At 48.0% G+C, this 119,584-nt stretch overlaps 7 protein-coding genes across 11 annotated transcripts; 5 read left to right on the top strand and 2 right to left on the bottom strand.

Annotated features, from left to right (window-relative positions):
- Positions 1 to 1,497: 1,497 nt before the first annotated feature.
- Positions 1,498 to 17,614, top strand: LOC8024501. Of its 2 annotated transcripts, none has more exons than XM_029991254.3 (9): positions 1,498 to 1,929; positions 2,421 to 2,536; positions 3,489 to 3,541; positions 7,023 to 7,086; positions 7,976 to 8,112; positions 11,692 to 11,773; positions 12,687 to 12,872; positions 14,372 to 14,470; positions 15,128 to 17,614. In XM_029991254.3, exons 1-9 carry the CDS (start codon positions 1,901 to 1,903, stop codon positions 15,472 to 15,474), a joined length of 1,113 nt encoding a protein of 370 aa, XP_029847114.1. In that variant the 5' UTR covers positions 1,498 to 1,900; the 3' UTR covers positions 15,475 to 17,614. The 2 variants fall into 2 exon arrangements, with proteins under 2 accessions (XP_029847114.1, XP_040061492.1); XM_040205558.1 differs by lacking the exon at positions 1,498 to 1,929 and adding an exon at positions 2,082 to 2,208.
- Positions 17,615 to 18,177: 563 nt separating this feature from the next.
- Positions 18,178 to 72,202, top strand: LOC8024500 (rho GTPase-activating protein 190). 4 transcript variants are annotated; one of them, XM_040205563.3, is made up of 26 exons: positions 18,178 to 18,335; positions 25,402 to 25,794; positions 27,822 to 28,005; positions 29,187 to 29,436; positions 32,636 to 32,819; positions 33,837 to 34,084; positions 34,661 to 35,003; positions 36,292 to 36,461; positions 36,850 to 37,002; positions 37,855 to 37,969; positions 39,417 to 39,540; positions 40,031 to 40,232; positions 40,822 to 41,244; positions 41,578 to 41,756; positions 44,166 to 44,334; positions 46,660 to 46,874; positions 49,161 to 49,739; positions 55,885 to 56,045; positions 56,542 to 56,706; positions 56,870 to 57,005; positions 58,436 to 58,675; positions 65,108 to 65,205; positions 66,157 to 66,270; positions 67,186 to 67,552; positions 69,012 to 69,117; positions 70,051 to 72,202. In XM_040205563.3, the coding sequence occupies exons 2-26, from the start codon at positions 25,528 to 25,530 to the stop codon at positions 70,247 to 70,249; spliced, it is 5,391 nt and encodes a 1,796-aa protein (XP_040061497.1). In that variant the 5' UTR covers positions 18,178 to 18,335; positions 25,402 to 25,527; the 3' UTR covers positions 70,250 to 72,202. The 4 variants fall into 4 exon arrangements, with proteins under 4 accessions (XP_040061497.1, XP_040061496.1, XP_029847115.2 ...); XM_040205562.3 differs by having other exon boundaries at positions 39,417 to 39,552; XM_029991255.4 differs by lacking the exon at positions 58,436 to 58,675 and having other exon boundaries at positions 18,179 to 18,335.
- A 99-nt stretch (positions 72,203 to 72,301) lies between these two features.
- LOC121045818 lies at positions 72,302 to 73,420 on the bottom strand. The gene has a single exon (XM_040499139.2). It carries the CDS (start codon positions 73,418 to 73,420, stop codon positions 72,302 to 72,304), a length of 1,119 nt encoding a protein of 372 aa, XP_040355073.2.
- Positions 73,421 to 74,255: 835 nt separating this feature from the next.
- Positions 74,256 to 78,759, top strand: LOC8024498 (titin homolog). The gene is made up of 3 exons (XM_029991256.4): positions 74,256 to 75,635; positions 76,721 to 76,844; positions 78,680 to 78,759. The coding sequence occupies exons 1-3, from the start codon at positions 74,586 to 74,588 to the stop codon at positions 78,739 to 78,741; spliced, it is 1,236 nt and encodes a 411-aa protein (XP_029847116.2). The 5' UTR covers positions 74,256 to 74,585; the 3' UTR covers positions 78,742 to 78,759.
- Positions 78,760 to 79,178: 419 nt separating this feature from the next.
- On the top strand, positions 79,179 to 84,289 carry LOC120836584. Its single transcript, XM_040205560.3, has 2 exons — positions 79,179 to 80,565; positions 83,846 to 84,289. The coding sequence occupies exons 1-2, from the start codon at positions 80,311 to 80,313 to the stop codon at positions 84,185 to 84,187; spliced, it is 597 nt and encodes a 198-aa protein (XP_040061494.1). The 5' UTR covers positions 79,179 to 80,310; the 3' UTR covers positions 84,188 to 84,289.
- Positions 84,290 to 84,826: 537 nt separating this feature from the next.
- Positions 84,827 to 97,598, bottom strand: LOC8024509 (autophagy-related protein 101). The gene is made up of 7 exons (XM_002405990.5): positions 97,380 to 97,598; positions 96,919 to 96,996; positions 96,692 to 96,775; positions 93,630 to 93,728; positions 93,080 to 93,194; positions 88,289 to 88,455; positions 84,827 to 85,594 (listed from the first exon to the last, which is right to left on the bottom strand). The coding sequence occupies exons 1-7, from the start codon at positions 97,407 to 97,409 to the stop codon at positions 85,511 to 85,513; spliced, it is 657 nt and encodes a 218-aa protein (XP_002406034.3). The 5' UTR covers positions 97,410 to 97,598; the 3' UTR covers positions 84,827 to 85,510.
- Positions 97,599 to 97,684: 86 nt separating this feature from the next.
- On the top strand, positions 97,685 to 108,463 carry LOC8024495 (adenine DNA glycosylase). Its single transcript, XM_029991257.3, has 10 exons — positions 97,685 to 97,926; positions 98,044 to 98,363; positions 98,652 to 98,762; positions 99,614 to 99,828; positions 100,894 to 101,038; positions 102,334 to 102,394; positions 102,514 to 102,562; positions 103,206 to 103,485; positions 105,058 to 105,228; positions 108,327 to 108,463. Exons 1-10 carry the CDS (start codon positions 97,875 to 97,877, stop codon positions 108,411 to 108,413), a joined length of 1,491 nt encoding a protein of 496 aa, XP_029847117.2. The 5' UTR covers positions 97,685 to 97,874; the 3' UTR covers positions 108,414 to 108,463.
- Positions 108,464 to 119,584: the final 11,121 nt, after the last annotated feature.

Raw genomic sequence — 119,584 nt, 5'->3', positions numbered from 1 at the left:
GCGAGCTGGAGGATGTTCACCATTGGGCGCGTTCAGTAGCGGCCCCGGAGTCAAGGAGTCACTGACTCCTTCCACTGGACGGCCAAAAGTCACTTCCGGTGCACGTAACTCCGGGGCTTCGGAGTCAAGCTCCGAAGCACCGAGTCCGGAGACGGTGCACGTAGAGTCAAAGGAGCTAAAATGACGTCATTTCCTGACTGGTGACGATTTCCGGCGCTAAAAGAGGAAAAAACAAACAATATGGCGGGATAAACTGCTTCGGTTCTGTCGCGGGTGCGCGGTTTGCTCGCTTCTGTTAATGAAAAGTGCTCTAGGTAAGACGAATAACGCGTTCGAATATCTTTTTCAGGTAAGGCTCTTTTGGAAAATGCATTGGACAGTATTTTGTTTGGTTTGAATATGCTAATAAACAACGCAAACGTTCATTTGACGCTGTGTCTTGATCACCGTTGCACGGAAACTCGGTAATTGACGATAGTCCTGTCCGCGCTCAACAGAGCAAAACAGGGTATGAACGCGACTTTGGAAGCCGGTTGGACGCTCACGCAGAGCATGATACCGATTAATGTTTTGTTTGCGTAGCTAAATCGGGGTGCACGTTGGCTGAGGCTCGCTTCGGCCGACAAAACCTTGATCGCCGAGCGCGGCCGAACTTCCCGTGTGTATACGAATACATTTTATAGGAAGTTCGTTACGAAGGGCAGAACAAACTTATGGCCGTATAAAAGTATCGCAACCGGCGGGATAGATTCGCTGAGCTCTGTATTTTGCGTGTGCTGACGACGTTTTTTGTCGGCTTTTATAACAGTAGCTGCCTTTGCACCGCCAAGCGAAGGGCTCGATCGCGTTGCATCGCTTCGAACAGCAGCGCTGATGTGTACAATCACCCGCTTCTTCTTCAACGACCTTGTCCAGACTTCTTCAATACCGGGGTCAAATAAAAGCGATCGAGCTCGCCATCGTCTGCTTCCAGTTTATTCGGAGACCGTCTGGCGCAGGGGAGGAAGCGGAAGTTGCGTAGAAGCAGGCTTGGAGCCGCGGGTTTTTTTGCCGTTCAGTAGGCGCTCCGATGACTCCAACTCGAGGCACTCCGTTCGGAGGCAAGGGAGGCGCTACTGAACGCGCCCATTGAGCTATGTTAGAGACGTGTCCTCGACTGTTCATTTTTTTTCTTCTACTTTGAAACTTTCCTCTTTTCCTGCCTCAGTCTCGGGCTAAGAACAAAAAGGCAAAAGCGGCATTACCAGCTGCGTGCTTGTAATTTATGCATTAGTACGCACATGACGTCACGGGGCGGAAGCCAATACGCGTGTGGATGCTGGGCGAGTGAAATTGTGCAGGTGTGTGGCATAGCGAAAACAAAAGTGAAGCGGCTTCCTAAGGAGTCACCAATGGATATTCCTTTTTAGTTTTACACTGCTGTCTCTCGCGGGCGTATTTTGTGCGGTTAATAAAAAATATCCAGAAACGCCCCATTTTTTTCTTTCACATAATACCGAAGAAAACCGGCAGGGGGCTTTCTAATGTACTTGTTTGTATTTTCGTGATTTTGTTTTTTTAAATCCAGAGGATGGGGTTGTGTTTGGAATAAGTGTTCGACGTTCTTGCATACGGGGGGTATGGCGCGCCGATTCAGCTAAATTTGTGTCAACAAGTGTCTCAGTTGCTTCGATTCGATGCCTTCGAGCTAGCGCGCAGTGTCTGGACGCAGCGTTAGGCCTACCCCTTCAGCTGATCAACGCCGTGAATGGTGAAGACTTGCGGAGACAGTCGCAAAATCGACCTTGAACATACGTATCTCCACAGCCGCTTGCAGGTTTCACTCAGGTGTGAAAATGTACCTCCCGTGTAACTGAGGGGTCTTATTGTTTCGTAAGAGCGTCCTTGAAGTTCGCCGACGATGGACCGAGCAAGCAGGGCGATCCGACGGTGAGTCCCATACTCGCAATTTTTTTCAATCGCCGGAGCGCCTCACAACTTTTTCATTTCATGTCCACAACAATACCTCTGTTATTATTTTCTTTTTTTCTAAACGAAGCGTAGCTAATCTAAAGTCACGTCAGTACGCCGTTGTCAACGGATCACAAGACCGTACAATCTTTGCCGCTCCGTTTTTACACGAACGGCGACAAACGATCTCCCGTTTTCACGGCCTGAGCACGAAGTGCTAGATTTCTACCAAGAACAAAATGTTGGCGAGGAAGGCTGGTCCGTCGTTACATTTTGTCACTTGTCTAGCAGAGCGTGAAAGAACGAGCTGTCTCTAACCTTCCGTTAAACAGGAAAAGTAAATAAAAAAAAAAAAAAGATGCTGTCAGCTTATGATGGAAGCGACAATGTCTGGGTTTGACAGTTGCGTGTTCGATATATCGCTTGTTTTAATATGTGGTGATTTTGTTTTCTTTGTTTTGTGTGTTTAGGAGTGGAGCGAGGCTCAAGGCTTTGAACGGAGGGCACGCCGATCTCAACTTGGTCATCTCGGAGTTGAGGGACATTCGCTTGGCCATGAAGTCTTTCCTGACGGCGCAAAATTCTGGTACTGGTTCCTTTCGCCGTCTTTGTTCTCAGTACTGCGGATTGTTATTGTCTGTCGCTAATCGATGCCGTTTTCGCGCACTTGGCAGCCGCTCGACTTGTTCCAAGATTAGTTTATTGCTACACTTGCGGACGCGGGCACCAGCAGCCAACACGCGCTCAAAAAAAGAAAGATGAAAACATTGGCAGCGCGCCATATGCGAAAGGTACTCGAGTTCAAGTGGAATTCCGCCTTGTTTTTTTTTTCTGTGGGTAACCATTCAGATATTGGACGGACAAATATAAATAAGCCTGGAAAAAAGGGATGGTAGCTGAAAATCTGGCCCAAACATTTCAAAAGTCGGGCAAAGTTGCATATCCTGTTAAGAAAACAGTGTTGCTCTAATTACTCGTTTTCTTCTAGGTTGTGTTCAGACGATTTAAGCATAACTTTCCGCTGTGCAGGTAGTTCCGTTAACATATCGAGCTGAGCATCGTACAAATGTGAATAAACATCGCCTTTGTTATTGATGATTGTGGTTTTTTTCTTCTTTAGTTAATGCTTGGGGGCAGAGAGAGAGAGAGAGAGCTTTTATTGAATGTGGGACGATAGAGTGCGTGGCTCTAGTGCTCGTATATCATCGTCGGGGAAAGAGATAATAGAAACAAAAAAGACAGTAAATTCAGTGCCAAAACAAATAAAAAATATAAATAATTGGTAATGCATTTCTAGCTGACTTCACAGACTTTCACCTGCTTGCTTTCTGTGCTCGTCCAGAAGTCATAGAAAGAAGCCTAGCTGTCAGTTTCTGTTGTTTATATGCGCTGGCCAAAAAAAGAGTCGGAAGGATAAACATGCAGATGGCTGCGAGTGGTTCCAATCTCAGCTACTGTTGCGTAGGGCTCCCGGCCTTGGGTAGGAAATTTGTGCCTGTACCCATTTGATTCTACTTAAAGTTTTTTCTCATTTCCAGTCTCTCAAGATTTGGTGCTATGGGCTCAAGCCGATGAAAATCGGGTGATCCAGGTAAATGATATTTGAAAGACCCCGCATTTCTAGGAATTTTTCCCAGTAGTCTCAACATCTGTGCCAGTTGTATTATCTCGCTGTGTACCTTCGTCTTCTCTTTGTCCTTACGTTTCCCGGCCCCCCCCCCCCCCCCCCCCCCTTCTTTTTAATTGCGTCCACAAGTCGAGCACATTAATTTTTCATTTGCAGCATTTACCGTTCTGTTGAGGAAAAGTTTAGTTCACCTAGAGCCGTGTCTGTGTCTATTCAGCTAAAATTTGCAATGTTCCCGCTTGTTAAAAAAGCCGTAAATGGTTTTCCGACTTCTAAATGCTGCATAAAATTAATCCCTAACATGCATAGCATATGAAGCATGCACGGTGATCCCCAGAACTGTGTGCCGACACCGTGGTTCTTATGACTATGTCAGTAAGCTTTGCGAAGAAAAATCAAAAGAATCAAATTGTGGCAACGACAAACGAGCTTCTGGCCGAGTAGCTTTGAACTATTGTTAATGACTTAATTTTCACAAACTTAGTGACTGATGCGTGCAATTGATTATGATGATATTGGCTTTGAGACCCAGATTGAATGGTGTGGAAGCGTGCTTTTGTTTATTCATGGTTCTCTAGGAATAGGGTTCAGGGCCGTAACCAGGTGGGGGGGGGGGGGGTTAGGGGGTTCTGACCCCCCCCCCCCCCCCCCGAAATTTTTTTCTGGGTACGGCCCTGGTCGGTGCACTTGCAGCCAGCCGATTTTAATCTCCACCTCTGCGCACGCGCAGTGGCACCGGTCGGCTACCGGGTACCAAACCGGGACCGGTTCTTCGGTTTGCTATAACTCTCCATTATATGCCACCGATGCACATGATTCATAGGCGAAAATAAGACAAAATGGCCGCCGTTGTCCTCGAAACCCCCCCCCCCCCCCCCCCCCCCCCCCCCCCCGAAATTTTTTTCTGTGTATGGCCCTGATAGGGTTCTATCGTTTTTGGCTTTTATTTTTCCAAAATTTATCGTAATTTTTTCGGTGTTTAGTTTAAAATTCAATTTTCGTTTCTTTTTTTTTTTGCGCTTATATTTATTTCCTCAAAAGTTTACCATTTTTTTTTTGTGAATATGAAAGAAATGCCATCAGACACCGGATCAGATGATCCTTGTAGCTGTGATATTTGCGATCACTCAAAGAATACCGACACATATACTTACACGGTCTTCGCTACAACTTCCGTCAGGACACACCTCAAAATCGCGGAATTCGCAGGCATAATCTCCAGCGTGCTTCTTTTTACTTCCCATTCTGACGTTGTGACTGTCAGAGGTGATGACCGTACAGAAACCAGCAAAATGGCAAAAAAAAAAAAAAAAATCCATTGTATTTATGTTTTTAACTATAGGGAAGTTTAAGAGAGGGCATTAAGAAAGGTATTGACAGCTTTCCTCAATGTCCTCTGAAGGGCATGAAGCGAAAAACCTTATACTAGCCCACATCAAAACTTTTCTTGGGGGACCGGGAAGTTGACACACTAAGCCCGATCACAGGAAGGACACAGATGTCCCACAAAGGCCAATCCAAAACCTCTTTTGTTGCATGTTGAACCTTGGAAGAGGGCAGTCACGAAGACGTCGCACAATGTCGAACCTTGCAAAGCCCTCTCTCTCTTCGCCCTCACCCACCTCAATGCGGCCCTAAAAAACTGGCCTTTTTCGGTTAAAACCGAATATTATGGAGCGAATTAGACATACTTTTATCGGTTTAAACAGAACACGCCGAACCTACAAACTGACCTTTTTCGGTTAAAACCGAATTTCCGAAAATGTATTCGGCTTACTTCTATCGGTTTTAAAGGAGCTGTGCAACAATTTCAGGGCTTTGCTTAAATAGTTGTGGAAGTTGATGCCTGACACTTCTGCAGTGAACTACAGAAAACAGATTTTGCCTGGATACCCTAGTTTTTATTTTAAAAAAATAAGAAAGATCCAGGTTTTTGCCGCCTCTCAACTCGTACATCGTCTTCCGGGTCACGTGCGCAGTGACGTCACTAGAGTAGGCGCGGGGTTCCGGAAACGTTCTCTCTTTAGAGCCACCAACGAGCAGCGAGAACTCATCCGCTCGCGACCGCGTGACCACGTGCTGGCGGGCGCCCTGCGAAATATACGGTGAAAGGAGGAAAGTCTCATCCGGGTCCGGCCATACCCGTCCTTGCCCGTCCGGCGCTGTTCCGCCCCCCCCCCCCCCCCCCCCCCCCCTCTGGCTTCTGGCGGCTATTCGTGGTTTTGTGGACCTAGGATAGATGGCGCCACTAAAACTCCGTATAATAAAAGTTTTGTCGATGATACCAGGGTTTTGACGCATTTATATATATGTTGCAACGACAAGATTTATAGAAAAGTTACCTTTTATCGAGGAGGTATTCGCACAACTTGCTATTTTTTTTACAACCACCCAAGTGACGTCACGCCGCTTGTTTCGCATGGCCGCCGCTCGTGGCTGCAGGTCGGGAAATATTCTAAGTTCTGCCTCGCTATTACGCGGCGGAATCGCAACATTTCGATGAAAGGAGGTGTGTTTTCTGCCATTTGTGACACAATGAACAATATCAAAAGCAGAAAATGCCAATTCTTTCAACATTAAAATCGTTGCACAGCTCCTTTAATCGGTTTAAACCGAAAACTCCGACCCCTGTCTATGAGGCACGTGGTAATTTCATCTGTCCACAATGCGGGAGGAGACAAAGCATCCACACTAATGGCACAAAGCACGGGCAAGGATACAGACCACGAGCTCTTAGCAGTTGATTCCAGTGCGCGAGGGCTGCATTGGCGCCTCCCATGGCTTCGGCCATGGGAGGTGCCTCCATGGCGAGCGCTGCATTGGCGCCTCCTATGGCTTCGGCCTCGTGTGCGTAGCATTCGTCTTGCTCCAAGTGAGTGTTAAAAAAAAAGCTTAGTTCTGCTTTTCACCGCATGAGCCATCTTGATAGAATCTCGAGGCAAATATCAGCCCATGCTAATGAACCATGGCATATCACTAATAACCGTAAGACTTTGAAACCCGCAAAAGCATATTCCTGAAAGTTGCACTTTGCAAAAAAATGGAGCCATTTACAGTACACATCCGTAACGTGTGTGTTGTAGAAAGTTAGATTTTAAGCAGAAAGAAGGAGCAAGCAAAGAACTGCGCCAAAACGGTCCGTGACCGGTTTCCAGGGTGCTGTAAACCCTCGAGGCCCATTCGCACACACTTGCGTCTGACTACGACCGACTGACACAGGACCGGTTTTTAGGCCTCTTGTGATGGCTTACGATTGACAGCAATCCAGCCGGTCGTAAGCCGTCAGAAGAGGCTTAGAAACCGGTCTCGTCTCAGTCGGTCGTTGTCAAAAACTTTAGCGCTTTGACCCCTGGGAATTTCTGTTTTAGTTGGAGTCCTCAGGTTTCAAAGAAACCTGAGACCCCAACTAAAAAAAAAAACATTCTAATGCATTCTTTTTCTGCAGGACGTGATGTCCCAGTTGGCTGAGCTGAACACCTTTTGGACAGATGTGCAGAGGGACTTTGTCGGTAGGTAAACAATTTTTTCTGTCTCGTATTGTTGCACCTATCGCATTAAGAAGCACATAGCTAAATGAGTCTGGAAACAAGATGTAAATAATTGTGATGATAATCATCATCGTCCCCACAGCCGCCACCATCATCGTCATTCCTTTGTATCGCTCCTAACATACACAGGCATGCTGGCCCACAAAAGCAAAGTTGAATTCTATGTGGGACCAGGTGGCCAACAGCAGACTGTGTGCATCAATATACAATACGAGCAAGACAGATGCTGTAATATACAAACTCTAGCAATGGGCATTATTGATATTTATCACTTGGTAGCTATCAATGTCTCATCTAAACAGGGCAAATGGCAATGTTTCGTGGTGCACATTTAATCCTTTTTTAAAGGTTTATCTGGGGTTCCGACTATAGAAGCATCTTCGGACGAGGAGAAGGGCTTCTCCCCGTCAGTTTGATGGTGCCGTCTGGTGTCTGTGATAGTTTTGAGGTGGTCAATTTTTTATATCAGTTTTAATAAAAAAATTGTTCTCGCGTGAATGTAATGTTTGGTTTTTTAGGCTGCTTAGAGCCCATAAACTGAGCTATGACCATAAATAGACTATCGCAGAAAGTGGTTGAGTGCTTCTCACACAGCCCTCCACTTCAACAGAGCGAACGCTGGAGGGGTCACCTCCTCTCCGGGGTTCGCTCTGCTAAAGCGGAAAGAACTGCAAGGAGCTTCCACTGAACCTTTAACCCGTCGCTGGCTATACAAACACTCCTCTCCTATTTCGCTCTAAAATTCCGACCCTCAATGAATCGTCGACCCCGCCAATCTTACGGATTGCAGCGCCTCTCTAGACTTCTTTCACTAATCCCCTAACCTGCTTTTTGTAAACGTGGTTGGCAGAGCACTTGAAGGCCTTCAAGCACCACTTCGACCTGATCCTGGAGGGGGAGAAGCAGGTGGACCAGGCCCGCAACGCCCTGGTCTTGTGCGAGCAGAAAGAGCTCAAGATCAAGAAGGAGCTCAAGAAGGCCTCTAAGGTGGGTTTTGGTGCGGGGGAACAAAGACTGTAGCAGAATACAGCAGGTCGCAAGCGCCGACATTGGGGACACCGAAAGAAAGGAACGGGGAAGAGAAGCCGAGAGAGGAAGCAGACGACAGGTTGGGCGCGCCCGTTTGTTGCGACGACTTAAAATTGGTCGAGCGTTTGTCAACTTCGTTTGTTTTCTTATCCAATGTCCGGCGCCAGCGTTTTTCGCTAAGCGTGTACAAAATGAGGATAGTAAAACGATGATGTTTTTCCTGCTCCTGCGTGTATCTGAAAGCGATGCCGCAAATAAATTCTAGCACCCATTTTATCCTCTAAATGTCAACCACCTTCTGGCCACACCACGGAGACACCAAATATTTTGCTCGAAAAGACATCAAAACATTATTTAAAAGCAATAAACCGAATGTCGTTACATCACTACAAACATAAAAGCAGCGCCACTCCTTAGAAGTACATCATCAAGCTGCGTTCGCGTGAATCCTGTTGGACCAGATTATTGTATTTTCTGAACTATAGGTCGCACCCTTGTGTAAGTCGCACATCCGTATATTGAGCCGTTTTCGTGGAAAAGTTGGTATATAAGTCGCACCTTTGTATAAGTTGCACCTCTTTGCATGATTCACGTGATGAGTTCTTTAGTTTACGCGCATTGGTATCGTGAAATCGAAGTTTCACACAATTGCTAGATCGCACTCACCGTTTGACGCACATTTTGACTCGCGAGAAATGCTCATAGTATGGTGCTGTCTGAGGGGGGCAACCTAGTGTTTCGCAGCAAACGGACGTAAAATGTGCAAAATGAGAGGGTAGTCGACTTTATTCGAGCAAACAAAAGTTTAAGGCGCTAGACACACTCGCGATCCAAACTTTGAAGCACTAGGCCTAGCCTAGGCCAAGTCCCGGAGACGACGCGAGCATCGAGGCAGAAAGATGAACCTTGACATACTTTTTTTGGTACGTCTAAAAGATCGGCTAGCCACGATCCTTCCTTTTACATGTAGCAACACAGGTGGAGCATGACACAAAAAAACTGCTTATCGAGCGGAAACTAAGAAAGACATGAGATAATATTCTGCAATGCGTGTATACCAGCCCACTTACTTTTCAGTGTTACTGGACTGAAGCAAAAGAATATGGAACCATGGCTTGACTAGGATATATCAGTAACATGCTGTAAATGCTTGATTCTCACTGTCTTGTCTATCCACATAGGCAAGACAGCCACTTTGGGGAAACAATAAAAATTAAAATATCTCGCATTCCGGTGAGGGTGGGTGCAACTGGTAGATCGGGGATCACGGGATATGGACGCCATTCTGTTGCTAAATTTTGCTGCGAGTCTGCGGAGCAAAGGGTCGTTTTATTTCCTAACTCTGGTCATAAGAGCCCATTAATGTGCTTGAATAATTTATGCAAGGTAAAATTGATTATTTTTCTATAGCCACCAGTTTTATTCCGATAGGATAAGTATTTGTTCAACGCGAAAAATGGTAAATTCCGCCATCTTGGACGTTGCTGCTTGTCTGGCAACCCTGCTTCCTCCTCTCGACGTTGGCAATTCCCGGAGCGAGAAAGGCTACGCCAAGGCATTCGTTGCCTGCAACGGGAGGCGAGAGGAGGAAAGGTGCATGGGGCAACAGAGTTGCAACAGAGCGGGCGTCTGCTCTCGTGCAGGCAACATTGGCGCATATCCTTTCCCAATCCTCTCCCTGGGTGCCGCCATTAAATTGCAAACACTCTCCAGGATTTGAGTTGCACACACCTTCACTAGAGCCTCCCTAGAATAGTGTGGCAACAGCAGTGCCTCCTGAAGAGGCAAACACCACCTATGGCTACGTAGTTATGGTGCTCCACAAAACACAAAGCGCAATGTACCATAAAAAAAAAAATCATGTCACGCCTCAAAAAAAATAAAAAATCTTATATACAATTTTTTATTTTTTTTCGCATTGCAGGAGTTGCATTGTTGTATGAGTCGCACAAAGGAAAAATGTTCGAAAAAAAAAAAAAAACTGTGACTTATACACCGGATAATACAGTAGTCTCCCCTCCCGGTCTATTCAACTCCTGCGGGGAGAGCAGGGGCAGATTTATGAGTTAGGCTTGCTGAGATACAACGTTACGGCCGAAACGTTGCCTAATTCTGTTTTGTTGACCTGATATTTGCTAATTCACCAAAAACTAAAACCTTTGGCAAATGTGTATGAATTTTTTCAGTAAAAACAAAGTTGACCTTGGGGGGCCTTTAGGCGGGCGTGGTTGTCCCCTCCCCAGTAAATCCACCCCTGGAGGAGCGGCAACTAAAAACGGCCAGGTCGTAGCAAGTTGATGACGCCCAGCGGCAGAGCTCGTAAGCTTGCCAGCCTCCAAGCAGTTTTGCCCGTGCTGGGCCAGATTGCGTCACGTCTCCCGGGACGCATCCCGCATTACGTGACGTTCCCCAATGTATGGTCTTCGAGCGCTCGCTGGAATCGGTCCTTTGGCACAAAAAATATAGCCATCCCTTCAAAATAGCAGCGTGCAATTACCATTAGCAGATAGAGTTGATCGTGTTTAACTTATTTCTGAATGTGAGAGGTATATTTTAAGTTTCGACTCTGTGTCCCTGTGAAGCGTCTCCAGTGATCTTAGCCCGTAAGGACCCCCGATGTCCGCGGCTCCGCTCCGCCCAGGGTGGATCCAAAGGGGAAAGCGACGGGGGTGGCCGCCCCCCCCCAAACTAAGTCGCCCCTCCCCCCCCCTTCTCAAAGGGAAATTTGACATGGGTAGACTCCCCTTCCCCAAATAGAACCGATTACCAACCTGCCAGGTGGTAGAAGGCTCGGTACTCAAAAGCAAGGGTTCAAAATAGTATAGGTCATACCCTAGCCGGCACACTTGTACTCTGAACGTGGAGCACCACTCCGTCGAATGGGAGAATAGTATACTTACAAATTCCCCCCCCCCCCCCCCCCCCCCCCAAGACGGGGTTCTGGATGCACCGTTCCAAAACGGCTGCAATGCATGGGATGCACCCATCTAGACTCCCTCCAGGGGAAAGGGGACCCTTCCGGGAACTGTTGCCTAAAACGGCACTCGTGCAGGAGATAAATCCACGAAGTGATGCACGTGGCGTTATCAACGGGCACAATTCCCCTCCCGGCTTCGTCGTTCACACCGACGGCGCGTTGTGGGGAGGTCTGGTGGCTTTTGCAGTCCAATTCAACAGTTTAGACTCTTGACACTGCTGCAAACAAATTTTGCCATCTTTACATTTTGCACCAAAGTGTTTTAACGATTTGGCGTCGCTTGGTTATCTCCATTGGATCGCAGCTGTGGTCGCACGAAAAGTGAAACAAGATATAACCTTTGTCGCATCATCTTTATTTTTTTTTTTTATATTTTTATTTTTTTTTTATTTTAGAGCATTAAGCAATTTTTGAGAATCTAAAAAGCTCCCGGGGCAATGGCACAATCACTTTTAGAATGAAGATGACGACCGTGTCTCGCATGCACGAGTCGATCAAGCAAAGCCTGCTTGCTCGTTCAGTTAACCATCATCGCGTTTGTGCCTGTGTCTATTCAACAGAAGGCGACGGTGGAAGAGATCAGTAACTTGGAGCTGAAGCTGGCCCAGGCAGAGAGAGCTAAGGACCTGGCCCAGTATGAAGGTGAGTGGACACTTTTGGGAGGCATCTAGTTCGAGTTTGGGCAAGTTGTCTTCTTCGTTTCGATCTGGATGAGCGTCGTGCCGGCACGTGGTCGTGTGTCACTGCTGCCTGATGCGCATAAAAGACCCCGGGATAGCAGCGATACTTCACTGGCTAAATTTCTCGCTTACGGCGTAGAGCAGTCTCGACGTACCTCAACGGCCGATCGACCTTACGCTGTGCAAACACCAGCGTCCCCCCAAAATTCTTTTTCCTTCTGTTAAGGGGAGTTTCTGAATCCCAGGTGTAGCTGCTAACTGCACCTTGCAGTGAAATTAAAAGTGCAGTGAAATATGTTGAGTTGAACAACTAAGAAACTTGTACACATTCCCAGGTCAAACCCTCGAAGAATTCCAAGGCTGGTATCATTGTATTTGCAGCGTCAGAGAGTTACTTCTTTGAAGCCATAAAGTATCTTTGAAGCTACAAGGTTTCTTTAGGTTTTGTGTCAGTGGAAGGCCTTAGCTGCAGTACAACCAAACCAGAAAGTTGCCGAGAGCCGGAACCTGAACCCGACAGAACCACACATTCACTCATTTGGTTGATTGGTAGCTCCTTCAGTTGTATGGTCTTTGAACCAATAAATTAATTGTCAATGAGCCATTCAATCATTTGGTTGGTGAACCAATCAATGTCTGAGCCAATCACTTGATTGACTGATGAATTGATTGATTGGTCGCCAAACCAGCCTAGGAGTCAATCATTTGATCAGTCAATGACCCATTTGATTTGCTGGACAATTGATAGTTCAATTAGTCGAATGATGAGTCAATGATGGAAAATTGATAGTTCAATTAGTCGAATGATGTGATTAATTTATTAAATGATCAGCCAGTCTTTTCATTAATCGTCCAATCGATGGACCATTGTGCAGCCATGGAGAAGGTGCAGGAGAACGAGGCAGTCAAGCTGATCCGGGTCAAGGAGGGCTTGCTCAAACTGTCCGAGGCCTACCTGGAGCTGGCCAACAAGTGTGCCATCATCTTTGAGTCGCAGAGGGACATTGCCGCCCACATCCCGGACGTGCACCACATGGCCTTGCACGAGATGAAGTACACCGGTGGGTGGCTCTAGTGGCCCGCGTTGTTTGTGGAACTGCATTTTAATCCTGTTTCTACGGAAGCAGTTAAGGTCAATTCACACATACATTATAGCACTAAATCAGCACAAGGAACAATGCATACTGATGCGTCATTTGCCCGAATGTAGCCTAAAGCTGATGTAGCACTGCACGAGTGCGTCATCGTTTACATTGCGAGAAGTCAGGGCTGTGGCAGCGAGGTTAATGCTATTTCAAGTGCTGACCCAGAGTGCCGTGGTTTTTGCGGGAAAAAGCCTTCACTGTATGATATTGAGCGAGCTAGCCATAAGGACCGTTGAAGGCCTCGATATCCGACTATGCTCGCTCTTGCGATTTGTGTGTGGTACTGTTAAAAGCATGCATAACCGTATAAAGAATGCTGCTCCTACCCGGTGATGTCTGGCCTGTCATTGTACGAGGTGTCTATGCATTTTCAGAAACTAACATGTGTGGTGGCGTCTTTAGCCACAAACACTTAATGCACTTTGCTCACTTTTTTTTTTTTTGGCAATTTTATTACTACAGATACTTAAAAGGACGGTGTCACGATATCCAGTTGGAATGCATTTCACTTTACATGAGCTTACTGGCATTAGTGGGACTCAAGGATACTCGCACGCAATGCCACTGGCCAAAAAACTCCTTTGTTGCGGTGTAATTTCAAGGACAAAAGCGAGCGTTTTCAGTCACTCTCTCCTTCACAAAACTTGATGACGCAGCTGGGCGGTCGCAGGACCGCCGAGTGACGATATTTGAATGAGGCTCATAGATTGGACTCGAGCATTTCGTCGGCACTCGATTTGGGCTCGTGATAATCTATAGCTCGAGAACCATTCAGGTAGTGGCCCGTGTCCAATCGCTGCAATGACTACAATAGCCGAACCATAACAAAGTCTGCAACTCAGCTCATGTCCTGTGCGTTGCTAACCCCAGCGTGTGGCTATGAGCAATATTGGTGGCATATAATCGGCTCCAGATCATGTGGCCGCTTGTCCTGGCTGCGAGTTTGTGAGGGCGAAGGCTGCTCGTTTTTCTTTCGTTTTTCTGCGATTTCGATTGCGTGTGGTGAAAAACGAACAGGTGTTTCACAGGTCACTAGCGTCAGGGATCCATTCTAAGCGGTATTTGCGCAAAATACAAAAATCATTGCATCGCCCCTTTAAGCGGAATGATTTACAGAGGTGTTGAGGCTACTTCACGTATTTCCATCGGTTGCGTCCTGAAAGCAACCGCAACGGCAGCGATGGTGGGGACAGGTGTGTCTTGTGGTTGTGTCACGAAGCTGCTTCTCTCATCGCTTGCCGTGATCTGTACGGGAAAGAGTTGTTCCGTCGACCTTGTCGTTTTGGTCACTCTGAATGCAACAGACACAACCTTCTGAACCACCTTTCTGGGATGCATTTGACTCCAAGGGTTTTGTTCTGTTCTGAACCACATTAAGAAAGCTATTTGCCGTTTTTTTTCTTTTGGTTGTGCAGGCACAGGTGCCATGAAGCAGGCGGTGCAGAAGGCAAAAGATCGTGTGGACCAGTACCACCTGTACCAGTACCGACTCATCCCTCACTGCCCCTCCGTCGGTGAGTGCACCGACTGTGGGTTGCCATCGTGCCGGCGTCCTTGCCGTCATTTCGGGATGGGAGCTCACTCGAAGTGGAACTCTGTGTTCTAAATTTGGCATCGGGAGATGGCAGGGGGTTTAAGGAAAACAGACGTGCTTGTAGTAACAGTAAATGAGGCAGCGTGCTCATCAAATTGAGTCAATAAAAACACTGTTAGTGTTTTTATTGACTACAGGCATTTCTAGGCGACCTTTGCAATAGCATGCTGAGAGAAGAAAAAAAAATTGTTTTTCTCGTCAAGAACAAGTTGGAAGGACCACCATCGTGGTTTGAGTCGCGTGCAAGCCACGCGTATTGTTCGTCTGTGGTCTTGCTTATGATTGCGAGCCTCTCAGCTTCGACAGCGCTTCGTCCTCTCAGAAGCTCTGACTGTGCATGCGCAGCCAAGGCATGACGAAGGGCAGCGAGTTGGTGGCTAGGAATGCGGAAGAGATGCTTTGCACTTTCCCTGTCGGTGGTTGTCGGGGAGAGAGATAGTAGGGGCTTCATATCGGAGAGATTAGCTTTAGGGTGACTCTAGGTTAATATGAATCTAGACTTAGTCCTCTAGTTATGGCCGAGTTTGAGGTGCGGCTTTCTTCGCCAATAGCCTGTCCTCGTCCCTCACTCTCACAGAAGAGCCGCCCCCGCCGTACACCCCCGGCTACTACGACCCCACCACCGGGCAGCCCTACCACGTCCCCGGAGGCGACGAGGCGGCCTTCGGCTCGGTACGGCAGCGCGTGGTGCTTCCCTCCTGCCCCGCCCCCGCATTCGGGGGGGGCCGGGGCCTGGCGAGGCCCCCCCCGGTGCCCCAGCAGCTGCCTTCCCGTCCCCCCGGCGGCAACAACAACCCCGACTGGCTCCTCCCGAGGGACCCCCCCGCCGCTTGCCCCCCCAGCCCCTGGCCCCCCGCGTGGGGCTCGGACGGGGAGGAGGAAGACCGGCTCTCCGCCGCCATGGGGGCGGCGAGGCTGGGATGACCCCTCGCCCCGCCGCGGGAGCCGCCGCTCTTTTAGGGAAGGACCGACGCCTGTGCCTCCCCCGTCTCGTCTGGTCTTCCCCCGACTGCCCGGTTTCGAAAGGCCGCTCTGGCTCGGCCCCAGCCGTTTTTTTCCGGCGGGGACCTTTAGGAGAGACTGTCCCCGAATGGCTGTCTCTCGGGTCTTGCACGTAGGGAAACTCCTGCCAGTCTTCCCTAATATTTTGGGGGAAGAGGTGCCCCATTTCGTTTTCCCCTTGGGTTTTAGGGAAGCACAATCTTTCCACTGTCCCTAGAAAATGAAATGGGCAAATTCACCCTATGATTTTGTTAAAACGTGCATTTCCCGTTACCTGTCCCCAGAATGTTGATGGTGTCGATTGACGAGAGCCTTCCAAAGTTTATTGTTTTTTTAAATTCCAGTTGGCTTTTTGCTTCAGGTTTTCCATGGTGCTGTCGCCCCCTGAATTTTTTTAGGAATGACTTATCTGGGCTGGCTTTCCCCAACAGGCGAATGGTGATCTCTAGCTTCTCTTCTCTTTAAAACTTTTAGGGAAGACTGCCTCTCGTTTCCCGTCTCTGGGATCTCCCCTAGACTTCGAAGCAGGGTACTTTTGATCGGCATCCACTTCAACCTTTCTGGAACGTTGTTCATTATGTACCTCTAATACCAGGTTGGCTGTGAGGGGCCGGGGAGTCCTGTCTCCTGCCTGTGTTCAGTGTTTTTCTCTGCCTTGGCGCATCTTGGGGAACCTAACAAAGGGTGCCAGCAGCCCTGTGGTTGGATCGGCTTTAGGAGTTAACGCATGGATCATACTTCGTCGGTTTTTAATTCTAAATTGCCGTTCTCCGTCATCGGATACAACGGTAAAGAGCCTTGCTGGACGCCATCAACGTCGATGCCTCCATGAATAGTACACGATCGAAGGAAGAACGGGGGAAGGAGGTGCCCGGGGTGTTCGTCGGAACGGCGGCGTCGGTCCTTTTATCGTAAGCATGCGTGAATGAATGCGTGCGTGGGTGGTTGGAGAAGGCATTTACGGCTCATCCTCTTTCAAAAACATCTTTGCGACAAGCGACTCTCCACCGGGGTTTTCCCTCATTTCCCCAAGTGTCTGTTTAGTCTGAATGTCGTCTCGGTCGCCGTTGGGACGGCATGCTGTTTCGGGACAGAGAACTGCGAAGGGGGTGCCGGTGCAAAGTTTTCGGTGCTTGCAGTTCTGTTCCGTGCCAGCACGTCTCCTCCGAAAGTCGGAGTTTACATTTTGACGGTGTTCTACGAGACGTCGGCGAACGTGCCGAACTAATCAGCTCTGATGCACTTCTAACCCCAGCACAATCGTCGTGTCACTGCCCAGTACTGTCTGCTTACCACGAGTTCGAGTGGTGCCTCTGGGGGTGCCCTCACCCTCTTCCGAAAGTGCACTTACGCAGCTTTAGCGAGCTAAGGATTTGAGCTTCGGGAAAGGGTTAAAGCGCTCCGAGAGCACCATTCGAATTTTCTCTTAGGCATTTTATATTTTGTGTTTCTTCACGTTTTATAGCAATTTGTTGATAGCTTTGTTGCCCTGGATCAACCCTCTTCCATTAAGCAATTGAATTGAAATTACAATTTTTTTTTGTAGGGAACTGTAAAGGTTGCAATGTGTAGGAATTTCTTTTCATTTAAATTTTGGTTTAGTGTGTTTTACTAGTTGAAATGAATTTGTGTATGGTATTTTTCATATTCATGATTTCTTTAGACTTAGTTTTGCATGTCTTCAAATTTGAACACCTGATCACACGTGAAACCATTGCCAGCAGCCACTTTCAAAATATTTATTTTTAACATGGTTTTCTTGCCCTTAAAGCTTTGACACTTAAAAACTGTGATAGCTGTTGGGTGTTTGTGAAAGATAAGAGAAATGATGGTGTGTGTTTGTTTTATGTATATCTAGTGTCTAGGTTTTGGTAATAAAGGCCTTTGTTTTAGGGATGCTTTCAGCTTTTAGTCCGATTTTCCTTCTGTCCTACAGTTTTAAAATACCAATAAGCATTTATTGTACTCCATAGGGGTACTAAAAACAATTTTTTATGAAGTATATTTGGCATGGTATCAGTGTTTTTTTGTTGTTTTTAATAAAAATGATGGTGAATACCAATATCTGTGTTGGTGTGTGCATTTGACCAAGTTGCGAGTAAAGTCTGTAATAAACACTTCCTATGTCATTTTTTTTTTTTTTTTTTTTGTAGATATACTGATTAATCATGTAGCAAAATGTAGAAAGTAGCATATCTACTGGCAACAGAAAGAATAAAACTTGAGACGAAGGACGGCGAACATATCTATCTCGTTGGAAATGTTACGTAAACTGCATGTTTGTAGGGAACTGAGCACGATGCTGCAGTGATTACAGTTTCTTCGAATCGCTTGCTACAGAAAGAAAGAGGGAGAGAGAGAGAGGAAACTTTCAGGATTGGCTTGGCTTCGCAAACGACTGCGCTTTGGTTGGTTTGTCTCGACTTGTTTTGGCTGAAACTGGCTTGATGACTTTCATCGTTTCAAAAGGCGAAACAAGCGCAATCTGAAACATTCCAAGCAAGCTCTAACCTGACAGTTTTTATGCACGTCCTGCAGCCAGTAGTTTTAATCTGAGGGAGATTATGAAATTAAATTTTCGATATCTGAATGTCGATTTTGAGCACACATCGCTAATCCCAGGTTTCTGTCACTCGTCAAAATCAACATGGCCGACTTTTGAGGGTGCCGTTTGCTAGGAATGTGTGACTGCCACTTATCGTTCCCCGCATGCGTATGAAGCTCGGTCGGAATTTAAAGCAAAAAAGCCTCACCGCCAGTTTATCCTCATCGAAGATACCCAGGTAAGAACACTCAATTTCCCTCAGACGCGTCGAATCTGCTTCAGTCTGACTCATAACGCTCAGCTGTTAAGCCTATACGACGAGCTTTTCTGGATGTTTCTCCATATAATTTTAAATTTCTGGGTGTTCCGACGGATTAATCTGTTACGCAACGTGATCTGAACCATTCCTCCACATCTCTGTAGTTCGAGATATTGGCTAGTAACTCGCGGTCAGTTGGTTGACGATCAACGCATTGGAGTGACAGATATGTCATGTGCACGGATTCGGTCTTTTTCGTTTTTTCTTATTCTTTTAATGCGTCATGGAGCGATCATTTTTGAGTGAGCAGTGATTGATAAAAATTTACTTTCATTCTATAGAAACAGTAATTTAGTCTTTAGTGCCTGTACGCGTTAGGTCGTCTCAAACCTTTTCAGCAAATCGCTCTCGATTTAAGTATTGAGCACTAAAAGGTTCCGGCGCTGACACCATGCTTGTCTCTGAAGATATTTCCTAAATTATTTTCTGAAGTGCCTCTATAGATTCTTTGTTAGTAACTGTCTAAAGATCATTCTCCAATTGACATATCTCTGATTTACAACTGCTTAAGCATTAAAAGGGTTCAGACGCTGACGCAATAGTATTTCGGAGGGCTTTCTGCGAGTTATTATCTAAAGGAATTATTCTGCAGCGCACATTGATTTCCCGATAACCGATCGAGCAAATTCGTGGTCGGTGTTTTCACTGCTTTCGATAAATCATAATAAGAGGCGAGGAAGTCTATTGGCTGAAAACATAAATCCTTTGTTTTTGTCTTCCCGCTGTAAGCTGAGGGAAAGTTTGCGAGGTATTGCTGAGTGTAAGTCTAACATTTGCGTACTAGCCCGCTCAATCCCAAATTCAACTCGAAGTTAACTGTTTTAGTAAAGATTCTTACCGTCAACTCGACTTCGCGCATCTAGCGCGTGGCACGCATTTTAAGCACTCGAAGTTAAAGAGCAGAACTAACCGACCGTTGTAAACATCTGTAGAGTGACGTTGCGGACAATCGCATCGTTAAACATAAAAAAAAAAAAAAAAAGTACTATCTACTAAGATACGAGACACACATCTTCTGTTTGCTGCCTTACAAGCAGACCATCTTAAATAAGAAGAAAATCGTACTCAAGAAACTTTCCATCGTAAAAAAATCCTGTAAAACGTGTAGTTTGTACTCTGGTTGTCGTTGATTCTTCACCTAGTGTTTTATATCATAGTTAAAAAAAACTACAAATATCTTTAAATGGGACCTCGCTTTTAAAGGGGTTTAAGAATCTCGATCGCGTGTTTTCGGCTGCTTCAAAGTTTTTTGTTCTTTTTTTTTTTCGGAGAGAGAGAGTTATGCGAGATGCTAAAATCTAAACGGCGCAGGAAACGTGGCGAGCGCGATATGCACACGAGATTCGGTATTGCGAGCCCACGCCAGAGCGAAATCCCCGGCGAAGCAAAACGCGTCGGCAAAAAAATGTCCGCGGGCGCGACTCAGCCGTAATCAGGGGTAAAGCAACCTCGTCGGTCGCCGCCGCCGCCGCCGCAACCGCCAGTTCCCGGTTTCGGTTCAATGAAAACTTCCCTATTAGCGGTGGAATCGAAGGCGACCTCGTTTGAGTGACACAGAGTTCCTTCCGAGATCTGTAACTGGTCGCCGTGGCTGCCACTACCGTGCATTGAGTTGATGGTTACGCGTTGATTAATTGATTGATTGATTGATTGATTGAGGCATGGTTTTCACTGCAGACATACCAACAAAAGTATCCACAGAGACGCTTTAAACGTGTTTCGGAGCATGTTTGCTTTATACGCATGTAAGCTTTGATCATGTCTGCAGTTTTGCGTTATGTAGTAACTGTGTGACCGTGGCTTAATTAAGAGCCCATTGCTGGGTCTCAAATAAGTTGCGCATGATGCAGAAACGAAGCTTCGTAGAGGCCGGGTGGCTCGGTACAAAGACGTAGTTAGTCATTTTGTCGCGTGTGTGTTCCGAGAGTGGAATGCTAGTCGGTCCCGACGGGTGTCTGGAGTCTTTGCCATAGATGAGAAATTTGGCCTGCGCAGTACGACCACTAGTCCGGGGTCAAGCGTCACACCGGTACAGTGCTTATTCGGATCGAAATGACCAGGTATTGAATAACCCGGGACATCTGGGTTCTGCAGTGCGAGCTTTCGCTCCACGGTCTCGGAGCTTGCAGTGCGTTGGTACGCTGCAGCGTGAAGGAGTAGTGAGCGTCGTAAAACATACGCAGTCGCCGGGTAGTCCTTGGGTCACATTGCGGGTTTTCCAGCTTTATCCGAAGGAGGTGCAATTTCGAAAATGTTCGCACAAAGGATGCGAGTGAATGATGGAAAACACGGGCGGGGTAAGTACTCCCAACTTAACTGCCGGGAGTATGGATAAAATGAAAGCTCGTAGAAATGTTCATATTGCCCGAGAGTGCGTCGACCTACGGTGGCGCATCGGCGACGGTAATAGGTGGGAGGTGGGATATGTCGGTGAGCTAGCTATAGGAAGTATGCACGAGGTATAAGATGCACTAGTGAGAGGCAGGTCAAGGAGGCTAATTTACATAATTATTTTTGTTGTGTGTATTTTCAAAAAGCCCATATTGCAATTGAACTATGGATATATTGTGTACATCTGCCTGAGTGACTCTGCCAGTCATAGGTGGGGTGTGTTCTACTAATTACATGCAAAGAAGGTTGCTCGGGTTTCTAATTAAAAGTTTGCGGACAGACAAAAACGACATAAAATACTTAATCCTGTCGCAATCGGAGCGTTAGTGTTGTGTTTGTGTGACACACAGAACAAGCTTGAGCGGTAGCGCAGGTTTTCTTTAGCTTCTCCAGCGCTGCATGGCACGATGGTGGCCCAACATTTTAATTAGTCAAATTAATTAACCACCGCCAGCGGTCTACCTCCGTGTCTGCCCCCCCCAACTTGTCGGCAACCTAATTGGGGTTTCATGCGTGCAGTTTTCTTTTGTATGTAGGTAGCGACATCTGCGTCTTAATAACCAATTAAAGTTTGTAGCAGTTTTTCCCCCCTCTTTGTTTTTTTGTTAATTTTGGTGTTGCATTTTATAGATTTTGTGACCCCGCCTGCCTCCTGAGACGGCGAGTCTGGTTGCTAGACTCGCTCTGGCTAATTTCAGCTTCTATTACACTTGGATCGCGTTACTGTTGTGACATTTTGTTATAGGGACCTTGGTTGGCAATTCATCACCACAGTACATTTTAAAATTATTTATTGTGTAGGCTGTAATGCAGACCTAACCCGCCAGAGCCATCATTTATTTCGTTTGTATTTTGCTTCCACCATCTGCAATGTTATTTTATGTTTGTGTTCGGGTGCTTTTCTTTTTTTTTTTTTTGACTGCGAAGAAATTTTTAGTTTTCCGAGTTCTCTCAGTGTCTGTTGTGGTTATACAATCTCCGTTATGCATCGTTTTTTGACACCCTTGGCAAATTGGCGCAAAAGTATGTGCAAACATACACTCGATAAACATAGCATGGTGTATTCTCGGTGATCTATTGGTTCAGCAGTCAACAGGCATGGATTTCGGTTTTTGGTTTCTTTAGTTTCCTCCTTGGCTGCCATCGTGTAACAAATACATTATTGCGTAAATCACATCTTGAGATGTTCCTGGGATTTGACGGCTTGTTTTTAACCGACGATCGGCTGCCGAAACATCTGTACCTAACCACACCTGGCTTTCACTTTTCATTTTGTAAATTCTTCGTTTTTTTTTTTTTTTTTCAATGCAATTCATCTGTCAACTACTTCATATTTCTTGAGGCATGTGGGTTTTCTAAGCAGACAATCAGCGAAACGATGTTTGTTTGTGCTTTTCACATTACAAGTCCAAGAACAATACGTTGTTCTGTTAAAAGGTTCACCATCCAGCATCGACGACAGCGACTCTTTTTCTCGACTCTTTGCGGCAATCTCTTCATGCCATTCCCTGCTCCGCGCTTCCGTCGCTGTCCATCCCTTCGATATACTCGTTTAATCGATTCCCGCAGTCGAAGGTTGCGACCCTCGTTAAACGAAAACGGTTGCGCGTGACGTCACGACTCCAGCGTTTCGGGAGCGTGCGAGAAGGTCGTTCGAAGCGTCACGTGATCGCTGTCGAACCGCTAACCGAGAATTCCGGATAACGGAACATTGCCTGTGCGCAGACGACGCCGAGTGAAAAAAAAAAAAAAAAAAGGGGGAAGTGGGAGGCGGTGTCTTCGTCTACCAACACCGGTTGGCAACCTTGTCGGTCTCGTGAATGCGCTGCTGCTGGCGAAGTACGTAGCGTCGCGGCGTCGCCCGCCTCGTCGGAACCCACGACGACGACGTCTGAGCTGACGCTCGGGGTTTGTCGTCCCGTTGTTACGGCTTCTCGGTCTCCGTCCCGTAAGAAGATCCCCGTGGATTGTCGTCCGACGACCGCTCTCCCCGTACTCGTCGGTACGTACTCGTTTCCCGAAGATACGGGCTCTACCGCGACCCCCCCTTTGTCCATTCAGAGATCTGATCTTGAAAATCTCGTTCTGGCATCTCGGCTTTTTTTTCTTTTCTTTTTGTACATTATTGTTCCGGGCCATCGGGTGATCGTGTCGAAGCGGCTTTTGCCGGTTCGAGGTGTAACGAGACGGGGTAATGTCGGTTCGGAAGAATATCTGTACCTGTTTCGTCACTTGGACCTTGGGGGAAAAAAAGAAAGAACCTTGTTTCTCCATTGACACCGAAGGAAACGCGAAGGAATTGGGCATCTCTCTCTTTTTCTTCATTTTCTTCTTTTTTGAGCTCGGATAGGGAAAGAATTTTGCTTGTTGCGTAATCGTCGTGGCAGGGTCGCCGGCTGTGCGGAATCATCGTCGCTGCGGTGGCCGATGCTAGCCGTGATTTCGGGAGAATCTGGAGTTCTCGAAAGTCACGCGTGCTAGCGCGCGCTCCCGTCCTGCGCTTGGTTGGATTCCCGGAAGGGTGCTTTGCCGCATGGCTCCGGCGTTTCGCGGCGAAGCCATTCATTCGCGGCGCTCTGGCAATGGACGTTCCGATTATATTATTGCGCGTGGAGGTTTTCGGTGTCGGGCTGGCGTGGTGAATGCTGTGGGCAGCGTAATGAAGCAATATGTAACTTCTTGTTTGCTTCCTTTTTTTTTCTTTTTTTTTTTCTTGGACGTGTTTTGCTTTTGATACTTTTGGATGACTGCTGACCTGGAGTAGGGCATTTTTTTTTGTTCTCTCCTTGTCCGACATGCTGCTGATATATGCGAATATTATTTAAGCGTTCTTTATGCGGGAGGAAATATCTTTCGAATACAAATGTCTATACCTAAAACTCGAGAAATGTATTGAACAGTTACGTGTCTCGGGTGAGACATTTTGAAATACCCACGAGGGATGGCGGTGGGCGTCTCTGCTCTGGATTTTCTCTTTATTTATGACGACGGGTATCGTCTTGTGATAATGAAATGTTGCTATCGGCAGTCCACACGTGACTGTACAAGATGAGGGGAGGCGCCGTTGGACTTGGGGGGTCGAGGGAGCGTGTTGCAGTGTTGAGCAAGTGCGGCTTTAGAAACTGATTTTTGTTTTATGTGGATGTATGCATCAGCTACTGTGCCTTTTATAGTGTCGTACCCAACTTGTAATGGGAGCGTGTCAGTCTCTCTGTCCGCAGCTTGCTTATTGTTTGTTGATGCTGTTCCTATCTCAAAGCATGCTCTAGCAACTAGCCCAGGCGTCTGCCTCACTATGGGACGTTTCAAGCGGTCTCCCCACTGCGTGGGGCACACGCTTTTTGCCTCGTCTCTGCTTCAATCTGTTAACATCTACCACCGGTGCCACCAATTTATGTGTTTTATTTTGTTTGCGTGAGCCTTGCTCAAGTTAATAGGTGGACATTGCTGGGTCGAATATGTTGCGATTAAGGGGCCCCTGAAAAGAAAAGAAAAAAAATATTTCTTTAAACAATCTAGTTGGGATGCCAGAATCAGTCTAGTTGGAATACTAATCAAAAAAAAATTTTTGCGCAAAAAAAAAAAAGAATTTTGCGCAAAAGAAAAAAGAATCCTTTCTACCCTCGAACATCTTTAGTTTCTTTGCCTCTGTCTCGGGTTATTTATATTTAACATTATGATAACATAACCACAATGACACGAGACTGGGGTTAAGGTTGGGGCTGTGTTTGTTTAGCTTCTTTTGCCTGTCCCTTCTACTCTTGAACGTTTTCGGTTTCCTTCCCGTCTCCAGTTATTTTACGTCATGCTAAACTCTGACCACCTTCTCTGCACTCTCAGTGTTTTTTTTTCTTTTTTCTTGTGAATGCTTGATGGAAATTTAGGTACATCTTAATCATAAGGTAATGCTAAAGACATAGAATGTGCAGCCTTTTCTTGAGCTGGACACTTTCTTTTTTTTTTCCTTTTCTTATTACACAAGCCAAAACTTTTAGCGGAAGCTTGTACACACCAAATTTAGCGGAGAAATTGAATTGGTGAGCACTTATACAACTCGGGTTACCTGCCTATAATATAGGGGGAATTGAATTGTTGCATAATTACACATCATTTATGCACCTGAATTGGGGTATTTTGCACCAGTTTAGGTTTTCCCACTAAATTTAGCGGGGCAATTAAATTGGCTCATACTTACGTTTCAGTTCAGGTTTTCCGGCCAAATTTAGGGGGGCAAATCACGCGTTAAGGCCCATTCACGAAGGAGCGTTTGCCGACATTTTCTAGCGTTACGTCATAAGTCGCCAAGACATCCGTGCGTCGTACGTCGCGTGCAAGGCCACCCCTTCGACTGGTTAGCACGCATTATACGAAGCACGGACTTTGCCCGCGACGCATCTTCCTCAGTGAACGTAAAGTCTTGTAACGTAATGCGATGTAAGCAAACTGTAGCGTGTGAACTAGCCGTTTCACTCTTACGAAACCCTTTCTTGGGGGTTACGTTTTCATGCAGCCCTTTCTCTAAACACATTCTTTTTGCTAAACTCCGAGCCAAAGTACACGACACTGAAGACGAGCGCGCGTCTTTGCCTCGCAGCGCGCGCCCATGGCCGGCGGACCGGCGGGGCCTCGGACGAAGCCCTGAGGGGGGGCCGGCGGGGCACCGGGGAGCGGCCGGACGAGGGGGCTCCCCCCAGGGGGGGGCTCCCCGCTAGGAGCCCCCATGACGAGCCGCAGGCAGCAGGGGGGCGGTGCCGGGGGAGGGGGCTCTGGCCAGGAGGGCTGCCCCCGCACCCTCACGGTGGCGGTGGTGGGGCTGAGCGGCACGGAGCGGGAGAAGGGCCCCACGGGGGTGGGCAAGTCGTGCCTCTGCAACCGCTTCGTGAGGCCCCTTGCGGACGACTACCACACGGACCACATCTCGGTGCTCAGCCAGACGGACTTCGGCGGCCGGGTGGTCAACAACGACCACTTCCTCTACTGGGGGGAGGTCAGTCCGCCCTTCCTCTTCACTTCACCTTTTCTTTTTTGTTTCGACGGTGTCGCTAAACTCGCAAACAATGAGTTCTTTCGGCGCTTTTATTTTTTCCCCTCTTCAAATCGGTTTTTTTGTGTGTGTAATTTCGGTGCCGGAGAGAAATCTGTGTTTATCGGGCTTATAAATTTATAAGTTATCTATCGTAATATTTTCTCCAAAAATAATGTAGTCTCTTTTCTACGCATAAAGCGACTGCAAAATTACTGGAGACAATATTATGATTTGTAAGCTATAAATTAGAACATTTTCTCCAGTAATGCTGGGAAAGAAAAGAGAAGGGAATAAGGTGAGGAATGTGGTCTAGGTAAATAGGGGAACAACCCCAAGGATAGTTCAGTGCAGGTTTGTTCCAGGTCAACGGGGGAAAGAAAGAAAGGAGGTTAGAAAATCAATTTTTGTGAAGCTGGCATGTTTTTTTTTTGTTTTGTTTTTTCTTTCGAGGACAGCTTAAATGTCCAGTTTTTTGGTTTTCACCAATTCAGAGAAAACTGCCTCGAAGATTAATTTTCTGTGTTTATTAGTTTATTTCGAAAACACGGAACCCTAGTGATAAGCAACCGTTCCTCATAGAAAGTGCATACATCTGATCTTGCAAGTACCGCCAAACCTTCGGTGTAGTTACACAAAGTTTTGCGGCTACCCGCCCAGCCAGGGCCGTAACCAGGGGGGGAGGGGTTAGGGGGTTCTGACCCCCCCCCCCCCCCCCCGAAATTTTTTTCTGGGTACAGCCCTGGTCGGTGCACTGGCAGCCAGCCGATTTTAATCTCCACCTCTGCGCATGCGCAGTGGCGCCGGTCGGCTACCGGGTACCAAACCGGGACCGGTTCTCCGGTTTGCTGTAACTCTCCATTATATGCCACCGATGCACATGATTCATAGGCGAAAATAAGACGATAGACACTTTCAAGATGGCCGCTGTTGTCCCCGAAACCCCCCCCCCCCCCCCCCCCCGAAATATTTTTCTGGGTACGGCCCTGGCCCCAGCGTTCCGACACGTCCTCTTGTCATAAGCAGTTACGAGAGAATGCAGTGCACTCAATCGTTCCCAAACGCAACAGGCCTCAGTTGCCTTAGTGACTATCTCGTCGTAAGCAGCAGGGGTGCAGTTGGTCGTACCCAGGCACAAATTTTTGAAGCCCGCTTAAGATGCAGAAGCGAGACACTGAAGTGTTAGACCGAGAGAACAATGCATGGCGTCACCGCTGCCCCACTTCTAGTGGCCAGCGTAACTGTTCACGTGACCATGCGACAGCCAGTAGCATTTGCATCGAGAATTGCATTATGGGTCTCTAAACAATTGCATTGGGATGTGTTTTTTATTTTTTTTTTTCATTTTCATAATGTTAATTTTGTGAAGTGCAAAATCTTGCTCGTGGCGTTGACTATCGCGGGCACGTGATCCGTAACAATGCTTCCGAGTCTATTTGTGTTGCCCTTCTTGCGCATCCGGTCGGCTCGTACAGCTTGTTTGCGGTTGGCATGTTTTGCTTAAGTGCACAACGCTTCAATCGCACATATCGTAGACACACGTGGCCGACCTGGGGCTTCTGGAGGGTCCATTTCAGCTTTTGCCTCTCTTTCTGTCCCACAATTGGAGAGAAGATGAATCGGATTAGCTCTGATCTGGAACTTTGCCTTGTGACAACGTTAGCTACCCTAGAGTGTCACTTCCTTGTGGAAGTTGAGAGGAAACCCTGATTGTATTTTCAAATTTCGAGTTTACCGGCTCCTCTCTTCCGAAGAGAGGGGGAAGGAAGGTGGAAGCAGAAGAAGACATCTTCATGTTCCCTCGAAAGAAGTGGAGGCAGTGAAGAAACAACTTATGAGGAGATATCGGGGTTGCTTTGGCGTCCTTCACGTTCGAACACAGGGAAAAAAAGTCACTGCTCGACAGCAGTATGAGACTCTTGCGCTTTGGCGGCACCACGACGAGGTGGGCGGTGATTGTGGCGATTGTGCTGAGTGTGGCGTGCGTGCAGGTGGTCAAGTCGCTGGAAGAGGGGCCCGAGTTCAACTTCCACGTGGTGGAGCAGACGGAGTTCATCGACGACTCGTCCTTCCAGCCGTTCAAGAGCGGCAAGACTGACCCCTACATCAAGCGCTGCACGGCCATCAGGCTCACCTCGGCCGAGAAGTTCATGTACATCTGCAAGAACCAGCTGGGTGGGTGGCTCTGCCGGCTCCCACGCCTTTCGATCGTGTCTTTCTGGTTTTATGAGGACACGCACTCGGAGACGCCACGGGCAATCGAGGAAACATCTTGTGCATTCGTACGGCTGCCATTTTGGCTGGTTTTTTACACCGCCGGTTCTCTTCCTACGTTAATGGGAGGACCTCTTTGGGGGAGAAGACTGATTAGTGAATATATAAATGTAGACAAGCAGAATCGAAGTACGCCCATAACATTTTGGTTCAGGCATTTGACACAATAATGCGACAAAAAAATTAATTTCGGAGAAAAGATACTTTCTTTACCTGGAGTGATTTTGTAACCTTAACCGACACGACACGTGGAGGTGCCGAATTTTTCGAATAAACTCCGACAAGTCCCGGTTTCTTAGGCCGAATTGCGTAGCAAACAAAGGTTGAAAGTTTGATTGACTCTCCTCTAGCTTATTGCAACGTCGATTTAGCAGCAGCAGCTCCGCCTTCAGAACGAGCTCTAACTTTCAACAATGATATTGCCGCAAACATGACCAGGAAGGAACTCTTCTCGGTACTTGTAGAAGTTTCGAGTTTAATTTTACCCCAAGTGTAAAACACAAGGAGGCCTACATGACCTTGCCGACTCGCTCTAGCCCACTCCCGAACGTTCTAGGTCGAATGTTCGAGATACCAAGAGTAGTAGATGAGGAGCCGAGCGTGGCCTTGCCGACTCACTCTCGCAGTCTAGCTCCAGCCAGCTGTGACGCCGACGCCGCGACATTTGCGTCTGCCGTTTCGACGCTCATTCTTTTTTCTGTTTCTGGCACAAGTTCGCCGATTAAATCTTTATTTTTAGTGTTACGACTGTCCTTGGTCATCCGCAACGTATACCCTGTCGCAGGCGAGGAACTCCTGCGGCAAGGCCTTCCAGTCTTTCCACTTTAACGGGGCGGACGCTGGAGAGGAGGTGAGGAGAGCTAAGAGGGGACATGCCTCCTCTCCAGCACCTGCTTTGCCAAAGTGGAAAGGGTGGAGGGCCTTGTAAGGAGTTTGTCCCGCTCTTCTTAAACTGCAACACGATTAGTAGCACGTAGACTCCCTGCGACAGTAGGGAATGCCACAAACCGGTCTTGCTTGGGTCGTTCCCCGTTTCTTGACGTGCATTTTTTTTTCTCCTTCCGGCGTGCCCTGTGGTGCAGGCATAGAGAAGGAGTACGAGCAGAAGCTGCTGCCGGACGGGCGCCTGTCGGTGGACGGCTTTGTGTGCGTCTTCGACGTGAGCCCCGTGCCGGGCCGCTCCCTGGAGAAGCAGGTGGAGTTCACGGGGGCCCTGCTGGGGGCCCTGGTCCGGACGCGCAAGCCCCTGGTCCTAGCCACCACCAAGGGGGACGAGGCCTGCGAGGCGCACCTCCGCGAGGCGGAGCGCCTCGTCAACAGGAAGGACCTCAGGTGGGCGGAGGGGTCACAGAAGGACAGGCTGTAGTAGAGCCAAGGCAAAAGCCTTGGGGGAAGGGGGGGGGGGGGGGGGAGGGAGGGAGGGAGGTGGGAAGCATTGCCACACTAAAAGAAGGCAGAAATGAGGGATCAAAAAGAAAAAGTAAAATGTGACGTTGCTTTTTCTTAACACAGAATTTGTTTTATGAGTCGTTTTCTGTGAGAAAATTGTCATGAATGAGTGTCAGGAACAAGCGTCGGGAACAAGCGGCATGAACGATCATTGTGCACGAGCGTCGTGTATGAATGACGTGCTGGGAGCGTGTCACGACACCAAGAAGCCGGAAAAATTGGCACCTGCACTTAGAATGTTAAACTTCCACCAAATACGATATAGCTTCGCCAATACTGGAAACTCCTCCGAAAACCCATAGGAGCGGCGGCGAACGTGACAGTGGCGCCTCTAGCGGACTTGGAGTCTACGGAAGCAGTCAACGCAATGAAAAAGTATAGGCTCCGCGACGTTCTCGAGCTTTACGAGCCCCGTTTCGTCACCCTAACAGCAGAAACAATTTATTACGGTCAGTCCGCTTGCAAAGCGGAATCGACTGACCGCAACTTCAACGACAATCGAATAACAACGCGCGCATAAACAAAGATAGAGCAGTTTATTTAGCGGTCTCAAACGCCTCTCAGGGGATCACGCGCGTTTGAAACGCGTCTGGGAAGAGGAAAAAAGGCGTTTAGCTACTCGAACTACGTCGTAATCATTAAAACATGCAAAAACAACATGTTAATATTACCAGAGCAAGCGCACGAGCTGCTGGAGCATAAAAGCAAAACAAAAAGTAAGGATAAAAATGACCGTGCAAACACTTATCGAACTTTGCAGAAAAGATGGTGTCGCCATTCCCGACGAAAATAAAAAGAAACGGGAAAGAGAAGCGAACAACAGCGAATAAAACAAAGAAGCTAGCAAAAAACTATTTCAACGACGACGATCGTTGCGGCGCTTATAGAAAAAAAGAAAGAAAAATGGAAAGCAGCAAATGAATAGCTGGTGGTCGCCACCGGTGTTGAGTTCACGACAAACAAAGCGGAAGCAACAGACGAAACTAATGAAAAAAGAAGAAAGCGACCCTTTTTTTTTTCAGCTGCTTGTTGTACATTTCTTTATTTGCTTTCGCGGCGTAGGTACGAACTAAAAACAAAACAGGGGAAATAAATAACGTAGTGCAGCTCACACTGCCCAATAAAAAAGAGTCGCAGAAATGTTTTTGGTCGCAGGAAGCAATCTTCTATATGTGCTAGCAGTGAGTAACCTTTTCTTGCTTTCGAATTTCTTTTTCCAGTGACTGGCGGGTTCGTTCGCTCGCTTGACGAAGCAGTTTAAAAGTGCATTCAAGTACTTGTTGACGTAGGTGTCCGTAGGTTGACGTAGGAAGCAGAAGAAAGATTTTCCACCACATCGCACAAACTTGTTCTTGCAATGGTAGGCAGCACATAGCATGCCTGCCATCTCTAAGTATGCTCTGGTGTAGCTCGAATGCGGCCGGTTGATCAACAAACGATGACCCGTAGCAGACGTGCCGGCCAGAGTACACAAATAAAATTCGAATAAAAATGGATAACGAGCTTACACTTCTTAATATATTTAATAAATATCAAAAAGCACGTATGACGATTTTGGATTAGAAACTCAATCCAAGGCGAAAATAGGAGGTTATCGCAGACGACAGTGGAAGAAAACAACAACAACAGCAAAGTTGCAGACGGCCCTCAAAATGTCCGGGCCTAGCGTAGCAGACGAACCGGGGGTAGTAAGCACCGAAGCGAAGGAAAGGGAGTAAAAACTAAGCCAAACAAAGCAAGGATACGCGATGGTTTAAACGTCGGGCAAACAAACAAAAAAAAAAGCAAAAAAAAAATATACACAGCAACATATAAGCAGGAGCAAGAAAAAACGCGGCAGAGTGGCGTCGCCTCAAAAATATAAAAGAAAGAAGACTCAAAAATGGAAAGAGTGGAGACGGTTCAACGGGTGTCGACCTTCATCGTAGAAGTAAAGAAGCAGCGAAGCAGAAGATGTTGGTCGTCCCCAACAATCGGAATTTGTGCACTGTAAATAACGTGACTGAAATCACCTTTTTTTTCGCGGGGCTACGATGCTCTCCCCTTCTTTCTTTGCAAGCGTGAGAAGTCTGCTTTTTTGTAACTCCGCTTTTGTTAATCTATAATCGCGTCAGATTTGCATATGCACAACGGCTTCTTTCGGAGCATACTGACATCGCCGTAACGTACGTGGTTCGAAATTGACTTCTGCTTTTTTATCCGGAGACGATCTTAACGGGATTAGCCAGCTCGCCTGTTCGACGAAACGGTTATAAGCAAGACATTCATGAGAAATGGGAATTGCAATAACAAAACGAATTGACTGATTAAAACAATAAAGTTGAAACGAAGCTATGTTCTGAAATGTTTGTACATTGCCCTTTTTCACGAAACAGCGCGAAGGCATACATTCGAAGTTGTGACAGAATGTTTTCTTCGGGAGAACTCCGAAATTGCACCCAGAAAGCTGTAACATCTTTCCCACGTGAAGAGAATGTCCTTCACTCATGAGCTGGCACCCATTTTTTTAATTTTCCAAGCCGCGAATGTCCGTGACAATTTTTTTTCGTTGGTCACCTCGCACGGAGATAGGCGAAACCAATGCATTTTGGAGAACTTGTCTGCTACTGGAGACTCCGAGCTCGCCAGGGGCGCTGCAATCACTTTTTGCCCGTTTTCCGCGGGAGTCGCCAGTATTGGCTTCCACGGTATTTGCTTCCACCGAACGTGCACCGAGGAGGCCAGTTCTACAGTGTGAAATTTCAAGGCATAGTTCTCTTCCTGTAAAAAATTGTAGCAGCTAACTTTCCAAAGTCAACGTCTGGTGCATTCGCAGACGACAGAGTTGGCAACGTCATTAACTTGTGGCGCCATTTTCCGACGGACGCGGCAAGCAGACAAAGGAGCGTGTCGTTTGCTCGCTGCTCCTATCGGGAGATGGTCGATTAATTAGGCCGGGTTGGATTTAATCTACCTGTGCATATGTCTGAGAAACAAGTTGATCCACAAACTTTTGTCCGTTCCAGCTCTCGTCCATCCACATCAGTCTTGTAAAATCGGATGTGACGGTTTGACTGACGGGTTGCCGCTCCGTACCATGCAGGGGTCAGGTGCCCCTCGTGGAGACGTCTGCCCATGAAAACATCAATGTGGACCAGGCGTTCCTCGTCCTGGCACAGCTGGTTGACCGAGCGAATCGGAACGCCCGCTGGGGTCGGATCCCCAGCTTTTCCGAGGCCGCCCGGGCCCGGAGAGACACCCTCGATCAGGCCACCGACGCTTTTCAGGTGAGGGTCAGATTCAATGCTACGTTGGGAAGCACTTTGAGGTTGTTTAAAGTGCTCGTGTTTCGTTCCGAAAACCCAGTATGACCCTGAAGGAACCTTTTGCAGCTGCAGATTAGTCTCAAACTTCATTTTTTACCGCTTTTCTCAGTGTCCGATATGCATATACTACTTAGCTAGCAGGTTTTGGAAGAAGACCCTAAAGAGCCGCTGAAAAGAAAAAAAATGTTTTCTCTAAACAGTCTGGTTGGGACATGCATGTCAAGAAACAAATATTTTTGTGAAAAAATCTTTTTTTTTTTAAAGGAGTATTGACGGCGCGAGACGCAATTCAGTTGGTAGTCACCTCCTTTTCACTTGTTTTCTCACTCGGCATTTCGGGCACGTGGAGGAGACCGTCGTATGTGATCTCCCCCTCTCCCCGCTCCCCCCTTTAGGCCTAAGAGCCAGCCCTTTCTAAATAAAGTATTTTCATTCATTCATTAGGACGAACGAGTGGTTGGTCGCTTTTTCTGTTCCTAACAGAGCTGCGGTTCTGTTAATAAAATTACCAAAGTATTGCTGGAACATGTTCCTCTGGTATATCAATTTAGGCAGTACGATTTGGTCCTCATCATTACGAAATGTGCAAAAAGCACCGACGTTTTTCTATACTCTGTTCAGCTGCATTTGAAACTATGTGCTCGGTGAACTACTCTTGCGTCTATCTCTTGCCATGTAACCACATTCTCGCTCATATCCTTGCACAGATCACGTGATGAAAGGAAGTCTGTTGATTGGTTCGACGAGCGAACCAAGTAAGGCATTGATGGTACCATTAGTGCTAGAAAGACTTTGGTCAAACCGAGTTTTTCTCGTACTCGTGTTGTATTTACACGGCACATTCGTCCGTTCTTAAAAGTGTGTCCAAGGTCGACTTTTCCGTGTCTCATATGTTTGAAGATCCTTTAACCCTAAGTACGTAAATCCGGGTTCGGGAACGCGTGCAAAAGACAACATCTTCCTTCTCTCGGTGCGCAGGCCCTAGTCCGAGCCCAGGTGACGGACCACCGGGCGGTCTGGGCGTCGTCCAGCAAGCGCCTCTGCCAAAGCCCCGAGTTTGAGCGCTTCTGCGGCCTCTTTGGGCGGGCCGCCGCCCGCACCGCGTTCGAGAAGCACGTGCGGCGCCTCCGGGAAGAGCACGTGGGCCGGAGGGTGCGGGGCTTCCTGCGGGCCCTCCCGACGGCGCTCGCCGAACTCCTTCCGGACCTGGACGCCATCGGGGACAGGTGAGGATGCGTCCCATGGCTCGGGACTGGTGGAGGCGTTCGTCCGGTGCACCGTCGAGACGGTGCGGCTTCGTCGGTGCCGTCGGGAAGCGTCTTTTGGCCGAAGGAGGAATTTTCGTGAGCTTCTTGCTGTGATCCGTGTACGAGCGTCGAATGAATATTGCACATTAATTTGTGGTAGTTGCGGAAGAGAGCCGCATTAGCGCAACTTTGAATCTGTTTGCATTGCTGGTTTGTGGTAGCTACGCAGTAAAGCCATGTTAGCACAGTTTTTACTTCGCTTGTATTGTTGGTTTCTAGTACTGTAGAGACCGGTTATAACGAATTCAAAGGGCATCGGAAATCACTTCGCTATAGCCGCTATTTTGTAATAACCGACTTCACTTAACGAAGTGCAAAATATAATAGGAAATCGTGGTCGCTTCGCATCAGCCGCTATTTCGTTATAACCGACTTGGTTTTACCCGGTCTCGAGAGTATTATCGACATCTAATTGTACGGCGGGTCTGTGACTTTATTGGGTCGTAACTACTGACACACCATGTTGACGGTCCTTTCCTCTCCACTCTCCCTCAGTGACTGGTCCACGGTGAAAGAGGAGCTGCTGCGTCCCCACGCGGACTTCGACCAGTTCTTTCTGGACTCCGGCAACGATGGGCCGTGGAGCGAGCTGGAGTCGCCCGAGGCAGACGAGCGCATCCCCTTCGCCCTGCTGGAGCGGCCCGAGGCCCAGGCCTGCTTTGCGGAGCATCGGGCAGCCCTGGAGGCGGAGGAGCGCCGGCGGGACCTGCGGCTGCAATTCCGGCAGCTCCTGGACGAGACGGGCTACGTGACCCCGGGCAAGACGCTCGGCGAGGTGCGGGTGCTCTTCATGGGGCGCGAGTGCTACGAGCAGCTCGCCGAGGCCGACCTCCTCGAGGTGAGTGCGGTTTCCCGTGGTCTCCGTTTCTACTGTATCCAGCTGTTTTCCTCGCTACTGTATCTGTGCGGAGCGCAAGTTTGTCCACTTCTTTTGCGGGGGTTGGGGGTGACGTCAAAACGCCCAGCTCCGATTGACTTTGATTGATGGATAATGGGTAGACCTCGAAAACAGCTTGCTTTAAATGTGTACCCACTATCCTAGAATCGGAGCCAATCGGAGCTTGACTTTCTGACATCACCGCAACCCCCGCAAAAGAAGCGAACAAATTTGCACTTTGCATGAATTGTTGCACGAAAAGGGTCTATTTGCTTTTTCTCGTACGGAGCCGGTGTGCAAAGAACCCATGGACTCTTCCGGTTCTGAAACTAGACGATGGGTTTTGCTGTAGTTGCGAGACCAAGTCTACGTGCCATCTTCGGGACATGGTTGCTGGCTACGGAATGACGCGTAAAAAAGTTGGCGAAAAATTGTACAGCCCATCCTCTTCATGTGAAGATGGAGGACCAGCGAAGCTGTTATCTTTATGACAACTTTATGACATCTATACGACTTACATATGATTGCAATGAAGGCACATGCACAACTTCATTCTTTAAGTGTCTCTATTTGATTCTTAGTGACTAAAGTGATCATTGCATTATGGTCAGTTATGGGCAAGTTTTAAACCCAATTTTTCGAGGCACACCTCGAGGACAGTTTTTTCCGACTGAGCCCAAGTCTCTTTATCAGCATCGCGGAAGTGAAAAAAAAAAGATTAGGCCGTCGCGTTTTGCCCTCAACGTCATCCCAGCGCACTCTTAGCTGAGATAAGTCAGTGACCGTAGATGTTAACAAGGCATTCAGGACCAAGGAAGGCTAATAATGCCAAGGAAGGCTGACTCACGCAGGTTGCCCCCTCTTTTTATTTATACTTGCTACGACCAATCAGAATGAAGGAGCGCCGTTTAAACGGGAGTTTTTTTTGTTAACATCCATGGACGCATTTTTTTCCAGATCCTAGCAAATCATAGCTTCGCTGTAAAAATATATGTGGACTGGAGGTGTGCCAGTGCCTACCGTGTTTGTTAACAAACAAAAAACAGACAGACAGCACCCATTTGGCACTGCTGTGTATGTGCACACAGGTCTCAAACCCCGTCGAGACCGAGTTCTGTGACGGAGGGCTTCAGGTAGCGGCAGAGTCTGGTCCAGGGTGCCTTGCCGCGACTCAAATCGAATTCTGTGCCGGCAAGGTTGACTGGTGATTTTTAGTGACGACTTCGTGCCGTCGCGTACCTCTTCCCAGGTCTATGAAGAGCACCAGCGGGAGATCACTGACCGCGCGCGGTCCCAGTTCCAAGAGCTGCTGCTGGAGCACGCCGAGCTGTTCTACGAGTTTGCCAATGTCGGGCCGGGCAGCGTCATAACGCAGGAGGACATTGCCAAGATCACCGAGGCACTACAAGAAGACTCGAGGTGAGACGCACGACGCTCGGTCGTCGCGAGGACGCCCGCGAGCCCCGGCATCGCATTTTAGGCCTGGCCTCTCGTTTAGTTTGTCGTCGCTATTGGCCCTTGTGTGGCCGTTGGGCGCGACAAGGCTCATAACGCAACCGCGCACAATGACCGGGACGACGTTCATTGTTTATATGGGAAAGCTGTTTCCTAGAGAAATGTACTTTCTTTTTGGGGTGGGGGACGGCTTTACGTGCGCATCCTGTTTCTCACAAAAAGGAAAGACACGGGCACGCCGAACCTTCGAGGCGCTGCTTGACAAGAGCGCGTGCCGACGGGCGGACGCCTCCCCAGCACAGCTGCGCCCCGGCCGCCCGCACGTCGCTCACCGGTTCCGTCGTCCCCGCAGGTACAAGACCCTGGACCGCCTGGACCAGGAGCGCACGTTGATCCTGCTGCGGCACCTGGGCTTTGTGCACGGCCCCATGCGGGAACACTGCCCGGCGAATCCCAACTGCATGGACACCATCATCGAGCAGGTCATCAAGGAGAAGGCACACAGGTCATGATTGTCTTCGGTACTACCGCAGTGCCTGGAACGTGTCGACGACTGGCGTGTTTTCCGTCCCATTTGGCGTGGCAACGAACCAGAGTGTTGCCATCATTGCGGCGTCCCAACTGCCGAGGTTAGCACAGACTTTAACTTGAGAGTGACCCGCGGCAGGACGGGCGTTTGCCCCATCCTTGACGCCACCGGGATGGTGGCAGGCAACAGCGCATCATGACGTCATCAAGCGAAAATCAGGGGACCACTTTTCTGGGCGCGGAAGGCGCACCAGTTGGGAACACGTTCCTGGCACCATAGTTGCTACTAAGATATCTCGCTGCCTTCCGAGGCGTGGTGCCGCTAGTCGGCAGTATTTGTCGAGAAAATCCGGCGAGTGGAAGAAAATATTGCCTTTTGCGGCAGCACTGCGTCTGCAAAAGCTTGGAACGCTTATTTTGTACGCCTTTCCTTTTATGGTATCTTCGGTTAGCTCCGCAGTTGAGTGCATCTGATAATGTTTGCTTACAAGTAGTGCCGTTTGATTGCAGACCGGCTTGTCCTGCCTCTCCTGTCAGTAGTAGTGCAGTATCATGTCGGTATTTCTATGCTACAAGCGCGGTAGAACCTCTAAATGAAGTTCCTAGTTAATGAAGCTTAGAAATGTTTTGGTGTGGCTCCTCGTTTTTCGGTGTGGTCTCGTCTCGTAACTGGAACTTCTACCGAGCTGAACAGTTTCACCCGATCCTACGGAGTTGTTCCTCCCGAAGAGATTCTACTTCGTTTGGGAATATGCCGTGTGGAGGTTCGGTCGTGCCGGCCTCTTGGAACGCGTTCCAACCCTCGCTTTGCCCTTGTCCGATCGTACAGGCCTTCTTCTTGGACGCGCAACAGCCAGTGGCTCCTGGAGTCCGAGAACAACCAGCTTAGCCTGGTGGTTCTAGGCACCGGCGGTCTTGCCCAGGAGGTTGCCACGGCCGTCAGGGTAAGCCTCCTCGTTCTGTTCTCGTTGTGTCGGGAACACCGACCTACACATCGTCGTAAGCAGATAGTTTATCGTTATCGGTTGTTATCGCGGGTCTCTTATTGTCGTGTCGTCAAACTAACAAAGCATTCTGGTTTAGGTCTTTGGCTGGCACGGTCACTCCTGCAGTGACACTAAGGACAATAGCTTAGGCAATAGGGACTAACTCCCTATTGCCTGAGCTCATTATTTTGTGTTTGTGTGGTACAGGCCAGTGCAAACTGTAGAATGGCTTCTGCAGTTCTGGTAGCATTAAGGGGGGGCACTACCCAGAAAAGTGAATGTTTGAACCACTTGTCTGATTTAAATGACATTTAAAGGGCTCGATTCTGTTGATGTTGAGAACATTTGTGCCAAATTTTGTTAACCTGAGTGAAGTACAAAAAGAATTTCAAATGTTCTAAGATGAAAGTGTAAGAAAACTGCGTAAGAAAACTGTCGTTTTGAAATTACATATTCTCGTAGATAGCTCGTAGAGCAGATAGCTATGGAGCTACATTTCTATATTATACCATCTTTCATGGCAAAAAAGCCACATAAACATAAATACTAGTTTTTTAGATCTCCATCCTTTGTTCAAATTTTACTTCTTGAGCATGAAAAATGACAAAAATAAAAAAAATACTAGCTTATAGCTATCTTCCCCTTAAAATTTCACCCTCGCGACGGACACCTCGCCGAGCTGCGCACTCTACGTGCACGCCACTGTGGTCTGTTGCCATTTGAGGTTTACGGTGGAAGCTCCGCTTCCGTCGCTAGCTTTCTACCTTCTACGATGCTTTGGCACCCGCAGCCAGACACGACGAAAAGCAACGGTTGTGTACAGGAGGTGCGTGACGCGACAGGCTTACGGTGGGCGAGCATTCCGAAATGCATATTCGGTGCATCGGAACGAAGGGGCAACGTGGAGAATGTGCATGCAGCACGCAACGACGAGGCAGCCACCGTGCCTTCTCGTCGGTCGAGGACAACGGGAAACAAAAGCCTGTGGGCGCATTTGGATGGTAAAGAAACGTGCGAGGTACGCAAGGAGCGAGCAAACTTGCACGCCGTGTAGCTTGCGTGTTCCGAGGTTACTTCACTCGCCTCTTTGCATCTCGTGGACGCTGGCAGTCCTAAGCCGCGGTCACTCTGCTCACATAACCTACAAAAGAATCGCTTTGAGCATGTTGAAAGCATGTGTGCCTTGCACATATGTGTGCTTTAAACATGTCTACAGGCTGTTTTAATATGACCAATGTCACAGCCGTCTTACAAGTAAGCGCACCCCGGACTTTCTGCAGACCGTCTTTTGTACGACGTGTCGTCAGCGTGACCGTGGCTTTACGAGACTAGGAAAGTCTGGCTTCGACATTACCTGCTTACGAAGTTGGTCGACCGAGCTCGGCGAACGTGTGCGTCTCTGCAGGCGCTGTGCAACGAGGACACCTTTGAGCTGGACAAGGTCCAGTACAGCCTGGACTTCAGGATCATTGACGGAGACGTGGGGCTGCCCCAGAACAACTTCCGCACCACCGACTTCCTGCCCCACGGTGAGAGCTCCGGTAATCTGACAACCCACCCTTTTCACGCTTTGATTTTGACGAGACGAAAGAAGGGAGGCCGTTGTTTTCGAAACTCTCCGTCGGGCTTTTTTTGGGGTGGGGCTGGCTTGAGGTTGCACATTGCGTGGGGCATTGTCAGGCCGAGTTGGGGACCTGGTGAAAATCGGTCCTCCTGCAGCTGGATTATGGAACTGTTCCCAGCTGCATCCAGCTAAGACCAGCTTCATAATTCAGGATTGCTTTTCAACTGCACTCTTTTACTCGAGAAATAGGTGGCAAAACTATATATTGCGGCTTTGTTTCGTATCATAACTGGATTAGCAAGCTCTACCTGCTGTTCATCAACAGCCGCTTGCGCGGCGACAAGTGCTTGTGTAAGTGCCTCCACTTTGACGCCATTCTGCCGGCAAAGGGCCTTGCTTGCATCTTGCGAGGACATAATCCGTGTCGTGCTCTCCCCTCGTCTGCACGTGCCCAGGCTGCTTCTGCGTCTACTCGAGCCACCAGAGCCTGGAGTACATCCGGGAGAGCCTGGAGAAGACGCTGCTGTCGAACCTGGAGCAGGACGACCGGCTGCCCTTCCACGGCCTGCCCATCGTCATCCTCTTCGCTGCCGACGCCAGCATCCACCAGGACGAGCTGGCCTTCCTAAGGGAGGAAGGACAGAACAGGGCCAAGAGGTGGGTTTGTGCCCTCCCTCCTCCCCGAGTCCCGCACTCCGACCAGTCGCGGAAACCCCTGCCCTGACTTACGATTGGTTGCTGGGTCCCCAGCCCTGATCTACGATTGGTTGCTAGATCCCCAGTCTTGCTGTCTAATTAGTTGCTACATTCATAGTGCCCCTCTGATTGGTTACTAGATCCCCCAGTATCTTTTTAGTTTGTTGCTAGATCCCCAGTTCTGTTCTCCAGTTTGTTGCTAGAGCCCGTGTTCGTCTATGGTTGGTTGCTTGACCCCTAGTCTCTCAGATTGGTTGCTAGATTCCCCAGTCCCTCTTTCCATTTGTCCCCTAGATTCACAGTTCCCCTCAATTGGTTGCTAGATTCCCTAGTCTCTCTTTCCAGTGGTTTCCTCTATCCCCAGTCCCCCCAGACTGGTTGCTAGATTCCCTAGTTCCTCTTTCCAATCGGTCCCTAGATTCCCAGTCCCACTCTGCTTGGTCCATGTGAGCAGTGGAACAACTGCCTCGTAACCCACACCGTCCGTTCCCGTTACGTCCTCCTTTCTTTTTGCTTGTTACCGACACTCTTGTTGGGTCTTGCGTCGCAGCCTGCAGTGCCCGTTCGTGGACGTGACGTGCGGCGGGGACGGGGCCCCCCGGCTGGACCCCTCGCGGCTGTCCCAGGCCCTGGCCTCGCTGGTGGAGAGCATCCAGCGGCGGGCAGGCCTGCTGCAGATCTACCAGAGCCTGCCGGAGCAGGGGGGCCGCCCGGACCTGCGGGTGCTCATGTGCCTGCTGTGCGGGGACCCCTACTCGGCCGAGCACGTGCTGGGGCCCCTGCTGGCCCACCAGTGCTGCCTGGCCACGGGCCCCCACTGCCTCACCCTCGAGACCTTCCTGGGCGCCTCCAAGCGGGCTGTGCAGGTGCGGGTGGCCTCCTACCACGAGGCCTCGGCCTACAGGGACCACCTGCTGCACGGCTTCGTCCTGGTCTACTCGGCCCAGCGCAGGGCCTCCCTCGCCACCCTCAGGTGAGCGTCCCGTGCGGTTTTGAAATCACTTACAGGGCCAGCTCTTGATGGATACGTAGGGATGGCCTTGGCAGTAGTGTCACAATGGCGATGAAATGGTGTTTACGTGGTGTAACAAGCAGTTTAAGGGGTCATTTTCCAAAGGTCGTGCGACATTGCGACTTAGTTCGACGCGGTGTCACGGAGGACTTATGTGAGGCATTCCTCGGAATGCTGACCAAATAGCTTTTACAAAAAAATATGTGTTGCACGGAGAAACGTCGTATTGGTCAATGCTAGAGGGCCTGTTTGTGGGGGGGAATTAATGACCTCCCCCTTTCTCTCCCGTCGCAGCGCCTTCTCGAAGAGCATAGCCAACGTGCCGATCCAGATTGTGGCCGTGACGGAGTCCGGCACCGCGGCGGCCTTCTTCTCGAGCGACCTCTCCCAGCAGCTCATTAGGGACGGTAACGCTCTGGCCGACGCGCTCCAGGCGCACTTCATGACCTCGTCGGCAGCTGCTCCTCAGAAGAGTTGAGTGCCTTCTTCCCTCTGTTACTTCCAGTGCAAGATGTCTTTTGCCTGTGCTGCCAAACCAGGCAGAAAATTTGGCGTCAGCGTCGGCGGAACCGAAAAATCGCACAATGCAATGCGCACTGCCACGTGTGTCACATGTGACGTCAAACATGGCTGTGCGCATTGCATCGTAGGATTCTTCGTCCCGCCGACGCTGACACCAAATTTTGGTAGCACAGGCAAAAGAGGCAAAGCTTAAGCGTCTCCCAAGTTGTTGTCTTTTTGTGAAGGAGGTTTTCTGAAAAGGTTTTCCGGAGTTTATTTATTGCAGGATATTCGGGGCTTATCGGAGTCCATTTTTTTCTATATTTCCAATTCTTGGAAATTCTGGACCTAATTTTACATTGTCCTTATTTTTTTTTTTATTTCAAAATAAAAATAAATAATGTGGGACACAAACATGCACTAAATTCGTTAAAAGATCACCGGTGTCGAAGGATGTTTCTGTAACTGCATTTGGCATTGGCACCGTTGTTGTTGGCAGTACTAACTGCCCCACTACAAGTCTTGAAAACAGGTGTTACTTCAATAAACGTCGGTACTTTGAAATAGCCAAACTCCTGGACGCATGGAGCCTTCAGCTGCCCTCTCCTTCCTCTAAAATCTAATGTTCCCATCTTTTGGTCTTATAAAAATGGAACACCTTTTCCCTCTAATAGGCACAATTAATATGGTTCAAGCTGGAAACTGGAACAGTGACTTCAGCTGTAGTCCAGAAGTGCACTGGCCCATTGTACTGAACGAACCGTGATGAGATAAACGGGAAACTCTTTGGTCAGTTGTCCTAGATTAAGAAAAAAAAGAAACTGAATTGGCCTTTTATCAAAGCTGCTAACCCTGTCCTCTGACAAACTTTATTCGTAAAATACCCCCTTTTTTTGGCTCGAAATTCAGAGTTTTTCGGATAAATTTGGAAAAATTTACTGGCGAGTGTTTCTCGGAGTTTATAGAGTTTATTCGAAAACACAGAACCCTACGTATAGCCTATGACGCAATCAGTCCTTGAACAGTGTTGCTTTTGCACTGGGAGATAGACCACTAGGTTCGTTCGATTTACCCATACCTTTTGCACCGATACAGAAGAGTGTAGGGCTGTGCACTTCCGGTATGTGTATCGAGATATGACCGGAAGTATACCCTACAGTTTTTAACACCGGTGCAGGTAAATTGAACAAGCCTACTGCAAGGTGACCTCGTTCGAAACTCGTTGTTTGGCATAGTTGCGAAGTGACCAAGTTATGAGTAGTGAATAAAGTTGAAACGAAGGACCAAAGTACAGCAATCTCTCGTTATGAGGAAATCGCTTTTTTCGAATTACCGCTTTTATCGAAGTTGAATGTGGTCCCGACCGAAATGCGCGCATTTTTGACTGGATTATTCGAAGTGTATCAACAGCCGACCACGCTTGTTACAAAGGCTGAGGTGTTGAAGGCGCGCAAGCCTACACGGAGGCGCATAGAGACCCTTGCGTTCCCCCTCCCTTCTTCACCGAGAGATACGGCAAACTGGGAAAACGGAGTAGACAGGAGACGGAGGGCAGAGCGCGCAGAGCTGGCAAAGCGCCGCGTCGGATGCCGATGCGCCGACGCGGGCAGGGAGCAGCGTCAACGTTCCAACCCTGCTCACGGCGCCCGGGGCCGACACTGCCCGACTCCTGTCGGAATCGGGTGAAGGGAGCGATGCGGCTCGGAGGAGACCGTCCCTTTGGGAACCACAGATGCGCGCACCTCCGGCGTACCACACGCACACGTGCATCGTATGCGAAATCGGGAGTGTTCGACACTGTACACCGTTTAGCAGAGCAAGCGAGGCATATTGGACGGGTTTGAGAAATTTCTCTTGCGGGAGAAAGTGTGCCTGCAACCCGAAGATGAAAATAGCTGGGCATCAGTTCAAGGACTGATGCCCGGATGTAATTATCAACAAACTCCACTTAAATATTTTTTTGCTCTGTAAAGCTGCTACGAGATGTTCATAACCAAGGTTTGATTGATTAAATATACGGATAGAGTGTTCCGCAGTGCTCCCATCCAGTGTTTTTTTGGTTCTATCGCTTTTATTGAATTACCGCTTTTATTGAATGTTTTTGCTGTCTTGTTGACTTCATTGTAACGAGGAATTGCTGTACCTTAAACTGGTAGTAGTAAGAACCTAGAACCTCCTGGAAGCTGAAAGTGGCAGTCATCATTTCGCTACGAGATTTGCTTGGTAAAATGTGCGCTGCCACCCTTAGTTTCTCGAAGGGCCTTGTTGTCAAGTGCAAGTACAGTGTGGACGGCAAATGGAAACGGCTGCGATTTCGTTTAGACGTCGAGGGTGCGACGTGCCCCGAGCGGGTGTGTGCTCACCGGTCTTCTCATGTGCAGCGGCCTTCTACACGCCCTTCTTCAAGGAGGTGTGGGAACGCAAGCCCCAGATAGAGAACGCCTTCTACATGGAGGATTCCGACTACTCCCCGGAGGGGCGCACGCCGGTGCCTCCTCCGGTGCCCAACCGCCAGGAGTCGTACCACCTGGGCGGTTCCCTCGACGACGGGTATGTGGACACGTCGTCTACGTCCCGTTGCTGTCCTGTCTCGTGCTATTTTTGCAAAACTTTGTGTTCTCTTCTTGTCCTGCTGCGTCCCGCAGTCCCGCACACAATTCCGGAAAAATGTAAACACATTGGAATTTATATTGAGATCCCACCGCGTCGCGAAAATTAGAACCCGCGAATTATTTCAAAACTTCAGCTTTGACCAAAACCGTGAAATATTGAGCCCGCGATAAATAAGTTGGTTACAGTATATATAAAAAACTAGAGTACTGCCAACAATTCCTATTTATTTTCAGCTGCGCAATTGAGTCTGTGCACGCTGCGGGCTACGATTATCTGCCTTATTTTACCTCGTGTCTTTGCCGCTTATTCGCTTTCTCTTGTAAGCATCAGGGAACGAAACTGGCAGGTAACTTAAATGAGCTTAGTTATCATTTTAAAGTTGTTTAAAGAATGGTGACTGTACATTCGGGCTTGTTTTGTCGACAGCCGCGGGGAACCATCCCAGCTTGTAGTTTGGGGACTTCGAGTAGGTCGTCAGCTGCGGACCGCGGGCCCTACGAGCACGAGCTCAGTTCGCTTCCAAAGTGATGTTACGAGCTCCCTTAAGCAGTGCGAAACTCCTGCATGCTCTTGCGTGCTGTCTACAAAAGGTCCCCATTAACATGATGAGTAGGCGTAGTTGCGTTACTGAACCATGCAACGAGCTACGGAAGCGATAATTAACCCTGTTGTCTGCACAGCTTTTGGCGATTCATTCTTCTGGCAGTCTTTCTGGAGTCACCTTTCAAGAAACTAATGAAACTACCTGTCTAATACGATGCCGTGACATTTGACTACGCAACAGTACCAGGTGCGCTGCCATTTTGCCTTTGGTGCATTCTCTACGAAGCGCGAGGCCAGCACGACAAGCGCACCAGCTGCCCGCGTCGTCCGTTCTGCTGGCGCCTAACTAGTATGGGAGGGGTGGCGCTGTGTATATGCAGCGAAACCACAGCCACATGAATCTATAGAGCAAGGGTCTCCAAACCCCGCCCCCGCGGGCCAAATCTGACCAGCCCATGGCTGGCCGCGATCCTTCCATTGAAGGCCGGGCAGCGGCCCGCTCCCGCGAGCCCGCTGCTACCAAAGCAAAAATGGGCTCGCACAAAAAAAAAACGGCGCCGCAACGCACACCAACCGCGTAAACGAAGCCACCAGAAAGAAACTGCCATTGTAAGGCATGTTCTCTCATTAGATTATTCATTGGACACTGTCCTCACCAGCATCACTATTCTTAGCCCTGTGTTTCTGGGTAACTACCGGGTGAAACAAGGAGACGGTAGGCTCTTTAAATCGACCGGAAAATTCGGTTTCTTAACCTATCGCGCTACGACTTTGTGCAGCGTTGCCCACAGATGGTGCATTTTTTTCGTAAAATTTGCAAAGCGCGAACTTACCTGAGGAAAAAGTAAAGAAAGAAAAAGGCTTAGCTCCTATGGAAACGCAGCGACGCCTCCGGTCTGCAAACAAAACGGCGCCGCTTCGCACGGGAGACAGGAGATGGCGCAAGCGGTTGCGACGCCAACTGCCGCCAACAAACGAGCAGACGACGCCGAGAGTTGGCCCTTTTGCAGACAAGGAACTGCAGTTCCTTGCTGTTACCGCGTCTGTCTTTTTTGTTTCTGCGACTGTCGCCGCCTACGGAACGCGCTCCGCTTTTGAGTCGAAACGATCGTCTGCTAAAAACGCCTTCTCTGGGCGCCGTATGCTCGTTCGTTGCGGCGTTCGTTGCGCCATCTCTTGTGTCCAGTGCGAAGCGGCGCCGTTTTGTTTGCAGACCGGAGGCGTCGCTGCGTTTCCATAGGAGCTAAGCCTTTTTCTTTCTTTACTTTTTCCTCAGGTAAGTTCGCTCTTTGCAAATTTTACGAAAAAAATGCACCATCTGTGGGCAACGCTGCACAAAGTCGTAGCGCGATAGGTTAAGAAACCGAATTCTCCGGTCGATTTAAAGAGCCTACCGTCTCCTTGTTTCACCCGGTATGTATGTTAAGATTCCCTTGCGTTCCCACGTATTTCCTAGGTGCCCAGGGGGTCCTTAGTAATGTGCACTACTGCATTACTCCCCTAGTAACGGGCATTACTGTTTACAGGGTCTGCCGGCTTTTCGGCCGCTGTACTGCACCTGTGTTGAGACCGAGAAAGGTTTTTTGGCTCTTGATCGAGAGAAATCTGTGTTGCTCTTAGTCAAAAAGTTGACAAACCCTGCCCTGGAAGGCGAATGGCAGTGCATGGCAGCATTTTGGTTGGTCTCACGCCGGGGGCACTGTTCGTCTCTCGCCGCAGGGGCGACTCGGAGGGCCTGTACGAGCAGCTGCCCTCGGAGCAGCGGGGGAGCAACGACGGGGAGGAGGAGTCCCCGGGGGGCGGAGCCCCGACGACCTCCCTGAGCCCCAGCGACGAGAGCGAGCTGTACGCCAGCGTGTTTGCCCAGCAGGAGAACGGCACCGACCACCTGGTCAAGCCCAGCCAGGTCAAGAAGAGGAGGAGCTTGCAGGCCGGTGGGTCTCGAACCCTTCTTTACTTTCTTGTATATCCGTCTCTTGGTCTCTTTGTCTGTTTCTCTCTCCCTTTGAGAAGACTTTTGACTTTTTAAAAACAATAATATGAATGTTTAAAGAAAAAGAAAAAAAACAATTTTAGAAAGAGATAGTTTGCTAACAGTAGAGAAGGAGGGACATATTTCTGTCAATTAAAAAAAAGATGGATCTTTTTTTTTAACACAGACTGTGTTTTATCTGCTGATTTTGATGGAGTTGTGTCACATTTGGCTGTAACAGTTGATTGAAGCGAACATCCGACACTGAAAAGCGTTATGCCCATAGGAAACCATATACAGTAAAACCTCGTTATAACAAAATGGGATATAACAAACGAATGGATATAACAAAGCAATCATAATTCCCCTTGCTTGAATAGTTGTAAGAAATGGACATTGGCTATAACAAACTAATGGTTATAACAAAGTAATTACGACCGCTCCTTCAACTTCTTTATAACGAGGTTTTACTGTAAAAAAGACTTTGGTCCTCGAGCAGGATTTGAACTCACTACCCGAAGATTGTGAGCCAAGTGTTTCGCCAACTCCGTGCTTGGTGGTATAGACCACCTAAGAGCGAGCTCATTTATGCGGCGCGTGAATGAGCTCGCGCGCTTTGTGGCTTTTCTGGTCGTGTGGCGCAATCTCACAGTGTGTGTCAGAAGTGAAAGTGAATCTTCGGTAGGCGGTGCCGTTGAGACGCCCTTCTCTTCATCCCTAGAGGGCCTATTGCACATTGTGTGCTTACCAGTCTTTGTCTGCATGATCAAGCTTGTAGATTTTTTAATTTCTGTGTCTCCTTTGTCTCTCTCATTCTTTCTTTTTCTCAATTTTTGTCTATCAATCAATTTACATGCACATAGACGCTTTGCGCACCGCCATTTCTGACCTTCTCTTGTCTTACCGAGATGCCGAGCCACGAAACAGTCGTTGACGAGTATGGTAATGATGAGGTGAAGTACCGTATTTACTCGAATCTAACAGCCACCTTTTTTCCGGGGAAATAGGTCCAAAAATTGCATGCGCGCTAGAATCGAGCGCGACCCAAAACTGCGCTACCGTATCGCCATCGACATTTCAAAATGGCCGCTCCATTACGCACTGAGAAGCTGAAAGGCTTAGAGCGTAGCCAGCTCGTGTGTTTCTCGCATTCGTATCAGCTTGTAAGTTCCCGCTTCAAAGACACGCTGCGTTCGCCATGATGCTGGACTCAAAAGAAAAGTGATATTGTGCACGGAGAGCGATGGAAATTGGGCCGCATCACGTGTGTTGGGCGAAAGATGCGTGGTGCATGATCCCGTCTGTCATGGTTATCAAGGCCTTCAAGAAGTGCGGAATTTCTAACGTTATGAACGGCACTGAAGATGAAATGCTTTGGCCCGCTGACAGCGATAAGGAGTCGTCATCACCGGACCGTCGTCGTGATGACGACTTTGCCGCCGAGAGACAGCGCCGTTCATTTCATCGCAAGATTGAAGCTTTTGGAATAAACCTTCGTTGTTCCAAGTGAGAAAAAGTTTCATTTCTGTATCCAGCCTACATAATCTGGTGTACGTAACAATCGAGGTCATCGCGTTTTTTTTGTTTCTTTTTCGGACCTCGAAAAATGGGTGCGGTAAATGAAATAAGAGGAAACAAAAACTGGAGGTCGATTATGGTAGTGCCCATGTACAGTTGCTGCAATCATTTATGTATTTTAGGTTTGGTACAGTAGAGTACCAAGGGTTGATCAAAACACCACGAAAGCTTTCGGATCAGAGGTGCTTTCTGTCTTCTACTCCTCTACCTGGGTCTTCCGTGGGAAGCATGTGACTTGTAAGATTAGAGTTACCATTCTTTGTTCCGTATCAAGGACTGGGAAAAGTTAGATTCAGTCTGGGAATCAAAGATCTCGTTGTCGTGAGCAGGTATCTGTTGGATTTTCGGCAGTGTTGTGCCATTGATTTCGCCGTTGTGTTCATCACACGACGATGCGTCAACGCGTAGTCTTCATAGCGAATAGAAAGTGTCTCGTGTTTACATGTTCTTAAGGTCAGTGACAGGTTATGAGTTCAGGGGAAGCTCATCCCTCCTTTTTTCACTTGACCAGGGCGAATGCCGAAGGTGGGGGGGGGGCAAGGGAGGAGCTTTATCTGGACTGTTAACCTGTCGCCAACGATAGAGGCAGATAGGAATCCTAAGTGGAGTCTTCGTTTTTCTGACCGTAGTCTCTCTTCCATGTCCCTCTCGCCCCCGCCCGCGCCATCAGATCTCTACCGGCAGTCCTTCCCGAGCACAGAGTCCCTCGACCGCAGCGGGGGCGGCAAGGCGGCCCCCGCTCCCCCTCCCCCGCCCTCTCAGGGCCGCGAGGGGGACGGCCTCGACCACCCCTGCTTCCCGCCTGCCCCCACCCTGGTCACCTTCGGGGGAGGGCCCCAGCCTACCCCTCCACCCTCCTCCTCCTCTTCCTCCCCTCCCCCCTCCTACTTCTCCCGGGTGCCCCCCTCCTCCCGGGGCCAGCACCACGCGCCTCTGCTCTACACAACGGGGCGCCACCCGCGGGACGTCCCGGCGCCCCCGGGGGCGCCCCGGTTCCCGACGGCGGGCCTGCGCAAGTCGAGCAGCCTCAAGAGCGCCCCGTACGGCATGGTGCCCCTAGTGGTGCCACCAGCGGCGGCGGCGGCGCTGGCGGCGGGAGGCCGGCAGAGGGGTCGGCGCCACCCGCCGCCCCCGCCCGTGGTGCCGCCCGACCGCGGCGCGGCGCCCCCCGCGGCGGCGGAGGACCCCGCCGACGACGCGGAGGACAGCATCACGGACGACGACGACACCCTCTCGTCGGGGCTCAGCAGTGAGTGGTGCCTTTTCAGGCCCGGCGCCCGGCGCCCCGTCATGCCCCGCGTGCTCGAAGAGTGGCCCAATTGATACGCTCTGCCGGTGGAATTGCAGTGGAACATTAGTTGAACCAATTTCTAGGAACCTAAGAGAAAAGTTTTCCGGAGTGCAAGCTCACTCGACCGAATACATTAGTTGTAATGGGGTTTTCGCTGGGGAATTTTACGAAAGTTTGTTCATCCAATCGTTTGTTCGACTGGAGTTTGTTCAAGCGGCATCTTGCTGCAGGCGGCCGAACGTGAAAAAGCGGCGGCTTTCTCCTCCTTGGCTCGTATCCACAACGAGCAACGGCGGTGTCAGATGCCAATTGCGTGCCGGCGATGTTCTTCGTAGCCAAGCGCTGAGGTTGGCAGTGCACGGCACGTGCCGTGCTATTTTGCACGGCGGCGACTGGAGTAAGGGCGGCGAATATGCTTAAAGGGATACTGAAGCAAAACTTGAAATACACCGATTATGGTCAGAAATAAGTTCAATATGATCAATGATATTCATAAATCATAATCGCGCGTTTGTATTTTGAACGGATGGCTATATTTTTCACCCTAATGGGCCCGATTGGGTGCGCGCTCAAAAATCGGCCATCGGAGAGCGCGATGCGTCTTGGGATATTGGGCGCATTCGTGACGTCACTTGTGCCAGTCGGGAAAGGCTACGGCGTGAATGTTGTGGTTACGAGCGTTGCCACTTGGTGGCGCGTCGACGATTTACGACCTGTGACAACGTGGCCATTTGAGATGTGCAAGGGCTGCACGCACGCTGCACCACGGCAAGTCGGCAACCACGGCAGCACTGACAAAACCAGCTCGGAGGCCGGATTCTCAAAGCGAATTCACGACGAAAAAAGTGCGTACGACAAATTTGAGAGAAAACCCGTACTCTCGAAACGAAATTCGTAACCTTTGCGCAGGTTACGACAGAATCTTACGACAGCTCCGAAGCTGTCTTACGCACTTTTTACGATCAAATCAACAAGGCCGACAGCGTCGCTCAGTTACTTGGTATCGGCCACCAACGGACATTTATTTTTCTTCGTGCTCTTCTCGTGCGTCCCGACTTCAACCAGCAAGAAAAAAGGAAGGAGTACTTAAAACAGACCACGACGATCAAGAACGCAGGATCCACAAACACACGAGAAGAGCTACAACGGCCACGATTCCGCCGACCGAGCGAGCTCGGCAGAATATAGTAGGCCTAGCAGCAACATCGACTCGGCGCACCGTTGCTCCGGCGGTCCTTGGCCAAGACCGTCTGTCCATGACCGGCTGGCCTGCTGAATGGAATATGCCCGCGCGACCCTTGTGGACCCTTACTGGATGAGTAGTTTGATCCCTGAACTAAATTTCAGAGGTCAATATTTTCCCCTTGTCATCTCGATCTCCTTGTTTTCCGAGACAGCGGTGACGAACGCTGTCGTCGAAAAGGGACTCTCATTGATTCTATCTCCTTGTTTTGTGTGATATAGAGCTCAAATAAACGCCATACGGATTACCTTCGCAACTCGGTATGTACACTCTGTTATTAGTATGCCATTTTTATTCTGACTCGACGCTACGTCACTGTCGAGCTATAGCAGTTCGTGGGAGCTACGCGATGTCGGTCTAACCTTTCTTTGCCGAGTGTCATGTCAGTATCGAGTTGCAATCGTAAAAGATCGGTCCAGAAGCGCTTACCGAAACGCGGTTTAACAGAGCGAATCCAGCACTTCGATCAAACGCGCATGTCCGCTCCGAGTGTGAACAGGTATTTGGCATTTGCGTGGCTCTTGCTGACACCCTCGTAGTTCAAACATATCCTTTTTAACGTCGGCTTGCAGCTCGCGACTCGCAGCAACTAATACCGGCCGTGCCAGAAGCGTGCTCGGGCCGTGTCATGCAAAGAGCCGCAACGAGAACGAGCTCACTGTGGCCAACTACGCTTTGGCTCTCTCCGCCAAGGCTTTGCAAACGCGTTCAGGCCTAGGCGAATTCTGCCGGCACGCCGTATTGCCGCAGAACGGCGCTGCTATTTTGGCACAAGTGATGTCACGAGAACTTCCCCCCATCCACCAGATGAGAATTTGAAATCGTTTAATTATGTTTAAAATTAGTTCTCCTGTGTTTTACAGCGCAATATTTATATTTCCGAGGTGGTGCCTGTCCCTAGCCCACATTTATGCAACAAGATCGGTGCTAAAATTTCGTTTCACTACCCCTTTAAGACGAGTAATTTGAGCCAGTTGCTGCGCTCCTCGGATAAGGAATAGACTTTGTTGAACCGGTTGGCGCTGTGTCGTAGTATTCGTCACAATGTTAGCAGAGAACACGACTTTTGACAATTGCGTCTGATGATGGTCTTACTCGTGGAAAAGCCTACCTGTCGCTGCGTGCTCCACGTGATGCGTTTGAAATTGCGTGTTGCCCCTCATTTGAGCACTCTGTGTCTTTTATGCTTGCCTTTTCTACCCACGATGATTGCACAAAGTGTCTGGACGTATTCTTTACACCTAAGTATGCTACCATCAAGAAATGTCTCCTCAGTAGCTTGACAGAAACTTGCCGTATGCATTACTTTTGCACTTAACTCCGAGAATATCTTTCTCAGCGGTACTACCACGTTCTGCACTTGATGTAGCTCGAGTGTCATTTGTGGGGTATGCCATAGAAGGGTAAATCAGTGTACTGCCGCTGGAGTTTACAGGGTTCAAGACAATGAGCAGTCTCGCATTCAAGTAAGACGTAGCCACGGCATAGTTGCACTTGGTTGCTTGAAAACGGCACCTGTGTCGTCATCCAAGATCCTCCAGTACTCGGCATCGACTATTTCATACTACGTGCGTAGATTCCCTAGTGCTCCTGCCCCGCACTGCTTCGAAAGCATTCAAAGCTAGCCTCGACGGCGTTGGCGGGCTGCGGAGGCTACCGTGGCCTCAACAACGTAGCACAAAATAGTCGACGCCGAGCATAACCTTTTGTCGTAGTTCCCGTGTTGTGCTCACTTTCCCCCGGGCACCTCTCGCGTATTGCTCACACTCTGTTGGTTTCTCTCTCTCTCTCTCTCTCTCTCTCCCTTTCCTCTTCCCTCTCTCTTCGTGCACACTGCCTCTCACTCTCTCTCCCTCTATGTGTCGTCACGCGCGCGTGTCACGTGACGCCTCGCGATTGGACGGGCGGGAGCAGCCAGCTGCGATTTCCTCCAAGCGTACGGCGCCTACCCTCCTCCCCCGGAGCCCGCCCCTCCGGACTTCTCCGCCGCCACTCGGCTCAAGAAGGGGCCCTCGGCCTCCTCAGGTCATTATCTGAGCGCATCGCGCCTGGGCCGCTCCTCTGCTTTCGATTTGTTTTGGCTCCCTTACGCCGCTCCGTTTGTCGCATGCACCGCCGAAAGGATTCGGTTACTTTGTTGCAGTCTGAATGCCGCTGTGCAGTGTCTTGGGTTCGTTTGCAGAAAAGTGTGAATCGTCGTGCGCTGTCTACCTTAAAGCCGAGACTGCAGCCACAGCCGCAGACGAGAGCTAGCCCGCGCTGCTAGCTTGGAGACGGAACTCGCACAGCCTCGAGTCACAAATTCTTTCCTTCGTTCCGAGCGGTGTGTGACTCGCTCCTCGCTGTCTCATCTCTCTCTCTCTTTCTTGCCTCGAAACTCATCGAAGTTGAGCGTTGGGCTTGGTGTCTGAGGCGTAGAGTTTGAAGCGCAGCACCGGAGCGAGCAAACAAGTCCGGAAATCTTCTTTGGCGAACCCGATTAATGGCTACTTGATATAAAGAAGAAGAAAAAAATGCTAGAGACTCGTGGTAATGCGGAAACGTTTTATATATGTTTTTTGTTCGGGGGCCAATCTTTGAAATTGCCGACTGATAACTTCCGCCACGGGCTAAACCAGCCAATCAGAACTGGATTCTTTGGGATTGACTTCCGGTGAGCGGACTGAATAAAATTCGGTTCTCTGGGAACATTCAGCGACTCCAGTGCAGCCAAAGTGCGGGGGAAGGCGTAGGGCGCGTGCTGGAGGCTGGGTGTTAGAAAGACACACCCTGGCATTCTCGTTTCGTCTGCAACCATGCGAGCACGAGTTAACCTGCGCTCTTAGTTTTGAGACACGCCTTTCTAGCACGTACACTCCTTCTGGGGAAGAACTTTTGAAAGCCGAGGTCTCGTGCTCTTACGCTTGTAAGGCTTGGCTGCAGTCTCGACTTGAGGGTGAACAGAGTATAGCGTATTACAGAAGTGTGGTAGGGCACGGTTCGTAAAAACTTTTCGTGTTTTGCTGTATATTTTTCTTTCTTTAATTGCACATGCTTGGGAACTTTTGTTTTCGGCTGGCACCCCCTTCATGTTGCGTAGCGGCTTAGCCGTAATGTCGAAATCAGTCGTGTTCTCGGGCTGCTGGGGAACGCCGTACCAGTGCACGTGGCGCTGGCGATTCACGAGTCGCACTGCTGCATCGTGGTGCTTCTTGTCCGTCCCGTGTAGAAGTAAACTAGGGTCTCATCAAAACTCTTTTCTTTTTTTGCTTTCTCTGACGCTTTCTTCTGTCTTTGTTTCTTTTCTTTCCACGCGTTGCATGCTGCAACAGATGCCGGATCACAGGAGTCTCTTACAATGGAGACAGGTGATGTTCTGTTGCCAGCGTTCTCTGTCATTTGCTTCAGTGCGTTTGCATCCCCTACCCAACTCTGTTTCTTTCGTGAAACGGTCGAGTGAGGCACAGGCCGTTTGGTAACGTGTTTTGTGCCTTTTCCTTCACGTCTGATCTTTTTTGCTTTTTTTTCTATACATGTATCCATCCATCTCTCTGCCTTCCTTTAATTTTCTTCCTCACGTCTCTTTGGGTTCACAAAGTTCAGTTCTAAAAGTTAAAGTTAAAGAAACGTGAACTCCGTGGCCCGTTCCCTGAAATCTCACGCGCCTGATCACTCTGTTAACTGTGTACTTGCAAGGTTGGTGTGCCCACCTCTAACAGATAATGTAGATATCCTATCGTTGTATCAAATCGTTGAAGCCTAGCAAACGACTGTGTCCAGAAGGTGCTTTTTCCCCAAAAACGCAGCTTGCGCCCAATCCTGAGCGCACAAAACTTCATTCGCAGTCCAGGCAGTGCAAATATTGCGATAGTGTAGCTTCAATCACAATCACTATACTACATCAGTTCACCTTGGGCCCTGCGGAAGAACAGAGGCATTCAGAAGCACTAAAGGCCCATTCATACAGGAATGTCTGCTTATGTTTTCTTACATCATGTTATAATTATAACGAAAGTCACTGGGGCATCCGTGCCTCCTATGTTGCGTGCAAATCTCGGGGTTTGTACAGCTACTTGAAATCCTTGAATACCCAAGATTTTCTTCAAAGCCTTTCATGTGCCCTTAAATCTCCTTGAGAGTTGCAATGTTCATTGTATTCTTTGAACATCCAGAAATCAATGGCATGTTTTTTGCGAATCATGGCGGTTTGAGAGGCTCACTCGCTTCTCTTGACTCGTCCAAGCTGCAGCGAGGCATTTAGGGGCGCGCAAGGAAATCGTAAAAGAAAAGCTCTCGCGCTGTTGTGTTGGCAACTGACATGGTAGCTTACTTTTTTTATTGCCAGATGCATCGCCGTCACACTCTGGCCACTGGAGATAGCATATTTTTTTCTCCTAAATGTGCCTGCTTCTTCATATTGCTTACATATCTGGCAATTTTAATCAGGCTAGGGTTGTATCTTACAGTTTTTGTTGCAAACCCACCAACGCTTGCCTAAATTGTCACGATGGAATCATGCAATCGTGACATGACTGGATTGAAGCGCCCGTTTTATTTGGCACTTCTCTTCAGTTCCATCCAAGGCATTTGGAATCATTAAGCACGAATCTTGTGACTCGCGGTTGGGACTCGACGTAGGCGGACATGAGCTCCCGTAACATAACGCAATGTCAGCAAACGCTACTGTGTGAACGGGCCTTTTGCGTCTCTGGCGAAATTGGTATGCGAACCTTTTTCGATGACCTTAGAATTCCCGAGTCTGATCGTTCGTGAAAATCGAGGATTCTATGATGCTTGAACTTAGGCTAAAGAGGAGACCACTTTTGTCAAGCCGTCATCGGCTGCTCGAGATCGTTTGTCACCCCCCTTCCTTCCTCGCAGCCTGGGTGGATCCCCGTGGCTACCCGGGACGCGGGGGCGGCTACCCCGCCCAGCCCGAGGACTGGGGCGAGGGGGGGCCGGCGGGGGACGTCTACCACACCTACCACTTGGAGAGGCACAAAGTGGGGCCTCCCCTCAAGCCCAAGCCCTCCAAGCCAAAGGTGGGTCATGTTCGGCGTGCGTCCGGCTCTCTCCTATAGTTTTTTCCCCACGCTAGCGACGAATTATGTAAGTTGTGTTTTCACGAGCGTGTCGGGAAGCTCTCGAAAAGTAGAAAGACATGCGCAGGGAGCGAGACGGGTGAGACGTTCTTTCGGGGCTTCGTGTTTGTTTTGTTTGCGGTTTTACTTCTGCAATGAAAACCTTCCGTAGAACAAAGTCGGTTCTTTCGGGGAAAATGTTTTACTATGTTAGTATTGTGAATCCCGGTTCCTCGAGGGCACGTAGACGGTACGTTTAATATTCTCGAGAGTGAACAATTCGCATGGTGTCTTCGCTACGTCAGTGCATTAAATATTGTACCACGACTACAAGTGTACTTTGCTATAATGTTTACTGTAGAGATGGACTTCCGTGCGCTAAGGAGAGCATGAAGAAGCGATGTCTTCTCCCCCGACGTTCCCGAGTAGTGATGCCCCTGCGTTCCCACGCCCTTAGCCCGGGAAGCTGAACCTGAAGCAGTTTGACCACCTGACGGACGCCATAACCAGACTTAACCTGGGCCCACACAAGCAGGCCGGGGGCGGGACCCTGCCCAAAATGGCGCTGCACGCTCCCCTGGCTACCCCCGAGAGCACGGACGTCGGAAACGACTTCTCCCAGGTAGCGTCCCATCTTGCCACCACCAGCGATTTGACCGTCTGCCAGGGGAGACTCTGGTCTCTACGTGTTCTTTTTGTCACTTCTCGGATTCCTGTAGCGCTTAACTCTCGGACTAACCGTCGAACTCGTATAACGCTCTGGTCGTCGTCGTTCCTTGCTGCAGGACGGCGTTGGCCTGTACGGAGCGGACGGCAACGAGTACGCCTACGCGCTCCTGCACAACGCGGTTCAGGAAGGAAAGTCGCACCGGGTGCGCTCTCTCGCCCGGAGGCACGGCAGCAGGGAGCACTTCGACAAAGGTGGGTGCCCAGTCTGCATCCCGCGCTCCCGGTGGCGTACCATGCGCTCGTCATCGAAGAAGGCTCGTCTCGAGTACTTTCTCCAGCGTTTCGTGGTGCTTGCTACGCGTCCGATGCGAATTCGAGCGCCCGACTACCCCGTGCTGCTTTCGACTTAGTGAGAGGAACCTGTACATTTGTGTCTGAACTGTTTATTTTGCGGCATGGTTGTCGATGGCTCCCATTATGCCCTGCGGTTCTGTTGCAAGTAGCTCACCCCGCGTTCCGTCTCTGCCTAACCGTAGTTACTCGAACGGTCGCCACGCCTTTTAGGAAAGATGCCTGCGCGTTACCGTTCCTTGGAGCGTGCGTGCAGCCAATCGTCGCGTCATACACTGCGCGACTACTGGCACGAAATGCGATGTCGATGCTCTTTTGCAGTTTACTTCAAAAAGCTATTGGCGAACACCAAACTCTGTCGCTTAGGTTAGTGTCCCGACCAAGGCCTTTCACCACTCTAGTATTTTTAATGACATCCTTTAGATTATAAGAGAAAAACAAAAAAACGCGGCGATCACTCATTCGTGCCGCCGCCTCGGTGGCTCCGAGGCGAGAGCGCCGGCCTACGGATCTTCATGTGGCGGGTTCGAATCCCAGCCGAGGTGCCCGCAATCTTACGGAGGCTTATTGCGGAGAAGACGCCGTGTAACCGAGCTTTCGGTTGCACGTCAAAAGATCCCCAGGTGGTCGAAATTAATCCTCGGTCCTCCGCTGGGGTGTGCCAGATGCCCGTCGTTGGTTTGGCACGTAAAACCCCCAAATTTGACTTTTTTCGCTCATTCGTGCCAACGGTGTCACGCAGTGCACGTGACATTATTATCTCCGTCCCAGGGCATTATCTCCGTCCCACAAGTTGCCGGGCTCTTTTCGTTGACCGCGACAATTGGCCATCCACACGCGCCACCGGAAACTAGGCGTGAGAGGCCTTTTTCATAAATGACGCGTCAATTTCTCGGATAAACGCAGTGAGACCTCGTGCCGCAGCCCATCTTTTGTCCACGTACGTCTGGTCTGTTGTCTGCCTTTCTCGCTTTCTGTCGACTTCCGCCCGACGCCTCCTAGGTAGCAGACCGTAGCACTGGATCTACTACATCACCTGCCACAGGCCGGTACGGGGTGCAGGTTGGACGCACCTGCTGTGTCGTCGTTCAGCTGGGACTTGCGTTCAGACCGCAAGGACGCAGGTCCCATCCGAACGCAGACAATCCGTGCGCCCGCGCCGGCGTCCCCTGGGTGGCATTGAAGATTCGGCGCTAGGGCCTCGTCGATCTAGGAGGGCCCGCCGCTTGACCTCCTCTTTCTTTCTCTGTCTCCCTCTCTCTCCCTCCCTCTCTTTCCCTCCCTGTCCTTCCTCCTCCCCCCTTCCGTGGGCTCCCCCGCGTGGGCACCAGGCTCCGACTCGGACAGCGAGTGGAGCTCCCTGGAGCGCCGTCAGCGGGAGGCCTACGTGGCCGGGGGCAGCCGGGGCTCTGCGGTCCGCCGGCCGGGGGTGCACCGCAAGGGGCGCAAGAAGCGGGGCGGCATCCCCGTGGCGCCCCCCCGCATCCCGTCCTTCGAGGGGGCCGCCCCGCCCACGGCGGCCCCACCCCCCCCTCCGCTGCCCCCGTACCCCGGCCAGCCGCTCGGCACAGGTACGACGCCACTCTCTCCCTTTCTCTTCTCTGCTTCCTCTCTCCCCTCTCTGTTTTTTTTTTTTTTTTGTCTTTTGCGTGGATTACGGTTTTTTTTATAATTTGGGCCCCCTAGAATACTTCCGAGGGGGTTTGCTGTAAAGCTCCCTTCAACTTTTTGAAACGTTCCAGAGAAACTTAATTGAGTGCCATGAGGGTTTAGTTTAACACCACAAGGGGTGTGTTTGAATGCCGTGAGGGGTGTAATGAAGCGCCACAGTGAGGTGGAGCATCCCCAAGAGGTTTTGTGGAACACTACAAGGGGTTTAGTGGAGCATCCACAAGAGTTAGTGTTATGGAGCACTCCTATGGGCTCAGTGGAACAGCGCAATGCATGTAGTGGAACACTGCGAGAAGTTTAATGGCATACTTGTAGGGGTTTTGTGAAGCATCCCCATGAGCGGCTTAGGAGAACACCATGAGCAGTTTTGTGGAACACTATGAGAAGTTCACTGGGACACCATGAGGGGTTTAGTGGAACATCATGGGCGGTTTAGTGGTACATTTTTAGGTGTTTACTGAAGCATTCCCAAGAGGTTTAGTGGAACACCACGAAGAATTTAGTGGAATGCCATGAGGGATGGAACTCGTGTTGGGCATTAAAAATTAGAGAAAATTTTGCTCATACCTGTAGGCTAACTGTGCCATACCCTGCGCATATGCAAAAACAGTCCAAATAATTTCTTTTTTTTTAAATTTGATTACAAGGTCACGTCATGAGCGTGGCACTGCTTCAGGTACATTCACACAGAGAAAAGACTGTTTTGGTCGACGTCGACGCCGCCGTCGAAAAAAACGAGGCAGTCACAGAGGGCCACCCAACGTCGGCATCTTCTAAGGGATCCTCACGTTTGTCGAGAGAGCATGGAATTTTTTTTTTTGTCTGCTTCGTATGATTAGTGTTGCCTTGCCTTTGTGATTGCCCGCACCCTCGGAGACAAGCCTTCAGTGAATGGACAACGGCGATGGTTATATATACGTTCATTCTCCACTTGTATGCAGCATATGCGAGAGGCACAGATCCGAGCGCGCAGCTTCAGGGGGTCTCTTTTGGCACGTTTTTGTGCAAACAAAGCTTAGCACGTTGCTAGGCCCATGTGTCCGTACCTTTGATGGCACTACACGCAGCTTCTGCGATAGTGTTTTCGAAGGGGATCTGCTGTGTTCCCACACAAAGAATGCACAAAACACATTGGGGGTGATTGCTAGCTCTCGTGCAGTCGGAACACACTGCAAGTTTCCATTCGGTGCCGGCTTTTGCACAAATGACAATGAGTAGCATCACAGCGTCGTAAACGCATAGAAAATGCTGCTCAAAGTCACACGTTCCAAACGGCTTGCTTTTCTCCACACTGAAATGCTTCCAGCAACGTCTGGCGACTGCGCATGTCCCTCGACCACTCTGCCTTTATCGCCTTCCTTGTGGACGTAAAATAAAACCAGCAAAAACAGGTCCTAACCGGAAAAAGGTGACACGTAATGTTTGGTCGCTTGCTGATTGGCTCAAGCGCATGCATCAAGGGAAAAATTGGGTCCAGAGACATTGTCTCGCGGCGTCGTCCTCTGCGCTGTACTACTTTTTGCGATACAAAAACAATTAAAAATACTCTCCCCTCTTCGCACGTTTTTCCGCAGTGTGAATGCACCTTTAGTGGGGCTTAGAAGGTGCCATCTGCTCTAAAGCCTCAATGATGTTTTGGAAATGAAGCCAAAATGGTGTTCTAATAGCCAAGACAACTTGTAAAGAAGAAAAGCTATGGTGATGCCAATTTGTTGCGACAGCAGCAGGGTATGGCAATTCCAGTTGCCCTAATAGGGATTCTCACTTGGGGCTTTAACCAAGGAGCCAACTCCTTCAAAAGAAAGGTGCCAGTTTTGGCGGAGAAGCAGACATATCTGAAGCTTGTTTGCCCTTAAATCAACTTTAATTAACCATCATCACGACCATTATCTCAAGCTCGGTTTCCTTTAAATCACCTTCAATTAACCACCATCATTATAAAAAGAGTGTTGTGATAATTCCCGTCGTCATCTTCGTTCAAAATCTGAAAATATGTTGATCCTGATCCTGTACCATTGAAACAGTCATCACCACCATCATCATCTTATAGAAGAGCCATACCGTAAAATACAGAGCATGCACCTATGTCACAATAGGCACCCACCACCTCCTGAAACATTTGAGATATAGGCAAAGAACAAACCAAGCACCCACCCAAGAACACTTCTGAGCCCAACCAGCTGACTGAGGTCCTCCTCTGTGCCAGCTTATTCTCTGGAAAGCCCATGCAAAGCGTTCTGGCTTTGCATGCTTGCATCAGTGCGAAGTGGCAAAGCTCAACGCGACGGTGCCACCGTAAAGCAGGCTGTACGAGAGCGGCGCAGCTCTTTAAAAAATCGGGGGTTCTGCCAGACCCCTCGCTTGTTCAGTCGGATCAAGCAAGGGTCTACCCTACCACGTGTCCCTCCTGTTTTTCTGCTCCCATCCGCAGTTTTTTGCGATTATCGCCAATTTTGGCATGGGAACCTGCTTGGTGTTTTACGGTATCCCGGTCATCCGTCGTTCCGCCCTTTAAAACCTTCATCGCGATCACCATCATCGTCGTAAGCGAAAAATCCAGATGTGTCAATCGTCGTCTGTCGTCGAGGCCGTCGCTGGCATCGTCGTTGCCGTTGTGGCGGTCTCCCGACTGAGGCCGGGCTGGGGTTGTGCCCCTTCCAGGGGTGGGGTCTGAGGGCAGCGACCTCTCGGAGGAAGAAGGGTGCGACCCCCACGCCAGGGGGGCGGTGCCCCTGCTGGCCCTGCGCCCCAAATACAAACACGGGAGCACCAAGCGGTCGCTGCGGCTCAAAGGGGGTCGGCGGGGCTCGGCGGGCCTGCCCTCCCGGCCCCCCTCTGGGGCCGAGGCCGCCCCGCTGTTGCGCTTTGCCTCCGCGGACGGTGGCGGCCTCTTCCTGCCTCCGCGTGAGTCTCTCTCCTCTCTCTTTCTCTCTCTGGACACCCGTTCTGTTCAACACCTCCTGTTGTCACCGACGGGATTAGAACGGCAGGGAGGTCTTTCCTTTGTCCCGCCTCCTGTGCGAGCTTTCTGCCTTCTATGGTGCTTTGGTGTCTCGAGCGTACACCAGCTGCCAAAGCATGGCGGAGGGCGACGAGCACTTGCTGGGGGCGGGGCAGCCGAAGGGGATTCCCTGTCATTTTAGTCTCGTCGGAAACTATAGATGGCAAACGCCATAGTACTGGATTTTGAATGTCGCCTAAACATTGGACGCAAGTGTTGCGTTTGTGTCCGGTTGAAACTCGCGTCTTCGATGGCTGGATCGCAAGTCCGAGTCGAAAGCTGACTCAGCACTCGTATCCAACCTATGCCCGACGTAGTCGGGGTGTAGACGACGTAGAAAATCCAACACTACGGCCTTTTCATCCAGGAAGTGTTGCTCTGTTCTGTCTCTTTCTCTTTCTACATTTCCTTCTCTCGTTCTTCTTGCGTGATTTGGTGTCTTGTGCATTTGTGCTTTTTGTTTCGGTGCATGTTTGTGGGCCTTTCTTTTTCTTTTGTGCAAGCTTGTTTGTGCACATTGTGAATGTAAAATTATTATTATTATTTTTTTTTTTTTTTAATGAATTTTTTTTTATTTTGAAAGGTGGTCCCTTGAATGGAAACTAGTGGGATTTGGATTGAGCTAGGATTTCTTTCTCGCACCAAATTCAAGAACCTGGCACGCACGGTGCTGTTGTGTCTGTCCTTTGTTTTTATGGTTCTCGATAAGGAGGTCACCGGTAAGAAATTTAAAGAAAGCAAAAAGCGCTTCTTGGAGCCAGGTGACTGTTGCGTGCAATGAACGAAAGGTATAGGTCTATTGTTTTATTTTTCGTGCATGAAATTGTTGTCTAGAAGGCTGTGAATGTTTACTTTTCCTTCCAGTTGTTCTGAAAAATTATGCAGGCCATTTTTCTTGCTTGATTGAGAAGGGAAAATATGAGTGAGCACCATTTGTACCGTGGAAAGTGATTTTCGAAGAAATTTGTGTGAAGGTTAGTCGATGAGATAAAGTTACGCACTAACTTTAGCTTGCTTCTTAGCAGGCACCGAAATTTCTCCTGCATTCAGCATCCAAAGTGGTCTTGTGACTGATTTCTCATGTTTGTCCTTTGGCAGCAAGTGCATTTTATTTCTTTTCCTCTCGTTACTAAGAAGAGTCACCACCAGTTTAGGTATGACATGGACAGTATTTCTTGAAGAAATCACTTGGACAAAAGGTTCTCTAACTAAAGTTCGATTCTAACGATGTATGGGCAAATACTACTATTGATAGATTCCACTTGTTGAAGTTAGAACCCCAGAAAGATTTCTATGGAAACAAATAAGTTGTCTGGCCTTTGTCTATACCAGTGGTCTCAAACTCATTTCAGCGTGGGGTCCAGATATCCTACACCGGGAAGACCGAGGGCCAACGTTAGACGGAGGGGGAGGGGGGAAAGAGTCTAACGATTCGAAAGAGAAGAGACTTCGTGCTCTGCGTTTTTTGTAAACTCAGTTTTCACGGGGACATTTTTTGATTTGATTATATGACTGCTCTGGGCTTTGACTTGATGTGATAACAATAATTAAAGTGCCACCTCCCCGCCAACGTGCTCGCATTTTGAATAGAACGAGAACAGGTACACTGTCGTTCCCGTTGCTCAATTCACTCGGGAATTAACCAAGCTCAACGTGTCTCTAAAGGCAATCAGTTAATTTGGCAGCTTTTATCTTCCTGGCGATACAACACTCATACTTGTCTTATAACAGTTAAATATCCTTTTAAAGGCGAGAATCCCGAGCTCGTAGCTTCACCTTCGACAGTTGCTCCTGTTAATCGAGAGTTCGCGCAGCGAAGATGCATCCTCCAACAAAAAGTTTGCACTTGCAGCCTACTACAATATTGTTGTAAATTTTAAAAAAAAGCTGGGAAGAAAAAGATAAAGCGAAACAAAGGGCAAATGAACACAGATAAGTATACATTTCATGAATATGTTAAAAGAGCATAGTTATAACCTTTCGCGCGGAAATGAATCGGCGAGATGAGATCACTATGGCGCAAGCCACTTCACGAGCGTTCGAGACATATGAACCAAGACTCGTAGCGTGTTGCCTGCGGGCCGCGTCCCAACGAGTCGCAGGCAGCGAGTTTGAGACCCCTGGTCTATACTTTAGGAACTGTGGCATGGCCCCTCGTTTTGTCTTATTCTTTTTTTTTTTTTTTATCACCTGCCATTGGTGGCATGAATGTGCCTTTATCTTTTTTCGTCTTGTTTTGCATTTGTGGTGTGTGTTGGCTATTCAAAACGTTACTCTTGAACTGCACGCAGTTCGCCGAAAAAGTGTTGACACCATAGGCCTGTAACCAGGTGGCAACAAATCTTGGCCGTGGCCGATCTTATGTGACATTTGACTTTGCGTGTTCTCTTACACGTTGCTTCTGTCTTGGGCGTCCATTTTTCTTACCTTTCTCTCTCTCTCTCTTTCCATCTCTTTGCCTCCTTATCTTGTCTTAAACTCTTCTTCCGACGTTTTGTCTCTGGTGCCAAAGACTGAGTGAGAAAAGGATACTGGAGTAGTTGGTTGGAATTTTTCTTGGTTTGCACTAGCCAGATGCCCCAGTACGTTGGCAGCCGGGGCCCAGTCGTCGTTCACTGAGGGCACGGTGGTTTTCCCTCCGGCTTTTTTTTGCCAGTTAAGCTTTGTAATCCTTGTTTTTACATTTTTTGCGTCGCTCAGAAGCACGGGACACTCCTTGGACTGAACGAAATCCCATTCATAATCGACCTGGGAAGTGGCACCACTGCTGTGTCCAGTTATAGTTTAGCTCTCATATTGGACCACTAAAATCCTTCGAGCGTGGTCCCTCGGTAAATTAACGTTCATCGCCACTTGCAATTATTTGGTTGTATCTAGTTCTGGAACTCGCACATTGAAACCTGCAAGGACCAGTAGAGTCCGCTGTTGCATCTCTGACACGAAACTTCCAGTTTAGTATCTCGTCCGCTTGAACAGTTTCAGCATTTATGGTCCCTCTGAAAGGGTCTATGCTGTTCTAAGAAATTTCACCAGTGTTTGTGGCTCACAGAACTTTCTGCTTGTACTAGGTACATGCTTTTGGCACCTTTATGTCTGCTCAACTTGACTCCACTTCCACTTTTTGTTTGGTGATTTTTGGACGAAGGTTTCAACGAGTCGAAAGTATGACGGTTGTGAGATCGAATAGCCTGCTCATGTTTTAGGAAATGAACTGATTTGCAAACTAAACTGTTTGATCATTTTTGGTTCTTCTTTAATCTGCGATGCAAAGCTTGGGTTTCTTGTGGTCTGTGGGCGCATGACTTACTGTTTGCGATTTGGTGCGTTGCAGTCAAGCCTAAACTGGAGCAGAGCCTGTCTTGTGTGGCTGCCACGGACGATAATTCTAGTTACGACGTCGCAGTCAGGGACCTTGCTGCGGCCACAAGGGTGAGTCTGGCCACTCCGTCCTTCCCTGCCATTTTCAAGCTTGTTGTCGCACTATGGGCATCTCTTTTTAAAAAATTAATCGCTTCCTGGTTTTGTTTAAAATGTTTATTTCTTGCAAGACATGGTACAGTCGACTTCCGTTAATTCTACCTTTATGGGACATGCGAAATCAGGTTGAATTATCCGAAAGTGTAATCAAAAGATGCGTGCGAAATTCTGAATATCCAGCGCTTTAGATCAGGTGGGCTAACATTTTTACAATGAGCCGCCGCACATTGCCGCACGGCGGTGGGAGTGGCCGTGTATGTCTTTCGCGCATTCGGTGCGGCGGCAGCTGCGGTGACTGGCGGCCCGTGCCGCCGGCACCATAGCAACACTACTGCGGAGCAGCGGTGTTGCAATAGTTGTATTGGTTGTGTGCACCGGCACCGCCGCTGCCGGCAACCATTGCAACGCCGCTGCGGAGTTGCACTCGCTGCTCCGCAGTGGTGTTGCAATGGTTGATTTGTGTTGAGACCCGGTTGTGTCCCATGTCTCAACATGTGCTCTCTTGTTCTCTCACTTTGCAATTTAGCATGCGCTTCAAAATTTTAGAACAGGTTTTTTCACCGATAGGTGCGGCCAATCGCGCTTGTAAATTGCCCATCGTGTGATTCGGAAAGAAAAAAAAAAAGCCAGTTTTTGTGCGTCAGACATTGATGATTGTGCTTGTAATTTGCCCACCACTGTTTCTATCTAGGTCGAATTAACCAATATTTTATATTTCAATATTGAAATAACTAGATTTCCTTTTCTATGTATTATACCGGCTTTGTGCTAGGACCTTTGAACTGGGTCGAATTAAACGATTAGTCGGATAGAACAAACTCGAATCGATGCGAGTCAACTGTATAAGAAATTGATATCTTTTACACTGAAGCGAACGTGGTGTTCCTTTTTTGCTCGACGCAGCTCGGTGGGATGCTGAAGAACCGCTGTGAGTCGGACAAGAACACCCGCAAGAAGGAAGAACGCAAGAAGGCACGGGAGGACGAGAAGTTGGAGAAGCGACGCATCAAGGAAGAGGTGAGGCGACGTGCCTCGCCGCGTCCCATCTGGCGTGTACACGCCAGACCAGATGGGTGTGGGGCCGGTAGCAAGCGAGGAAAGCTAAGCCAGCGTGGACGAAACAAAGAGCGCTTGCTGATTATCAGAGGAATGCAGTTAGCTCGGGATTGCTTTCCATGCGAGTGGAACAAGGATTATGCAAAAGGAAGCATCGTAAATTATGCGCCTTTTCCGGTATTCCACGTTTTGCGAGCAGACAAAAATGGCACAGAATTTATGCTGCAAACAACACATTCCACGATCGTGCACTGTCCAAGTGTCCGACTTAGATTATCTGAAACGTTATGTGGATTTCGGGTAATGCAATAGGAACGACTCGTTCGTTTAAAATAATGCATGTAGTGGTATTGCCTGCCATGCGCGGGGAAGGTGAGAGAGATGTCCTGCCTCCCTCGAAGCTCTGATAGCAGCCATTTATTTTTAGACGGTATAGAACAGAGATGTTGTGGCGTGTGACGACGCATGCAGCATGAGACTGGTAGCACTGCAGCACCATCTGGTGAAACAACAAAGAACTACCTTCAATTACCGCTACGACACGGGTGACGTCTGTGTCGTCCTTGAAGTGTCAGTCCCCTTAGACATGCTCAACCTTTTAATACCTGTTTACACATACACTGCAGTGCTTACTCAGTGATAAGGACAAAGCACTGATTTTGCACTATATCAGTGCAGTGCTATATCAGTGCTGTATCAGCACTGTATCGGCGCTGTACTGGCACTGCATCAGTGCTGTACCGGCACTGTACCAGCGCTCCGATGCATGTGACCCCGCCTTTTCCTTGCTTACACAGTGCGCTGCTAGCCCAGCATTGAGTCGGCGCTGACTTTGCATTATCTCAGTGCCAGGATGTGTGTGTCCTTGCGCCGCAGGAGCGCCAGAAGCGTCTGACGGAGAAGAAGAAGAAGAAGTCTGGCAGCAGCAACGGCAAGGGTCCCTCCTCGGGAGGCCTGGAGGACTTTGTGCAGTCGGAGGAGGTGGCCACGCCCCTGTTTGTGGACAAGTGCGTGCGCTTCATCGAGGAGGAGGGCCTGGACTCTGAGGGCATCTACCGGGTGCCGGGCAACCGGGCCCACGTGGACCTGCTCTTCCAGAGGTTTGAGGAGGACCCAGGGGTGTCCATCCGCGAGCTGGACATCCCTGTCAACGCGGTGGCCACGGCCCTCAAGGACTTCTTCTCCAAGCGGCTGCCGCCCCTGCTGTCACCCGGCGAGATGGATCAGCTCACAGAGATTGCCGGTGGGCTCCTTTGTCCCTTTGATTGGTCTATCAATTGATCAGTATCATCAAGATTGGTCGTGGGACTATTCTTCCCTTGATTGGCTGTTTGGTCTATCAATTGACCCCTCTCACTGCGATTACTGGTGGGATCACCCTTTTTTTTATTGATTGATTACTGGTCTATCAATTGACCTGTTTTGCTAAGATTGCTGGTGAGACCACCTTCTTTTAACACCTTGGTTGATTAATTGATTTGTCAGTCTATCAGTTCACTAGGATTGCCAGTGGGACTGCCCTTCCTTAATTTATTTGATTGATTGATTGGTCTGTCAGTTGGCCAGTTTTACCAGGATTGTCAGTAGGGACCACTCTTCCTTTGCCTTTGGCCACTTTGATTAATAGATTGATTGACTAGTCTATCAGTTCACCAGTTTCGCCGAGATGGCCGGGGGCCTTTGGCTGATGTCTTTCCCCGATTGATTGGTAGTTCTGTCGATTGGCCAGTTTCACCAGGGTTGCCAGTGGGATGCCTTTCATCTGTCTGTTGCATTTGACCGCTGTCTTTGACTGAGTGATGGATAGGTCTGTCAGTTGACTAGTTTATTGCTTGGTTAATTGGTAGTTCAATCAATTGACTGGTTTCACCCAAATTGCCAGTGGGTCTGCTATCTTGTCCGTTGCCTTTGGCAACTTTCTTTGATTGATTGATTGGTCTCATCTTTCTCTACTATTGATAGAGTAGCTGCTTTTGTCTGCCCGAATATTTGATTGATTTGGTCTGTGTGTATGATTATTAGGTTTTGTCTGCCTCTATAGTTCAGTGATTGACTTTGACCGCCTGTACAATTGATTGGTTCTGTTGAGACCCCACCACCTTTTACAGCGAAGCTGTTTATGGCTAGGGTTCCGTGGATTTTTCATGTGCAGTGACTAAAAACTCTACGCTTTCACTGCCGCACGCGCACGCCTTCCCCGTATAAAAGATTCGAAGTAAATAACCAAAAGAAACCATTGACGAAGGCGTGTGCAAGATGTTATTTGTTTTAGGCTTTTGCTTTAGAACAGTTACTGTTGCAGACGCCGGCACGTGCGGCCCATGGAACACCATTCCCTGCATTCTCTTGATGCTTGGGTAATTTAGCAATAGGTCTGTTCAGTAGATTAGTTAACAATAGACACCATTTTCAAGATCAGTAGAATTTCAGATAGATAATAAAGGTTTCTCACAGATTTGCTGCTGTGCGACCCGTGTCGGCCATGTCTACGCTCGCACCACCCTCTCTTTGTTGTCGTTCCAAGCGCTTGCGTGCCTAGTTTCCTTTCCTTCCTCTCTCCCGGGGTGGCAGTCCCGTCGCACGTGTGTAGTTTCCTCCAGCTCCTCAGGGCGGGTCTGTGTCGTCTGCTAAACAGCTTCACTGGTCACCCACCTTCTCAGAGTAGAATGGCTCATGATTTTTTCCCTTGTATATCTTTAAAGGCATCCAAGACCGCAGCTGTCGACTTCTGGCACTCAAGGAGCTCATCAAGAACCTACCCACTGTCAACTTCGAAATCCTCAAGTTTGTCTTTCAGCACTTTGTCAAGTAAGTTTCCGATTTGTATTCTTCCCATTTGAGTGCAAGCATAAGTTGGAGGCTTTTTCTGTTCACAAGAAATTGGGGGAAAAGTGATGTGAGCCTTTCCTGTCTCATTTGCGAGGCTGCAACGCCTTAGTGATATTGTCATTCTAGAGGTTTTGGGAAAGGCTTCGGTACAGTTCCCTGTTGTATCTGAAGTAAAGCCACATACTGTCAGTATTATCCCCTTGCAGATGTGGCAGGAAAAGGCTGACACTATAGAAATCTAATTTATCCAATGCAGTTTGACTGATAATAACTGATAACCTGATGGCCTCAGCCTGTACCATGCAGTAGCAATTAGATTAGGAATGTACAGCACTGCAACACCCCCCTCAAGAAAGACACCTTAGTGGCTCTGAGGCAAATCCCTGGCCTACAGATCCCCAGGTGGCTGGTTTGATTCCCGCCTGAGGTGCTTGCAATCGGACAGAGGCTTATTGCAGAGAAGGTATCCGAGCTTTCAGTTGCACACCAAAGGTGGTCAAAATTACTCCTCGGTCCTCCACTGCGGTGTGCCACATGCCCTTTGTTGGCTTGACACGTAAAACCCTTAATTTTAATTTGATCCCCTCAAGAAACGATTGAGGAAAGCTCCTTCCATCAGTTGTCTTCACGTAAGAAGACGCTCAAGAAAATGTCAGTGTACGAGAAATCGGTTCTATAAAACAACTTCTCCCCACAAACTTGGATTGGCTCACCCAGAGTGGAGTGGTCAAAAATAAAACTGTTCCGGCAAATGGACGAAAGATGGCAGTACGTTACCCAAAAAAGGGAATTTCAATACTTAGAAGCTCATCGAGTGACCCTAGCGCAACGCATCCGTTGCGGTGACAAGTTGAGTTTCCGACGTTTCCTGTCGCTGACCGACTTTTTCTGCGCCCTCCCCGTTGTCCACAGGGTGGCGGAGAACTGCCGCCTGAACAGCATGGACAGCAAGAATCTCGCCATCTGCTGGTGGCCCACGTTGCTCCCACTCGAGTTCAACGACATGGGCATGTTTGAGCGGGTACGCCCGCACCTCGAGGACTCGGTGCAGACCATGATCGACCAGTTCCGCTTCCTCTACTGCGACCAGGAGGAGGTCCTCAAGGTCTGACTCTAAAAGCCGACCCGGTGCCGATCCACAGCCGGAAGAGAAGCCGGCTCTGCTTGCCGCCGCCGTCGTCCGGCCGGTTTTTGGTGCGGTGGAGGTCGTGCGGGGACCCCGAACTACGACCGTGGCGGCCGTCTGTCTCTTGCGGCCTCGACGCCGATTGGGGGGACTGGACGGAGTGGGCGGAACCCGCACGAAGGGGGCAAAGCCCGCACTGAGTGGGCGGGGCTAGTCGAGGGGGGCCGTTCCTTACAGTTTCGGGTCGGCCCGAACGACGACCCTCCCCTCCCCCCTGCCATGTTCTTTCGATTGCTCGGGTCTGTCGGGTTGGGGGGGGGACGCACTTTTGCGTCGCCTGCTTTGTCGCGCCTTTGGGAATCTCTGGACTCGCTCGTTCACGGACCGCATTTATTTTTTGTCTTTCATGCGTCCGGTCTGGCCGTTTTGTAGTAGATCGTTTGCGACGTGCTTTCTGGGTACGAAACTTGCCGAGTTGTTCTTTTTTTTTCTTTTAGATTTTTTCGAGGCCATGTTCTAACGAGGGTTTCCCCGATCTTGAACCCGAGCAGACGGTTGCGGACGTTGCGGGTCGAGAGACGGCCTCGAAGGCGGGCATCTCCCCCTCTTCGTCCCCAGGAAAAAAGAAAACTCCCCTTTGGCCACTGCGGAAATGCATTTGTGCGTCCATGCATCGCGGACACTCGTCGTGGACACTCGTCTGTAATTTATTTCCTCTTTGTTATGTTTCCTGAAGCGGCGGGGGGACGTCGGGGATAAGAATTTTTGTGCAGCATTGTGATATTTGTATATCTCATCTCCCTCTTCTAATGTACATTTCTTTCCACACACAAAAAAAAAAAGAAATTTGACTTTTTGGCATTTGTATAGAGAGGAGAGTTTGTACGCAAAGGACCCGTGACGCCGTCTGTTGGTTTTGAGACAAGGACAGTGCGCGACATTAGAGTTTTGGAGCCTCAAACTGTTATATTTTAGATTGCAATTTTACAGACATTTTTTACTTTATTTTTTTTTTAATAAGGAATTAATGCAAAGTACCATAACTTTTTTTAACGAATTCCAACGCCGCCACTGCTGCTTACTTTTGCCACGTCGACTTATTTTTTAAGGTTCACCTTCACCAAAAGGCAGCTCTTGGTAAGATATTTTTTTTAAGTTGCGCATCGTCATCGTGGTTCATTCCGACCTTCCTTTTTTTTTTTTCGCAAATCAATTGTTTTAGTGGTACTTCATTGTTTTTCCTGCTAGAATACATATGTATAGGTGTATACTTAATTTGCACCCCAAAATATTGGAGGGTAGCTCCTTGTTTTATCGGAGGTCGGGGAACAATCGCGTGGCTTTGCTCGGCCGCTTCTTAGTCGGTCGCACGAAGTCTGGTTTTGCGTTGGGGGAAGGTTTTTCCGTTTTTGGTGCCAACCTGTCGCGAGAGACACCTGGTGGAGAGTCGTACTGTACAGGTTTTGTCTGCTGCTTCGATATTGAGGCACCGTGGTTGATATATATATATATAAATATATATATGCTCCTGCCTCTGTTGCCAGCTTAAAATTGGACGGTCACAGCGGAGATTCTTTCTATTTACTTTGTTTTACGGGGGACGAGTCACCACATCTTGTATAAACGGCGGAGACAGTTTGGAAGGGTGACCGTACATAGCTGTACCTAGTATTGTAGAGAAAAAAAAAAAAAGTTTGATATGTTGCTTTCAGAAAGCCTCCCCCCCCTCCCCTTTCACACTCAAGGTTTCCCCACACACGGATGCTATTTCGCAACCCCCTCCTTTCCCAAGGAAAAACTCAAAAACGCTAGAGTCTTGCGAGCGCGTGTGTGAATGTACTGCACATGAGTGTGTGGAGAGGAAGAATTGTGTTTGTGAGTGGTGTAAAAAATAAAAGTGAAACATAGGAAAAGAAAAAAAAGCAATTGCACAAGCAACAGTGGTGTGTATCTTTTTTTTTTTGCAATAAGTTCCAAAGAGTTGCACTACGGATATGGCGATGTCTGTAGCGGCAAGGACGACCACCAAGTCCTGGTCTAGGACCTGCAACACCAGACGTTGTGCGCGTAGGACATGAAGCGTTGGTACATCCCCTTTAGATTCCACTTGGACATGTAAAATTCGTCGGAGCTGATGTTGTCATCCACACCTTCGTCCCCTTGACCTCTGATCTGAAGGCAGGGACGACCGCTGGCAGCCGTCTTCGGTCTTCTTGGGGACTCCAGGCCAAACAGATCAACACCATCGTCCTCCAAAGACTCTTCACAAAGCGGTCCGCTCCCCAAGGAGTCTTCACTTGACCGAAGAAACCTGCTTGGTCCTTTGCTCGCCTGCTTGGCCTTCTTACCCCGCTTGCGGCCGCAAATGGCTTGAAGTTGTCGTCGCACAGCTTTCTTGAGCCAAGTCCAGGGCGGGAAACCGTTTAGTTTCAGACGAGTTTTTTTGTCCGTCTGCTGCCTCCCCGGTTCGGCCCCGCTAAAGCCATGCTTGCTGGCAGACAGGGACAGCAACTGGGAGATGGAGGTTGTCGACGTATCGGTGCCCGTCGTCTGGAACCGTGCCGTCTCTAGGATGGGGCTGCACTCGCAATTTGAGGAACAGGGACTGCTGCCAGAAGGAGTAGCCACGCTGGTGCTCCCGCTTTCCAGACTGCTGTCGTTGTCGAACTGGTGGTAACCGTCTTCAATGATGTGGTCCGGGTATCTCTCCCCGAGTAGGTGATCTGCATGCGGAGCGTGGCCGCTGACCATAGACAGTACACTGGGGGTGTTGATGAAATTCACACGCTGGTCCGAGACGTCCAGAATGGTAGCCGTCTGCTCGTAGAATTGAGCTTTGCTTTCCATGTAATTTGCATCGAAAGATGAGGTGCCATGCTCTCCGCTCTCTGGGGAGAGCTCAGTGTCTTCGTTGAGGTTGATGCTCACGGAAGAGGCGGTCCTGGATGACTTGGCAGGTGTGTATAACCCTGTGGTGTGTGACGTGCTTGGTTTGACTGTGTTTATCATAATGGGTTCACTACTGAGGAAAACTTCCAGACACGAGCAGAACACGTCGGCCACATCGTCACGATGGGAAGTGTGAAGAAGGGACACGTCGTCTGGCCCTTCCACGACGAGGCTGTCTATCGAAAACTGAGAGCCTGCTGGCGTCATGTACTCGCTGATTGTAGAATCGCTGTCAAAACGTTCTAAATTTTCAATGCAAAAGTTGTTTTCGAAGCCTTGCTCGGTGGCATGAAGGGATTCCACTGTGAATGGGGTGAGGTCATTGGAGAATCCAATTCGTTCTTCTGTAACCCAACACTGTTGGTCTACTTCGAAAAGTTTATCTGATGCGCAGTCACCATATTCTTTGACAGTGCATGAAGTCGCCGCAGGCTGACAAGTCTGGCATTTACTTACCTCGTGGTCTGCGACCATAATGCAGTTGTTGGTAGCCGTTGAACTGTAAAACAGAAAAGAATCAGTGAAGCATTTATGTTGTCAGTTATGTAGTTTTACTTACAACGCATCCACGTAAGGAGCTCCAGACTTCCAGCTATCTCCCATCTCGCCGGGACAGTGGAGGTCTTGGCCTTCCTTCAGGTAAAGGTCCCAACTCATCAAGATGGCGACGCTAAGGTTACATGGGTTTTAGTGTCACTAGTGGGTATGTTAAGACTAAAAATGACTTGGCAGAAATCTCGTGTATAACTGAGTTACGTGAGATTAATCTATTACGATGGTACTTACAGTAGATCTCGGTAAATACCTCGTGGTGGAACATTGACCTCTTCGGCCTCCTCGCTAAATGTTTTTCTCTTTCTCTTCGAATTCAGTGCTCAGGTTAGCTAGATTGACAGAATATCTCTGTGCTTTTCTTTTTTACCCTACAGAAACTACGGTGGCAGTTATCCATGTGATTCCTTGTAGATATTAATGTTTTCATTTGACTTTGAAAGCAATGAAACCGAAACCTAGTATTTGTCTGTATTCGTAAGCTGCAATACCATCGACATCTAAAAAAAAAACATGTCGGATTATGCATGGCGGTATGGTCGACAATTTATCGTAGGTTTGTGACAAGATCTACGGCGTGGTGATGCTCATATCGTCCAGAATTTAAGGCACTGAAGCCACTCTTCGGCAAGATCTTCGCTAAATAAGTTCTTGATCACATCGTGCGTACTACCGCAATATTCTGACCCCATCGTGTCTTCTGTGTAGATTAGGGCCGTCGACCACATCTTCCTGTCCTCTTCAGGTAACTTTCGACGGTATCGTGGATGTCGGGCGCCTTGAACGCTCAAGAAACGCCGAAAGTTGCTCCACCGAAATTATGACAAAATCGTCCAGACGCCGTGGCGAGTCGAAAACGGGGGAAACGCAGCAGAGCGCAACCGTTGTTGTCGACACAGCTTCTATTCAGCTCTCTGAAGATGACCATGTTCCAAAGACGAACAAGGCCCCTAGGAAGCTACAGAAATCCAACGATGGTACCACATCTGATGACGATGGTCGCGCAACACGTAAACTTAAAAAAGAAAAGTTCGCAAACTCTGAGCGCGTAGAGATAAAAGACAAGAATGCAAAAAAAGAGAAACTGAAAACTGAAGTTTTTAATGAAGTCTCTGTAGATCTGCACCGAGGTGAAACTGACAACTCTGAAAATGCTAAAGAAACTGACAAGGGAGCAAGGAGAAGAAAGCAGAAGGCGGAAGTTGGGAACTCTGAAGATCTACGAGTTGATAACATCAGCTCTAAACACGGAGAAGACACAACCCCTGATGGGAAATCAAAAAAGAAAAAGCGGAAGAAGACCGGACTTGAGAGTGGAAGTGCATCCGATCAGTTGGTGCCCAAGAAAAAGACTAAGCATGTAGGGATAGAAGACAGGAATGCAGAAAGAAAGAAATTGAAGGCTGAAGTTCTTAATGAAGATCTGCATCGAGGTGATGCTGAAAACCCTGAAAGTGCTGAAGAACCTGACAAAAGAGCGAAAAGAAGAAAGCGGAAGGCAGAGGTTGACAACCCTGAATATCTACAAGTTGAGAACGACGGCTCTGAATGCGTAGAAGATGCGACCCCTGACGGGAAAACCAAAATAAAAAAGCGGAAGAAGGCCAGACTTGAGAATGATGGTGCATCTAATCAGTCGTCGCCCAAGAAGAAGCCTTTGCAAGCGGGACCCTCTGACCAGGGCGAAGGCAAACTCGCCAAAGTAAAAAAAGCGAAGAAGAAAAAGAAAAACAGAAAAGCACCTCCTGAAGCCACCAGGAACACGAAGGACCAGTGCTTGCAATATCTAAAAGACTGGCAAAGTCCGTCGTGGAAGTTCTGCAAGAATAAGCAGCTTTGGCTTTTGTCTCATGCCTTTGAGGAGGACATGGTAAGATACAACTGTTTCCACATCTGTTTTTATGCAAAATATATTATGATGGCCTTGTGCTGTTAATGATTTCATGACCTGCTACACCCGGAAATTTTGTCGATGGATGTATACTCATCGACCTGGAATTAGTGTCTGCGTTTGGCTATGGGCAGTACTTTTTTGTGATACATTCCCCAGGGTATTGGATCTCGCACATTAAGCTTTCACATTTTTTAAAGCACACTGAGCATAGAGTTCCCCAGTGTACTTAGTGTAAACACTGGGCATAGAGATGTTTGAATTAGCATTTTTTTATGTATCACCATGCACCTTAGCTAAACACTTGGCAGAGGCAATCCAGTCCAATGTCCCGTGCCAGCGGAGGCAATTCCCAGAGTTTAACAGGCTCTGAGAATTGTCTTTAAGAATGCCATTGGTTGTCGCCTTGGTCCCGTGATAACTTGTGCCAGCCAATGGAAGTGTGATACTGCCCGCAAGGGAGCTCGTCCACGGCGGTGACACCACTGCAATGGTCATCTAAATTTGAGATGTATGAAGTCGTTGAAATCTGCTAAATTTGACAGGCTCCCTTGGTCAGCAACCAATTTAGCTGACAGTGATTGTGCAACGCTGACGACACCACTTTTATGTTGGTCGCTGTTTGTGTTGCTGTTTCATATTCTCTTTCTGTATGGCCAGCCCTATAACATATTCCTTATAGAAAGCACCAAGAAGTCTTAGCTAGTGTAGCAAAAGCCTTACACATCTAAAATGATTTAGCGTTCCTATTCGATGTGCAAACTCAAGGCCCTGTGGACACAAGGATGCTGAGGTGGGATTTCGCACAGGGATCCCATCCCTGGTATATTGTATTCGCACACATCAAACATATGATCCAAAACTTTGAAGTAGCTTTGCCTGGATCATCTGGCTTCATTGCAGCTATGAGTGGACATCTGCAGTTTGCATAGTGCGAACTAGTAGAACCATCAAAAAGTTTTGAATAGGAGAGCCCATTCTAAATTCCGTGCGGCAACTGTGCAACAGCAACATTGCAAAGTAATGAGAAATCTTTAGCTCCACATTGTACATTTATTTCCCAGATTCCCGAAGACGACTTTGAGATTCTACTCAGGTACATAGAAGGTCTCAAGGGAGGAGCCAGGGAACGGCTCCAACAGTCTGCTAACAAGTTTCTGGAAAAAGCGAATGAGGACGGTGATGAAGGTAAGCTTCCCTGCATCTCATTTACAAAATTTATATATAGGGTGTATATCTAAAATGGGCCGTAGAAATCGGTCCCTGCACGTAGCAATCTAAACTTTTCGTCAAAGGTATATTTCGCAAATGGGTTTTACCTTCTGAAATTGCAAGATGTATCTCCATTTCTGTAAAAAATAGGGCCAAAAAACTTGCCAGGGTCATAGGCAGATGGCGACGCAGACGTCTGAGTCGAGTGGCAGGCCGCGTTTGGCGCTTATATTGATAGATGGCGCTACCTCCTTGTTCTGGCAAGAGTTCCTGTGTAGGCTACCTACGGAAGCTAGAGTTGCGCATCTGTTTTTCACTTGCCGCCACGCCGCTATTCAATGAGATCCAATCACGTGAGGAGCAGACTCAAATGCCGTGCAGGAAAGTAGATGTTGCGCGTGCCCCGGTGTACGTTTCTCTGCATTTGAGCACGCTGTGCGCCTCAAATGCGCGACGCCGCTATTCGCCGAATTCAGTCACGTGAGGAGCAAGCTCCGAATGCCATGCAGGAAAGCCGGCACTACGGGGATGCACGCACAACTCTGGCTCCCGTAGGGAGCTTTTACAGGAACTCTAGTTTCGGCTTGCTTTTAAAAAATATTGGGACTGCTCGCGACGACCATGGTCTTGAAATGAACATAATCTTTTTGTAATTTACCTTTCGTTTAAAAACAAAACTTTGATAAAATAAAACACAGTTTCATAATGACAACACTATTGCTGCCGACGGATTTCGTCTGCATGTCGCCTGCTTTCTTTCTCTGGTTGGCTATACCTTCCGATGCTGCTCCTGATGCCATCTATCAGTATGTGCGTCAAATGGGCCACGCCACTCGACTCTGTCGTCTACGTCGCTGTTGCCCCTGGCAAGTTTTTTGGCCCTATTGTTTACCGAAAGAAAGTGAGCTACGCCTTCTAATTTTACAGTGAAATCTCGTTAAAGGGGCCCTGCAGCAACTTTTTTACTGTTTTTTTTTTTTAATTTGCGCCAAACCTGAACGCACTGAATGTAGTAACTTAGTGATTTTTTTCTTTTCTCGAAATTCGCTTTATTTTAAAAGTTGTAGGGATATTAAAATTACATAAAAATAAAAAAATAACCTACTTCATTACGTCCTTAATCCTCCGTCCCCCCCCCCCCCCTTTTCCCACGCTTGCAGACCGCGGTGGCTGAGGAATGTGGGGGGGGGGGGGGGGGGGGGGAGGGGAGGGGAGGGGAGGGGAGGGGAGGGGAGGGGAAGACGGGGGGAAAGGAGGTGAGGCCGAGGACCGACAACGTCATGATTTTGTCACATGCTGCGCGTGTTCGACACCACATGGCGTCACCGTAGGAGGAGGGGAAGGTTTCCGCGTCGTCCATTTAAAATATGACGCACTGATATTTAGTTACTCTCTCCGCGCCCGCTGGGTTTGCCCGAACCACAAGAGACGTGGAAACCGCAAAAAAGGTAGACGCTTAAATGGGATTGCAGGGTCCCTTTAATTCAAACTCGCAGATAATTCAAACTAACACGCAGGTCCCGTCCTATCTGTTTCTAGGAAGGAAACTCCCGGTTATTTAAAGTTCACATTATTCAAACAAATTTTTGGGCCCTCTCGGGTTCAAAATAACGAGATTCCACTGTACAGGGTAAAACTGACCTGTGAAATAGACCTTTGATGAAAAGTTTAGATTGCTACATGCAGGCACCAAATTTACGGCTCATTTTAGATAAAGCCTTGACGTTTCAGGCACCCTATAATTTATCCCCGTTATAGTGAATGGAAGTGATTAGTGCTGGTGATGTATTGTATTTCTTAAATCTTTTCAGATGAGGATATTGATGCCAACAAATACGAGAGAGCTCGACTCGTTCTGCAGATGTTGGATTAAAGGATTCCTTTGGCAGAACTTTATTCAACACTTCAACACACCTTGACAAACACATGCCAGTCAACAGTCCTGCATGCTGTTACAAATATTGCACACCTTGTCTTGTCAAAGGAGGAGAGCTTGAACAGTTGCTGATGTGGAAGATTGTTTCCTCTATGAATGAAGCAGGGATTGGTAGCCCAGATGGAGGGCAAGCTTATGGGTCTTCAACCCCAGCACCCCCCCCCCCCCCCCCTGAAAATATTTCCTGGCTATGACTGGAATGTAGCCATGCTACCGCGGACTGTGTCGAATTGTGCCATGCATCAATAAAATCAGTTTTACTCCACTCAATTCAACTCTACCGTAGAATACCGCGCATCTGCCCATACGCAAATTTGTAAGATGTGAGAAAATATGCACAATATACTGATATGTAAAAGTGATGACCAAACAAGTGCCCATCCCCCATTTTTTGTGATCATCTCTAAATTTTGAGTGGGCACTTGCCTGGGTATTTTACAGTATGTGTTTTCAAGAATGTTGCTGTTTATGACTAAGTTCACTGCTGCAAGTGAAATAGGAACTGACTGCTGTCCAAGTTGGCACGCTGCCATGCTCTGCAGAGGAGCCTACTAAAGTCGCAGAAGTTCCCTATCAATCGCCCAACAGTCATACTAAGTTTTGCAGCTGTGGTTTATACAATCTGGTGCATCAAGGCCTCCTAGCCATGGCATTATGAAGGCATATCTCTGAACATATCCTGAAGGATTTGATCATTAAAACCTCAGTCTTGGGTGTGGCAAAAGCATTCATCATGGTCTACTCCAGTTATTACCAAGTAATTGTGGGCTATGTGAAACCTTTTTTTTGTTGTTGCTTTATTGTGTTTTGGGACACGTGATATGGCAGCTGCGACAGCAAGTGACCTCACTTCTGTTTCTTTGTCTCTCTATTATGGGTGACATGAAGGTCTTAGATTAGACTTGTGTTCTAGTTTCTAGTCACCAATGCACTCTTTGTGTGGATACCAAGTTTTGGTGGTTTCGTGAGAAATTGTAATGCGGTGTGCTGAGGCCTTATCTATGCCATGAGGCATTATCGTTTTATGACTTTCGAACGCCACAGGCATGTGGGCCGTCTCGGACCAGCTGAGTGCACGCGCTGGCGCTTAATTCTTGTGCACGGGTAGCTCGTGCGCGAGTCCGTAGACAGCCTCGCAGACTCTTCACAAGGCTGCCGGGTACCACATTTTCCAGCGAACGCTGGAAAGACAGCCCACGTCGTCTCTTGACATACGAGCGGCTTTTCGGCTGGCTTAAACAGCAGCGTAAGTAACAGGATCACTGGGGCTTACAAGAACCCATTTTCTACGCGTTCGATAGAGAACAAAATACGGTTGATTTTGTGGTGCAGCCTCGCGCCTTTCTGCATGCAGTTTCACGGTTCAAAAATGTTCGTCGTTTTTACCACCTCTGAGGAGCTCTGACATTATCACGCAAGTTGTCCGATAGAGAGCTCAAGGCACGGCCGATGTCTACATAATTTCATTCCGCGTCACAGTGCTCGTGGCAAAGCAAGAGCCGAGGAATGTCATGCTGGCGTGAGAAGATTCTCCAGAACCTTCAAAGCTTGCATTTGCTAAGGAGTGCTCACTTTCTCAACATATTCGCGAAGGCTGTGAGTAGTTCGACCCAAGAAACCACGACCTTGTTTGAAGAGTTGTTGGGCAGTCTCCGATGTCTGGGGTCGGGTGTCAGCGTTGGAATGGTGCTCATGGACTATCGGGTTCAGATGACAGCAACCAAGGCCCTCGTCAGTGAAGTTTTTTCTACACTTGCTACGGTAAGCGCTGTTTATTTCGCACCAATAGTTTTAATAGAGGGAAGACAGTCTTCTTTTTCAAAAGCCTGTTACGAAAGCGTAACCAGAACTTCCCACGTTATACCGATGTCACTTGCAATGTTCAAAGTTCGCATAACTTTTTTTTTTTTTTTTTTTAATTTGTTTATTGAACTAATGGATGGATGGATGGATAAATACGGCTGAGCCCTTTGGATCGGGCGGTAGCTTACGCCACCTAGCCATTTTGTTTTACCATTTAAAGGGGCCCTGCAATGACTTTTTTACTAATTTTTAATTTGCACCGAACCTGAGCGCACTGAACGTAGTAACTTAGTGAAACTTTTCTTTTCTCGAAATTCCCTTTATTTTAAAAGTTATAGGCAAATTAGAATTACAAAAACAAGCAAAAAATAACCTCCTTCGTGACGTCCTTGGTTGCTTGAGAGTGGCCGTGAACTCCGTGAACTAGAGGAGAAATAGTGAGCTCATCGAGCGCTCAAGGCTGCCGCATTCCGAGTCGACGGCGCGAGAGGGCGCCATTGAAGCGTGTTCTGGATAGGCTCTATGCAGCGGGCAGCCAGAGCGGCTCTCATTGCATTTGCTGCGCGATTAAATACTAATTCCGCATGACACTTCATTGGCCACAAACGGCAGCAAACACGGGGTAAAGATCAGTTCAGAATGGGAGCTGCTTTGTGCTACCATACCGCGAAACGGCCAAACCGCAAGGCAAAGCTTCTCGCCGAAGGCCTTCGGAACGTTCGGAACGCTCCGAGCCGGTCGGATGCTCCTGCCCAAACGACCGCAGCGCCGCCGCGTACATCCGGGACCTTTCCGTGTCGGCGCCTGATCCGCCTGATCCCACTACTCCTTTCTAGTATGCGCCGCCTTTTCCACCGCTTGGTGGCGGGTATGTTGACGGGTCATTTCTTGTTTCCGTACTTTATGAACTGCATTCGTTTCTTTTTTTATCCAAAATACTGAACAAAAACTACTTTTATAAATAATTAAAACGGTTCGCGCCACTTATATTTTGTATCTCGACTAAAAAGAAGCTTTTAGCGGGTCTGGCCAGTAGTAAGCCCAGGACCAAAGACGTCACATTTTGCGCGCTTTCGGTACCGTGGGTCGCCCTCGTCAGTGGAGGAGGTTTCCGCGTCGCCCGGTTAAAATATGACGCACTGATATTTAGTTACTCTCCCCGTGCCCGCTGGTTTGCCCGAGCTCCAAGAGACGTGGAAACCGCAAAAAAGGTGGACGCTTAAATATGATTGCAGGGCCCCTTTAAGCTTAGAATATTTAAATGTGAAATCTATATTCACTCCGCAGTGCTAAGTCCTTCCGAAAGTCCGCCCTCTTTTGGAAGCTCTGGAATCTAAGGACGTTTAAAAAAAAACACTACCCCCCCCTCAAAAAAAAAAAAAAAAAAAAAATTTTTGGAGTAGTTTTTATGCGCCCACTAAATTTAGCGGGAAAAGTGTCGTCATATGACTCAGTGTTACATCACCTATGAGCAAATTTAGTTCCTCCTAGATTTAGCGGGAAAATTTATTTCCCAATAAATTTACGGGGAAAACTGATGTCACATGACCTTAACACCAATTCAGTTTCCCCAGCTAAATTTAGAGGGAAAAATGACGTCACATGACTGATATCACGTCACCTATGAACAAATTCAGTTTCTCCGCTAGATTTAGCGAGAAAATCAACGTCACATGATCTTAACAGCAATTCAATTCCCCACTAAATTTAGCAGGAAATTGAATTGCTGCTGAGGTCACAGGGCATCAATTTTTCAGCTAAGTGGAAGACGCGGAGGAGGTGGAAAGGAGGAGGAGCATACCCTCCCCTCACCTCCTCAAGAGCTGCAATCTAATTTTTTTGCATTAGAGATTTGCAAACGATTTTAATTTTTAAAGCGCAGCTCTTAGGTGCCCGTTTCCGGCTTGAGCGGCGTCGCCGTCGGCGTAACCGCGCGGTGCATGATGGGTAAATTTTTCCGCTAAATTTAGCGGAAAAATTTTCTCGCTAAATTAAGCGGAAAATTTTTCCCTCTAAATTAAGCAGAAAAATTTCCCTGCTAAATTTAGCGGGGAAAATTTTTCCCCTAAGTGGAAGGCGAGCAAGAGAGGAGGGGCATAGCCTCCTCTCTGTACCTTGCCCTCCTCCTCCTCAAGAGCTGCTCTCTAATTCGGCGTTACAGGGAGTTGTAAACGGCTTTCATTCCTTTTTTGTTTTGTTTTACCTTTTGATATGCAATCCATTATGGTGTCAGAACACTACCCAATCAACGTTTTGCTATGGCATCATGTATAGGGTCCTTGCACTGACGTCACATCGCATACTTTTGAACACCAAGTAAAAGGAGGAGAAAGAAGCTGCTTTTGTAAGAATTTTGACTGACAGGTTAATCTTCTATAATCTTCTGGGGGGGAGAATAGCGAGGCCTGTACAAATCCGGGAGGCACAAAGGAGGATCCTGATAAGAGGAGAGCTCCTTCTTCTTTTCTCTGGAGGGCATCGGAAATGACGTCATGTGCAAGGAGCCTATTTTTTTAATAAAGTAAAAATCTGCAACAGTTCAAAACAGAAACTGGACTGGCAGGAAGCAGAAATATAAAGAGGTGTCGGCAAAAATCACGTGGCTGTGCCATATTTTTCTTTTTTTTGATAAAAGGTGTTTTTGGTTTTTCGAGGGCAGCTAGCTCTTAGGCATCCGTTCCCAGGTTCCACGGCGTCGGCATAACCGGCCCGCTAAATTTAGCGGGAAAATTAGCGTCGCATGACCTCAACACCATATCAATTCCCCGCTAAATTTAGCAGGGAAATTCAGTTTCTGTGCTAGATTTAGCAGACAAACTCAGTTTCTTCGCTAGATTTAGCAGGAAAATTAACGTCACGTGATGTCAACACCAACTGAATTTCCTGCGAAATTTAGCAGGGAAGTTCAGTTTTTCAGGTAGATTTAGCGGGAAATTTGATGTCACGCAACCTCCACACAAATTCAATTCCCCGCTACATTTAGCGGGGAATTGAATTTGTTCATAGGTGACGTGACACAATCACGTGATGTCATTTTCCCCGCTAAATTTAGCGGGGAAACTGAATTGGGGATGAAGAAGGAGGAGGGGAATACACTCCCTCCTCCTCCTCAAGAGCTGTGCTCTAATCCTGCATTACAAATTTATAAATGTCTCACTTTTTTAGAAGCCACAAAAAAATAGGTACGATAATTTATTTTCATATTTGATAGATGACCCACGACTTTTGACAATTTCAGGCCAATGCGCTGGTTGAGCTTGAGGGGGCCTTTATGCTCCACAGCGAGCTGCAGACTCGGCAGGTGTTATTGGGCCGGCTGTACAACCTGTATGTCGACAACATAACTGCAGTCCTGTGTGCCTGCCTCAAGCTGTGCAAGCAGCACTTGGAGTTCCTCGGCATGTTGCAGCAAGCCGCAAACTTCAAGGGCGGTGAGAGCGGTGCAGCCTCCGCGCCTACCCAGTGCGTGCATCTGAAAATTTCACTGTCCTGGAAATCGGACTACGAGAGGCTCTTCGACTCTGTCGTGGAACTGGTGGCGGATTTTGAGGAACAAGTCCAGCTACAGATATCTGGCTAAGAAACTCCCATGCCAACAAAATAGAGACAAAAGAAAGAAAAAAAAAGTGAAGAGCCTTTTTTCGCGAAGCTCGTTCAATAAACCTTGTTACACATCATATGATCAGTTGAATAGTGACCTTTCTCTAAAATTGGAAGACCATGAAATTTGAAGGGGGTGGAAAGTCTGGTAGGGTAGCGCATTGAAGTACAGTCTTCACCATTATGAAAGACCCATTCGTCGAGGCAGTTTATATGGCAGTACTAAGCACACTTTGGCAAGAGGCATCCGATTTTTTGAGAAAGCAGTGAACAAAGGTTGGTTTATTTTCTCACCCCAAGAGATGTGAACCCGGCCAAGCGAATCCAACACCGCCTCGTGGAATGGGTCTTTCATCCCGGTAGAGACTACAAATATGTGCCACCACGAGCATTGCAGTTGCAAAATCTGCCCCCTGATGTTTCTTCAACGAGATTCCCGGTTGCACTCTGAAAAGCATATGTGTCGATTGGCCACCAAACGTGTGCAACAACCTCAAGAATTGTTCTGGTGCGTGACGACAGTCTTGACTCCATTGTTGGAGAATTAGGTAACTAGCAATATGTCGGGTTGCTGTTTATCAAAGTCTGCCAGAAAAGACGTGCAAAAATAACTGAACCGTAACGAGCTATAATGTTTTATTTCATTTCAAATACCTAGACAGAGACAAAAAAAGCACAGCCGCAATAGTATTGTATGTACACTGTACAATGCATCGTGAAACTTTTCACTCTGTTGATGTATGGCTTACAACTGAATTATGATTGATTACTTATGCAATTCACACGATTCTCTTTTTTACACATGCTAGTCACAGGAAACATGCAAGTGGACAGAACAGGTCAACGCGCAATTTTTACAAAATCACAATTTAAGGCCCTGAATTGAGGCAGGTACAAGAGTTTTGGGTCTGTCAGTTATGGTTTTGTTGTGCTGCGTTCTCGGATTATTCCCATTTATTTCCGTCCGCCGTACGCCGAGCAACACTTTTAAAATATCTCTTAAAATATGGAGATTTCATGTTTGTTTTCTCGTCTTTTACGAGCGCATCACAGGGGAAATGACGAAACCACGTCTAACTGTACAACTCTTCTCAAAAGTGCACTCTCTTCAAAAAAAAAAAAAAAAATGAAGAGAGCCGAACTAAAGAAGCAAACAAGAGGAGGAGACATTTCCGAACGTACACGTTGGTTCGGGTCGTTTTCTAAGATGAGCACTATTACGCCGAGAAAAGTGGCGATGTTTCCTTCGACGGTGGCAGTCTGATCTTCCGTTCCCAGAGCGATCTTCGGGATTGATGGTCCGTTAGAAGGCGAGAGTATCCTTGAGGAGCTTCCGGACGGTGGTTCCGACCGACGGATTTGACGGTCCCGACGTCTGGTAGCCAACCTGCACGTCGAGGAAAACGCGAAAACATTGTCCAGGGAAAGCCGAAAGAAGTACAAACTAACGCTGGTCACATAGAGGGTGAAAACGGTAGGAAGGAGTTGCTGGTAGTCCCGCCCCGGTGCGAGCTACCCACCTTCGATGATGCCCCGGTGCCTCGAGCGCGCACGCATAGACGAAGCACCATGGAAAGCAACGGGCGCGTTCGGGAGGCCGGGCGTTCGAAAGAGCACCTTGCTGTTCTCGCCCTACAGGCGTGAACAGCAAGGTGCTCTTTTTTTCCCCGACATCTCAATCGTGCCCCCCCCCCCCCCCCCCCCCCCCCCCCGGCGATCCCCGTGTTGGGGTTAACGCCGACGAGGTTTAGACAAAGGAAAATGGGCGACACCCGTGCCGGGGATTTGATGCTTCTCCATCAAATGCTCGGAGCTGCAGTGGCGACACTTGGTTCGAAAGGATTGGCAGTGAACGCCTAGTACTAAAGAACTGGCAGCAAACTCTTTACGCTAAAGAATTAATGGTGCTTCCGCTCCCGGAGCCGCGGAAGCACCATTAGGATTAAAGAAAAAAAAAAAAATGGGCCTAAAGCTTTTTTTGTTTTGTTTTTTAATTCGAGATTATTGGTTTTGGAAATCAACTATGCATCCTTACACTAAATTTGATAACCGCATGCCAAATAGTTACATTGATATAAAATATTTTCAACACACAATGAGGCAGTAACAAAGTACAGGAGTTCAATGTTTGAATGCATTTTGCTCTGTTCTACTGTTTGCTGCAAACTTCATACGAAGGAATCTTGTTTGAAGGTAAAAGTATTCCGATAACAGAATCAAGATGTTTCAGAACTGAAATTTACTGGGCAGTTGGGCTATCTACTTTATTTTGTTTTAAGTTGAAGTTGAAAACCTGGTTCAGACAGTTGCATTTGACTGCGTTGCGGCTGCGAGAAACCATGACATCCCTGCTGCTTATGTCGCGTGCCAAGATGATTCCTTGAATTGGATTCCACGATTCACACCGAGCACAGATGTGCCAGTGACTCGCTTTCGGTTCTTGACGCAACGCACTGAACCGGCCTTAAGTTTCAAAAATTGACATAGGACAGATATGCATCTCATATTTTGAGGACTCTTCCTGAAATAATTACATCCGAGTTAAAAAAAACTAGATAGCCCAAAGTCCCACATCTCCCATTTTATATTCTAGCAGTCAGAATGGTGTTTAAAAGCTTCATTTGCATATCATAGATTTTTTAATGAAGAGTGACACATCTTCTATGTGAGGTTGTCCTAGAGAGCTGAAAGTTTGCACAGTACACCTACATCCAACGTTAAATCTACCCTAAAAATTTCATTCCGATCACTTGAGTAGTTTAGAAGTTTAATCTCTAGCCAGTGTCCCCCCTTAAGTCCAAAATGTGCTTTTACGAAAAAAACTCGGGCAGCTTCGAAATGCCTCCGCTAGATACCGCCAGCCGCTGTGCTGCATTTTGGGTTTTTTATCGCAGCTAGACACTGATCTCTGGGGCTAACAGTATTGAAAAAATAGTTTATCATGTTTTTTTTAGAGCGATCGAAATACAAATCCCTGCTCAGTTTTGCGTAAAAGCCTCAGGATTCGGTACAATCATGTGTCTAGTGGTCAAAATTGCACAACCGCAGGGTATCCTCTGCCTGGTGAACGGGATACCAGTTTATCGCTCTAAGCCCCTCTACCTTGTTGGCGCCTTTAATACTACTGGATTAGCAGTGAAGACTTAGAACTAAGGAATCAGCAGCAAATGCCTAGAACTAAAAAAATCAGCAGGAAATACTTAGTACTAAAAAATCAGCAGGAAATACTTAGTACTAAAAAATCAGCAGGAAATACTTAGTACTAAAAAATCAGCAGTGAATGCTTAGCGCTAAAGGACTAGCAGTGGACACCTGGCAATAAAGGACTAGCAGTGAACACTTAGTACTAAACTGATTAGAAGTGAACTCTTAGCAACAAAGGATAAGCACGGCACACCTAAAGTCACTGGATCCTGGGAAAGTAGCGCCATTGCCTTCCCTACCTGCTAGCCGGACACAAACGGCTACTAACCTACAGACGACCCAAACCTAGCAATGCGATTGGCTAATGTTGCCATAGAAATCGCCATCTTGGTCCATTTAAATCTTCGAAGCTTCCAGAGGGTCGTTCTAAACCAGTCGCGCCAAGATTACCATAGAGCATCATCGTACTGGAGGCGTTCCCTGGCCAATATAAGGGTCTTTGGCACTCTGTATGCAATCAACTTATTATTCATGCCCATCTCTATGGATCTCTTACAATTGTATTGTCCTCTTGCGTATTTCAATACAGTAAACTTATTTTTCAGTGCCTCCAAGCACCGGTACAGCATCTGGTGGTGGTACGAAGGTGTACGCTTGTTTCGCTGGTGTGTGGTTAGCAATACCTCGGTATACAAAAAACCACTTCATAAAGCTACCCGTCACCAGCGAATCTAGATCGGCTCACCAAGAACGGAGGGGTCAAGGAGAAATTGCTCATTTCACGGACCAAGATGGCGACCACACGGGGAGCTTGGCGTTACTTTCCCATGATCCAGTGACTTTAGGCACACCGAGAGACGGATCTCAGCGGGCCGCCTAAAGTTTCTTCGACCTGTACGGCAAGCGCTAGAGACGAGAAGCAAATGCCGGGAGCTACCTTGAAGTTGTACGGCTGGACGTCCTCGTAGCTTGTGTCGAAGACCAGGTCCAGGTCTGGCTGGCTGGGCATCTTGGGGACGTACTCGTGCCGGTTGATGGACGCAGCCACCGCCATCACCTTCTCGGCCAGCATGTCGCCCAGGCTTTCACGGTACTTCTGGCGCTCTGCACGGGCAACGTGGCCGGGCATCAGAGGGAACAATATTGCGGCAGCACTAGAAGTAGACGACATGCTGTCAAAATCTGGACCCCGTTAGAAATGGTACTTGAGGATTGCCAGTGCAAGTTACCATCAAGTTTCGCTTACAACTTGCTTGGCCACTCAATGCCTCCTGTTGGTGCGGCCTGCCGATGTTTTCCCGAAAACAAAAGAGCGCGCGTGAGAGGAGAACTTCTCCCATTTTCCGTAGAGGTGCTGCACATCGGTGAGCGGTCTTGTGAGCTGAAAGCTATACTCTGTTTCACCTTATGTTGTACCGCAGGAAAGGCTACAAGCGCGAGCTCCTTGCTCTGGGGCAGATCTCGGCGGCACAAGCTCTCGTGCAGTAAGGGCAGCTGTCAACGCTATGAGCTCGCGCTTCTAGCCTTCGCTGCGGTACACCATAAGGTGAAACGGAGTATAGAGATGGCGCCCAACGCACTCTTGCTCCGCTACCCAGGTAAAATATCTGCCTGTCATTGTCTTCGCCGATACCGAGGCGCTGCCGCGGTTGCAGAAGGCAGCAAAACTCGCACCCCCCCCCCCCCCCCCCTATGCACCGCTGTGCACGGCGAAAATATCGTAGTGTCACTCTGTGCTCGCGTATGTGGTTTGTGTTGGCATTTTGGAAGCTGCCGGAATGTAAATGCGCGTTCGAGTTTTGAGTGCCAGACAGCGATGAAATGTGCCAACTCCACTCGTGAAACAGGAATCCTGCAGTTGATGAAGTACAATGAAGTCTCTTCCGAACTTGAGTTCACACCGCTGAGTTACATGGCTGGCTACTTGGCCCTCGATTGCGAACAAAAGGTGACGATTTTTATTTGTAGACATTGTCGTAATTTCGAAGTAATTAGCTGAAACATTTAACTTAGCAAAGCAATAAGAATTTCTCAGTGAAAGCAAGGAAGGCTAATGTGTAGAACCCGCTAAACTTTGCAGGTGACATGTCCTGAATGCAAGTGCAACTTAAAGGGGCACTGACACCCCAAAGGCCGTATTTTTTTTATTGTCTAAAACGATGCAAGTTGTAGTCATAAACACGCAAAAAAAAAAACCGCATCGCGTAAAAAAAAATTTTTTGCGCGCACGCGCCCCTTTTTATTTTTGGAGTTTGATTCTCCCGTCTCCTCGCTTCTTTTGATTTGTGACGTCAAGAATCATGAAATTTAGAAGCTTTGTAGGCGACATCTCTATAACATTTAATAACGGAAATCCTAAAACGTTTTTTAACGCAATTGCGAACGCACTACAGCCCTTCTTTTTGAAATGCCAAAACTTGGGAGTTTGTTGTGGTGCCGTCTCCTGGATTTGTATCCTCCCACGGAAAACAGGCGACACCGCTCAAAACCAGTCCGCCGGCGCTGGCTCCTTTCCTCCTCCCTTTGGGTCGCCATGGCAACAGCAGGGAGTCGTGAAAAAAAGTGGACTCTCAGGACTCCGCAATATTTGACGTCAACGCACCGGCGCGGATCGCGCGGGAACTTCGAATTTGGCATTTGGAAATTTTTTTTTTTACTTCACAAATACTGAATTCCCAAATTTCAAATTTTGAGGGTAATGTACCGGCATCGTTATCAATCGTTTCGGAAATTTAAAAAAATATGATTTTGATGTGTCAGTGCCCCTTTAAGGGAAATGCATCACATGACGGAGCATATCAGTTCATGTTTAGCCTTGACTAAGGAGGACTCGGCTATCCACGACCTGAAGCTGTCTGGTTGTGCAAGCTCGTCTGCACGTTTGTCGAGAGGGCTCTACAGTCGGCAGAGATTCATGGTTGTAGAAGGATTTGCAAGGTCCTCTCGAGTGCTGTGCTTCCACACCTTATGGACTGCCTGCTGATGTGGTGTGTTAACTGCCGAGACCCCTACCACAGCAAAGAGCTCTGCGAGCTCTTTCTCAGAAAACTCCTCAAACCTGTTTTGGCAAGCTGGGCTGGTGACCTAAACAGCCCACTAGAGAATATATTGAGGCTTTCGCGGAAGCCTCTTTCTTGAAAGGTACTCCGCTTGTGAACTGTATGACTTCCTTGGTCTGTTTTTTGTGAACAATGAAGTTTATATTGCTGAAGTTATGCACGCGGAATGCGACTTTATATTGTCCTTCACAGATGAATAAATGGCACAGCTCGCCCGTGCTCGAGCGTCGGTTAAAACTGGAAATCATACGGCCTAGCTATATCCAACTATAACTCCTATATTACAGTGGTAATAGAAACGGGGCAACAGTCACAGGAACAAGAAAACAACAATTCGCCAATACTGCCAGCAGAATGCAGCTCTAGCGCGCAGCCTGCAGCTGAGTGAGCTTTTCGCAGAAAGAATCATGTGCTTTTATTCTACACAGATTTGTCACATCAGTCATGCAATCTGGCACTCGTTTCAATTAAAACTTCCGGCTTCACGAAAAAAAAAAAAAAATCTAAATAGCCACACCGGACCGGGCGTACCGCTCCTCTTTCACTACATTTCATCTTAGCTTAGCATGGACTAACCGCGAACGCTGTGCTAGCGCGAGCGGCTAGCCTTTACTGCCTTGACTGGAGCACTCGCTGCACAAGCGCTCATGCAGCAAGCCGAGGCTTCCTTCGAAGCAACTATCTCACACTTTTAGCACGCACGGCTAACAAGTACATACTAACGTGAAACGAAGTATAGAGTTCCTCGATATGCTCCCCCGAAAGGAATTCTATGTTTCACCGATAACGAGTGCCACAGCTGGCGCTGTGGGGTGAAGTAGAACTATCGCTCTCACCAGCGGAGTGAGGCATACGGCAGACCGCTCCCAAGGGGAGTCCTAATCGAGTGGCCGTGAAACCTGTAAGCTGACCTTTTTATTGTTCCAGAGAAACTAAAGCCCCTTGATAAAATTCACGCTTCTTACAAGTACCGACAGCCACACCTGCCGACCATGAAGTTTGACTTGAAAGGTGGTTCTTAAAAGGGCAACTCCAGTCAAATTTCGATGTTAAGAAAACAATGCAGTCCTATGTCGCATCATCCGAAAAGCCTACACATAAAATATTACGACGCAATTTTGCCTAAAAATTTACTGAACCAACCAACGAAGTCGCAGTGGCTCCACGGTCACCAAACTTTGCCCCATCTAGTGGGCAACGTGCGGAGAAGCACAGTCATTCGTTGATTACGTAGCCAATGTTTCAGTGTCACATGATGTCCAGTAGTGAACGAACAGAACAATGTTGCCTGTTGCAGAAAAGGTTTCGGCTTTGCTTTGCGATTTTGCATGAGAACTATTTAGCTTTTCGGGAAGTGAATAACATAGAACCATTTATTAGTAGTTTTGACATGATAATCCCCCGTAATCCCAAATTTTCGTGAATGACCGAAGTTGCCCATTAAGCGGGATTTTCACAACTCCGAGGCGGCCGGCGGTTGCAATCATTGGACCCGATCTCACGCTCGAATGCCCTACGAAACTCTGCTGCAAAGCTTGTGTCTAATCATTTGGACGTTAGACCCTCCCAAAGTTGCCTCTTTTGGCCACCAGCCGCGCTCACAAGCAGCCAGTCAAGACGCCTCCTGTTCATTGCTTTGGGACTATTGTTGCGCAAACATGCAAGCCATGCACCACCATTTGCCTGCACGGGCTGCATGGGATATGGGCCTCGCGCGTAGCCTCAGATCCACAATACAAGGCGCAGGGGCTGTCGTTTCCCGTGATCAGTGACTGAAGCTCATTTTCAGGAGACTGCGCCCCTCATTTTACCTCCTGCAGCTCAAGCGTATGCAGTAGGCACTTTTTTACGATGGATATTAAAGAGGACCGGTCTAGACAAGCCTTCTTTAGCGTCCGTTTGAGTGAAGCCTTAGCATCCTGCAGAGGCTTCATTCAAAGCCCAGTTTTGTTCAGGCCTCCCTGTCATCCAAACTGGATCAGCCCATGTATGCTTCTACAGCCTCCTTTAGCGCTGCTTGACTGGCTGACGCACTTCAAGGTAGTGACGGGCGCCCAACGACAGGTAGAGTATGTAGTTACGAAACGCGAGCGTATGGCATGGCGAACACCTTTAACACTGCTTAGCAGACATCACAGCGGTTGTAACCCAGAGGACCCTGGCCATTGCAATTCCTCTTTACCGTCTGGTCCTTGGCCTCGACAATAAAAGCTTTCAGTACTCACCATTTCGATGTAGTGAAAGTTGGGTCATATCTACCGTCCCCTACATTTATTAACTTGTTGCTGATCACACACTACGAAATATGCGTTCCAAAAGTATTGGATTCACGCACATTGTGGTAGTCGGAATGCACGGCTGAAAAGCACTGTCTTCAATGTATCGGGAGGCGGCAACCCTGACAGTGATCATGCGAAGCAGGCACAACGGCGCCGAAGCACGAGGAAGCCAGAAATTGGGCAGGCATTGTCAGCATAAAGGAGGCCATGATTGGTGCCTTTGATGCTACTTGTAAAACGAAAAACAAATGCATTACAGGGCTTCAAAAGAGAGGTTGAATTAGGGCTCGTTTCTAACTAGGAAAAAAATATGCCACGACGAGTTATGCATTTGGAAGATGGAAGGTGACCATATAACATAAGCATCGCTCCTTTTGTTCGGGAACTGACCGTGTTCATTTGGCAGCGTCACCACGTTGACCTTGATGTTCCACACTTCCCAGGGAATGCTTTCTGTCGGCAAGAGCCAGTGACCGCGCTTCTTCTGGTAAAACTCCAGTGAGATCTGCACCATGCAAGAGAGGAAACGGGATCTTAGTAAATCTACAGCAGCATATTGGCACCAGTGACTTTAGGGAGGATTTCGTCACCTTCTGATCTTGCAAGCAAGCATGAAGCTCATGCCAGGCTATTATAACACATACTGGTCAAACAAAAACATTAGTGAGGGAAAAATATATTCATATCTGTGAAAGCGAGGATCACGGGGACACCTGTGCCGCTGCTTCTCGCTGACAACATTCCCAAGCACAACATTTAGAATCTTTTCTAGCAAGATAATGCAACATCTCATTACAGTCAAGAGCATTACCCATAACTGGACATCCATGTAGCTAATATTACATACAAAGAAATGAGCAGACTAAAACACTTCGCTGCTGCCAAGAAGCTGAAGGGAAGTGAAGAAAGACTAAGATAGAGGTTTCTTTTTTTTTCTCACCTGTCCTTGCCTTGGGCCATCAGCACTCCTGAGCTGTTCGCTGAAGGCAAGCACGTCCTTGCTGAGGTTCTGGTTAAGTTCGTCCGAAGCGCAACGCACCTATGGAACCAAAGAGAGATGTGGTGTCGTCCACGCTGTAGGCACAACTGACTTCGCTTAACATAGTGAGCCAATTGTATACACCCTTCCAATATTTACAAGTCCTCAGCCCAGCGTGCAATCTCCTTTGCTTAGCATGCACATGTTCATCTGCTTAGAAAACAAGCAAATCACGTGCAATGCGCACAAACACTTAAAACGGAACTGGCCAGGAGTCCTCTTTTGGAAAGTTCTATCATGACTAATTCGGGTGGTCATTTCCCAGCAAAATATTTTGCCCTATGTTCGGCAAGGGCGTCTGCGTGGTGAAAGGCTGGCGAGAGCGCGTTGTTCGGGTGGTACTACTCAGGTGTGTATCGGCAATTTACTGGTAAAATATATGCTCAAGCTCCAAAAGGTCGGGCAGCTGGTCTGCTAGACTATATTTAGCATTGTCATATCTGAATCGGAAAAAGGAACCAAACGAAATCATGCTCGACGATAGCGAGTTCAAGTAGAAAACAAGGCCATTGAGATTGACACCCCTTTGTGCTCCAAGAAGAAAAGGTAGAAACAAAAAACAAAGATAAACATAAAATATGCTAAAGGAAGCTCACACAAGGCCAGTTCGCTTTAGAAAACAATTCATCCACTGTAAAAAAAAAAAAAAAAAAAGAAATGACCGCATCTTCACGTGGTGATTGATGTTGATTGGGGTGAAGCTCTGGTGGTGCTGATGATACTGATTTTGTTCAGAGGAAGTGCTGATATTTTTTTTATTGCTCATAGGTAGTGCAGAGTTCCGGGTTGCGTTGGTATGGAATGTGTGGAATGGAATGTGGTTTTATACACATTTGAGCATTTGACCGCAGCGCCCTCTCGTCTATAAACGTTGAGCGGCTACATGCAACGTTTCATCCATGACATCCCCAGCTCTTGAGTTACTACCACATCTCAGAGCCCCCTACTAGTCCCACAGTCGTGGCCGAGCGGTTAAGGCGATGGACTAGAAATTCATTGGGGTCTCCCCGCACAGGTTTGAATCCTGTCGACTGCGCAAACATTTTTTCTTTTTTTAAGAAGACGAGTTGGCAATCGATGTGAGCACGGACGTTGGACAAGGCTAGACCCTAAGGAGCTTCGCCCCTAAAAGTATTGATAGTGCTGCAGCTTGAAACTTGAACGCGCATCACAATTTCCAAGGGGTGGACACAACGAAAGGAGTGAGGATTCATTAAAAGGTGATAACAAGAAAATAGAGTAAAAACAATGACGCTGGTAAGCCTTCTGGAAGCCTCATAAAATGGCAACAACTCTTCGAAAACCCAAACAAAATACACTGACGGTGCCTTGTGTTAGGATGGAGAGGGTCACGTGGTATGCCGCTGGCACGGTTTCGGTTGCCGGTGCCGCCGGCAAGGGTTTCATTTCATTCCATTTATTCATTTGGTCAGTTGCCGGTTTGCCGGCAACTGACCATCTGAATTCATCATTAGTTATTCCTTTTTTTTTTTTTTTCTGGCAACCATCATTAAACTCTATGGAGGACCGCAGAACACGCCACCAACCATCGAAGCCAATCCAATCCAATGCCATGTCATTGAAGTCAATCCAACATCTTCAGGAGAGGCGACGCCTCACGCGCAGTCACGTGGTACGTTCACAGAACTGGACTGGCTGGGATCATAGAGTTATTATAATGTACGCTAGAGGTTCAACTGGCGCTAGTGTCTATGCGACTTCCGGGAGGCAAATTGAAGCAGACAGCAACCAGTCCACTTTTGCGGTGCTCCTGTGCATTCCTATGGGAAAACGCGTGTAAAATTTGTCTCTTCGCCGGAAAATAACATAAATAACTTTTATTATTTCGGTTGTACCGGATAGTGCGTACATTTATTAACATTGTAAAAGTGTAATTGCTTTAATTACAGCACTTTTCTTTACCACTGAACGATGTTAAGCTTCGCTATATTTCAGGCCCAAACCTATGTTTCATGGCAGGTATGTAAAAACGAGCGACGATTCTAAGCAAACTAACGATCGAAAAGAATGTAGAGTGTGTTCAAGGTTCGCTAGCATTGCGGTGGCACTTATATATTGCTAATATGCCCGTCCTCTCGCTCTATGAAAATGACTCCTTCGTGCTTCTTTACAACGGTTAAAAAACATTTGAATATAAGAAATAAAGTATGTGGACTATGAAAGGTGTGCCTTTTTATTATTTCCTATGCCGGGCAGTTTTTATCGGGCACCTATTCTCTGACTTCTCCCTATTTGCAAAGATTTGGAGCGTGCACAGGCGTGCGGTTGATGATTGGAACCCAGAACATGCATCATTTGCACATATTCATGAGCAGAAAGAATAAAGCAGTACTTATTTATTGCAAAATTTATTTTGATCACCTGCATGCACAAGGAGTTACTTATCCAGTGTTACTGCATAGTTCTTGCCGCCTCTCTTGGTTTTCCACATGTCTTTCCCGTGTTCGCGCTAACAGTGTCCGACAGTGCACATAAATACATGTACGAAGCGGTATTAGCACCGCTTTTCATGCCACGAATTTCGAATAAAAACGCCGTAACTGACCAATTATTTTGTCTGCGTGACTGAGAAATGTTCCAATGTGCCAGTACGTACGAAATATTCGTGATATTTGCTCTTATAACCGAGCGCAGCGAGAAAATGCACTCGCTTTTTCCCATAGAAATGCATTACCGGAAGTCAATTTCGGACTGGTTGCTGTCTGCTTCAATTTGCAGCAGCACACTAGCGCCAGTTGAACCTCTAGCGTACATTATAATAACTCTATGGCTGGGATGGATCGCAGCCTCTGCTGCAGTCCACCGCAAGGTGAAACGGAGTACAAATTTTTCGACTTTTTTACAACTTTTACCTCGGTGGTTTTGGAGCTCCACTTTGTGAAGGATTCACTGGACATCATTTGTTTTCTTATTATAAGGATAAAATACGAACAGACACTCACGTATGTGAAGTCGACGAAGTCACAGGTGACGTCTTCAAACCCAATCGTCCCGACGGAATAGCTGCCTTCCCGTTTGTAGTGAAACTGAAAATAAAAAAAAAAGGAAGAAAAACAGAAATATATATGCACATAAAAAAGAAAGAAAGAAAAGGAGCCGAGGTCAAGGTTTGCGCTCGGCGAGATAAACCGATCGCGCCGATAGTGAAAGGATTGTTTGTTGCGCTCACCTTGCCTAAGGTCCGATGGAACAGCAGCGTGTGAAAGATTCCCGATACCGCTTCGTGAACTTGACGGCCCTCCAAAGACTGCAGGAACAAACAAAAGAAAAATGCGAGCGATCATGTTTGACTTCGGTGACGCCGTATGCGTGAAACGGCGCGCTGCAGTTCAAGAACACCAAACGCGTCACAGCAACTGTGTCACGGTGTCGTAACCAGTCGTAACCCTTCGTAGAACAGAATGACGCAACGCTCCGAGAAGCATATTTCGACCTAGTCATAACACGCCCCAAACTCGAGAATACTGGAGTGGCCCAGATACGAAGAGGACAAAGGCTCGAAGAGATCGTCCACCCAGGGAGTGCAGAAATTTTTGGTCGGAAGAGGCCACGACCAACAAAGCGAGATCAGCTGATTCTGCGCTTCCCTGCCCCATTCTGCGACCAGATCGCGATCCCGGGGTCACTTACTAGTTCAAAAACTTGGGACCTTGCGTTCATGTCGACTTCATAACAAAGGAAAAAATCGTGGAGGCCTACTGAGCGTTTCAGCTGTTATTGTGGCGCACTGCTACTTCTGCAGAGTCGCGGGAGAATCCCCATCCGAAATGATACACGTACTCTCGAAAACAGTTGTCTTCTGAAACAAAACAAAACACTAAAACAATGTTGCGCTAACGTTTGTTAACGTCTTCAATTTTTATCAAAGTTTGACTGTGAATATTATAGAGCGATTTATTATCTCGGGTTTTTCTTGAGCCCAAGACCGCTAGGTCGCTAGGTGGCTAGGTCACAAATGGCGGCTGATTTGAAGTCGTCGTCTCATGGTTTGGCTGGTCATCGGGTAATGTTTGACCTCGCTGTTGGTGCGAAGCTTTGGAATATTTTGGGTTTATGATTGTATCCAATTTATTTAGACGACAGTCCGTATCATCTTTGTGCTGTTTAGCAGCTTGTTGCTAAAGCATGAGTCTGAACCCGAAGCGTCGTAGGAACACACAACACAGAAAGGAGACAGGTAGGTGTTCTCGACCCATTATCCTCGGATCACTGGGCCAACTAGGCCGACTAGGCTTCCAAAGTCCCTCTTCGACACCAGAAACTTCCTAACGAAGCCTTTTCTGTTTACCCGTAGGTGACAGAAAGAAAATGAGTAAACGAAAAAGAGATAGTAGCGAACAGAAGAGTGTCACTGTCCGTTCTACGAAAGATCCCGAGACACCCGACATCCCCAGAAGCTGCCCGTTCCACAACTTCTCCGTCCTTGAAGTGGCGGAATTGAGGGGTTCTTTGCTGGGGTGGTACGATGAACACCAGCGCCAGCTGCCTTGGAGGGACATAGCCAAAGCAGACGGCGATCCCAACCAGAAAGCGTACGCCGTCTGGGTCTCGGAAATCATGCTGCAGCAAACGCGGGTCACCACTGTGATCGAGTACTACAAGCGCTGGATGAAGGTACGGTCAACTTTTAAAAGCAACTTGGTAAAGGGTCAAGGTCACGGTGCCTGTGAGCCAATCAGAGCGGTGGAGCGAGGCAGGTGAAAACGTAGCGAAGGAGTACACTAGTTCCGCGGAATGCCGTGACTGGCCTCGCTCTGGCGCTCTCTAAAATTGGCTACTGAACTCCATGTGAACAGCATCGCTGGACAGAATGTTCATGCTTTGGGGCAGTGAATTTACGAGAAATCGTCCGTTACACCATATCGTGTGTACGAGGAAATTTTTCCTACTTACTTGTGGCAGAAATGGCCCACTGTGGGGGACCTCGCCAGGGCAAGCATCGAAGAGGTGCTGCAAGCCTGGGCGGGCCTCGGCTACTACCAAAGAGCGAGGCGTCTTCACGAGGGAGCGCAGGTAAGAGTTAAATGCCCATCCTTTTACCAAATGAACAGTCATCTCATTTTATGTTTCATATTACCCCGAAATGAAAATAACGCTGCAGAGAAAAACAAACTGGTTGCGACACATTATGCATCACATAGTTTTATCGCTGTATATCGCCCATGGTGCCCGTGTTTTATAACTGCTAATAGCTGGAGCAATACATGCGTGTCAGTCGGTGGCGACAGTAAGGAATCATGTCGGTAACATGCCCGTTAAGTTGAAACCGGCATCGGGGAATAAATTTGTTTCGTGTGCTCCTACTTCCGCAGCATATCACTAAAGAGAGTGAGCAAGAAAACTGGTACCATAGTCTTTCACCTACCGTAAAATACCGCGCATCCACCCAGTCCACATTAAGCGTCCATTCCCAAATTTGTAAGATCTGAGGAAATACGCGCAGTACATTTATATGTAAATTTGTTGACCGGACAAGTGCCCATCCCCCATTCTATCGCGATTATTTCTAAATTTTGAGTGGGCGCTTTCCCGGTATTTTACGGTATGTCGTTTGCTACAAACAATTTCTATAATACTTTGCGGCGTCGGTAGAGGGCGCCGCCTGTTTTGTGAATGTCCTATTGAACCCAGGCTGTAAGAGCCTTGGAGCATAAGCTTTTGCTCCGCAGTACCACGGCTGCAGTGCCTAAACTCGCTTGGCCGTTAATATCCCACCCCCATACTACCGGTGCTCGTTGCCTTCCATGGTGCATGTGCACGCTCAAGGCTCGGGAGACTGAAGTGTTATGGAACGTGAGCAGCTCACCCTGAAGGTGGGACGACTGAAACTCCTTCCCGTCGACGATTGCTCGTGCCCAATCCAGAAAGTGGTGCGAGACCTCGGAGGCCTCTTCCCCAACACCCCCAAGCGCCTGGCCCGTGAAATTCCTGGCGTGGGATGCTACACCGCAGCAGCGGTTGCCTCCATCGCGTTTGGGCACCCTGCCGGAGCCGTGGACGGCAACGTCGCCAGGGTCTACTCTCGTATGCGGCTGCTGGGCGCCACCCTCGGCTCGTCGCCGTCCGAACGGGCGTTGTGGTACGTGCAGCCTTGCTCTTTGATTGGTGAATTTACCAATACCATTCCTGATACTCATATTTCGAAAGTGGTCCCAAAGCGGTAACAGATGAAGTTGCAGTTGCCAGTATGTTGTGCTGTTGCGGTCGTGGCGGTTGGTCAAAATTAATGCTGGCGGCAAAAAAAGGGAGAAGAAGCGATGCGGAGCATAAGTTTGTCTGCTTCTCGCACGTGGGTCGTGATGATGTGAGAACGCAGGGCACCGATTGGTTCTGATTGAAAAAAAAAATAGTGGGTAGACCCCAAGGCATCTAGGTTTGGGGTGTATCCACTATCCTTTCAATCAAAGCCTATCGGAACTCGGCGTCGTTCTGATGTCACTGCAAGCCCTGCGCAAAAAAGCAGACGGCTTGCTCTCTGAATTGGCTCGCTACGACGTGCCAGCTGCTACGATATAATTTGTTACCACGAAGGGACTACTTTTAATGCGCGGCCAGATTACGGAGCAAAACTGAGGGAGGCGAAGGGATGAGGCTGGGTGCGAGGGAAGGATTGTGTATGCGACGAAGCTCCACCCCCAGAGCTGCTCCTCGGTCTGAGGCAGACGACGTCTTGGTGTCCGGATCTTCGTTCGTTGCAACGCGTCTGGTAGTTGTTACTTGACAAAAGAAACACGCCCTTCGTGGTATTTCCTCACCCTTTTCATGCCGGTGCTTTCCAAAAGCCGTAGAAAACATAAGAGAGCCATTGCTCTGACTAGCAGACAACACTACCATTTGGCATTCGAATGCCACACCCTTATGCCACTGTTTCCTCCGCACGAGGAGCCAATGATGCTTATGTTCACTGGAGGGCGACAGTGCATAGACATAAAGGCAGCTAGCTTTTGTTTCTATTATCCTTCCAGTCGGAGCTTGGTCCCCCGGCATCACCTCACCACAAAAAGTGCCAAGCCCTTGTCTCCTTCTCTCCTTCCATTTCACTCCGTATGGGACGCAAAACAGTTGCAGTCAAAGATGTATTCTGGTCACTCTAGTCCCCGTGTTTGACTGCAAATGCACGTCTGGTGATCTTCTACCCTTACAGGGCTGCGGCCAACGAAGCGGTCTGCCCGGTTCGGCCCGGTGACTTCAACCAGGCCGTCATGGAGCTGGGAGCGGGGGTCTGCACTCCGAGGAGTCCCTCGTGCACTCAGTGCCCCGTGCGGAGCGTCTGCCTGTTGTACCAAACGGTAGGGCAACCGCTCCAAGCACAGCGTGGATTCAATGACGCATTAGCTCTTTGAAGGGATCGCATAAGGCTAACACTACGGCGCTTGCGCAGTAGTTGTATTGGCTTGCACCGAGATCTCGGCACATTCATGTCTTGGTGCCCTCACGAATACTGCGCTCGGCTTGAAATGTGGCTGCATTCAGTCACTGCCATTCAAACCAGTGGTGTGCGAGTAAGACTAGTGAGAGGTGTTCTAGCTAGCTCTACATTGTGAGAACATCCCATTTCTTAAGCCTCTAATAAACTTGGCTTTTTTGATCACAAAGTGAATTCCTCAATCTCTTATGTTGTAGGTAGTGCAGGGAAAGAACACATCTTACCATCTTGGCACAAGTTATTTTTCTGTCTTGTTTACTTACTTGGGATGTGTGAATAGCGGTTTGAATCGAATAGAACAGCGCCTTGATGTGGCTTTTTCTTGTGCTAGGAAGGTTAACCCTTTCCTGTCCATGAAGGAAATGCCTGCTCTGTGTGGCTTTATGTCACACTTTTTTTCCCGGGGAAACTGTTATGTTTACAATATGATGCCTTACATAGAAAGGAAGCTGAATAAATGGGCTTTTGAATGATGCAAACGTCAAAGCAGAAACTAGAATTGTCAAACACTTTTTTTGTTTTCAAGATCTGGTCTAATAAACATAGTAAAAATATAGCTGTATCTTAAAAAAAAAAGAAAAAAGCGAGATATCCAAAATGTTTCTAACATTTTAACAAAGCTCTCGGCAAAGATTAGAGTTCTAGCTCAAAAACGTTTTGTGCTACTACAAATCAACTCAAGCCCAATAGCATGACTGACATGCCATTGCGCTAGGCAGTTTTTTCAATGTGGCAAAGCATGGTTCGCCAACACCAAAACGTGACGATCCGGCTTCATTTTTCGACCCACTGCTGCTATTCGAGTCCGGAAAATCGACAAAGGATTCTTGAGAAGTGCCACGCACACGAGTGCGGGCCAGACCCGTCGCAGCAATCACGGCTTTTGGCAACAAGTGATTCATGCTCAACCAAGAAATCGCTGTCACATGGAAAGACAAAGAGAATAGCACATAAACCTTCTCATGGATAGTCTTCTAACTACCCATGAGAGGGAGCAGCAAGTGCAGGAGCTCTGCGGAAGTTTTGATTTGGGCCTCCACGTCCATCGATCACGGGCGAACAACGCTTTATGTGCGCATCCAGGAAAGAGTTGAGTAGGATGCAGTTCTATTTGATTCTAACCACTATTCACATACCCTTATTACTTACTGACTGCAGGAGACCGCAAAAAAGTCTATCGGACGGGAATCTGCACCTTTTGTTGCGGACATCGAGGCAGGTGAGACTTAAAAGCGGGACTTAGCAACATGGTCGTCTCAGATCCCAGCTTTATCATCCCTCGGCAACTTAGCCACATTGACTCGGCGTACTCTCCCTACACTAAACCTTTTCTCGCAGTACCTGGCTGTGGATTGTGCTTGCCCTCAAAGTACGGAAACACTGAGATGTGAGTTGGAGAGTTGGATTGCACAACTTCCTCCGCACTTCGGCACATAGAAAACTGGAATGGATGTTTCGATGAAGCGTTGCTAATGTTCACAGGGCGATGTGTGACGCAACAGTCTCAGTTATACCGCCTTGCATGAGAGTAGTTTACACCCTAAGCTAGACAAACCCTTCATATGTGTGCAAAAGCAACTGTTTACATGTAGCACCAGTTTATGAATGGGACCAAATTATTTATTTATTACCCTCAGGACTTGAGAGCATTACAAAAAAAAAAAAGCTCATCTGCTTTTCATTGTTACTGATCGTTGTATGCAGTGGCATAGGCATTTATATTTAGGGGGGGGGGGGGGTGGAAATGGGAAGCTGGGTGTGAAGAGTGGGTGGGGGACGGGGCTGCATCATATTGGAGTAGGTTTAGACCCTGAAACCCCCCCCTCCACCTACGCCACCGGTTTTACGGATGGTCCTTTGACCGGCCCACGTTCAATCTCCAGCCACAGTACTCACAAACGTTTTTTGACTCTCATGGTTCTCATCGGCCGAGGCAGATAGCTGGCTCACAATTCTGGAGGCTTTATTTACATCTTCGGCCCCCTGCCAATTACGAGAAACAAAAGTCGCATTCCGTTTGTCGGTTGCAGGGACGCAACGCAGCTGTACCCGCACAAGGCGGCTAAGAAAAAGCCCCGCCGAGAGACCCACGCGGTGTCGGTCCTCAGGTCAGGCGACCGGTACCTGCTGCTTCGCAAGACCGGTCAGGGTCGTCTGCTAGAGGGCCTCTGGGAGTTTCCCAACCGGCAGGTCGATCCTCAAGGCTTGGCAAAGAAGTCCCAAGACGAAGAACGTCGGGTTGTGTCGCAGATTAATGCCCAACTTCTGAACAGTGCGGGAGGCAAGAAGCGTGCGAGGCGTCTCGGAGAGGTCAGTCCTTTACGGCGGTAGTCGTATATGGCCCGTAACGTCAGCCGGTCGGTGGTGCGTGATTATTGTCGTGGTCGAGTGGGTTGCCATGGCGACGGCGGCTGAGAGAGTGGCTTGCCGTTGCAGAGAGAGGGGAGCGCAGCTGGGGCCCTAAACTCGTCAGACACAAAGTTGGAGCCCAAAGTTTATGGAGCGCGCCGATTGGACGCTTGTGGCAAAACGTGGTGTCATCGTCGGGCAAGTTCAGTCGGTGCGCTCCGTGAGCTTCGGCCCCAGCTTTGTATTTGATGAGTTTAGAGCCCCTGTTGTGACATCATCGCGCTGGAATGCAGAGCAGCACGTTGGTGGCAGCGCACACTTCACGTGGCTGGGAATGAATTTCACTGCACGTCCGGCGGCTTGTGGAGGCGAATTCTACATTATTTTAGGGAGCAGATTGAGTGTATAGTTTAATTGTGCTTCATCAAAGGTATATTTCACAGGCGGGTTTTACCTTGTAAAATTGCAAGGCATAGCTCCCTTTCTGTACAAAATAGAGCCGAAAAACTTGCCGGGGTTAACGGCGGACGGTGATGCAGACGACCGAGTCGAGTGGTGGGATTAGCTTCGGAAGGTGTAGCTGACCAGTGAAAGAGAGCAGACGACACGCAGACGAAGTCCGTCGGCAGCAAGAGTGCCGTCGTTATGCAACTGTGTCTGCTTTTATTTTTGTTACTTCGAGGTTTGCTAGCAGTTTGCATTTTAATAGACCACGGTCATTGCGGGCAGTCTCAATACTTTTAAAAGGTAACACCATCTCGCAATGTGCGCGAAAAGCTTGCCCCGCCACTCGACTCGGTTGCCTGTGCCGCAGTCCACCATTGACCTTGGTAAGTTCTTTGGCCCTATTTTGTACAGAAAGGGAGCTACGACTTGTAATTTTACAAGGTAAAACTAACCAGTGAAATAAACCTTTGACGAAAAATTTAAATTGCTACGTTCAGGCGCCTATTTTTGTGGCCCATTATAGATTCAGCCTCGGCATTTCGGTCATCTTATATATGAAGAGCAGGCTGCAGCGATGCAGTTCATCACACAGTCAGGCCAGCAAACACGATCTGGACGCAGAGGCCTGCAAGCAAAAGTGATCTAAGGCAGCGTGGAACAGTTCCGCAGCCACCGCCACCACTTCACTTGCAAGATACGACAATGAGCCTATGAAGTTTTCTTTAGAAGTTTCATCGTGGCCGTCATAGATGTTTTGACGACTCTGGACTTTTCCTAAACTTTGAAATTGTGTGTGTCACAGTGTGGAGCTATTGTCTTTGAAGATATTAGAAAAAATGTTTCTTAACTGCACACATTTGTTTTCAGGGCAGCTTTGAAGTACTACTGTTTGTATAATATCTCTCATGCCGTGTATGCAACTCTCCCTTTCTCCGCTTACATTGCCATCAGTCGCTCGGACTCAGTGATTTGCGGTCACATCACGAGTCACACCTTTTCTCTGTTATTTGTGCTCCTCCCCTTTGCAAACTGAGCGAGGTTTTAATAATATTACAACGATAAAAAAGTGTCGACATATGTTTGCAGGTGACTCACCTGTTTTCGCACATTCACGCCACGTACTGCGTTTACGAGACGACGCTAGACGAGGAGTGCGAGACGGAGGGCTCCTGGATGTCCGCCGCCGAAGTCGAGTCGTCGGGAGTCTCGACGGCGATGAAAAAGGTGCTGTCGCTGGCGGCCGGAAGAGCCATTGAGGTGAGCCTTGGTCCCGCTAGAGTCACTAAATTCGCTTAGAGCAGGGGTCTCCGAAGCCCAACCTTCGTGCCAGATCCTGCCCACGGAGGTGTTCCGACTGGCCCGCGGCAGGGTCCCGGCGCACAAATAAGCGCTCGTAAAGAAATGGGGCCAGAACCACACACCTACCGCGTAAGCTAAATTACCAGAAAACAGGGCCGGGCAGAGATACTCAAAAAGTATTTTGGAATAAAAATGCTGAGATACATGTAGCCAAGATGCAGGTGCTCGGACACCTTTCCTTCTATGTGACGGGATATTTGTTCAGTTTATGATAAGGTGTTCAGTTTATCATATGGTGAATTTCGGTGGTCGCCTCTCTTCTTTGGCCTTGCTTCAGCAGAGCGCCCCCTCCTCGCCGCCAGAGCTAACTCGGGATCCTTTTCAGCCGATCACAACTGATGGGTTCAAAGCGCTCTGACATTCTCAGAGCAGTCAAGGAAGTAACACTTCTTTACATTATTAATGCACTAAAAAAAAAAAAAAAGATTTTACAGTGTGCAGTACACGATCGAGCAAAATTTGCGCTCGCAATGTGATGAAATGACGGTTGTGACGTAAATTGTTCTATGCATCGGCACGTAAAAAGAAAATAGCAGTATGCAAATCGACTTTTGCAGAACGGAATGAAAGCCAATGTTTTGAAAGAGTTGTCAACTCATCGCATTATCGGCAGTGAACATGCTGCGATAGCAGTCATGCATACGACACAAGAGGAAAATATAAAATGGTTAATAAACCACATTTTTCTCACGGCAAAATATTGTGCATGCAGGATATAGCACATATCGCCATGGGACACAAATCACAGTGCATTAATGACAAATAATAAATCCTTTTCTTTCAACTCATTGATGGTGGAGACCGAGGGAAAAAGCTACCCACAGGCAGCTTGACGAGCCCTCGGCCCCCTTACAGTGGCAATAATGAAAATAATACAAACATTGCAGAGAAAGCATGTTACAACATTAAAACATCCAGAGATTTCTAAAACATGAACTTAGTTCCTCTTTCTGGAAAACAAACAATATCAGAAACAGAACGAAAACACTCCAAGACAGCTTTGTCAAAAGCCTAAAGAGTTTCTAAAAACACGTATCATAGTGCAGTTTCGACCACAAACATGCTACATCAAGCACCAAAAAAGCGAGTAAACAAAAACAAAAATATTCATTATATTCTGCTCTTCCTTTATTTTACAACACAAACCTTTGAACGTGAATGCACTTCTCCCAAACCTGAAAATTTCTTGAAGCGACCACAAAGCTGGGTAGAAATGTTGCGAGATTTGCGAGCTGTTCTTTGTCGGTTAGGCTCAGCGGATTCACCTCCGTGAGATGAACGATCTCGTGAAAGCACTGGGAATTTTCCCACGTTGACTTTTCCTGTTACCGTCCCAAACAAATGTCGTCCCATCCATTGTACTCCTCACACCGTCGAACGCACACGGACTTTGTCAAACCAGATATGAATCGCCGTTATGCCGGACCTTGCACACCACCTCAGACCACAGCCAACCACGTGATCCCCGTCCCAGTATTACGTGACGCCTGCGCCGCTCCGCACTTTGACGACTAGAAATGGAGTGCTAGGGAGCGCTCCGAGAAGGAGGGGCGCCCTCGGAAAGAACCAGCCGATCAGGCCACCGCACTCTCTTTCCTTACCCAATCTCGCGCGCTCTGGAGAGAGCGGTCGAGAGCGCTCAGAAAGGTCCACAAGAATTCACCAATAGAAAACCAACATTTAATTTTCTACAACAAATGTAACGAGATCCCCAAGCCCGGCAGAGTATCACGTTACAATGCGATACGTCGCAAATATATTTCAACACTCAAATACGAATACATTTTTCCAAGTATCTCAATACAGAGATACAGATACTCGAAAGTATATTTAAAATACAATCGCAACACATTTGCTTCGCGATACTGCCCAGCCCTGCCAGAAAATAAACGAGAGAACTGCCCATCATAAGGCGTGTCCTCTTGTCATATTATTCACTGGACATTGTCTTCACCAGCATCATCATTCTTAGTCGCAGTTTCTTGTCTAACTTCATACATTAAAATTCACATCTGTTCCCAAAAATATTGATTGTGCTCAGCGTCCCGTGTCGTATCTGCATATTGTCAGCACCCCCCCGCCCCGTTACATCATTCTCATTAAAATATACGTCCTGTGTGAATGTGCCATGTGCACTTTGATTTACGCCTAGTGAGTTTTCTGGGTCCCTATTATTGTGTAATGTAATAGTTTTTAGCTAAATACTAGACTGAAAAATAAACCAGATGTATTCATCCAACTTCCATTCTTATTTTCTTTTTAAATTTTACTCTAGCTTTAATTTTTATTTTTATTTAGTCATTGCTTACTTGTGATTATTTATTTAGTTTTTCCTCATTTATATTTACTTACTTCTTTTCGGGCCCTCTTTGCCCCTTAGCAAAAAAGTCTGAAGACCCCTGACTTAGGGTACCATTTTCCAGTTTTCTCCCGGGCGCCGCCATCTTGGTGCTGAATGCAAAGCGGGGACTGTTGGCGATCATTACGACGCGAAAATGTGAATTCCCGATCTTTAGATATGGCGTCAGAAAGCTCGGGCGATATTGTCTTAAGGCCCGTCCACACAGTTGCAGTTGCTTACGACCAAGTTCTTGCAATCTCCTACGTCGAGAAAACACGCCGATGTCATCTACGAGGCGACCCCGGAACTGCATTTCACTAGAGCGGCGGTTTCGCGGCATCTGCGTGATCAAATGGGCTTGCCATCTACGAGAAGTTTTCCGAGCCAAAAAAGAAAGAGTGATGCTCAAAAAAGAAAAACATAAAAATGCCAAGTGCTGTGTTTACTTGTAGATTTTGAAGGTGCTTTTTTTCGCACGGTTGTAAGCAGTTGCAAGTGTGTGAACCAGCCTTTACCCTGTTGCAGACTGTTTTAATGTTGACATCGCGACTTCCTACGGATGCCCAAAGGACTTCCGTGGGACCATACGTGTCTCATCTAGGAGGTCATTTCGGAGATTGCACAACTGTTCCTTCCCCCGTTTGTTTCTTCCCAGAAACCGAGGCAGCGATCCAAGTCGAGCGTTGACCCCAGACAGCAAAAGCTCAACTTCACATCTGTCGGGTCGAAGGCGTCGACATAAATAAATGCGCTTCTTTTTTGCGTGCGACCAACGAAGGTGACCGAACTGTTCACCTTTGGTGTCCGCTGTGCTAATGTTTGTCGCTTCTTCCGCCGTGCGTGGCTTGTAAGTGTGTTTCGATGCTCCCAGGATACACAAAATATTTTTTATGGTACTATTACAACATTTTGGTGAATTGTGTTGGTAAAAAATTTGTGATCCTCTTCTGTTTTGTGGATGATGACTGATTCCATGTGAGCATGTTCAGGAACAGACATTTTCTTTTTTTTTTTTTTGAGTAATGACACTGGTAGCATATGCAAGTGTGCTTTTTTTGTAGCACATGGGTCCTGTTCTTTTTGAAGAAAAGTCTGTTTGTATGGGTGTATTTTTTCTCCTTTTAATAATTTATATTGGCCTGTTTACCTTGATATTAGCAGTTTAGCTACGTTTGTGTGGACGTAATATTGTCATCGTGACATCCGGGCGGTGGCCGCGTGCGTTGCAAATGTTTCTACGCGAAACCGACGAAGCTTGCTTTCGACGAGTTGTGCCTTTTTTCTGCGGCGCTGTTCTTTCGTAAATTTTCACAACGCAAGTCTGACCGTTTTCGCATGTGTTTAAGAAACTTCTTCAGTGATTGACGACGAACGAGTAGAAAACTTGTCTTCAGCACGCCGCCACCAGCCTCTACAACGCTCGCAAAAACGCGATTTCGCTGCATGCAAGATGGCCGTCCGGTGGCCGCACTCGCGGAGCGGGGCAGCGTAGTGGTTCACTCTTTGGCAACGTTCTTTGGATTGCAGATCTTGTTCCCAATCATAGAGTTATTATAATGTACGCTAGAGGTTCAACTGGCGCAGTGTCTATGCGACTTCCATGACAGAAGTTGAAGCAGACAGCAACTGCTCTACTTTTGTGGATGTTCGCAGCCACCAAATATAATTAAAGTCGTGGGTCATGGAAGGTACACACAAACTATTAAAAAAAGAAAAGAAATATGATACCCATTTTCTTCTGACTTTCAAAAATCTGCAAAATACGGTGATTGACAAAAAGAAAGACATTTACAATTGTCTGCAATGCCGAATTAGAGAGCAGCTCTTGAGGAGGAGGAGGCGAGGGTATGCCCGTCTGATGTCACGTGTGACGTCATTATGGGAGACGTCCCATAATGCAACACGAGGTTGCACCGTATAGGCCGTGCGCTTCCCAGAAATTGCGTATTTCGTGGCGGTTTTGCTGTTTCCGGTGCGCCTTCTGAGTCACGTTAGCATGGTGCGGCTTCGGGCGGGCGGAGAGCATCTGCGCCAGACGGCGAAGAAACACGGACACGGAACTAGTGCCCTCGACCGATTGGCCGGAGAGGAGCGCCCTACAACGTCACAGCGCGTTTTCTTGCGTGTTCAGAAAAGTTGAAATCATCCGACATTCTTATGCGCGCCCGAAAGGCGCACGGAAGCAGCACGACGTCACGAAATACATAATTTCCGGGAGCCGCACAGCTTACGCGCGCAAGAAAACGTGTTCGTTTGGATGCGCTCTGAAAGACGGTCGCACAGCCACATGACTTCTGCCAACTCTCCCCTCCTCTGTATCTGCTTTCCAGTTTCAATTTCGATGTCGAGCTTTTGCGTTTTTTTTTTTTTACTTTATTAAATGATATATGTGACGCTGTAGCAAAATATTGATCGGGCGCAGTCTTCTGACAATAATAAATCGCGTGGCAAAAAAATTAAAAATAAAATTTGGGGGGGGGGGGGGGGGGGTGTTGGTGTCCCTTTAACTTCGCTATATTTCAGACCCAAACCTGTGTCTCACAGCAGCAGGTGTGTTAAAACAAGCGACGATTTTAAGCAAAATAACTGTCGAAAGGAATATAGTGTGTGTTCAAGGTTCGCCAGCATTCCGGTGACGCTACTATATTGCTAATATGCCAGTGTTCAAAACATTAAAAATGTAAGTTACAAACATTAAAAATGTAAGTAAAAATGTAAAACATTAAAAATATAAGTAAAATGTAGGTTTAGGTGAGGTGTCTTTTTTTTTTATTATTTTCTATGCCGGGCAGCTTTTATTGGGCACTTGTTTTTAAAGATTTCGAGCGTGCAGGTGATGTTTTGAACGTAGAACAAGCATCTTCACTCGGAGCAGAAAGAATATAGCGGTACTTACTTATTTTAAATCGGAATTGATTACGTGGCCTTCAATTTATTTTGATCGTACATGCACAGGGAGTTACTGATCCACTGTTATAGTTCTTGCCACACGGCAAGAACCCTTCGTTTGTTCTGCGCGTATTCATGCTCAAAAGCGCCGACGTCGTGTTCGTGCTAACAGTGTCCGACAATGCACATAGTGGCATGAAAGAAGCCGTTTTAGCACAGTTAATGCAATGAATCTGAAAGAAAGATGTTGAACTGACCAATTATTTTATTTGCCTGGCTGAGAACTGTTCCAAGCTACCTAGTGCGTACGAATTATTTGTGATATTTGCTCGTATAATCAAGCGCAGAGGAAAAATGCACTCACTTTTTCCAATAGAAATCCATTACCAGAAGTCCATTTTCGACTTGAATTTGGTTAAAAGTTTGAAGATTCGTCGAAGCGGTTCGACCGAGTCGAACCCCGAAAGTTCGACCTAAAAATTCGGTTCGACAGAAGTTCGCGAGACCCCTAATTGCAAGCAGTTTCGCGGTGTCAAACGAATGCCTTGGAGGCTCGCTGCAGCACCCGCTCGCCCGCTCGACGTGCAAGCCCGCCTTCCACTGACATCACGGCATTGAAATGCGCGGGTATATTTAATGTTGGCTTTGACATCATTTTCATAAAGAACAACAACAAAAAAAAAAAACATTTATTTCTTGCATGCGCTAGGTTTTATTAAAAGAAACGAAACAAGTTTAACGTCGGGGTAACCCTCAAGCTCAACTCGCTGTTTTTCGATCGAAATGAGTACCGGGCCAGCCGCCAGCGTTTGGCCTACGGGCCGGTGTCGCCTCAAAGAGCAGACGACAAGCAGAAACGTTTGAAAAAGCAGACGACAGTTCGAACGATCAGGCGGCCGTTTGAACTTGAAGACGCACTGAACGTAGTTTGCTGGTGGTCCGTACCACTTGACATGTTGGAACAAAACAAATAAATCGGGTGACCATGCTTCCCGCCCAAGCAATCGTGGTGCGACGGCGTCTGGTTTTCCTTTTTCACGGCACATACCCACGTTCTCGGACGAACCGAGCGCATGAAAACTGACATTTAAACCTTTCTCGACTCTTTTGGTACAGCCCCAGTCGCGGCGTTTTGACGAGAAGGCAGGTTTTTGTGTGATTCCTTTCAAAACAACGCAGGAATACACGTCTCACATGGGCACTTCCGCCCACAGCCCCGGACTGGAGGTGCGTCCGACGCGCCACCACCGCGCCGTGACGTAACAGAGATGTCGCTCCGATTAACCTTTTTACACATCTATTTAAGGTGCATACGACAGGAAAAAACAACACTCGTGTCGAACTTGAACGCGATAGATCTTAAACGCTGCGCGGAATGATGCAATGTAGGGAATCACAGTGAAACGACCTCTCTTTTTGACAACAGCTTGCGGAAGTTGTTGCTTGAGAATGAACCTCTCAAGGCTGGAACGAAGTAGGTCAGCAGGAAAGCCTGCTTTTCCCAACTGCTGCTGCATCTTGAAGCTACTTTCGGAGAAATGCGTGCACGACTTGGAAGATGGAGACTTGACAGGTGACCTTACTATGCCGTGATTAACTGACTTGGTGTGAGCGCTGGTGAAAGGGAGGTCTGGCTTCTCCGATCTCTGCTGGAAGGCCCAACGAAGACCCGAGGAATGAGGATGTAATCGTAAATCCAGGAATTGTAATCTTTCCAGGATTTTTCCGGGTAAAAGCTAGTCCCGCCGCTCTGTCTTTGAAAATTTCAAAGATGCTGTCAGCGGACACAGCGTCTGCTTAAATGACCAAGTAATCGTAAACGCTATGGTAACCCTGGAAGTACTTGTCCAACTGATCGTTATAATAGCCCTGTCAAAAAAAAAAAAAAAAATCACTAAGGTCAGGTGCAAGGCAAGAGCCTATACAAACTCACCTCTTTTGTCTGTAAATATTTAGGGATGGGCGAATATTCGGTTATTACGAATAGCCAATCGAATTCTGTTCTATTCGGCATTCGCTTCGAATCGAATTTAAGTATTCGACAATATAGAATTATTCGACCTTTCTAAATAGAGTCAAACTCGACTATATCGAACCCGTTTACATCGAATTATTTCTTATATGGAACATCGAACAAAACTGCAAGCTGGCTTTCCCCCAACGCGAGCGGTTGCATTGGGGGAAAGCCAACTTGCGAAACACACTAACTTTTTCTTTTTTTTCTGGTGGCCGCGTTGACCGTTTAAAAGAAAAGGAAAATGTCTTTTGCGGAGGAAGCGGAGAGAGAGTGCCATCAGTTTAATACCATCATTTGGTACTAAACTCCAATAAATTTCATACAAAAAGAGTTTTTTTTCCATTTGTTTTACGCAAAAACATGCTTTCTAAAAGCTCAAGTTGACCACAGTACAGACAAATGACAAAGAGTGGCGCTGTTGTCGTATTTAGCTCGGTCTCGGTGGACGCCAGTGGTCCAAGTTTCGACGGCGACTTTCCCAACTGAGTGTTCTAGTAACGTTGACTTGTGCCGTGATAAACAATGTAACATTGCAAGCTGCAAATTTGTTTAACAGAGACGCGAACGAAAACGACATCAACGCGCTGCATGCATGCCTGCTTTGACGTCAAGCCGCCACGGTGGCGCTGCTGTCGGCACAACGCGTTCGCAGACGCTCCACGTGAATCTCGTTTCTGCGCAAGCGCAGTGACCACATGCTGGTGTGAGCAAACGCGGACTTGTATGTGCATGTTACATAATAATAATAATAATGAGTTCGTTTAGCAACTAACTGCAAAACGGACTTCTGCCTGCTCGAAAAAGTGCTTCAAAGCGTATGTGACCAGTCACATCATGCATATTTCAAAAGAAATTACGTAATTGTTACGAGAGAAATATGCAATTCTGACCCCGGTATCAACTGGGACTCTCTGATATAGACATAAAGCCACACCGCTAACACATCATGCAAAAGACAGTCTTATTCAGACACAGCCTGAGGTGTGTCTCTTGTGTATTGGTCATACAAAAACAGCTGTTTGCAGACGTGTTCAAAGCGTACAAATGTACACGCAAACATGCTCCAAGCCGTGACTGAGCCACGTCCTCATATACAGGGTGAAACAAGGAGACGGCAGGCTCTTTAAATCGACCGGAAAATTCGGTTTCTTAACCTATCGCGCTACGACTTTGTGCAGCGTTGCCCACATATGGTGCATTTTTTTTTGTAAAATTTGCAAAAGAGCGAACTTACCTGAGAAAAAAGTAAAGAAAGAAAAGGGCTTAGCTCCTATGGAAACGCAGCGACGCCACCGGTCGGCAAACAACACGGCGCCGTTTCGCACGGGAGACAAGAGATGGCGCAAATGTTCGCGATTCCAACTGCCGCCAACGAACGAGCAGACGACGCCGAGAGCCGGCCCTTTTGCAGACAAGGAACTGCAGTTCCTTGCTGTTATCGCGCCTGTCTTTTTTGTTTCTGCGACTGTCGCCGCCTGCGGAACGCGTGCCGCTTTTTTGAGTCGAAAAGATCGTCTGCTAAAAAGGCCTGCTCTCGGCGCCGTATGCTCGTTCGTTGGCGGCGTTTGTTGCGCCATCTCTTGTCTCCCGTGCGAAACGGCGCCGTGTTGTTTGCAGACCGGTGGCGTCGCTGCGTTTCCATAGGAGCTAAGCCTTTTTCTTTCTTTACTTTTTCCTCAGGTAAGTTCCGCTCTTCGCAAATTTTACAAAAAAAAAATGCACCATCTGTGGGCAACGCTTCACAAAGTCGTAGCGCGATAGGTTAAGAAACCGAATTTTCTGGTCGATTTAAAGAGCCTGGCGTCTCCTTGTTTCACCCTGTAATTCCGTCATCGTGCGTGCGACGAACACCGTGTTTTTCGTTTGATGTGTGAGCAAATGAGACGAGTGATTACGACTAACGAGATCATTTGTTTCGGGGAAATCGAAACAGACACACGACAAAGCGCCTTTCATAACGCGTCTCATGTCAATCGGTGTCGAAACGCGCTGTGGGCTATCATTCGGCCTACGCAGGAACGTTGCCGATGCATGTCCGCATTACCATATGGACATGTTTCGTGCAACGCCGTCGAAATGCCTGGGTGCCTGACGCAAGTATATAGGATGCAGATCTATTACGCTGGGTGTTTCCGAACACCATTCGGCCGTGAAAAGACTGTGTAAATAAGCGAACGAACGAAATGCATTGAAATGTTTCGCGATGGTGTCTTCAAGTGGTGTCATTCATCGAGATCTAATGTCATAAGTGCAAGTTAAAAAAATCATAAAAAAAGCTTTTTTTTTTTGTGATTTTATGCGCAAAAATCACAAGTGGTACTAGCAATGTTTACAGACATTATGAAAGCATTTGATAAGGTATTTCGTGAAAAGTCATACAGGCTGAATAAGGTTTTTAAAAACACCCAGTTAGTTAAATGGATTTCGACGTACCTTTCTAATAGACAACAATTCGTAGTGTTTAACGAATGCTCTGCAAACAAACTTTCCATTGACTCTGGCTTTCCCCAGGTGTCTGTTCATCGACCACTGCTTTTTTAAATATTTATTAATTACATTGTGCAAGACATTGCGGTTAAAATTAAACTATATGCTGATGATCGTGTAATTTACTCAGAAATGTATAATATGTCTGAGCAGTTTTTGCTAAATAGTTTTTTTCAAAAAGTTGCTGCTTGGTGTGATGCTTGGCAGATGTGTATGAATTATATGACAAAACTGTTTTTATGGAGATCACTAACAAGAAAATCCGATTAAAATTTACTTACTTTGTTAATCATATCTATCTCCGAGGAAACACATTATAAGTACTTAGGTCTGTGGATCTCAAATAATCTTGCTTGAACGCAGCTCGTCGACTCATACGCATACGTAAGTTCTTTCTCAAAAAAAGCCTTGAAACTTGCTACCCCTCTTTTTCGCCTTCTAGCATATAAATCAGTTGTTCAACCAACGTTGCACTTCGCTGCTATTATTTGGGACCCTTTCACCATGACTAATATTAATAAAATTGATAGCGTACAGAAAAAGGCCGCTCGCTTTATATACAACAATTTTGGACGTACTTTTGATTGAGCTTTTAGCAAGAGCCAACTTACTACCGTCAACACAAAAAAATCGCCATTCCCGTTTCAAGTTTCAACTTATTAAAGGGCATTATAAAATTGGTATCTCTCAACTAAGTTCCTTTTCCTTCCTTCCTTTTCGCATGCAATAATTTCTTCAAATATTTTTTTCAAGAACAATAATTGATTGGAATAACATGACTAATGATGTAGTTTTGCAGCTATCATTGACATTATTTGCCTCTCACCTTAGCTAATATTGTTTTGCTTCACATTTGTTTAATTTCATTATGTTACATTTTGTATGCTTTTTTTTTCCTTTGCTTTTGTGGCAGCTATGTATACCTGTACTTTCACCATTGTAAACCCACCCTGCTAAAACAGCGGCTTGGAATTGCAGTATGTATAAATCAAAATTATGTTATCCCTAAGACAGATCATTTGACCTAAATCATTTGTCTGCCATAAAAGGCAGACAAATGATTTACTTTGCTTCACGTTCTCTTTTTTGACATTCTCGTTATTTGTTTCACATGTTATTTCCAGATTTCACGTACAAAATTTCTTACACCATGTGGTCGACTTTATAGAATCGCTTTGCCATCCGTGCTAATTAGCTACAATAATTAGCCAGCTTAATTCGCGGAGTCATCCCTCTTAATGTGCTGAGTCATCCTTAATGTGCTGAGTCATCATCTTAATTCACTTACTCATCCACATAATTCGCTTTAATTAATCTTAATTGACTTTAATTCCTCTTAAATAGTTTGATTACTCTTACTTTTCTTTAATTTCTATTCACTTTGATTCCTCTTAATTTTCTTTACCATCCTTCTTAATTTCATTGCCTCTAATTCGCCTGAGTAGTGACGTAAACGTTTTGGAACCCTACGTGTCGCCGACGTGTTTTCGCTCAAGGACTTTGAAGGTCGACTGAACGATGAGACACATAAGGCTTTCGCCTTGATAAAATAAAGACCCAAAAAAACCAACCGCAGAGTGTGACGTCACACTAGGATAGGGCATGCATATCTGGCTAGATGTCGACAACAAAAACGTCCACCCAATATTTTAGTGCGTTAGCATTAGAACGCTCGTTTTCACGTAAACCCGCCGGTGTCAGTCCGTGTGTCTAAAGCCCCTTCATGTTTCAAAAGTAGCGCAAAGTGCGTCGATGCACGAGTCACGTGCGACGTGCAGCCCTTGGGAAGATCATGGCGGCACAGCGCAGCACTAATTTCAGACGCTCAGAAGTGGCGCGCGTCACGTGTCTCGAGCAGTTCCACAACCAGTGGCGTACCAACTTGTTTTTAAGTGGGGAGGCAAACCAACCCCCCGGCCCGGGTCGCACATTTGTACTATTTCGGCGCAGGCGATAGACCCCCTAGCAACGACGCTCACGCCGGATTGGCTGCTCGGCGACGCGCGGAAACTTAAATTTCGGATTCGGACGGCGCGTGCATCACTCGAAGCGCGTAGACACCCCCACCTGCCTGCGTTCGCGGCGCTTCGCTGCGAAAGCGTGCGGCTGCTCATTACAAAACTATTAACCCAGTTAGCCCCCCCCCCCTTTCTACCCCCGTACACGCCGCTTTGTTGCCGGCAACTCAAGCCCCGCTGTCCCCCGTCCGAATCCGAACTATAGAGTATCATACGATTTAGTTCAGCGCGTCGACAACATTGTTTTTTTTTTTTTTTTTTTTCAGTGTTAATCGTAAAAAAGAAAGGTCGTAAATACCGTCAAATGCCTCGACAAAACAAAATGCTCAAGGAAAAGAAAAAAGAAAAGAAGTAAGCCCACATCCTGGATAGAATCGTGTCTGCTTCGTATGAGGCAGACATCTTACAACTATTATAAGTTACGCTACCGCTTCGGAAACTCGCATTGTAACCATTGCCTATGTTGACGGCGGCGCAGTGCCTATCTCCAAGAACTAGCCAATCTGGCGTGAGCGCCGTTGCTAGGGTTTGTATCGCCTGCGCGTTAAAAATATGCCCCCGCTGGTCGGGGGGCGGTGCCCTCGGTATTCCTTGGGCGCCGCCGGCCTGTGTTTGTCCTGCTCAGTGGTGGCTGTTTCAGGGGGGGGGGGGGGGGGGGGCAAAACACATGCCTTTCCCAGGATCAGACACGTAGCCAGGGGGGCCCATGCCATCATGCCCCCCCCCCCCCCCCCCCCCCCGAAATCTTCCAGTTTGCTGGGACCTCCTCTCCCCCTCCCCCTCATACAGCATTTTGTCATGGGCGGGCCCCCCCTTCGAAACAAAATCCCGGCTACGTGCCCGCCCAGGATAGAGGGGATGTAGCTGTGTCCGTCTTCCAGCGTCCATGACGCTGGAAGACGGTTCCATGACGTCGCAAATAGAGTAGTGTGGCGAGGAGGCATCGGGTTTACAGATTCAATCTCTTCGCACGGGGACGGGCAGAGAGGGAGAGGTCTACCCGTGCTGACGTCGGCGCTTCGGACCAATACGAGCGTCGCACAGTTGGCGCGGAGACAAGCAGGCGCCGCGCCGCTTTGGAATGCGGCCCATCTGAGCTGCCGCGCCGGCGATGGATGTGGTTCTTTCCACGAGTGATAAAGCGGGTTAAAAATTACTGAAAACGGGTCATAAACGATATGAGAGGGGTCATACGCGAATGGCAAGAGTAATAAACGACAGGAAGTGGGGATAAACGAATGGCAAGAGGTCCTAAATACCTAAACGAATGGAAAGGGGTGAAAAGGGGGTGAGGAAGAACCCATGATAACGCATATCCCATCGGATGAACCCCGTTTTTCTTTTCGCACTTTCCAGAAAGCCCAAATGCTGTTCATGATTAGCGAATTCTCTCTTCCTGCGCTTGAATAATAGGGATGCGTGATACAGCATTTTTTATGTAAAATGCGTTAGCCGAAGTAAAATAGATATAAAAAAAGAGAAAACTCGAAAAGATGTAATGACGAGAATGTTGACATGGCGGGAAACCCGCGCCTTTATATCTCGCTCAAAGTTGATACGCCATGATATACCTCAGGGTGGTTTCATTTCAAATCGGGCAGGCTAAAAGGGTCTAATTTTTTTTATTTTTACAAAAAAAAAAAAAAAAATGCTTTAGGGGCATTTCTCAATAAGAAAAAGGGTGCAGACCACATCTTCCCCAGATTGTTTTTTTTTTGTTCTCGAGTTACGAAACGTAGAAGCCGCAGTGGAAAAAACGAGTATTTTGGCCTGCCGTCTCAGGTCGCTTGTTTGACACCCTCTGCTGGTGCTAGTTTTTTTTGTAGCGTGAGCTACACTAGCCGAGGTTGAGTAGTTGCACGTGGCTCCAAAAGAGCCGTGCTGCGCATGCGCGAGGAGCAATGACGTCACACGGCGCACAGCTGGCGCGCCGGAGCCGCCGCCGCCCCGCGCGCCTCACCGGTCTGCGCATTCCAGAGGAGTGACGTCATAACCGCGGCAGACGCACTGGCGCCGCCGCGTGCCCAGCTGTGCGCCTCCGTTGCCCTGTAGCCAAGTCTGACGCTGCACCGCAGCCGCTTGATAGCGCCTCTAATTTTGTGCGCATATAAGCTCACGCTACGTATATTGTCACGGGTGGTGACCAAAAGAAAACAGAAAATGAACAAGAAGGAATAAACGTTTAATGTGGCGAACTTGTGCCAAAAATAAAAGGGTACAAAAGAAAACAGCAGAGCGTCGCGGGCGTCGATATCGGCGAAACCGCAGGATCGAGCGCAGAGGCGAGACTGACTCGACAAGGTCGCGAGCGGCGTCTTATCTAGAGTGAGTCACTATCTCGAAGATTCGGCGGAGAAGGTTCGAGCGTAGCGCGCTCGCGGCGAGAATGAACACGCACTTTCTAGAACAACATAAGCAGGGATGAACGACAGAAGTTATGTCCGGAGCAAGAATAAACGAGAAAGTTCTAGAAGTCCGTGACCCTGCGCGCGGCATTATCCC

The sequence above is a fragment of the Ixodes scapularis genome, unplaced genomic scaffold (assembly GCF_016920785.2).
Source record: "Ixodes scapularis isolate PalLabHiFi unplaced genomic scaffold, ASM1692078v2 PGA_scaffold12__126_contigs__length_90152505, whole genome shotgun sequence".
Taxonomy (NCBI): domain Eukaryota; kingdom Metazoa; phylum Arthropoda; class Arachnida; order Ixodida; family Ixodidae; genus Ixodes; species Ixodes scapularis.
Note: the sequence above shows the minus strand (reverse complement) of the source record. Positions and strands in the feature narration are given on the sequence as shown.

Excerpts from the sequence above, each read along its gene's own strand:
- LOC8024501 (XM_029991254.3), top strand. The coding sequence starts at position 1,901 with ATGGACCGAGCAAGCAGGGCGATCCGACG. Across the intron at positions 2,537-3,488 it reads CCTGACGGCGCAAAATTCTG|TCTCTCAAGATTTGGTGCTA; the intron begins GTACTGGTTCCT and ends TCTCATTTCCAG. Across the intron at positions 3,542-7,022 it reads ATGAAAATCGGGTGATCCAG|GACGTGATGTCCCAGTTGGC; the intron begins GTAAATGATATT and ends CTTTTTCTGCAG.
- LOC8024500 (XM_040205562.3), top strand. The coding sequence starts at position 25,528 with ATGACGAGCCGCAGGCAGCAGGGGGGCGGTGCCGGGGGAGGGGGCTCT. Across the intron at positions 32,820-33,836 it reads AGGCCACCGACGCTTTTCAG|GCCCTAGTCCGAGCCCAGGT; the intron begins GTGAGGGTCAGA and ends CTCGGTGCGCAG. Across the intron at positions 56,707-56,869 it reads TCGGAAACGACTTCTCCCAG|GACGGCGTTGGCCTGTACGG; the intron begins GTAGCGTCCCAT and ends TCCTTGCTGCAG.
- LOC121045818 (XM_040499139.2), bottom strand. The coding sequence starts at position 73,420 with ATGACGCCAGCAGGCTCTCAGTTTTCGATAGACAGCCTCGTCGTGGAA.
- LOC8024498 (XM_029991256.4), top strand. The coding sequence starts at position 74,586 with ATGACAAAATCGTCCAGACGCCGTGGCGAGTCGAAAACGGGGGAAACG. Across the intron at positions 75,636-76,720 it reads ATGCCTTTGAGGAGGACATG|ATTCCCGAAGACGACTTTGA; the intron begins GTAAGATACAAC and ends TTTATTTCCCAG. Across the intron at positions 76,845-78,679 it reads GAATGAGGACGGTGATGAAG|ATGAGGATATTGATGCCAAC; the intron begins GTAAGCTTCCCT and ends AAATCTTTTCAG.
- LOC120836584 (XM_040205560.3), top strand. The coding sequence starts at position 80,311 with ATGTCATGCTGGCGTGAGAAGATTCTCCAGAACCTTCAAAGCTTGCAT. Across the intron at positions 80,566-83,845 it reads TTTTTTCTACACTTGCTACG|GCCAATGCGCTGGTTGAGCT; the intron begins GTAAGCGCTGTT and ends TGACAATTTCAG.
- LOC8024509 (XM_002405990.5), bottom strand. The coding sequence starts at position 97,409 with ATGAACGCAAGGTCCCAAGTTTTTGAACTA. Across the intron at positions 93,729-96,691 it reads ACTTCGTCGACTTCACATAC|GTGCGTTGCGCTTCGGACGA; the intron begins GTGAGTGTCTGT and ends TTGGTTCCATAG. Across the intron at positions 93,195-93,629 it reads ATGGCCCAAGGCAAGGACAG|ATCTCACTGGAGTTTTACCA; the intron begins GTGAGAAAAAAA and ends TGCATGGTGCAG.
- LOC8024495 (XM_029991257.3), top strand. The coding sequence starts at position 97,875 with ATGAGTCTGAACCCGAAGCGTCGTAGGAACACACAACACAGAAAGGAG. Across the intron at positions 99,829-100,893 it reads CCGTCCGAACGGGCGTTGTG|GGCTGCGGCCAACGAAGCGG; the intron begins GTACGTGCAGCC and ends CTACCCTTACAG. Across the intron at positions 102,563-103,205 it reads AAGTACGGAAACACTGAGAT|GGACGCAACGCAGCTGTACC; the intron begins GTGAGTTGGAGA and ends TGTCGGTTGCAG.